This window comes from Aotus nancymaae, unplaced genomic scaffold (genome assembly GCF_030222135.1).
Source record: "Aotus nancymaae isolate 86718 unplaced genomic scaffold, 86718_ANA_hifiasm-v0.15.2.pri h1tg000040l, whole genome shotgun sequence".
NCBI classification, from domain to species: Eukaryota; Metazoa; Chordata; class Mammalia; order Primates; family Aotidae; genus Aotus; species Aotus nancymaae.
Window position 1 is genome coordinate 66,537,201 of NW_026988454.1, and position 144,179 is coordinate 66,681,379.

At 38.4% G+C, this 144,179-nt stretch overlaps 1 protein-coding gene across 1 annotated transcript; it reads left to right on the forward strand.

The window, feature by feature from the left end:
* Positions 1-1,681: 1,681 nt before the first annotated feature.
* Positions 1,682-84,766, forward strand: SIM1 (SIM bHLH transcription factor 1). The gene is made up of 12 exons (XM_012438486.3): positions 1,682-1,975; positions 2,652-3,275; positions 12,617-12,699; positions 16,077-16,166; positions 16,730-16,838; positions 16,979-17,064; positions 17,742-17,941; positions 18,166-18,272; positions 18,974-19,121; positions 46,612-46,780; positions 76,210-76,612; positions 78,652-84,766. The coding sequence occupies exons 2-12, from the start codon at positions 3,101-3,103 to the stop codon at positions 79,380-79,382; spliced, it is 2,301 nt and encodes a 766-aa protein (XP_012293909.2). The 5' UTR covers positions 1,682-1,975; positions 2,652-3,100; the 3' UTR covers positions 79,383-84,766.
* The last annotated feature ends 59,413 nt before the right edge of the window (positions 84,767-144,179 follow it).

Below are 144,179 nucleotides of genomic sequence, written 5' to 3' on the forward strand. Positions count from 1 at the left end.
CCAACTTGACCTTATCTGATCTTTCTGGAATCTCCTGTATAAGTGAGCCATAGTGCATCTCTCGCTATCTTCGTAGCTATCTCTTGTTAAAAGTGCATCATTGGGTGGTTGGAAGCCGCCCAGAACCAAGTCTCTAAGTCGCCTCGGCCACTGAGAAAATGACTCCTCCTGGAATAGAGTCCATTAGCTGGATTCCAGTTTTGAAAGACCTATAAAATCTCCATGCTTCTTTTTCTTTCTATCCAAAACTTTTACCTCCTCCAGCCAGGTGTTGCCCAGATGTGTAAATACCACCAGAAAACTCCTGTTGTCCTTCTACGACAATCTTACTGCCATCGGGTGGCAAGGAGGTGGCGGATGTCTGTATTTTTGAACAAACATTCTTAAAGTTGTTCTGAATATCAGCAGAATGGCACACACCCCTCTTCAAAGTGTTTATTTTCTCAGTGGCAATTAGTACCATAAACGAGAGGATGAGTGACCCGTCACTGGTGTTCTCACAGATTTTTATGGCAGATGAAACAACTGCCTCCAAACGCACCTCCAGGAGCCGAATCTGGTCACCCACAGTACCAAAACCAAGCCGGGAATCGAGTCTGTAGGGGGTGATTCGTGAGCACAACAACTGTTTTTGGGACGAGTTGACTTTTTCTTCATGCTATCTGTTGTGTTTTCTCAGATGAGAGAAAGAAAAGGCGTTTCAAATTAGAGATCTCTAAGAGATAATTAGCAAGTCTCCTGGCCAGCGTTTGTTTGAACAGCTCCTATTAGGGAACTGTGAGCATCGTTAAGTTTATTCATGCAGACTGTATCCTTTCTGTAAGGAATATTCATGTTGGACCTTTGTTTTCTGAAACAAAACCCGACAAAAAGTTGGTTGATATTTAAGATATCGGACTGTGGTGAGCTATGTATCTCTACATATCAATCACTCGAATTCTATTTTGCCATGAAATGTAACCTCTTCCCCTAATGTCCCCCTCGCTGCTCCCCATAGGAAAACTCCCCGGCCGAGCTTTCCACGGTGAAAACAATCACCCCCCCAAACCCAATCCATTTAGAAAAAGACGCACTTCTTTGGGATTAAAGACAGTTAATTGTATTTATTTCCTCTGGCAATGAATTCCGTGTCGCCACGGCTTCAGAGAAAGGAGAAAGAGAAAATAAAGCCCCAAACCGGCCTCGCGCACGCCTTCTGCCCGCGACTGCCCACGGGATGGGCCCGTGGGCGAACCCTGAGTCCTCGGTGGGGAGACCCAGTCAGTCCGGCCGACCTCGGCGGCCTCCGGACGTCCCCGGCTCTGCGGGGCCGCGGCGCTGGACCGAGCGCTCAACTACCCAACTTGGGAGAGCCGAGGAGCGCGGGTCGCGCCCAACACCAGGAGGTCCCGGGAGGCCGAGCGCAGCGGCGGCAACCTGACAGCGCCGACCCCGCACCCAGGGCTCATTAGGAGCGCAGCGGCCGCGCTGGTAGAGTAAGATCCAGAGCCCCGAGCCTGGGCGCGCGGGGGGCGGTGCGAGGCCGACTCGCGTCACTCAGCCCTATTGGCCAATGAGCGCCTCGCCCCTGGCCGCGCCAGGCCAATGGGAGGCGAGGAGGCTGGTGAGTGGCATTGAGGGAGGCGGGAGAGAGGCAGCCCGGGAGTGAAGTTGAAGCTAAATCCTTAAGCTATAAAGAAGTTACAGGGGGCAGTTTTCGGCTTCCAATTAGGAATAATAGTGAACTGGCTTCGTAGCAACTACGGAGGACCAGGCTTCTAAAATCACTTCACTCGTCCCAAAGCTTGCATCCTCCTCTTTTCTGCCACGCACCCCTCCCCCAATTCATGATCCAGAAAAGGGAGCCGGGAATGCTCTGCTCCTCTCTGCCGGTGGGAAGCGGAGAGGCCGGCGGAGTCGCTGGGTTGGACGGTAGGCATGAATACAGTTAGGAGATGGGCGCCCCCGAACCCTCTGCCGCCTGTGGGGACTGAAGGTAGGTGAAGCAGAAGACACCTCGCGCCCGCCCAGCGGCCACGCAGCTCGGCGGCGGTGCGGGAGAGGCCGCGGCGCCTCCCACTCCTGGGGTGCCTGCGAGGGGCTGTCGCGAGCGCGCCACCTGTTAACCTGGCGCTGCCGGGCCCCTCTTGTTGTCGCCCCTGCTGGGCAGCCAGAGCGCTAGGTCGCCTTGGGAGTCCCGAGGGACTTGGTGTGTAAGTGTCACTTTTTGAGGAATCCCTCAGACTTGAGATCCAAGTTAAAGAGGTAGCCAAGGTCCAGATCTGCCAAGGTCGGGAGCTGAAGGCCCCGCCGCGCCGAGGAGAAATTCTGATTTGCAGAAACCTGCTTTCCTGGGACGTGCGCCCAGCCTGGGCTCGGGCTCGGGGACCCGCGGAGAAAAGTCCACTGCGGGTCTTCGAAAATATGCATTTTGTTGTTTGGGCAGCTTCCAGGGGGTCTGGAGGATGTGGCTGGTATGGGTGAGGGAATGCCAGCATTATTTGCAGGGAAACTGTCTCGCTGCTGATTTACCCGTTTCTTTAAAAACAAACCCAAAACGCCTGGCTAGGCGCTCTGAGGCCCTTCTCAGCAGTGTTTTTGGAATTGGGGTGAGTGTGTGAGTGCTTGTGGAGCCGCGGATCTCTTACGCTCTGATGCTATTGTCTTCACAGGAGCCTGAAAGAGTTGTCTGGGGTTCCTGCTCTTCCCAAAGGGGCTCGGAGCCACCTTAAATGCCGCGAGACTGAAGAGCAAACGTCGGGGATTAGTATGTCGATTTTCCGAGGACCAGGGTTCCCAGCGCGGAGTGGAAGAAAAGGCTGGCCCCTCAGGGGTCCCGCCGGCATTTGATACCCGGACACCCGCAGGATTGCCCAAATTGCGGTGGATCAGCAAATTTCCTATCCTGCATCCCGCATTTTCAAAGAAAATAGTTTCTGTTCATACCCGCTGGCCTTTTACTGCCATCAATACACTGTTCCTGGTGCAGATCCTTCAGCCTCTTCATTCAAAGTATGTTTTATGTTTTTGCCAAATATGATCTCTAATTGAAAGTTTATTTTTTGGTTTTGGATGAATCTGCGGAGCTTACGTTGTAAGAAGAAAGGGGGAACAAGACACAATGAAAGAAAAGTCCAAAAATGCTGCCCGGACTAGGAGGGAGAAGGAAAACAGTGAATTTTATGAACTGGCTAAATTACTGCCTTTGCCCTCGGCTATCACCTCGCAGTTGGACAAAGCATCCATAATCAGACTCACGACCAGCTATCTTAAAATGAGAGTGGTGTTCCCAGAAGGTAAGTGACTTTGCCCAGATGGAATTTCAGAGGCAGAAGGGGCAGGGGATTTGCCAGGCGAGAAGCCTACACCACTGACTGGAGAAATTCGTACATATTTACTTAGATACTCTGCAAAGGGAAGTTTAGCTCAGCTGCTTCACTAAGGTCCTCACTGAACTCAGAATTTCTGTTGCTTTTTCGAAGCTCCCTCTACTTCCCCATTAATACTTTCTCTTCAGTTCATCAGATATGTTTGGTTGGGAAGCAGCCCAACAGTCCTTTTGTCAACACTTCAGATACTAGGCTCAATTGAAAGTACTACTAATCCAAACATGACTTTCTTTTTTACTCCTCTTGTTAGAATTGTGTCCATTAGAAAGCAGGAGCACTACCAAATTCTGTATTTTTTGCCAGGTTTAGATAGACCCATGTACCTGGAGCTAGCTAAGCCGGATAATAATTTCTGTATATGTCTGAAATTTTGCAAATGAGTAACAGGCCCATTTGTGAACAAGTATGCCTGAATTTCTTCAGTCTCTTACATAAATTCTAAGCAAACTTATTCTGAGTTTTCAAGACATTCACAGATTATGAAACTAACTCTGGAGCTTGATGATTTGTAACTCTGGGCTTGATATTATCTGTAAGATAATAGGCTAGTCCCAGAATACAGAAGGTTGGATTAAGATGGCTAGCCCACTTAGAAAATATCTTTTGGGTGGCAGGTTGGCAAACGGATTCTGAGAAAATTGTCTTATAAGGCCTAGAAGTTAGAATAGCTGAGCTATTGACATGATTTAAAGCTTGTATTTAGATTATCAAGATTCACCATGTGAGGACAGAACAGCTTTCATAGGACACTGTCCTGTATAAAACCATTTATAGTTACTAGAAAAGGACACATTTCTATTTGCCCATCTTTTCCTTTACTTGCATTTAAATAATAAAAACAGATTTAAAAAATGTTTTAGAAATGTCATTGCTGGCAGAAAGGGATTCAGAAATGTAAAAGAGGGATTACTAAACAAGCAAACAAACAAAAATTCGGGAGAAAGAATTCTGTTTATTTACAAATGAGAACTTCTGATTTGACCCCTGGAAGTTTTTGTTGTTGTTGATTTTAGATGTTTGGAGTTTGTGGTTTTCCATTAAATAAATGGATGGGCAGGAAACAGTCATTATTGGGTTTGGAGTTTCACTTTGCTTGATCATGACATAAAAGTCATTATCTAAGTCAAAAGCCTGCAAAACATGCTCCAAGCGAAAGGAAAACTTTCAAATTATAGTTCAGTTCTACCTTCAAACTACAAGTGATGTTTTAGTCATTCCCTTTAAAGCTGTTCCTTGAACAGTTCTCCTCTGACCCTGGAAACCGCGGGAAAAAAGAAATCAAAGCCCAAAGTACCAGAAAAGTTGAAAAAAAAAAAAAAAAAAGGAAAAGGAAGGGGAACTTAAATACTAAAAGCTACATTTCCCATTCAAACTGTGCTGAGAATTGTTGATAGGATAATTACCATTATACCACACTGCCTTCTATTTAAAAAAGAGATCTCGTTGTCTTTTATACTGTCAGCGCCTACTTTATAAAAATAAAGCTATTGCGAACTCCGCTAGCCGCACTGTTCCTAACAGGATTATTAGCAGTGATTTGTCAGCCCCTGCGGTCTCAGTGGGCTCCCTTTCTGCGTGATTTCCAGCAGGTCTCGTCAATTATCGGTGCCGATGTCGCTCGCTGTTTGATCAGAAGCAGCATATGGTGCTGCTTGTGGGGCTGCGAGTAATCACGGGAGGAGAATAGCTGGGCGGCGTTCTGGGGCGGGGAGCGAGCGGGCCGGGAGAGCTCGGGGAGTCGCCCAGCCAGCGACGCTAGTCGGCTTGGTGCAGACCCGGGGCAGGCGCAGCTGGGAAGATAACGGGCTGTTTTCTGCTGTTGTTTTGTTTTTGTTTTTAAAAGAGCGAGCTTTTTTTGTTTAATTAAGTGCTAACTCTAGACATTATAAATCGCGTTGTAAATAAATAGGAACAAAAAGTAAACTCTCACAGCCAACCTCTCGTTATTTTTAAAGAGAGCGCGGAGGAAGGCTTCCGCTGGAGTCCCCTTGGTGGCCAGGACGGTCGCCTCTGGCTACTTTAACAGCGACTGTGCTTTCTGCAGCCCCCTTACCTTCCTCCCGAACCCCTCCTTTCTCTCCCTTCTGTGTGTGTGAGTTTATGGGGAGGAGAAGGTGGACGATGTGTGAACTCTGGGCACATCATTTATTTCTCCGGCTACTGTTAAGCTCGTAACTCACCCTCAGCCTCCACCCAATGAGCTAGACAGGGTCATGAGAACAGCTGGCTCCTAGGGATGAGGTTTTAATTTTGACGGTGGACGAGCCTCAAAAACCCCAAACCCAAACACAGCTCTTTAAAATATTAAAGAATAACAACAACAACAACAACAACAACAACAAAACCACAACAGCTTTCAAAGAAATAAAATAGTCACAATCGCAGGACCAGGCCAACCTGCAGGGGGTGCCAAATTTGGGTTCAGTGTTGACTGAAGGCAGAGAGTGGACAAGATTGGGGTCCAAGGCAGTTGGGGAAACTGATCACTTTACATTGATGTAATTTTCTCTCGTGGTGTTAGATGGAATTTGTTGGAAGATGAAATTCATCTTTATATCTGTCTTGAAGCCATCCTAGCACATAGTAGGTCCTCAATACAATTTTAAGGTTGGGGTAAAGATAGCTATAAATGTCCTATCACAGGTAATATATGGATTTATAAGGTATATAATCTAAATAATTATTAATCTGATGACATAGCTCTAGGTATGAAAATGCTGTAAAACTTCGGTTTTGTTCACATAATATTTCATCTGTAATATGCCGTAATGCCAAAGGGCTATAAGTTAAATGAACAAACAAAAATCATTGCATAATTATATTTGAAAAAATAAATATCCTTAAATACAGGCAATTCCCGTCCAAATACACTTTTTTCTTCTCTCAAGGTCTAGTAGCTTCCTTGCCTGGGGGCAAGTTTCAGCTTTTATTTGCCTGAGTAGATGAAATTGAACTGTTTAGGTGAAAATAAGGGGGAGTGGTAGGAGAACAGAAAAATGGGATATGGGTACCAGGAATAATTAAGAAAAAAGCATTAGATTGGAGATTTCAGAGGAAAAAAAAGAAAATTAGGAAAGCTAACTGAGAAATCACTAACACTTCATATCTCCCAATTAGTGACATATTCTATTCCAAAGTAGCCTTGCAAAGAAAAAATTGAGGCACATAGAAATGTAAAAATCTTTGACGTTGTCAAAGTCAGAGGGACAGGATCTAAAAAAAAAAGAATGACTTTATTTTTGTGCAAAATAGGACAAATTCAACTAGAAAGATATATCCAGCTATAAATAAATTTTGGCTGGGGGGGTAGTGGCTTGCATAATAAACTTTGAAAAGATCAGATATATTTTCTTATCTATAGCTATTCAGAATCTTGGTAACATCACATTGCCATTTCATTAACAAGTTGTTTTGGGAAAATAAAAATAATTGCAGAGTTGAAATTAGTAACTGCTCAGGAAAGATCGTCTCTACAACAGACAAGGATGATTAAACAAACTTCCACAGACGGTTTCTATAATATGCACCTCAAGATTGAAATCCTTAACGGTGTTATATTTTTTTGAGGCAGAATACTGAAAAAGAAGAAGAGGCCCCATTTCCCACGTGGGTCAGTGATTTAAGGCTGTTTTTCTTGCTTCTTGGGGAAATGATTGAGCATTAGGTTTCCATGTTTATTTTCTTACAGAAGTTTTTCTCATTTAAAGGCCTTTAAACACAGTTTACTGCTCCATGCTGGTTTTCTGTGTTTAATTCCAGTTTTGATGTTGACTTAAAATGTGGAGTGCAGAACTAAACTACGTGCAGAGCATTTGCAAGGCAGATTTATGTGCTAAATCAATAAAAAAGAATACTTTTTTATTTAACGGGAGAGATCGCTAATAAAACAGATAAACAACAACAACAGCTATTATAAGCTATGGTAGGATGCTTTCAAGCAGGGTACAATTACCCGTCTGACGATAAAACGGGGCTGAATTTCTCAAGGACAAATCTAATTTCTAGGGGAGTTGTTTTCCAGTTCTGGGGAATCTTGGCAGCTTCCAGCTTTTACAGACTCAAGTGTAGACACAGAATGTGAATCCATAGATTCTTGTCACATTCTCGGTCCCAGGTATTTATCTGGAAAATAAGGCTTGCACCTTGCTAACACCTAACGATTTTAATGGGCCACCCATTGCCAGTCTTTGATCCCTGACATTTTAAAATTTTGTGTGAAGGAAGGGGAATCTCAATTATTTAGGAATGGTCCTGCTACTCTAAAAGTGCTAAAACAGTGTCCACGGCAAAGTAAACTTCCTTCCACAGGTAGCCCCACCGAACAGTCGGCTCCTGCACCTTGCCACTCGGCTTCGGTGGCTCAGGACCGACAGGAGACAATTTTGTCGAGGCCCCCATCGCGCCTCCCGCACCGTCCAAAGCACTCAGCCAGCCAGGTCTGAGCGGTGTGTCCCATCTTCTGTCCGCAGTGGCCCCAGACAAGGGCCTAGCTTCTGGCCTCAGTTCAGAGTCTCCTCACTCCCCAGGCCAGCCCAGGTGCCGCCCCCTGCCCGGCTCAGAGGTCCCGCCGGTGCAGGTGTGTGCCCGCCACGCCTCCTGCCTTCCCGGCCACTGCTCCCTAAGAACAAGCGGTCGTCTAAACCTTAACTTGAGGTCCGTCTGTTTGGGCCGTTCCAGGGAAGGCAGGTTAAATGCCGCCGTCCGAGTCCCTGCGCCAAGTTGAACTGAAGTGGGATTCGCCTGCGCCTTCGGGCTCGGCGGCTCCAGCGCGGGCCTCTAGGGAGGTGGCATCCACAAAGATGGGCCGCATTCGAAGACCTGGAGTCCCAGGGCGACATCGATTGACGTTTTTCGGCCGCCACGCCGGACTGTCTCATAAACAACCCAGGTTTAGTCTAGACCTGGCCGAACCCCGCCCTCCCTGGGTTTCTGCAGTCTTTTCGTGGCGGGCTTCAGCTCTGGCAGCCAGGTTGGCCAGCAGGCTCGACCCTTACGGGAAGTCCAAACTAAGCCCAAACTCGGAGGCCGGAACTCCGCGAAGGCGCATAGAGAGAGAGGTGGGGGTCAGCGCTGTGACCTTCGGCTCTACCCCACATTACAGTAACATTAGTGGATTCCCCGGACAGGGCCGCGGTGTCTCTGGCCCGGGAGCGGCAGCCAGGAGAGGTCAGGTCCCTTGCCGAGGCAGGCACACACTGTGGGGTCCAGGATGCTGCGTGGAACAAGACCTGGCCCCTCGCGCTCGCCAATGCCCTCGGGTCAACCACCCCGGCCCCTTGGTCGGAGAGGGCGGCAGGCAGGGTGGGCAGCAGCGCCGGAGGTGGGGTTGGGTGCCCCTTCTTTCGTGAAGCGGCCTCCTGCCAGTGAGGCTCCAGGAGCTTGGTTCGGGCTGGTAGCACCCATTTACCGTCCGGTCCCTTTTATTCTCCGAAGAGCCGGGCAGCGGAGGCTCCCGGAGCCTGAACACGAAGGCCGCTGGACGCCTCAGCGAGGGGAAGGCTTGGACAGTATGCATTTAGCGAGGATGAGCAGGACCAGCAGTATACATAGGATTTGGAGTTTTCAGGATTACCCCCTGGGCCAGACTCTCCTACATACTCTCAAGGGACACCCAGTTGGTTGAGGCAAACTGTTCAGGGACCGCAGTGGCCTCGGCCTCGGAGGGCTTTTCCCTCCTCAGTCACCAAGTCGTGGTCAGGTAGTGGTAACAGCGCCTCCTCCCCCCTCCCCCGTTTCCTAAAAGGGACCTCGATTCGTTGGGGAGGTGAAGGTTCCTGGGAAGGACTGCAAGGAGGATACATTTCTATTGAGATGTAGTGTTTATTTATTAAAAGAAAGAAAAAAAATTAAAAGAACAGAAGAACACGCTCTTCTCTTCCTCCTCTTCCTGTCTGAGTGAAGGCGGTGATGTTGCCGGGTCTGTAATCTATATTTTGTCAAGGGTATGAAATTCATTCCGAAGGAAAAGCTCTATCAATTTATTTTTGCTGCTTGCAATAACACAGCTGGATGATGCTTTGAGCTCACGCTAGACTGGGGCTCATCATTCATTCGCCAAGAACGGGCCTAAATGGTGCCTGTGGGATTAGGTCAATTTTAGTGGATCTACTTCGCCTCATTTGGTTACTAATTGGTTTCTTGTTTTATAAATCGAAATCTCATTTTCAGGAAATTACAAAACCCGTGCAGTCAGTCCATTGAGGTAATCCTTGGGTCAGGGGGTATTTAAATGGAAATGGCTCAACTGAGCAAGGAGGGTAAAGCAACAGTGAAACTTGCCTGGGTTTCACATGAAATGTGAGCTAGCCCTTTAGATCCATAATAGATACATCCCTTCTAATGCTACTTATGTAAATATGATAAACCAGACTTTAAGGGAAGAGGGGGGCCTGGGAGAAGCAAAATTTATCAGCTAAGGTTAATGTGGCATATCTTGGAAATCTTCCAAAATAGATTCTGTTTTCCTTTGTCTTCGTCCACTTTAGCTCAGGAAAATCCTTTTGTCTAAAACCCGATTTAGTTATCGCCTCCCTCACAGAGCTCCTTTTCTCCTTTGCAAAACCCCGTTCCCTCGGCCTCACCGAATTACAAGAGAATCTTTAGATCTTGTTCCCACTGTAATCCCGCCGCAAAGGGAGCTGGTTTCCTCCTCATTTTAAACAGACAATCAAAGGATTTGCGAATTTTCTGCGGTAGGTCAAGTGCAGAAACGAAATCTCAGCTTACCCCCTCGCCAACTGAAATTGGGTGTGCCAGCGCGCGTCACCAAAGGCAGGAGGCGAGGGGGTCCAGGAAGAAGGTCTTCAGCCCACTTCGAGACTTTAGGGAGGAGGGACACTTTACTAGGACTTGGGGAGGTGCTCTCGATATTAGATCGGGAAAGCCCGGCAGGTAGACAAGAGTAGCCAGTCCCTTATAAAACATTAACCCAGACACAACCGTGATATTTTGACGGGGAACAGAAAGAGTAGGCAACGCTCCGTGAAAGCAAAAGGTTCTTTAAAAGGTGGCGGAGGTGGGGCAGGAGAGGGCGAGGGAGGCCTCTGTTAACCTGTGCCGGACGGGCTGTTTATTAACCTGTGGGGAAGTCTTATTTTCCCCCGTAGGCGCATGCTAATGAGGCCGAAACCCGAAACAACAAACAGCCTTGGTTGGCGCCCGGAGTTCAGAACCAGCATTTAACCCGAGCCCAGCCAGGGGGATTTTCAGATCATTCTGGTTGGGAGACCGCTTCGGGTGTCTCCCGGCCGCTTTGGGAGACCCTCAAAATTTTAGGTTAAAGACATTTTGTAGGCCTTAAGTTCAGGCTTCGCACCCTTCCGGGAGCCGCGCGAGACCTGTCCCCAGTCGCAACGCAGCCTGCAGCCTCCGCCCGCTCCGGGCTCGCCCGAGTGCCCTGGCTCTTTGCCCGAGACAAGCTTTGGGGTTTCAGGCCTCCGTGGGCCCCAGAGCGCCCAAGGGCCAACGTCGCCGGCGCCCTCGGCTTTCCCAACAGGGTCCTTTCCCCTTTTTCCTATGCGACCTCCGCAGCCAATCTCTCCTGTCACTCCTTCTGAGTGGGTATGTCTGAGCCGGGATTTAAAAAGAAAAGAGCAGGTCGTGACAGAAACTAAGGAGGATAGGTTGGCTGAGACGGGAAGAGCGAAGCATGTGAGAAGGCGAAGGGGTGTGTACAGGTGACTGTGGCTGGGCCCTCCCAGAACGGTCCAGGAGGACCCCAGGGACCAGAGCAGTGAAGTCACTCCGGGGAGGAAAGCTGGGGCGGGCTAAAGAGTCGGGAGGAGTTGACCGGGAGCCAGAGAGGTAGACGAGTCCCGAGTGCGGGCGGGGAGCATCAGTGTTTGCAGAGTGGTGGGGAAATCGTTAGATTTATTTAGATGAGCAAACACCCAGAAAGACCGGATTTGAGCTTAAGGGGCGCTCACGGTTCCTCGTTGCCAAGGCTTTGATCGCTTGCCTAGGAAGCAGCTCCTAGCCAACACCTTTTGAAAATCCAACTCCATGTTTTATTTTGAAAGATCTGCACCAACCTCATATTACAAGGCGAGTGTTTATCATTGTGTACTTCTTGGTGATTTCCCCTTAACGCAGTGAATCACCTTTCTGAGGGGTGAGGTGGGGAGGTCATGTTAAACTTTATTTAATGGTGTAAGAATAAAAGGATTTAACTACCTAGTTAAAATAATTTTAGCAGCAGCACTATTAAAAATATATTACCCATAAATAGCTTAACACAGGTCTTCGGAAGCTTTTCTGCCTTCTTTTTCTTTTCTTTCCTCAAAAGGGCACTTTAGCAGACTCCATATTAAATTTTTAGAAATAAGCCACAGGAGTCCTGAGCTTTTTATATTTTAGCTATCACCAGAGAAAGTTTGCGGCAAAGCCTCCAAAGATCTTAACGGGAAAACATCAAGGAGAGAAAGAGACGGTCTTTGTTAATAGAATACAGTACCTGGAAAGTAGAAAAGTTAAACGAGCCTCAATTCGAGACGAGAACGAAAATATTGCAAAATGTTGTTAGCACCCCAAAGTAACTGACTTCTGAAAAAGCCCATGCGGATTTTGGTGCGGGGCAGGGGGATGGGGGCATGAGTTGTCTGTAAGGCAGAGGTCTAGAAGGGGAAAGGAATAGGAAGAAGGGTTGAGCAGGGATGCTGGTAAAAGTCAGGCTGTAAATCAGCCGCCAGGGAACTAATTTTTCCGAAGGGGATTAAAGTCAGAGGCCAAGGGGAGGAGAATGGTAAGAAGCCCCGCAGCCAATCAGAAAGCCCGCCAGGGACCCGTTGGACCTGGCCAGTCTTCTCAGGTCTCTGCGGGCTGGCAGTGGCATTCGCTGGGTGTCGGGACCAGTTCGGCCTCGGGAAAAGGATGACAATGAAACTTTGGGCGAGAAGCAGAGTGCCCTCATCCCCGTAAACACACTAGTGAACCTACAGGAAAGTTATGTTATCAGTGGGGTGCAATGTTGGAGCCTGGGCCACTTGGAGTCCTGCCAGGTAGCCCTAGGCATGGGCCCAGCCCTCCCCGAAAAACTAGATCTGGTTCCGGAGAGGAAATCTAACCTCTGCTCAGAAGCCGAGGGCGGACTGAAATATACACGTTCCCATCCCCCGCTGTCCATGTTGAGAGGGCTCCCCTGTGGTATCCAGTCAAAGGGCCGGCGCTCGGGTAATACAGTTGCGGAACTGGTCCCAAACTGCCTGCCAGATCCAGGTTCAGTGCTACAGGATGTTTCTGTGTCTCCACAGGGCTTGGCGAGGCGTGGGGCCACTCGAGTCGGACCAGCCCCCTGGACAACGTTGGCCGAGAACTGGGCTCCCATCTGCTCCAGGTACAGGCGCAGGTCTTCCGGCGGCACATAAGCTTTGAGGGTCTGAGTGCCTGGCCCTGAGTTGGACTTTTAGTTTCTCGGAAAAAATAAAGGGGCATCTGGACTGCACGTGGACCTCTCAGAGCCCAATAGCTGCTACAAGTAAAATTTCAGCTTTTGCAGATGATGCCTCAAGAGGCTGAGAGGGAGGCAAGGTGACAAGCGAGACATGGGGTTTGGTAGGTAGCCCAGTCAGGCTCCATCAGGGCGACCTAACCGAGAGGGGGGGGCACCATTTGTCTCCATTGGGCTGAGGGAACTGAAACACCCCAGATCAGGCAGAAGAGGCAGGGCCACATCTCAAATGAAGGATTTACAAAAAGGAAATAACAGGAATCTGGTAGAAAGACCTGTCAGTGCTTTAAGCCCACACCTTTCCCATCCAGCTGCATCTGCAACTGGTTTTGTCTCCCTGTAGTGTCCGGGTTCCCTCTTCTCTTTCTATTTCTCTTCACGCCAGCCCAGGCTGGGTGAAGGCCCTTGCTTAAGCACACCCCCTCCCCGCGACCCGCCAGATGACGAGTTTAACCAATTCGAGGCTTCTCATTACCTTGTGGTTTGTAGTGCTCACAGTTTTTAATCGCTCTTTGGCTGCTTAAGTTACAGAACAAATATTTTAAATTGCAAAACCCCAGTGGCATGTTTAGATTTTGCACTTATCCCCAACTCTGCACCATCATTAGTATTATTATTCAAGTCCCCTGGGAGCTACTCTCCTGGGAGCCTTGAACCTAAGCAGCATTTGGGGAATTGAAGCCAGTTTTCCCTGTGGGCTGGCATGAGTGGCATCTCTTGACAGGAGCTCTTGTTCCTACCACTATCCTATACCTCTCTCCTTCCCAGACATCGAGGAGATTTTAGTTTCACGGAACAAAGAAAGGGCTTGGGCAAGCATTCTCTCACTGACGTGGCCTCCACACCTTTGATTTTATCTAGAAAGGCATTTAACTCGAAGACATCTTCTATCAGATTTCCCTGTATCCTTTCCCCAATCTTTTCATATTCCCAACTAATTTTCCTCAGAAACATAAACAAAAAACAAAACCCAAAGTTTCCCTAACCCTTTCTATCTCTTGCCAATTTATTTCCTCTTCTTCACCCTACATTGCTGTCCAGACTGACTTACATTCCCAATTCCAATGGCCCATCCCCTCCCCATTCACTCCCACATCCCTGCAGTCTGGCATCTCTCCCACCCATCATGCTCTTCACAGGCTCCACCACATTTTGATAGCAAGAATTAGATGCTCATCTCTTATCCTAAAGGTGCTCACTCATTCTACAAATTTGGGAGGAGCAATTGCATGCCAGACGGAGAGCCCTGCTCTCATGAAGTTTACATTCTAAGGAGAACAGCTTTACAAGGCCCACACAGGGGCACTGTGTAGTGTACCAGGTGGGATAGGTGCCATGGAGAAAAATAAGGAGAGGAAGGAAGAGTGGTGCCTTTTAACATAAGAGATGGTTGGAGAGGGCCTCACTGAGAAGGTAACACTTGGACTAAGACCTGAAGGAGATGACACTGATGATTTAACATTCTCTCCTTCCCTCAGTTTCTAAAATAGCACTGTTGCCCAGATTCTTCTCTCTCTGCCTGCTCCCTTTTGATTTCCCCACCACTGGTTGGCCTGCAAATGCTGTAATTTCCCCAGGGTTCTAGCTCTGTTTCTCCTGTCACAGGTTCAAGGCCACCCGGGTAATCTCAGCCAACATCAGCCTCTCAACTCCTTTCTCCACGTGAACCCAGCTGGTTTCTCCAGTCTAGACTCTCTTCCTGAGCTCCAGATTTTTGTTTTCTACTGCAAACTGGACACATAAATGGAAATCTGCATACACCTGAAGTTTAGCATCTCCAAAACAAGAATGTACTATCTCCCTCCCCCAGAATTCTACTCATACAAAATCTCACTAAATCTTCGTTAATGATGTCACCTTCTACTGAATGCCTTCACTGAAGCCTTGACATTAACCTCTCTCTACCACCAATTAAGTCCACATCCAGAACCATTTCTGAATTAGATTCTCCCCTTTCTAACTGCCCCTTGTGACTACCTCATTTCAGGCTTGACCAACTCTGCTGCAGCTGCCTTCTCTGATATCCTCTTCCCCTCCCCTTCCTCCTGTAGATCACTGTCTACATTCTGCCAAACAAAATAAAATTAAACGAAGGCCACATCTAAGCATGCTATTCTCCTGCTTAGAAACCTCTGTTAGAACTCAAGTGCTTACAGAGCAACTCCAGGTTTCTCAAACTGACATTTCAAGCTCCAAAATCTATCACAGGTGTAGCTCCTCAGCCCTGTCTCCAGTACACCAAACTCATCATCTCAGAATACACTAGATTGGCCCTATCCCCAGACCCAGACTTTGCCACTTCATTCCTTCTGTCTAGAATGCTCTTTCTTCCTCCTCCAGTCCAAGCTTCCTGTTCAAGGTTCTGCTCAAACATCAGCTCCTCTAAGGCTTGATTGTCCCCCAGGCCTCTGGTCACTCAGGCTCTGGGCCCCCTGCCTATTCAGCAGTCTGTCTGTTCAGCTGTGTGGTCATTATAACTGTCCTCACACCAGTTGCCCCTGCTGGACTTCCTGCTCCTTGAGAGCAGGGTCTGACAACTCTTGTCTCTGCCTGGACTGAGGCCTTATTCATAGAGATAGAGATAGTGAAAGTCTTAAGACTTTCCTTCATGGAGAGCCTGTCAGTTTGATGTATCAGTGGAAACATACACACACATACACACTATAGCACTACTCTATGGGCTTGCTCCTTGCAAAGCCTCTCATCTTCTAGACCCTCTTCTCCTGGACTCTTTCCAGAATCACTGGCAAGCTTTCTTCTGTCTACAAACTTTATACTGCCAGCCCTTCCATGTTGACTGAGCAGTGCCTACTGCACTGCTATTCCCAAACCCTGCTATTACTCTTTCCATTACAGAACAGGTAGGCTGTGATTCTTCCCCACCAGAACTGTGTGCGTGTGTGTGTGTGTGTGTGTGTGTGTGTGTGTGTGAGAGAGAGAGAGAGAGAGAGAGAGAGAGAGAGTTTGTTTTACGAATGTATTTTCTCTGTTCATTTCAGTGGATCCTGAGTCTTAGAGGCCACTAGCCTTGTCCACCACTTACTCTGTATCTCTCCCATTGGGCTGCATGCCACAGATGCCTACAAATTTAGAATGAACAAAAGGGGCTCATGTGGCTAGTTTTCTATGCCCTGTTTCCTGCCAACTCTGCTCCATTCCATCTCTCTACACTTTTGGTTAAAATCTCTAACTTCTGTCCTCCTGCTCCCATTTCTCCAGATGGCCCAGAGGGCTCTCTATTCTCTTTATTTCTGCCTCCCCAGACCTTGGATGGCTTCATCTTCGTGGTGGCCCCGGATGGGAAGATCATGTACATTTCAGAGACAGCCTCAGTCCACTTGGGTCTTTCTCAGGTAGGTGAGTGGTTCACATTCCCCACTTGCAGTGTTTACAGCCAGAAATGTAAGCAGGGGTAAGGGGCTGGGTTGGAGGTTGAGTGTGCTTCTCTAAACCTTTTATATCCACATTTCTGATGCTGGAAATCTCATAGCTGGCAGGAAGACTCTTAAATGGATCTGGGTCTCTCCATTTCTCAACTTCCCTTCTCCTTTACCTTCCACTCCAGGCCCAAACAACGGCTACTTTTTTGAGTCCCTACCATAAGCCAGACAACATGAGAGGAGGTTACATATTTATTTCATGATGTCTTTATCAGAACTTTGCCAGGGAGCTGTTGCTGCTACTACTGTCATTATCATCATCATTATTACTGCTATTATTATTATATAGACAAGGAAGCAGAATCTTAGATGGGCTGCAAAAGATAGCAAGAAGCAGAGCTGGAATTAGAACTCAGGGCCGATTCCAGAATTCTGGCTGCTGTCCTCACGGTCCTGCAGTTCCCCTGGCCTAATCTGTCAGTCCCTTCACCGGGCATTCCACCGCCACTGGGGCGGCCACATCCTCCTCTTTACAGGTAGAGCTGACCGGAAACAGCATTTATGAATACATTCACCCGGCAGACCACGACGAGATGACGGCGGTACTCACCGCCCATCAGCCCTACCACTCTCACTTCGTGCAGGGTAAGGTAGACACGTGCCTGGGACGCTCAGGCCCCTCGCAGCCTGCTTGTGGTTTTCCCCCAATTAGTCGTGGCAGAGACACGTGCCGCCACGCTGCCAGTATCACACGTCCTGAGCTTCCCTCCGTTCCTCTTTCCCAGAGTATGAGATCGAGCGCTCCTTCTTTCTGAGGATGAAGTGCGTCTTGGCCAAGCGTAATGCCGGCCTCACCTGCGGCGGCTACAAGGTGCGTAGCTGGAAGATCCGCGCCGGGTGCAGTCAGAGGGCGGCAGGAAGCGAGGCGCCGCGCGGAGTAGGAAGAATGTCCCCTCCCCCTGGACTTCCCTTGAGGGAGTCCCCAGCTTGCGTCCAAGGAGCCCAGGCCAGGACGCTCCAGGAGGGCCACGGAAATTTGTGAACACCTGGGGACTACGCTTAAAGACAAAGTCTGACTGGGTCCCAATACTGGGTGGCCGCGGGGGCTATGAATTTGTGACCCGTAGAGATGGGCCTTAAGGGTCCTTAAGGCCTCTGAAGGGGCGGGTAACTTTGGTGGATTCCTAAGAGTTTACGCATAGAATCAGATGAGAGGTTAGAAACCAGGGCTTTAGTTCGAAGCTATGCGTCTCACGTGAATGTCGTTGAACGTCTTTAGCAGGTTTCAGGGCCCTACTTCGGATGCGTTAGGATTGGTGGGGCCAGGCCTCTGCATTTTTAAACACTCCTAGGTGAGTTCAGTGTGGCTGTGCAGTCACTTTTCTAAGACCCCTTGGAGCACCAATAACTTTGGATCCCTTAGTGCATGGGTGTGGTCCGCAGAGCGCTTGTGGCTGAGTGGAGTTTCAACAAGTTTCAACCCCTTCTCCACCTTTTGGGGGCTCTTCCCGACTGTGGCTGAGTCTCCCTTTCTCTCCTCTGCCTCAGGTCATCCATTGCAGCGGCTACTTGAAGATCCGCCAGTACAGCCTGGACATGTCACCCTTCGACGGCTGCTACCAAAACGTGGGCCTAGTGGCCGTGGGCCACTCGCTGCCTCCCAGCGCCGTCACGGAGATCAAGCTACACAGCAATATGTTTATGTTCCGCGCCAGCCTGGACATGAAGCTCATCTTTCTGGACTCCAGGTGGGTGGGCAGGGCCGGAAAAGGCCTCCCCTAGCTTGAGGGCTGCCCTGCTTAGTGACTGAGAGCTTTCCGTTTAAAACTATGAGCCCATTTTGCAGACGAGGCGACTTAACCGGCCCTGGAAAGTGAGGACGGACACCTAGGTCTCAGACGGCTATCGAGGGTGGTGGGGGCATCCCTGCACCCCGCGCTTGCACTCATCCCGCAGGGATTGCTCTCCGCAGGGTGGCGGAGCTGACGGGGTACGAACCTCAGGACCTGATTGAGAAGACCCTGTATCACCATGTGCACGGATGCGACACCTTCCACCTGCGCTGCGCGCACCACTTACGTAAGACGCCACCCTGCCCCGTACCCAGCCAACCTTGGCGCGCGTCCCCTGGTCCCCTGGTTAGGGGGGTGGGGAGCCGGGATTTAAGTCCTTCGCAAGAGGACAGGTGGCAGCCCGGCTAGCCGGGTGGTGGTGGTGGTGAGGGGCTGCTCCGACACTAGGCCCACGTAAATTCTCTGACATCCGCGGGGCGCTAATACAGGCGGAGGAAGCGTTCCTGCGCGAAATCCCCCCAGAAGGTATAGTATCCTCCTATTGGTATTTTTTTTTTTCCCATCTGCGAACCACACTAAAAATGAACAAAAACCAGGGCTGGCGCTCACGTGCAGTGACTCGCCTGGCTTTTGGTACAGCTTTGCTTTGAGCCTCATCTCCCGGGCAGGGAACATGAGCGCCAGAGTTCAGCTGCTCAGAGCCTTACTTCCGTAGGTAGAAAAGCGAATCTGGAGGAAACCCCAACTCTGTGTTCCCCCCTTTGCTAATGGTGAAGACATCTGGCCACCCTAGTATCATCCCTATAAGGGTGACCGGAGGGTTCCATGCAATTTAAGAGAACAATCAATTCCTGTCATCTCTCCCTCCTGCCTGGTGCGGTTATTAGAGCCCATAGGGGGCCCTCAATTCTCACCACCAGGGATTGCATTTGGGACCAGTCCCGGGCAGGTTGGTTCATCACCATCTGCCTCCTGTCTCCCCATCAGTGCTGGTGAAGGGACAGGTGACCACCAAATACTACAGGTTCCTGGCGAAACACGGCGGCTGGGTATGGGTACAGAGCTACGCGACCATCGTGCACAACAGCCGTTCCTCCAGGCCACACTGTATCGTCAGCGTCAACTATGTCCTCACGTGAGTGCAAGATTGAGACCCCCTTCACCCACTCCAGGCGACCCTGGTCTCTGCGAGAGTGTGGGTGGTGGCAGGGCCGGGTTAGACAAGGCTGGGGCCAAGAGAAATGCCAGTTTGACCCTCGAATGCTGGCTGCGCCAAGAGGAGGCAGGTCGAACACTTTCATCTTTTTGAAGAGGCTTTCTTCGTTATATTCTAGAGAAAGATTTAGGAGTTTTTCCACCACAGTCCATATTTGCTTTCTTCTCTTTCTTTTTCTCTTTTAACCTTTTAAGCGAACTCTGCATTAAATAAAACTTAATGCGGCAGAAAGAAAAAGAGAGGAGAGAGAAAGAGAGAGAGAGAGAGGAAAGGATTCAACGTACGGAGGCATTTATGGTTAACAAACAGGACATCTGTTTCATTTTTTCAAATCTGGGGTTTGAAGTTCTTAATTTTATCCAGAGTCTCCAATCAAAGTTAAGAGTTCTGAGAGGGTTGTTTTCCCCCTGAAACCACAAAGGGGGCTTAAGTGACCGGGAGGATCTGACTTTAACTCGCAGAAAGCAGAGGGACCCGAGCGAACTCTGCAAGTTTTGGCCGGCGCCTAGGCCCCGCGCAGAGTGTAATCGCTTCACTGAGTGAGGAACTGAGCTCCGGTTAACACTTGCGGGCGCGACTGACAGGGAGGCTACAGCGGCCTGCATTTGAGCCTTATTCTTTCTAGAAACAATAATCGTTTCTGGTTGCCAGTGTGGCCCGGCAGGCTGATCACGTGGCCTGGTGTGTGACTGGTGAAGAAAGCACTTTCTGTATGTTTGTGAAAGTCGAATTGCTTAGGGTTGAATACTTTATGAATAACTCTTGTGTGTGCAGTTGCCACTCCCACCTCCCCACCCTTTTTTTTGGTATAGGTTGAAATTCTTGTGATTTTAGGGGATCTCGTGGGTTTACTTCGGAAACTGGAAGCGTTGACACACCAGGCACTTAGTAGAATGATATTTAGACATTAGGAAGTTGGCTAAAGGGTGCTATTTGGAATCAGACTGTACTGTAGGTGATGAGGACTAGATTCATTTCACGTTGTTTTAAATTGCCAAATTAAAAATGTAGTAGTTGGAAATATTATGCTTGGCAGTAAGACTGTTTATTCCGTGTCTTGTTTAATAAGTAAATTTAATTCAAGAGACTTAGAAAATGAATTTGGCTTAGATGAGGATTCAACATTCAAGAATAGTAGCTGGCAATTAAGAATAATCTTTTAATTTTTTATCTTAGAAACAGTGTTAATATATAATTTTTGTAATAGCAAGAAGGCTGTGTATTTTAATACAGAACAGATAACAACAATATTTTGGGTTTCATGAAACAGAACCATCAATTTTATGAAAATAGTTCTTCATATTATTAAAATAAATGCAAGAGAAAATGGCAAGGCATAATTCATAAAATAAGCCACTCTGTGAAGCAGTAGTATTAAAGGATGAAAAATTATGTCTGCTTACCATGGAAAGGAAACGGACATTCTTTAAGAAGGTGCTTTGTATGTCTGAGACATCACAAGCATTACACATACACTCTGTTCTCTGGTGGGTGCCTGTGGTTAGTAATCATTTTTTATCAAACAGCAGGGTATATAGTCGCACAGAGCCATATAAATGATCTGAATGCAAGTTAGACCTCCCAATGGGTAAACTTAATTTATGTTTGGAGTCATTTTGAAATATTCTGTTTTGTTTTCCAGTAGATAAGTGTACATTTTTTCTTCTGTTGATTCTGTCATTCCTGACTTTACATACTCCTTCAGAACTGCAGGATTAGATGATCAACTTTATATCAAATTAAAAAAAAGATGTAATGGGGATAAATAAATGATTAATAGAGGGAAAAAGAGCATAGTGCCCATTGTTAAAACATTTTATACCTCTGAATGAAAATGTAAATAAACTCACAGAAGCATGTATACACAGCACACAAGATAAAAAGCTGAAATTCATTACCCTTTTATGAGTCTCAGCTTCAATTTCTTGTATAAAAAGTCTTAGGACAATTTTTATAGCTGCAAATGTGGAAATTGCTTTCAATGAAATGTCATCAAGTGGCTCTGTGTGTGTTGACAGGATTTTCATAATGAACAGGTTGCAGTTTGTTTGATGTGCATATCACACATCTGGCCGGAAGTTACTAATTTACATTGTCTTAGCAAATTAAATAGATGACTATTGATTCTCCATGGTTGTAGTGAACTACCACATACTTTTGTTTTTAGGGCTACTTCCCTATGAAGCCTGAGAATGACAAGTGAATTCTTTCCAAATACACCACCTCAAACAATGTACTTAAAACCACAAGCTCTCAAATAGTTTGACATGCCAGATGTTTTCCAAATTTAAACATTTTAATAGCATACATTTTAAAGGGATATTCATGTCATGAAAGTAGAGATTTTAAATAACCATTGGTCAAATGAGGTTGTGATGTTTTGGTGGAGGCAATATTCATAAGCTCATTGATTTTCTAATTTCCTGATTTATTGCTGAAGTTAAAATATGCCTAGAAAAATAAGTTATTATTATCTAACAAAAGCAACAATGAAGAGACTTATTTAGTAACCTTGTTTTAATAAGCAGTTGCAACAGGAACTATAAGAAAACGGAATGATTTAGAGGCAGGTAGTATACGCACTGGCGCTTTTTACTTACTTTTGTATGCCCACCATATGTTCTGAAAATCTGCAGAGGAGAGTGAGAAGATATTATGATTAAATTCTGAAAATTCCTTTAGTTTTTCTGGGTCTCTGAGGTTCAGTGAAGCTTCTATAGTTCTTCATTAAACCCTCACTCCAAAACAAAACGAAACAAGACACTCATCAGTTCATGATTTTCTGTAAGACACACATACCCTGTTAGCTTTACTTTACACATTTAAAAAAGATTTTTCTTATGAGTGTCCTCAGGCTTTGAAATAAGTGTTAAGTATGACAGGCCCTGCTCTCTGGTTATTTTCAAGAGGGTAGGTGAATGGAACTAGTGTCTAGTAACAAGGGTGTTGGGCAAAGTCCAGAATATATGGAGAGTAAAAAGAAAGTATACTGTATAAAGACCTAAGTGATTTTTTTCTTGAATTCATATTTTCTTGAGTTTGTTTAATTAGTATTATTAATTATTCATAGCCAGTTCAGATGGAAAACTTTAGTTTTTAATGTAAAGAAAATTGAAAATGTGGAACACCTAATAAACTATGAAAAATAATTTCTAAGAAAATTAAGAGTATTGGTTCTATTTATGTTTTTAGACTACATACATTTTTAAAATAAGAAATATTCTGCCACTTTTAAAGATAACCCAATGAAGTATAAAATTCCTATTTTAAGATATTTTAAAATATAAACTTTGCAAATATAAAAGCTGAAAGAGAAGTAAATGAATATTCACATTCACATCATCTACATCCAACAACTGTTAATATTTTCCTGTATTTGCTTTATATCTCTACCTATATTTGTGCCTACTTTTAATGTGTATTTTTTTTCCTCCTAAATCATTTCAAAGTAAGCTACAGATAACATGGTGCTTCATCCTTGAATAGCATTTTCCTATATAGCCACTGTACCATTTATGATGGCACATTTAAAGTGTTCAAAATTATTATGTGTAGAGCTTGCAAAAATATAGTTGAGAGCTAGTTTACTGGTGCCATTAAAAACAATCTGCCACTAATATTCATCAAGTACTCATTTGCGTATGACCTCAATTAGGCTGATTGATAGATGATATTTTGTGAGCAGACTTTTGTAGGAGAGTTCTAAATGATACTGCATTTAAATTAGATTTCTAATAAGACTTGCAAGCTAATACAATTCTGATACTATGTCTGGAACATAAAAGAGAGAGAATAAATTTAGTGAGTGATTTGGAGATTTTGGAATCAGAGAGATTTAATATCTTAACTTCTTTTTCTTAGCAAAGACGGCTTCTCTGCTTATTTATTTTCTAAGGTTAGGATGGAACATTGCTTTTCTAGAAAATCTCACATGGTGTTTTAGAGTGATTCACTGAACATATATGAGTAAGTAGTTTTCTGTGTTAAAATTTCTATTTCTGTGTTACTAAAAGCAGAACAAATAGAGACAATTTACATTGATAGTGTATATAACATTTGCTGTCTACTAAATACCCCTTTTGAATTCATAGAAAAGTTAGGGCAAATACCAAAGGAGATATACAGTACTTCCTTCATGTCAAAGAAAAAAAAAGGGGTATTGTAATTACTGAGGATTCCATACTTTTTGTTGTTGTTTGCATATCATAGTATGTTAACCATAACAATTTATCATTATGAGAACCACTGTAGTTCTTAGAATTAAAAAGGATTTTAAATATTAACATATTCTGTAAATATAAAACCTGACATATCCTCACTATAGAGCAGCAAACATTAAAATGTTCATACTGCTTTTCTCTTTTAAGTACATTGTTGGTGCTGAGTTAATTTGGGCTTTCAAATTTGAGAAAATTATTTATTTAAAGACCAGTGATATATTATTATTATTACTAGGAGTTTTTAGAGAATTTTTTTAAAAAACTTGACCAATAACATGGTTGTTGAGTAAATTTTATTTTCCTGGTTAGCAAAATCACTCTTATATTATAAACAATGTAAAATAAAGCATCTTTTCACTTAGCAAGCTACAGAAAATAGAAAATAATTTACTCTTATGCCTCAGATCTGTGCAGCATTTGTAGAGACTTAATCTTTTTAATCTTCCAAAATAATAATCATGCACTAATGTATAACCATAAATTAGATTTGATCCTTAATTGTGTTTAATCTTTACTGTGATAATATTGAACATCAGAGTCACAGTTGTTCTTTTCAGATGATCTTTCATGTAACTTAATGATTACAAAAAAATTCAAGGCATATTTGTATTAATGCTAATTTTATAACTACCAAAACAGTTAAAAGGAAGAAATGGGAGATTTAGTCTCTTTTGAAATACAAAATACCAGTACCCACTTAAATAATCTTATCCTTCATACACTTTGCCTTATAAAAGTATTTTATAAAAAGGATCTGTATTTGGTTTTGAATTCATCTTTTATGAACTTACGAACTTCGTATTTTTTTAAATAAATGTCGAATGCACATCTCTTTCAAAGTGCTGTCACATTGGTTACCTGACTTGCTTCTTTGATGGCTCTGCATAGTGGTTGGGTCAGAAATTGCTTTCTGTGTTTTTTAGGTGTGGAAACTGAAGCCCAGATATGCTGAGTAAGTAGTGAAACCAGAATTAAAAGCTGGTGTGTCACTCCTGCTGCATCTTGCTGTTCTCTGTGTATGGGGGTGTGGAAGGTGGTTGTGGGAAAGATGTCGGAGAGGCAGGGATGGATTTGAATGAGTGAGGCCTGTAGTGTTCGGCTCATAAAACTTCAAGATAGACTTTGATCTGAATTCATGATGAAAGATTAAGAAGCTGCCTCTTTGTTGTTGCTTCAGAAATGTGTGCAGATATTGACATTTTCCTAGCTAAAATTTAGCTGTTCTATCTTCTCAATGACATTCAATTAAGAATGTCTCATTTTTTCCCCATAAGTCTCACTAAGGACATTTTCATTTTGTAAGAAGAAAATGTAGCCTGCAAGCATTTTAGTTTTTACTGAATTGTTTGCCTCTGGATTATACAGGTCCATTATTGCTATAGTAATTATTCTATTTCTGCAACCAGATTAAATATTTTATGTTTTTGCTAAACAAAAGAGCTAAACCAAATATTAATAGATTTGCAAGCCAAGTCAGATGTGATGCAAATTGCCTCCTGTGGCAGGGGTGTATTTCTTACATGATGTGTGTGTGTCCATCCCCATGGAGATGGGACGGGAGGAAAGAATTGGCCCTTTTCTGCCTCTGAGAGAGAATGGAGGGGATATATGGCAGCAGGGGATGTCCCCTGGGGGTTCTATTTAGAGGCTGGGGATAGAGAACTTCTTGGGGCTGCTGTGCCATCCTCTGGCCCCTTGGCACTGCCCCTACCTGGCTGCTTCTCCCTCCCCAGGCCTCTCTGGCCTCCACTCCTTCCTTTGTTGTTGCCCTGGCCTGGAGGGCACTGACTCACAGAAGTTTCCCTTTAGTTTCTGGGTGGAGGCCACTTGGTGTGTACTAAATGACCAGCCTGTATACTTTCCTCTGGCTTTCTCTTAGTCTGGCTGTTGTGAAAAAAAAGGTTTTGATCTTTGACTCACATTGTGGAAAAACACGGATCACTGCCTTATTTGAAGGCAGGTACCCATACATGATTGTGAATCAACGGAGAAATGCAAGGGAGGCTTTACTTGAACTTCAGAAAAACATGTTTTTGTCTCCTGACTTAGTCTACTCACATGGGAAACACTGTTATATTTGATACAAGATGTGTGTGTGGTGGAGGGTGGAGTGGAGAGTACATATCTTGATAATTTAGTAAAAGGCTGCTACTCCTCTCCCCTTAGCCAATACTTCCTCTCTGTTCTTGGCTTATGATGTCTTTCCGTATGAGCAGGTGATCACGGAAAATTCACTGGGGTAGAAATGCCAATGTCTGAAATTAAGCCTTCATGCAATAAAAGGATTGGTGGGAGTTTAGATGAAACTTAGAATTCCCAAGTACCTGTCAATGGAGGAACTTAATGTTCTGCCTTGCCTGAAGAAGTAAACTTCTCCACCCCATTTCCCTTTCTGCTGCCTTTGGCATTCCAAGGACCAGGAAGCTGGCAGGGAAGAGGGTTGGTCCTTGGTGATCACGGAACTGAAAGGAGAAATTACTTTGTAGGGCATTGACAATGTCTGGGATCTGGCTGAGCCTGGGCCATCTCCAGAAAGTGATATTGCAGTAGGATTGTGATTGTGTTTTTATAAAGACCCACAGTATCCTTATCCAAGCAATCTGTGAAACAAAGCCATGGGCTTTAGTGCCAGATGTGCTGGGTTAGAATGAAGACTCGGCCACATAATAGCTGTGAGACCTTGAGCAGATCACTCTGCCCTTTGACCCTCTGTTTTTCCCATGTGTGAAAGGGGACATTTGTATCCACCTTTCCGGGATTTATGGAGGCTTAAATGAGATAATATTTAGAGAGAATATAGCACAGTATCTGACAGAAAGCAGGTACTCAGAATTTTTTAGCTATTTTTATTAGTTCTTGCCAATTATGTAATATCAACTAAAATACTTTGAAAGATAATAGTTTCCTCCTTAACTTGACTTTCTATATCCTCAAATGCATAAATTTAGGTGTTTATTTTCCTTTCCTCCCCAGTCCCTCAACACACAAACCTCCAAGTTTTGTGCTCTTTGTGTGTGGTGATTTCTGCAGTTTGGTTAGGCTTACCTGTTTTTCACTGTTTTCTTGATACTCTAAAGAGAGCAGAGATTTCCATGTAGAGGGAGAACACACAGCATTTACTGAGCACCTTCTTTGTGCTAGAGAGGGTGGAAGGTGTTTTATATAGGTTAGTTTCCTGGGGAAAAGTGGTCGTAAGAAACTAACCAAATACAGAGGGTTAATTTAGTTGAAATCAGTGTTTTGTCAATTTTACCAATGCTAGTAATTATAATTTAATGTGCATAAAACACTAAACACTGGCATTTCTGATGGTGTTCAGTGGAGCCTTTTGTATATTCCTCATTACTCTACATGAGCTGAGTATGGCTGTATACCAGTGCTTCACAATGTACAGCAGATTGCAATGATTAACTGCATGATTACATGAAGTAGGAATCTTAGCATTTCTCAAGCAGTTGACAAGTTAGTTGGAAAAATGGAAGCGTTCTGTTGAAATCTTTGAGAAGTCAGATTAGCCCAATTTGCAATGTAATAGTGTACTTGTACCATTTTCTAAGGACACAAAGTGACCTGGAGCTATCAGGGAAAGGATGGAATTTTAAGGGTTGGAAGCAGAACTAGGGTGTTTTGAGATGGGTCAGTGACCTATATATGTTTGTCATGTTGTTCTTTTTCAGTAAGCGCTCCTTGTAACACCATTAGTATCACTCTTCAAATTAGATTCAAACAGTGATGGTCTCACTACTTTTGTCTAAGCTGGGTTTTCTCTCTTTCTTTACATTCTTTACTCTGAACTTTATTGTTGAAACTGAGCATGTTTCTTTTTTTTATTTCAATAGTTTTTGGGTGTACAGGTGGTTTTTGGTTACATGGATAAATTCTTTCGTGGTGATTTATGAAATTTTGGTGCACCTTTCACCCAAGCAGTGTACACTGTAGCCAGTATGTAGCCTTTTATTCCTCATTCCCCACAACCTTTCCTCCCGAAGCCCCAAAGTCTATTACCCCATTCTTATGCCTTTGCGTCTTCATAGCTTAGCTCTTATTTATAAATGAGAACATATGATATTTTAGTTTTCCATTCCTGAGTTACTTCACTTAGAACAATGGCCTCCAGCTCCAACAAAGTTGCTGCAAAAGACATTATTTTGTTCCTCTTTATGACTGAATAGTATTCCATGGTGTATATATACCACTCACTGGTTGATGGGCACTTACACTGGTTCCATATCTTTGCAATTGCAAATTGTGCTGCTATAAACATGCATGTGCATGTGTCTTTTTCATATAATGACTTATTTTCCTTTGGGTAGATACCCAGTAGTGGGATTGCTGGATCAAATGGTAGTTCGACTTTTAGTTTCTTAAGGAATTCCTATACTGTTTTCTTTTCTTTATATATATATATATATATATATATATATACATACACACATATATATATATACACACAATTGCATTTTTAGGTTCTGGGGTACATGTAAAGAACATGCAGGATTGTTGCATAGGTACATCCATGGCAATGCGGTTTGCTGCCTCCATCCCCATCACCTATATCTGGCATTTCTCCCCATGTTATCCCTCCCCAACTCCCTACCCCCTACTGTCCCTCCCCTAGTCCCCCCACCACAGACCTCAGTGTGTGATGCTCCACAGGAATTCCTATACTGTTTTCTAAAGTGGTTGTACTAATTTACACTTCTACTGGTAGTGTGAAAGTGTTACCTTTTTACCACACTTACACCAATATCTATTGCTTTTTAACTTTTAAATTATGGCCATTCTTGCAGGTATAAGGTGGTATCTCACTGGGGTTTTAGTTTGCATTTCTCTGATGATTAGTAATGTTGAGCATTTCTTCATATGTTTGTTGGCTGTTTGTATATCTTCTTTTGAGAAATGTCTATTCATGTCCTTTGCTCACTTTTTCATGGTATTTTTTTTTCTTGTCGATTTGTTTGGGATGCTTGTATATTTTGAATACTTGTTCTTTGTCAGATGCATAGTTTGCAGATGTTGTCTTCCAATCTGTGGGTTGTCTGTTTACTCTGCTGATTGTTTCTTTTGCAATGCAGAAGCTTTTTGGTTTAATTAGGTCCCATTTATTTATTTTCATTTTTTGTTACATATCCTTTTGGGGTCATAGCCATGAATTCTTTGCCTAAACCGATGTTCAGAAGAGTTTTTCCAATGTTATCTTCTAGAATTTATGGTTTCACATCTCAGATTTAAGTCTTTGATCCATCTTGAGTTGATTTTTGTACAAGATGAGAGACGGGGATCCATAACTGAGTATGTTTCTTTAGGACTGGAAACTACTTTTTCTATATCCTCAAACCCACAAATTTAGGTGTTTATTTTCTCTCCCCTCCCCAGTCCTGAAACACACAAACCTCCAAGCTTTGTGCTCTCTGTATGTGGTGATTTCTGCAGTTTGGTTAGGCTTACTCTGTTTTTCACTGTTGTCATTGATACTCTAAAGGGAACAGAGATTTCCATGTAGAGGGGGAAACGTCAGCATTTATGGAACACCTTCTTTGTTCCAGAGAGGCACAAATTCTCTTGCCTTTCCCAAATTAGTACTGATATATGTTTGACGTGTTCACCTAGCTTTAGTAATAAATACTTTTTTTTTTTAGCATCTAGGCATAGAACACCATTTTAAATTTTTTTAAGGGATATCAGTTTTCTGAATGTAAATCTTATTGAAATGAATACACTGTGCTACCATATGTATGACGGTTGTATTTTAAAAACTATTTTCAGAAAGAAAATACGAGGTATATATTAGGATGACAAACACCAGGAGATTGGAGAAGAGGGAGGTTCAAAGTCCCTATAAAGCTGATTCCAGATTTGCATGGTCGGAGGGACTCATTTGATATTATAATCCTGTTGTTATTAGAATATAATGCAGTCTAACCCTTAGACTTCTTAGTTAGATGTTTCAAACTCTGAAAAACATAGGAATGTATTACAAGGTACTTGAAAAACGTTATCAAATGAGATATCATAATATTTTATCCTGTTACATCACATATTAGTTAAGAGGTTGGGCTCTAGAGTCTATTGTCTGTTCCCTAGCACTGCCACTCACTAGCCCAGTGACTGTGGGCAAATTGCTTATCTACACTGTCTCTCTATTTTTGAAAAATCTGTAAAATGCAGGTAATTATAGGTTCTACCTCATAGAGTTAATTGGAACATTTAATGAGATTATGTATAATGTTGGTGGGCCTGTGCCCAATGCAAAGTCACATTGAGTAGATGTGAATTATTACAGTGGTTATTTTAGTGAAATGAAATAATTGAATAAAATAATTTTTGTCCTGCCAATGAATGCAAAATAAATGTGTGTGAGTCTTTGGACTGAAGAAGGGAAAGCATGAGTCTTAGGAGGCAGAAGATGGCCCAAGAACAAGAAATCAGCGATTATCTTGATGGATCTGGAAAGACCCTCCTTCAATTGGTTAGAACTAGTGGCCTTTAAGCATTCATAAAAGGCTTATTGAGCACCTATTATGTATCAGGCACTGTGCCCAGTTCAGAGGACATCAAAATGAGTGAGAGTGTCTGCAGGAAAAAGAAATAAGCATATGCCCAAGCTGTATCCTAGCCTGATTTCCCTGAGATGCCTTTATGGAGGAAAGTGCGTCCATCCACAATTAGAAGGAAGAGGGTCCAAAGCATCTTGGCACTGTTTCGGTCACTCCTGAATGAGCTCACAGGTGTGGTCAGACTGCTTTTGGCTTGACAGTAGAAAGGGAGGAGAGACAGTGGGAGGAATTGGGCACCTTGAGAGGTGTGTGTGTGTGTGTGTGTGTGTGTGTGTGTTTCTGTGTGTGTGTGTGTGATATGTATGCCAGTTCATGACTGGCAGCAAAATAACTGGCTACAGATTAAGGAGTTCAACGTTAACTCTCTCAAGGACGTTGCCCAGGGTGGGCCCTGTGTGTCTCATTGCCTCAGGGAGAGAGAGCAGTTGTGTTGATTTTTATCCTGTTGGAATGATGTTTTATCCTGCTGTAAATGGGATTTTTCAAAATTTTGGGAGTTGAGTTCTAATAGGATTATGAATCTCAGTGAATTTTTAAATTAAAGAATTCTAGATTCAAAATAGTCTTGCAGATGTATTACATTTGAAATGTGTTGCCAATTATTTTAGGTGTTTGTAATATTTTTTGCTTCTTTTTTCTTTTTATAATAGGTAATTCTCAGGCATTGCTGCTCTGTCTGGGAGCAGCTGGGAGGTGGTTGTTAGCTCCAAGCTGAAAGAGGAGTGACACGTTGTTCTGTTCATTACCTGCTTAGGAAGGCTGAGGAGTAAGACAGAATCACATTTGAAGGGCTGCTGCTTTGTGTGAGAGGTCAGAGAAGCCAGGTGACTTAGCCAGTACAACACAGCTAGTGAGTGGTCCAGTGGGCATACCAACCCAGGGCCTGGCCTCCAGCATACTCCTAATTTCCTCTTTAGCATGCTTTCTTTAAGTGGGTAATGATGTTCGAGGGTGAACCATATGAAATTGTCACTTCTATACATTAAAACAGTTCAATATTGGCAATTTCATATGATTCGGCCTAACATTTACATAGTAACTTGTGACATTTTGCCAATATTTTGCATGGTCTATGGACAGTTTACTCCCTTTTTAAATATGGGATCTCTACAAGGTGACTCCATTTCTTTAGAGTTTGGGTATACTTGGGACCTACTCAATTGCCAGTCAATATCCTGAGCCCATCTCTTTTTCACTAATTTTAGCATCAATAATTATGATGTTTTCACAAAACAACAATCGATGTATCACCCACAGAACATTGTTTTATTTAGAACATTTAATATTTTACCAGGATTCAAATGGGAGATGCTGTCTTTACTGGAAGAATATTTTTTCTTTGATTGATTTCTAAATGAGTAGGGCCTGTGAATGGATCTTTCTTTTTTCCCAGGGATTTCTTGTTCAAACAGAATTTGTTGTATCCACATCAGTAAAGCCGTGCTAATATGGGCTGCTGGCCAGATTGTAGAAATAGCCTCATTATATTAAACTGGATGTCAAAATAGTACCCATTAAGGTGGGATTCTCTCTGTGTTTGTGCTTTTAAACCCAAGTCCCTTGCCACTTTTTACATCTCTCCAAGAATAGCAACATTCTCTGGTAAAATGCAGTCTTAGAATGTGCTGTCTCTCACCTCCTCCTACTGAAAACCATTACAAATGTAGAATCCTTGGTTCTGAGCATTTTTAGGGGTTTGCAGCTGCTCTTCAGCCATTCATTTTACTCTCGTGCTTGTAATGACTATAACGTGTTCTTGTGACTGAACTGAACCAGGAGCTTCACTTGTTTTAATACCTCCCATTAATTGATATTGGTGTCCAAATAAGTGACAGGCAAAGAGCTGCTTATTATCAGATCAAGCCAAATGCAGCACACAGTTTTTCATTTTAATTTTGATAAGCCGTTAAGAGACTAATAGTGTTGGAAGGCACAGCATTTATATTCACTGTTGAAATCTTACCACAGTCCTGGCATAGTGAAGTATTTGTTGTGCTGGATTTGGGTAATGGATCCCTGCAGGGTTACAGCTCAGGAATGATAGAAGAATGAAGCTCACAAAGGGGAGGGCAAAGTGGGTGTCAATCTTATTCCTCCAATTAGAGCAGTTAAAGAGATAGCAATATGCAGGATAGCGTTTTATTGTGAAGGCTAATTGAAAACCAGGAAGAAAATATTTAGATATGTTACATGGCACTTTACGGTATAATATCTTTTCTTTTTGTGTCTTCTTGGTTGACTCAATAGGACTTTCATTATAAACAAATTTCTATCATTAGAATCAGCTTAATGTCTGTTGCTATAATTAAGGTAAGAGTAAGAAATATTTTAGAGTGTAGTCCTCTCTATGACAAGCTGGGGATGGTTCATGCATTCACTCAGCAAATATTTCCCCAGTGCCTACTGTGTGCCAGTGTGGCTGAAAGAGACAAGGTCCCTACCATCATGGAATGTAAGTTTTTAATGTGTGTGTATATATACATATTTAAGTTTTTAAATATATATATTTTTATATATAAATACATATATTTAAATATATACATATGTATATATATTTATATAAATTTTATATATACATATGTATATATTTTGTATATATGTATAAATACATATGTATATATAAAATTTATACATATATGTATATATGTATAAATATATATTTGAATATATAAATATATAGGTATATATTTAAAAACTTAAATATGTATATATACACACACATTAAAAACTTACATTCCATGATGGTAGGGACTTTGTCTCTTTCAGCCACACTGGCACACAGTAAATATATATATATATATATGTAAATATATACTTTAAATATATGTTTTAAATATATTTATACACACACACATACATACATATATATACTCGTGTGTGCGTGTGTGTGTGTGTGAGAGAGAGAGAGAGAGAGAGAGAGAGAGAGACAGGGTCAAGATCATGCATGGTTCACTACACCTTGACCTCCTAGGCTCAAACGATCCTCCTATGGCCTCAGCCTCTGGAGAAGCTGGGACGGCAGGCATGTGCCACTGCATCTGGCTAATTTGAGTATAAATTTTAATGTACTTATAAAGTACTTATAAAGAAATTTTAAAATGTCATATAATATCAGAAAGTGGTAGGAGAAAAATTAAGCAGGGCAAAGAGGTGAGAATGGTCAGAAAGATTTCTCTAAAGACTCATGAATGAAGGAAGGGAGCCAGCCACGTGGAATCCTGCAGGGAAAGAATTCCCAGCAGAGGGAAGTGAATGCAAAGGCCCTGAGGTGGAAACCAGCTTGGCATGTTGAGGAACAGAGAAGGTCATTCTGGTGGCCACAGAGTAAGGGAGGGGAAGAATGGAAGGAGATGATGCTAGAAGAATAGGTAGGGCCAGATCATGTTGGATCTTGAAGGTTTTGAGAAACCATTGGAGAATTCTGCACACAGGTGTGATATGATCTAATTTATATGAAAAGATCATTCTGACCAGTTTGGAGAATAGGCTTTTGGAAGCATGGGTGGTGGAGACAGAGAGTACCATTGAGAAATGATTGCAATTGCCTCGGTGAGGGAAGATGATAGCTTGAAAGATGGGGTAGTGATGAAGGGTCGAATTTGGCATATGTTTTGAATGTAGGCTCAATGGGATTTGCTGACAGATTGGTTATGGGATATGAGAAGATGAAAGGAGTCAAGAACAATACCTAGATTTTTTTAGCCTGAGCAACTTGGGTAAATGGTGGGAAGGAACAGTTTAGCGGGCAGAGGCAGCAATCAGGGTTGTGTGTGGACATGGTTAGCTTTGAGATGCCTGTCATTCATCAGAGTGGAAATGTCTTGTAAGCAGTTGAACCTGGGGGTCTGTGGAGTTGGGAGGTCTGGGCTAGATATTAGGGGTAAACAGCGTATGGAATTTAAAACCATCAGAGTGGATGAGATCCCCAGAGAGTATGTGTTAATAGAGAAGAGAAGCATCCTGAAGACTAAACCCTGCAGCTCTGCAATGTTTTGGGTTCTGCAGAAATAAGAGGCACTCAAAAGGAGGTTGAGAGGAAGCAAGCAGTTGGGAGTAGGGGTGGGAGTAGTTCAGTGAAAGATGAGCAATGAGGTATACCTTGGGGAAAGTGTGAAGCTTGAATTCTGTCTTTGGAACCCTCCCTTTTCAGTGGTTTCTTATCTTCTCTGTGGTCCCCTTCCATCTGATTCCTTGCATTATAAAAAAAAAAACTCAGATAACAACTGCTTTAGTTCTCAAAGTATGGCCCCTGATTGCAGCATCAGCACCACCCAGTAGCTTGTTAAAAATGCAAATCGTTGAACTCAACCCCAGACCTACAAATGAGAAACTGTAAGGGAAGCATCCCAGCAAGCTGTGTGTTAACACACTTTTCAGGTGCTTCTGAGGCATGCTGAAGTTTTAGAACTAGTGCTTTTAGGAAAGTAGCTGATGAACTAAATAAGGCATACACTATTATCTCTCTCTCTCTTTTTTAGAGACAGGGTGTTACTCTGTCACCTAGGCTAAAGTGCAGCGGCATAATCATAGCTCACTGCAGCCTCGAAATGCTCAAGCAGTCCTCCTGCCTCAGCCTCTCATGTAGCTAGGATTACAGATATGCACCACTATGCCTGGCTAATTGTTTTTTATTTTTTGTAGAGATGGGGTCTTGCTATGTTGTCCAGGCTGGTCTTGAACTTCTGGCCTCAAGTGATCTTCCCACTTTGGCCAATGAATGAACCATCACTCATCCAGCCCTACAATTATCTCTTTCTGGGTCATCAGCCTAAAGACATATTAAAATATGAATAATATTAAACATATTAAAATATGAATAAACTAATTTTAAGCATCAGCCATTAGACCACTATTGAAACAGCTTCATCATGGCCAGGGAACTTTCTCAAGTCCCATAAATCATAAAAACAGGCTGCTGCTGCCTACTCTGTCATTGGTAATGGGCTCTATTGATAACTATGTGTTCTGTGTTGTATTATACAATTTCCCTGACTTCAAGTATAGAGACAATGAAAATTTTGGTGTTTTAGTGGGCAATCCAAAATCTCTAGCCACCACTCAGAACTTATTTTGTTTAAATACAACTTACCAGGCAATTTAAAATAATGTCTGAATACTGAAGCACAGAAAAATACTACTAATAATGGTCGGACATTTGTTGAATTGTGGATTTTTATTCATAAAATACACCTCAAATTTATTTTAGCCATTTAAATAATAGAGTTTAATGTATATTTAGCCAAGCATTACAGTAGTAGGGGCTTTAAGGAGATTAGAAATAAATGAATCCAATTAAAGAACATGTCTATGAGATTTGATATGTCATAGGTATGAATGAACTGTTTGCACAGCAACTGTAAAGAAACCATTAATGATTAAATATCTAGAAGAGGTTTAATCAAGAATAAATGTTATAGGACATATTTTAAAATATTTAAATTAAACAGATGAAGATTTGTGCGTTTGAAAGCATTGCATCATGCCATAATTTTTGTGGTGTCATTTCCTGGGGAGTTCAGAATCTGAGGTTCTACTTTTCTATAATCTACAGAAATGCCAGTGTCTTCGTATTGTACAGAAAAATACAGAGCTTCCAACTGTGCTGTGAGGGCTTATGGCTTATGGGGTCTCCCCACATGAGATCCTGTGGGGAATTTGGGGACTCTGTAGCCCTGGGCATGAGGTCTAAATCTCCCAGCATTGTGGAAAATTATTTATGATTACAGATTTTTTTGTTGTTGTTGTTCCTGGAGTTTGTGTGGAGCTGAAAACAGGAGGTATGCTCCCTTCACCCCCTCCACCAGAGGATAATTTTAGGGTTTAGTAATCAGTTTTGCTAAGAACTGGGTAGGAAAGCTGTTTCCGTGCTAATAGAACCTCAACCAAATATGAGGTGTTCAAAAATGAGATCCTCTATTACTTACCTTTCTTAGGTATTGGAAGACTTTTAAAGGCTACATACACTTGGAAAACATTAGCTCAATAAATGACAGTGAAGGGTCTGGTGAGGGGGATGGACACAGCAGGTGGGGAGGTAGGAAAAAATGGAAAAGAAGGGTCAGAATAACGTGTGTATTTTATTTCCTATTTTTTTTAAAATAAAAGAAGTAATACAAATGTGATTGATACTAATATGATATTAATATTACTTTTTCTTTATATTTGATTCTTTCCTAGAAGTGGGCTAAAATTAGGGTTTTAGATTGTGGAAGAAGAGACTGACAATTTTAAATATATGCCTCATTTGAAAGAGGCAGCATATTTTGTGTTTAATTTTTTCAGATCTAACTTTTAATGACCAACACTCCCCTCCAGCTCCCAAGAAAATATGAAACAGAAAAAATACAAGATCGATAGAATGTGGAACTCCAACCTGAAGGATTCACACATATATTTAAACTTTAATAGTTAAATATGGAATGAATTTCTGAGCATAATAAAGTTCCTTAGAACAAGAAATGTGGACCCCATATTATGGTTTACTTCATTTGAACAATGACAAATGTACCATTAAAAAGCCACATGAAACTAAGTTGTTTTAAGAAACTACATGACAAGACTTTTTTTTTTCAGTTATGGTAATAATTTAAATTATATTTTCCTAAGAAGGAAACAGAAAATCATATAGCTCACATGAAAGCCTTCACAGACAGATAATTCTGTAATGTAGGAAGGGTGGAAAACAAATCAGAAAGTAAGTGAAATATACATGCACTGAGAAAGCACATGGATATTTTAAAATTACAGATGGTATACCTGAGAAGCTGAACCTTAAGGAAAAGAAATTTACTAGTGCTTTCTCTTTTGTAATTTAATATGCACAAAGAAGAAATTCTGGAAATAGAAAAGTTTTAATATGAAATCAAAGTACCTGAGATTTGCCTCAGTTAGTATTTTTTTAAAAAGAAATATTTTTCTGATTATAAAAGTCATACATACTAGAGAAACAATTAAGATAATGTAGAGATGTTTAAAGAGATGAAAGACATCTTTAATCCATTTTTAAATATCATGTAAATATTTTAGTTTATTATCTCAGTATATATATAAATACACACACACACACAGTACATGTCAAAGAGATAATTTTTTACTTTATTATGGTATATTTTATGCCATTAGAGTCAAAATATTTAATAACTGCATAATATTTTGTCACATGGATATATCATAATTTAGTATTTTTGTTTGTTCTTATTATTTGATTATTTATAATTAAATTTAAGAGATTATGCTGTGATAAAGACCCTTGTATATGGTGGGGTTTGGCTTGTTTGTTTGTTTGTTTTTGTTTTTTGAGATGGAGTCTCACTCTGTCCTCCAGGCTGGAGTGCAGTGGTGCCATCTCATCTCACTGCAATCTCTGCCTGCCGGTTGAAGCAATTCTCCTGCCTCAGCCTCCCGAGTAGCTGGGATTACAGGCATGTGCCACCATGCTGGGCTGATTTTTTTGAATTTTAATAGAGATGGGGTTTCATCATGTTGGCCAGGTTGGTCTCGAATTCCTGACCTCAAGTGATCCACCCACCTCAGTCTCCCAAAGTGCTGGGATTAAAGGCATGAGCCACCACATCCAACCCTGTATATAGGTTATTGATACTTATCTCTAATTATTATCATAAGATATATTCCTAGAGGTGAAATTACCATAGTCCCTCCTTATCGACAGTTTTGCTTTCTGTGGTTTCAGTAATATGAGTTCAACTGCAGTCTAACAATAACTGAGTGCAATACAATCAGATATTTTAAGAGAGAGGAGAATAGGGCATATTCACATGCATTTTATTACAGCATGTAGTTATAATTGTTCTATTTTATTACCAATCATTATTGTTAATCTCTTATTATACCCTATTTTAAAATTAAACTTTATTATTGGTATGTTTTTATAGGAAAAACAGTATGTATATATATATAAAAATATATATACTGAAATCGTTGATAGTACCAAACCATAGTACTATATGGTTTGTTACTATCCACGATTTCAAGCACCCACTAGGGGTCTTAGAACGTACTCCTTTGGATAACAGGGGACTAGTGTGCTGAATTTAAGGTATGAACATTCTTAAAACTTTTGATAAACACTACCAGTTTACTGTCTTACTAGTAGTATATAGGAATGTCACCGGGCGTGGTGGCTCATGCCTGTAATCTCAGCACTTTAGGGGCTGAGGTGGGTGGATCACCTGAGGTCGGGAATTCGAGACCAGCCTGACCAACATGGAGAAACCCTGTCTCTACTAAAAATACAAAATTAGCCTGGTGTCATGACGCTTCCTCTAATCCCAGCTACTCAGGAGCCTGAGGCAGAAGAATCGCTTAAATCCAGAAGGTGGAGGTTGCGGTGAGCCAAGATAGAGCCACTGCACTCCAGCCTGGGCAACAAGAGCAAAACACCATCTCAAAAAAAAAAAAAAAAAAAAAGAATGTCCATTTATTTCACCTTATCTTCATTTGGATTTATTGTCATTATTATTATTATTATTATTATTTTGCCTATTTGAAAGCAAAAATGGCATCTGTTAGCTACTTTAATTCATATAGCTGCTTTAATTCATTTTACTCATGAGGTTAAATCTTTAAAATTGTTCCTCGGCAATTTGTGCATTATTCACATCTTTTTCTTATTTTTCTATTGCAGATATTGTATTTATTATTGATTTGCAGAAGTTATTTCTCTGGGAGTCTAAAACACTATTCTTTCTAACTCCTTCAATACAATGGTAATAGTCCAAATAAATGATTGAGGATGACATTAATTTAAAATTCCCAGTTTGCCTGAGTATCAAATATGCTGAGCCTGAATTATAATTTCATAAAAATAAGTGCATTTTATTAATGTGCATAACACTAAAACATGATTTGCTTTTTTTTTAAGATCTCACAGAACTTCAGAATCATCATTATTAATTATAATCTGAGAATTTAAGAATCTCTCACATAAACTCACTTGCTTAGTAGATATCTCTTTCTCATTTATGTAAAAATATTTGCCCGTATTTGAATTTTCAGTCATTTGGATCTGAGATGAGCAAAAATTTATTACAAAGATAATTATTTTGTTAATCACTTGCAAGTGAGCATCTGTTCTATGTGAGACACTGTCTAAACAGTAAATAAAGGCTGTTATAAGAGAAGGAATTAAGGAGGTTGTCAAGATATGAAGCCACCATACAGTATGACAGAACATTAGAAATGCCAGATGAGTGGTTGAGGCAGTGAATGGTACAGGAACTCACGGGAAGGAGCTGGGAGAAATCACCATGGCCTGGAGGGGTGAGAAAACGAATTGAGATGTAGTGTGATGGCAGGTTTGGATTGAGTCATATTTCCACTTGTTTCATTTGTTGGTATGAAGCTATTACACAATCTCTGTTATGAGGTTGGTTGATTTTACCACATCTTATCAACATTTGCCACATCTTATCAACATTTCACAATTTTTTTTTTGGTCTTACATTTTGGTTGTTATTATTTGCCTGTTGATTACACTCATGTTTTTCCTTCTTGAAATTATAATGTGATAGCAAATTTTGTGTCTAAACCATTCCTTACCCTTGTGGTGCCATCCACTCCATAGCATGTTGGAGGAGACCTTCAAAATGGAGAAGAAAGATGGTTTCTAGGCAGAGGCAATGTATGTTTATATAAAACCAAAGACTTTGGGAAAACTATTAAAGTCACCAAATCAAATGGAGAAACTACAAGGAGCAAACATAAATCCACTTATTAGTATGATACTGTTATATTTCCAAGGGTGCCTTAGCCTAATTTCCCAGCAGATTGTCTTAGTCTGTGAGTCCTTTGCAGTATTCCTCCTTATCCGCTTTCTCTGCTGAGCTCCATGGGAGCTTGAAAATGAAACATAAAGTAGATTTCTCTGCTGCGGAGGTTTACCCAGTGGCCAGGGGGTAACTCTGCCAGAATATAAAGAAGGTCATGAACTTCGTGTAACAGTGACTTTAGAATCCAATTAAAAAGTTTAGTGTAAGGCACAGTCATTCCCACCTAATCCGATCACGGTTTAATGCAATCCTCTGCTTATTTCAATCAGTGCCTTTAGAGCCAAATCAATTGTATGTCTTTGTTTCCACATTTTCCTTGGTAATTTGATCACCTTCAGCTGTTTTAAAAAAAATAGCTCAATTGGGAAATCTGGCAACCTCTTTTGAGAATTGCCGCATAACATAAAGCCAGCAAAGAAGCTCCAGAATGGCCAGCAGACTCCCAATTGACATGACAGAAGCAAAAATAAAGTTGTCTAAAATGAAAGTGGAATATGGTGGAGTGGAAGAGAAAAGTTCTTGCAAATAATCTTGAATCAACAAGAATCGATAAAATACTGTTGATTGCTTTCTCTGTACACTCATTCCAACTCACTTGAAATGGTAAATAGTTCCAGATTTCTTTGTAAATTAGTTTGGCTGTTGGTATTATGGAAGCCATTCTCCCAGGTGAAATGATAGAAATAATGTTAATGCATTTCTCTAAAGTTGACAATGCCTTTTTGTAGTGAAGACACCTTCTATTGGCTTTGCAAGGGTGTCATGCTGAGCTTTCCATATGGGATGTTGGCATTTGCCTCATGAGTGGTCTCGGTGTATTGCTTAAGGGAAGTCTGAGGAAGCCCAATGATACAAAAATGGCCCCATTTTCTCTATTGGAATTTGAGTTATTTCAAATATGTACATGACTATTATAAAGTTTAAAGTAGACTCAGATGGTTAATTCTGCAAATTGAATGATTTCTGACTGCCCATAATGGAATAAGAGGATTACTTTGGTCTGTGCAAATATGGGTGAGATTGACAAGCTGCAAGTCCTAGTGATTGCAAATTTCCCATTTCTGACTGCTTTCAGAGCTGAGGCACCTGAAAATGTCTGCAGCGCTCTACAAATCATTGAAGGGAGGAATAAATGTAAATTTTCCTCAGTAGCATTTTGAGGAATATGTCACATGGCATGTGCCATAGTTCCTTTCCATACGCCAATCATGTCTGAGGTAACAGCATGCCTTGAGAAAGTTACATTATGGAGCCCCAAACAGGATCTGTGTGGTACTTTTCAAGAAAACTTTAGAAGAAGAGCAGTGCTATCCTTCATTTATAAAAATAGGCTATGTCAAATTTCTTGCCACACGAATTTAAGAGTCTCAGTTCTGTGCAGCTGAGTATTTTATTTTATTCCACTCCATGAAGAAGCATTAAATAAGTGATTCCACTGAGCATGCGTGTAACTTTGAGGACATGTGCAATACCAGAAAGTGCCTCACCAAATGGAAGGAAGAGGTTAGGACCAGACAATTTGTGTCTGGGTTAGGAGGAAGAAAATGGAATTCATAATGTGATTCCCATCAGCATCTAGCCCTTTAAGCTATACAAATGAAATGCTCAATTTAATAGAATTCTAAAAGTAAAACAAACGCTTTGTTCTTAGTGAATCTGCTATTTAGAGCTGCTCTTGGCAGCACATCAACCGTATTTGAAATGGCTTTAAGTGGGTACTTTTTATTGTGCTTTCCACCCTAGCACATCTTTTGAGCTGTTGGAGTTTTGAACAGAGAAGGAGGAAGGCCAAATTCCTCTCAGAGTGACTGTGTTGCCATAAGGTCCCCATTTGCTGACTTAGCAATAAACAACTTACCTTAAAAAGTATTTTGGCCATGCTGCAATAGATTTTAGAGGCTAAGTCACAGAGCAAACTGAGATGAGTTTGGGATTACATTAGTCTGTTTTCACACTGCTGATAAAGACATGCCCAAGACTGGGGGAAAAAAGAGTTTTAATTGGACTTACAGTTCCACATGGCTGGGGAGGCTTCAGAACCATGGAGGAGGCAAAAGGCACTTCTTACATGACAGTTGCAAGAGAAAATGAGGGAGAAGCAAAAACGGAAACCCCTGATAAACCCATCAGATCTCATGAGACTTATTCACTATCACAAAAATAGCACAGGAAAGACTGGCCCCTATGATTCAATTACCTCCCCCTGGGTCCCTTCCACAACATGTGGGAATTCTGGGAGATGAAATTCAAGTTGAGATTTGGGTGGGGACACGGCCAAACCATATCAGGGATAGAAGAAAGGTCCCCCCACCGTCCACAGACGGAGTCTCGCTCTGCCACCCAGACTGGAGTGCAGTGGCACCATCTCAGCTCACTGCAATCTCCGCCTCCCAGGCTCAAGCAGTTAACCTGCCTCAGCCTCCCAAGTCGCTGGGACTACAGGTAGGTGCTGCCACACACAGCTAATTTTTTGTATTTTTATTTTTAGTAGAGATGGGGTTTCACCATGTTGATCAGGATGGTCTCAATCTCTTGACCCCATGACATGCCTGCCTCAGCCTCCCAAAGTGCTGGGATTACAGGCGTGAGCCACCACACCAAGCCAGCATAAGGTTTTATAACGAAATGTATTGTAATCACTACCAAAGTGAAACTATTGTTCTGGGGAGAGCAGGTGCCAAAAATTGTCACACAGTTTGGAAGGTAAGATATAATACCATTTATTGAGCATTTACTATGTGCTAGGCACTGTGCTATGAGTTTTTCGTATAATGTTTTATCTAAACTTCACCAAATCTAAGGCCAATCATGGTGGCTCACCCCAGTAATCCCAGTACTTTGGGAGGCCAAGGCAGAGGATCACTTGAGCCTGGGAGTATGAGACCAACCTGGGCAACATAGTGAGATCTTGTCTCTCCAAAAAAAAAAAAAAAATCAGTTGAGCATGGTGGTACATGCCTATGGTCCCAGCTACTTGGGAGGCTGAGGTGGGAGGATCACTTGAGCTAAGGAAGTCAAGGCTGCAGTGAGCTGAGACTGCACCACTGCACTCCAGCCTGAGTGAGAGAGCGAGACCCTGTTTCAGACAAAACAAAACAAAATTAAAAAATTCACCAAATCCATATGACTTACAAAAAGGAAATTGAGGCCTATACATAGAAAGAGGAAGAGATTAGCTTAAATCACTGATCAACCTGCCATCATGATCTTCCATTAAATTTTGGTGGATTATTTTTGTATTTTTGATGTGTACCAAAGAATTAATATTTGTATTAATTTATCAAGAGTATCTGTATAACTCTTCCTATTTTTTAAAGAGTTTTCATATGAATATGTGAAATTTTAAATCATGTCTTGGTTTTAAATGTTATTTAAACCTATTTAATTTGAAGTATTTCTGTTATTAGAAGCCATGCAAAAATTTTGGGAAGACTTTTTCAACAGTGAGATGAATACCTTGAGGGGTCTGAAAGTGTGCAAGAGAAAAACAAATCCTTGCTTATTCCCTGCTTATAGCCATAAAACCCCTGGGCTGAGATGCAGCATTAGGAATGGGTTTACAAAGTTATTTGGCCACTTTCATGGGTGTACAATTCTTACTGTATGTCTAGATCCTGTCAAATGGGAACTAAATATCTACTGGACTATTGTCTAACGAATGGAAGTGCATTTAACACAGAAAATGCTCAAGGGTGGAGGCTCTCCTGTTAGAGTTAGAGTCCAGTTAACTTAGCTCACTGATATCTAATGGCAGGTAGTTCAGAGAACTCACAGCCCATCTGAGTCTTTTCTCATACAGAAAGGATATTGGGTTGCAAGTTATTAGTGGTCACTGGGGAAAACAATCTTTCTTAATTTCAGCCTTGTTATTTTCTTCCTCTTCCATCTATGTGAAATACTGTGTAAATGACCATTGGAATATAATAAAATATCTCTTAACTCTTGTCCTCTAGGAACTTAGAATCCACTGAGAAAGACAATATGCAATCGCTTGAAAAATAGATTAGAGGTGCAAAAGGACAGTTCTTGATTCCTTCGCCACAATACTCAGGAACTGGCCCTGATACCTTCTTCATGAAGAGTCAGAACTTAGTCCTTGTGCTCATTGATGTCTCCCTGGTCCCCAGAACAGGCCCCACACAGAAGAGACACTCAGTAAATACCTATTGAATGAATGAATAGCTTTAGCAGTCAGGAAGGGCTTCATAGAGGCAAGTGAGAGTTAATACGAGTTTTACAGGTGGAGAAGAACCAAGAGAGTTTAAAGTCAATTCAGGACAACTGGATGAAGCAAGGGGTAGATAAAGGAAAATTTTGAAATATTGTCAGAAAAACAAATGGAAGCCACATTTTGAAGGGTATTTCATATCTGACAGAGTGCTCAGAGCCTATATTGTCCTTAGAAGGAGTTGATTAGAGCTGTAAAGCAGACCAGTAATGGGATCGGACTTCCCAAGCTTGAAAGACAAATTGCAGATTCACTTTCTAAATTTTTACTGCTCACATAGAAGAATCATTTTTTTCTTTTCCTTCATTTTATTTTTTAAAGAAAGCTTGTGTTGAGTGGATGGATTATTTGATAGAAAGCCACTGTAATCTGCAGATCTATATCACTGCCCTGTGTTTTGTGGCAGTGATATTGTTAGAGCTCTTTTGGCTGGTTTCTCTTCTTACTCACTTGAGAGACTCCTTGTCTGAATTATATTTACCAATTTTAAACCGACAAGTAAAAAATGTGTATCTGTGGTGTACAACATGATATTTTAATGTATGTATACATTGCAGAAAATCTAAATCAAGCATTTCACATACTTATCATTATGTGTGTGTGTTTTTGTGTGGTGAAAATACTTAAAATCTACTCTATTAGCTATTTGCAAGTACTGAATTACACTTTTGCTTTTGCCTGATATTGCTATAGAAGAACCAATAGGGACAAAGAAAAAAGATAAATGAATATTTGCTGATCCATAGAATGTACCAGTCACTTTTACATATATATTTTTACTAATGTATCATGTTTCAGGCCAGGTGCAGTGGCCCACACCTGTAATTCCAGCACTTTGGGAGGCCAAGGTGGGTGGATCGAACCTGAGGTCAGGAGTTTGAGACCAGTCTGGCCAACATGGCAAATCCCTGTCTCTACTAAAAATACAAAAGTTAGCCAGGCATTGTGGTGGACGCTTGTAATCCCAGCTACTCGGGAGGTTGAAGCAAGAGAATCACTTAAACCCAAGAGGTGGAGGTTGCGGTGAACTGAGATTGTACCACTGCACTCCAGCCTAGGTGGTAGAATGAGACTCTGTCTTAAAAAAAAATCCAAAGACTATTAAAAATGCATGTTAAAAAAATTAAAAGGCGAACCCATTAGAGAATTAGGGAAAATGAAACATAAGAAAAAGAAGCCAGTTGAGTTGCACAAAATGCCTGCCGTGAGGGCTTTGTACACTTGCTGGCAGTGATTACAAATCAGACTCAAGGCTTGGAGACTTTTGACTTTGTGAGGAGTTATATGATTCACGATGTTCATGAGATCAAAATAAATCAATTACCCAGGGGCAACCCAGTTAGTTCTGGAACCTGAGAGAAAATTCTCCCATGAGTCTTCATAAAGAAGACTCTCTAAAACATTTTATTTTGGCTGCCAGTGGAAAGAGTTGATATCCTTTTATGAAAACTGAGGAGTCCAATGAGATTCACTGCTTTCTAGAAGCCAGCAGAGGTTGTATCTGTGTGCAGGTCAAGGCTGTCATCTTTAGCCCCTAGATATCTCACGCTATACCTTTGTGATGAGCTTTCTAAGATAAGCTTCATACCACAGTCTGCAGTTATTATGCATGTTTATTTGTTTACTGTTTCTTCTCTCCAATATATTATAATTCACACAAAGGCAGGATTTATAGGTGTCTTCTTTATTCTTAAATCCCCATGTAACACAAAGTCTGGTGTATATTAGGAACTCAATAAATAGTTATTGAATGAAGGAAGAAATGAAGGAACGGTGGTAAAACGTACCTAAAGTAACTGAATTAATCTGTTGAGAGGAATTTTTAACTATTTATAATTCCGGTTAAACTAGTTAGCTGGCTTTAAAAATGTTTGATTGTTTACCAGAATGACTGCTCTTCGAACAGCTGATAGTAGACATTTTTTTTATACTGTTGGTAGACATGCTACCAATAATCCGGTAGCATCAGATGACCACCCCACATAAGAAACTTGTTGTAGAGTAGTTTTCTGTTGTTGTTGTTGTTGTGGGTTTTTTTTTTTTATTTTTTTGAGATAGAGTCTCATTCTGTCGCCAGGCTAGAGTGCATTGGTACAAACTGCAACCTCTGCCTCCCGAGTTCAAGTGATTCTACTGCCTCAGTCTCACGAGTGGCTGGGACTACAGGCACGTGCCACCACGTCCAGCTGATTTTTGTAGTTTTAGTAGAGACATGGTTTCACCATGTTGGCCAGATGGTCTTGATCTCTTGACCTTGTGATCCACCTGCCTCAGCTTCACAAAGTGCTGGGATTACAGGTGTAAGCCATTGTGCCTGACCAAGTGAGTAGGTTTTTTAACTCATATCTCATCAAAGAGCTCACAGAAGTTCAGAGAATTTAAATTATGTATTTATTTTTCCACTTAATAAAAATACCAAAAAAATACATTGTTACCAGCACACTAGTTAAATGTTAGGCCATGCTAGAATAATCCAGGTGTTTGTGGAAGCTAGTTATATGGCTAACTTTTGCTTGCCTCCTTTTCAAATATGGATTACTATCATTCCTGATGAGAGTATGCATGAATCCATTTCCTATGGTGGCTGATTAAGGGCTTTGTCCTCCTACCCTGCAGAGACACAGAATACAAAGGGCTGCAGCTCTCCCTGGATCAGATCTCAGCCTCCAAACCAGCCTTCTCCTATGCCAGCAGCTCCACTCCCACCATAACTGACAACAGAAAGGGGGCCAAATCCCGGCTCTCTAGCTCAAAGTCAAAATCCAGGACTTCCCCATACCCTCAGGTAAGTGCATTGCTGTTTTGCAACCTTCTTTTTTTGGGGACATGGTTTGAACTTGAAGTTGAGAAAGTATTAAAACTGTTTGGAATGAATTATCTAGTTTTAATAACTAAAACTTCTGTAAATCTCCAAAGTTCTTCAAACTATCTGCCTCCTTTTCCTTTAAAATAACTGTGCTAGTAAAATTTGAAATGATGTTGTGGTTTACCACATTAATTAAAGGTCATGAGAGTCTGGTTGCTGTCAGAACTATAACTTCTTTGTGATTTTGAGGAGATTGATCCTGAATTTCCCTCCCACCCTATGAGTGACCAGAAATATGTAACCAACAAAACAAAAGACAGGAAACAAGAACTTGATGTAGAAAAACGAATCTTGGGACAGGAAATAAAGAAAAAGAAAATTAAGAGGGGGAGGCAAAGGATCAAGGATGCATGTCCCCATGCAATTTGAACACAGATTGGCTATTTACTAGAAGGAATGAAATAGAGAGGGTCTTCCAGATGGCAGGAATGGTAGGAAAAGCAAATTCTTCTCATATTTGCAAGGTGGAGAGAAGATTAGGCCCCAAGATGTATTCCAGAAACATTGCAAGATACAAATAGGATTCCTGGTTCTTGGAAGAAAAAAATTTTTTCTGTTCAGTCACAGACATAGAAACTAGACTATGTCAAAGTATGTACACAGCTTTTCTGGCCTGAAGGAAGTAGGACAGGACTGAGAATTATCCACTCCCAATATCCTGTGGCCTCCTTATCTCCATCCTTCTCTTTTAATAGCATCATGTCAAACCTTCTGCAGTTCACTAGAGTAGCTCAGGAGATGCTACCCAGGCCAGTATAAAACCAAACTGGAGGCTGGGCACGGTGGCTTATGCCTATAACCCCAGCACTTTGAGAGGTTGAGGTGGGGGGATCACTTGAGGTCAGGAGCAAGACCAGCCTGGCCAACTGGTGAAACCCTATCTCTACTAAAAATACAAAAATTAGCCAGATGTGGTGGTGTGTGCCTGTCGTCCCAGCTACTCAGGAGGCTGAGACTGGAAAATGGCTTGAACTCGGGAGGCAGAGGTTGTAGTGAGCTGAGATAATGCCATTGCACTCCAGGCTGGGCGACAGTGAGACTCTGTCTCAACAAAACAAAAACAAAACAAAACTAGTTTCTGAGTCACTTATTCCTCAAGGTGGTCTTTATCATTTATTTTTAAATATATTTTATAAGCAAAAATGACAATCTGGTGAGTATAGAAATTATTGTTTCCTTATTTGTCAGACTTATGTTATTCTGTTGATATCTATGAGTGTATACTATATGAGAAAATGTTGTTCACGGAACCAGTGGTCACTAAGAAGCTACTATTTGCTAGATTATTTTAGTGGCTTGGTGTATGAAGATGATAACAACGTGGTCTCTCCCTCTGAGACTTATGTCCATGGCTTGAAACCTTCCACAGAAGATCAGATTTCTTTACTCTGGCAAAAGAAAGGAGAGTAGATGTGTAATGCCCAGATGTTTTTCAGTGTATAACTTCCATTATAAGGACTGAGCACTTTACTTATAGAGTATATATTTTAGTCAAAGTCACTGCAGAGAAGGAACTTCCTCCCCCTCCTCCCCCTCCTCCTCCTCTCCCTCCCCCTCCTCCTCCTCCCCCTCCCCCTCCCCTCCTCCTCCTCCTTCTCCTCCTCCTTCTTCTCCTCCTCCTCCTCCTCCTCCTTTTGAGATGGAGCCTTACTCTTACTCTGTTGCCCAGGCTGAAGTGCAATGGTGCGATCTTGGCTCACTGCAACTTCTGCCTCCTGGGTTCCAATTATTCTCCGCCTCAGCTTCCCCAATAGCTGGGATTATAGGCATCTGCCACCACGCCTGGCTAATTTTTTAGTAGAGATGGGGTTTCACCATACTGGCCAGGCTGGTCTCAAACTCCCAACCCCAAGCAATCCACCTGCCTCAGCCTCCCAAAGTGCTGGGATTACAGGCGTGAGCCACCATGCCCAGCCAGGAGCTGCTTCCTTTTACGGAACATCTAAGAAGAAGCTTTTCTTATTGCTATCTTGTACCTTGGAAAGAGCTTTTTATGGTTTCTTTTTACTACTTGGAAGGATGGATTATGCCTTTGGGTAGTTCCTTCCTTTAATGTATAGATGTGTTGGACAAATAGATGAAAGAAGAATTTAAATTAGAAAGTACTAAGTAGAAGGAGTTTGTCCATTGTTATAAAGAAATTAAACCATGAAAATAAAATCTTCCTATTGGACTTTCAAAGCCTCACTGTCTAGTCTATGTTTTCTTTCATGCTCAGGTCTTAACATCTAACATTTCTGTTAGTTCACTCTAATGGTAGACTAAATGTTCTAACTACCATTAGACTTCCCCTTCTATGTGGTGAGGATGGGTAGAGAGAAGTTAATTTTAAAGTTATATATGTTCTATGGTTTAAAGAAAAGGAATATAGATCAGTAGAAAGTAGAAAATTTTCTTTTTTAATTTTTTATTTTATGTATTTATTTATTTTTAGAAACAGGGTCTCAGTCTGTTGCCCAGGCTGCAGTGCAGTGGCAAGTTCCTAGCTCACTGCAGCCTTGAACTCCTAGGCTCAAGCAATACTTCCCTGTTGTATCAGCTCTCTAAGTAACTGGTACTACAGTCACACAACAACATGCTCCACTAATTTTAAAATTATTTTTTAGTTTTTCTAGGCATGGGAGTCTCACTTTGTTGCTCAGACTAGTCTCAAACTTCTGGCTTTGAGTGATCCTCCCATCTTGGCCTCCCAAAGTGCCCATTCCTCATCTTTTCTCTCCAAAATTGTTCTTTCTTCTAGAAGAGTTCTACGATGTATAAAAATGCACATGCACACACATATGTTCACATAGGATTTATCTTGAAGTTTATGTATTTGTTATTGTGGTTAATATTTATATAAATTAATCCTTAGAATTTCAACTGTACATCTCATTTGAAATTGCACATCATAAATTAACCTTACTTAACATTTATGTGCCTAGTTAAGGTTATTCTTTAATTGTGTTTGGATAATGATGGTGCTAAATCAATGAGTTCCTACTGCATGGGTTGCTGATAAACTTAGAGAGCAGAAATGGAACATACTATCCTTGCTGGTATAGACAGACAAGTAATTGTCATAGGCTGAGAGTTTCCTCTAGGGCACACTGGAAAAGCATGATCTCCAGGGCAAACTCATCACCATTTCTGTAGGAGGAAAGCAACTTAGAAGCCCTCCATCTTGGATTCTAAATTCTCAGAATTTTTTAAAAAGTAGCTTCTCAAAAATCTTATTTGGTCCAAATTGTTTGTATATTGTTAAGAGATAATTCACTTTTAATTTTCATGCATCATTGCTATTATATGTCTTTGACTTAGCAGATGCTAGCTGAATACCTGCATTAAAAAGATAGTTCTCTGGCCATCATGATACTTGGGAGTTAGGGGTTAGATAAAAGTGCTAGAATACAAAAAAGTGGTATAAGAAATGCCCTTAAGTTTTGCAGTACCAACGAAGTCATAAATTATATACTAGAATAAGTAGCATCTAGGAGAGGGTGTATACAAAGGACATTGCGGGTGGTGTGAGCAATATGGACTCTGGCCTGTCTGAGGAAGGTGTTGTGGGAGACCTGGTGTTGAGGGTAGAACTCAGGTATATGCGGGAATAAATTGTTAATGTGATTGGGTCTGGGGTTGGAGTGGAGGAGGGTTGATATCTTTCAATGAGAGCAAAGAAAAAGTGATGTGTTTGGAAACATAGATTGATATCAACTATATGCTAGGCCAAAGAGTTTAGAGTTTGTTTTTTTGAGAACTAGTAAAGGTTTTGAACAGGAAATGAAAGGATTAATGTGATCAAAGCAAGGAAAACTATTTAGGGGACTAATTTTAATGGTCTAGTTTGAGTCCATGAAGATGCAAACTAAAGCTCTCCCCTGAAATAAAAGGCACTGTAGAGGAAGAATGGATAAAGTGTTTTATTCTTGGTTGCTTGTATCTTTTCTTGTCATAAATATATTTTTATTATGGATTTATTTGGAAATTATACTTTTAAAGGTTACTTTAAGTAGTTACTGATGCACAAATTGGATTCTCTTTTTTGTGTTAATAGCTGCAGAATAAATTATTTTTAATGACTAAATGATAAGCTTTTAATTGTATTTAATTTTAAATATTTCTGTCCATTTTTTCAAAAATAAGGTGATGGTCTTTTTTGTTATTTACATATTTTTGGCATGTAAATTCTCATCAAAATTTTCAAGAGGCAGTTTGCAGAGCAAAAGCAAAATTGGACTCATAGGGTAATGTCTTGTGCCTCTTTAGCTATTTATATAAATGGTGATTTAGTGGTTCTATCACTATTATTCATTAGGGTTTTGCTCTGACTAGTATGTATTAGGCATAGCTAGAAATTTCTAACAGATACCTAACAAATGGCTGACAGTAACACTGCTTTTTGGAATTAGTTAGGCATCCTTATATGAACATTCTAGACATACACAAATTGTAATTTGCTACCACTGTGAGAATTAAAGAAAGAAGAGAGAAACATGAAGGGTGGCTTGCCAGTCAACAAGGACAGGTTTACTTTAGAAAATGAACCTGAGAGGGACATCTGGCTGAGTTAGGTCAGAGCCATACTTTCTTTCAAAGAGTTTTTAAGGATTCAGGGTGGGAGAGTTTATTAGAGGCTTAGACTGCTTCTGTGTCTCTTTGTTGTGCTTATCTGGGAGGGAGAGTTGTATGTCTGTTCCCATACATCTTCCTGCAGCTGCAGGCTTGCCCCTCAGTCTGCTTTGAGCTTCCCTATCTTAGTATACCTGAATGGAAAGGAATGTGCTTATTAAGGCCCACTGTTTTACTGGGGCCCATTGTATGAGTGAAGTTTGGCAGTTACCCCAGAGTTGTCTTATCTGTGTTTTATTGTCTGCTCTTTCTGTCTGCTTGTAGTTAGAAGAGAAGTGATTTTCCTGAAATGCATGAGGCTAGAAAGGGAGCTGGAACTTATAGCGGCTGTGTTTGTCTGAAGATGACAGTTCTCCTGCACTGTCAACCACCATTCAGTTTGTCTGCATTAGTAGATGAAACTTTAGGTCCCTTTCTAGTATAGGACGCCCTTAGGAATGATTTTAGACTTGATTATATTATGGCCACTTAATGAATGACTCAGATACCTTTGTAGCTCTTGGGACAGGAGAGGTCAAAATAAAATTGTTTTAGAAGAATTGTAAGAAATATTATAGCTAATTTCAAAAGATTCTGCCCCTAGCTACTGTGCTGCTGTATGGTAGCAGTCTTACCATTATGACAGTTGTATTTTATTGTTATAAGGTTTGTTATGCTTATGAAAATAGCAATGTATTTTTCACAGTTCTGTTGAATTAGAAATACTGAGTTTATAGAATTTGTTTCAAAGACTTTATCTGCTAGAAATTGCTACAATATTTTCTGTCTATTTTAATGAAACTAGTTACAGCCACATTAACATCAGTTGGATGTTACCTTGCCATGGTTTAGTCATGTCAATCATGAATAAATTGCCTCCTCATTCCAGAGTTCCCTTTTAAACTTCTCACTGGCATGTTTATAGTTACATTTATTACAGATAGTTCGTGCCATCCTGTTTTATTGTATCATCCTGCCCCCCTCTTGCCTTTTCCCTAGTCAGTAATAACCAATACACTATATAATTCAGTAATAATAGTGCATACAGAAGACTGTATGCTTCTGAAATCTGAAAGTATTTAATCACTTGCCACAGATACACTGTAGCACTTGCAGATTTTATTCCACATCTGTTACCTTAAATAATCCCACAGAACCCTCTTAATTTTCATTGCCCGCAATCTGGCTTCCTTTTGGTGAAGGCAGAAACTCTTCTTTTGCAAAGGTTTTCTCTGGCCTCAAAAACATACCAGTGACTACTGTGCTGAGAGACTGACTTTTTAAATCACAGAGATCAGAAGGGTCAATAATTTCTTAAGCATAGTTATCCCTTTATACATAGCACTTTAATTACTATTGGTATAGATATTCCTTCATTTCATGTTTTATATGAAACACCAAAACATCTAATCCCTGACCATTAACAACAAAAAAATTTTAATGCATTTTGTCAGAAAAATTCAGGTTATCTTTCTAGAAAGTCTTGTACTAGATAGGTTTATTTGTATTTCCTGGCCATGTATAAATTTGAGGTTAGTCTTCCTCTCCTGTTGAAATTTTAGAAGATTATTAGAGTAGGCCTTTATAGTCTTTTTAGATGGTTTTCTTAAATGAATCTCAGATTATTATTTTAGAAAACATTTTACTCAGTGGGGTGAGGCCTCTGTAGTCTGGTTTTTACTAATTTTTGCATTTAGTTAAATACTATGATGTGCAATAAAGTAATGCCCGTGAATTCTTAGGAGATTAGGGTCTAGTTGGGGAGGCAAAGCTCACCTGTTAGAGAGGAATTATAAGATGCCATTGGTCATAGGGTCTCAAGGGCACAATTTCTGCCCTTTTATTCCCCTGGCATATGATTGAGGCAAAGGGCAGACAGTGGTGTCCAGGAACTATTGGCTTCTGCCCATCCACCCCTGTTCACAAACCGGGTTTCTTCATAATTGCTTTGTGAAATCACATTCTGGTCACACTATTCCCCATTAATTAACTTTCTTATACTTCCAAATGTATTTGTCACTATCCTGTTTTTCTATCCTTACTCAGCACATGGATCTCAGGAGGAACCAGGGTGCCTTATTTAAAATAAGTTAGTGAAGTCTGCTATAAAGGACACACAATCTTGGTGAGCAAATATGCATGGTAAAGAAGCACAGAGAGAGGGAACGTTTTAGAAGACATAATGTATGGAAGGGTGAAGAGATGGAAGAGAAACAACAGTAGGGATAGGCAAAAGTGGTTGTTTCCAATGCAGTTTATCTAAGCCATTATAGAGAACTTCTTTGGCCTTCACCTTGCTTTGGAGCACAACAGTATAAAATAGGTATTTATGGTAGATAAAGTAGGTACATGGAATCAGATACAGAATTGTACCTTTACATTAGTTTACTTAAATGGGCATATATCTTAGGATAATATTTTATTGATGTTTACTATCATAACATTATAATACTCACTGATACATGGGATTTTGAATGCATTCCCAATAGTGAGAATTTAATGACAAATCTCACAAAAATTAAGTAAACGATGGCCAGATTTAGTCACATTAGTTTTCTTGGTAAGGCAATAGGAGTTATTGAGTAAGAAAAGACCAATGAGAAGAAAAAATGAGAAAAAGTGGCATAAATGAGGAAGGTGAAATTAGATCTAGCAACAATGACATGGTAAAAAGAAGAAATTTTGGGGCAGTAAAGGTAAGATTTATGAGGACAAGAGATGTTGCTCTTGGTAACCAGATTGCCTTGGCGTCCAAGAAGTCCTTAGTAGATACTGAGTAAGTGCATGGGTCAATGGATGGACGATGCCACCAAGGTGATGGGGTAGATGGAGAAAGAAGCAAGAGAGTGATGGGATATGTTAAGTCTTGAGCATACCGTCCTCACCTCAGAGAGCTTACAGATTCAATGGGGGAGATCAAAATGTAAAAATCATTTAAACACATGTAGTATATAATGAGATAAAGGAAAGTGGTGGTGTCAGTGTGGTAACTGTGGTGGTGGTGGTATGTGTTGGGAGCTGACCTGCCCTTCCAGCAATGATCTGGAGGCAGAAGTTGGGAGCAGATAGTGAGAGAACCAATAGCCCCTAGGCTTAGAGAGCTCGCATGTTATGGGGAGTTATCAGCAAGATTGGGTTTATCCCTGTTTACAAGATTTGCAGAGGGGCTGCAAGATGACAGTTAATAAACTCCTGGTGTAGTCTGGGTGCCCCTTTAAGGACCAGACTCATGCTCACTCTCAACACCTAGCTGTAATCTTTCTTTCTTTGTTTCTTCCTTCCTTCCTTCCTTTTCTTTCTTTCTTTCTCTCTCTTTCTTTCTCTCTTCCTTTCTCCCTTCCTTCCTTCCTTTCTTTCTTCCTTCCTTTCTTTCCTTCCTTCCTTTCTTTTTCCTTCCTTCTTTTCTTCCTTTCTTCCTTCCTTTCCTCCTTTCTTTCTCTCTTTCTCTCTCTCCCTTTCTCCCTTCCTTTGTTCCTTCCTTCTTTCTTCCTTCCTTTTTTCTTCCTTCCTTCCTTTCCTCATTTCTTTCATTCCTTCTTCCTTCCTTCCTCCCTTCCTTTCTTTCTCTCTCTCTTCCTTCCTTCTTTCCTTCCTTCCTTTCTTTCTTTTTCATTCTTTCTTTTCTTCCTTCCTTGCTTTCCTCCTTTCTTCACCCTTCCTTCCTCCCTTCCTTCCTTTCTTTCTCTCTTTTTCTCTCTTTCTCTCTCTCTTCCTTTCTCCCTCCCTCCCTTCCTTTCTTTCTTTCCTTCCTTCCTTCCTTTCTCCCTCTCTTTCTTTTTCTTCCTTTCTTCCTTTTCTCCTTTCTTTCTTTTCTTTTCTCTTTTTCTTTTCTTTTCTCTTCTTTTCTTTCTGACAAGAATATTGCTCTGTTGCCCAGGCTGGAGTGCAGTGGCATGATCTCAGCTCACTGCAACCTCCACCTTCCAGGTTCAAGCAATTCTCCTGCCTCAGCCTCCCTAGTAGCTGGGATTAAAGGCACCTGCCACCACAGCTAGCTAATTTTTATATTTTTAGTAGAGACAGGGTTTTTTTTTTTTTGCATTTTAGGTTTTGGGGTACATGTGAAAAACATGCAAGATTGTTGCATAGGTGGTAGTGTGATTTGTTGCCTTCCTCCCCTTCACCTATATGTGGCATTTCTCCCCATGCTATCTCTCCCCAACTCCCCACCCCTCGCTGTCCCCCCCACTCCCTCCTAACAGACCCCAGTGTATAGTGCTCCCCTCCCTGTGTTCGTGTGTTCCCATTGTTCAATATCCATCTATGAGTGAGAACATGCGGTGTTTGATTTTGTGTTCTTGTGTCAGTTTGCTGAGAATGATGGTTTCCAGGTTCATCCATGTCCCTACAAAGGACGTGAACTCATCGTTTTTGATGGCTGCATAATATTCCATGGTGTATATGTGCCACATTTTCCCTGTCCAGTCTATCATCGATGGGCATTTGGGCTGGTTCCAGGTCTTTGCTATTGTAAACTGTGCTGCAATGAACATTCGTATGCATGTGTCCTTATAGTAGAACGATTTATAATCCTTTGGATACATACCCAGTAATGGGATTGCTGGGTCAAATGGAATTTCTATTTCTAGGTCCTTGAGGAATTGCCACACTGTCTTCCACAATGGTTGAACTAATTTACACTCCCACCAACAGTGTAAAAGTGTTCCTATTTCTCCACATCCTCTCCAGCATCTTTTGTCTCCAGATTTTTTAATGATCGCCGTTCTAACTGGCGTGAGATGGTATCTCAATGTAGTTTTGATTTGCGTTTCTCTAATGACCAGTGATGATGAGCATTTTTTCATATGTTTGTTGGCCTCATGTATGTCTTCTTTTGTAAAGTATCTGTTCATATCCTTTGCCCACTTTTGAATGGGCTTGTTTGTTTTTGTCTTGTAAATCTGTTTTAGTTTGTTGTAAATTCTGGATATCAGCCCTTTGTCAGATGGGTAGGCTGCAAAAATTTTTTCCCATTCTGTTGGTTGCTGATTCACTCTAATGACTGTTACTTTTGCCGTGCAGAAGCTGTGGAGTTTGATTAGGTCCCATTTGTCTATTTTGGCTTTTGTTGCCAATGCTTTTGGTGTTTTGGCCATGAAGTCCTTGCCTACACCTATGCCCTGAATGGTTTTGCCTAGGTTTTCTTCTAGGGTTTTTATGGTGTTAGGTCTTATGTTTAAGTCTTTAATCCATCTGGAGTTAATTTTAGTGTAAGGTGTCAGGAAGGGGTCCAGTTTCTGCTTTCTGCATATGGCTAGCCAGTTTTCCTAACACCACTTATTAAACAGGGAATCCTTTCCCCATTGCTTGTTTTTATCAGGTTTGTCAAAGATCGGATGGTTGTAGATATGTTGTGTTGCCTCTGAGGCCTCTGTTCTGTTCCATTGGTCTATATCTCTGTTTTGGTACCAGTACCATGCTGTTTTGAGATAGGGTTTTACCATATTGGCCAGGCTGGTCTTGAACTCCTGACCTCAGGTAATCCTCCCACCTCGGCTTCCCAAAGTGTTGGGATTAAGGCGTGAACCACCATGCCCAGCCCAAGCTGTGATTTTCTATGCTTTCACCCATTTGCTCTTCTTCCCCCAATTGCCTGTGTCCTGGGAGCTCCCTCAGCCTGGATGATTGTAACAGCATCTTAATTTTCTCCCTATTTTGGAAAATTTTCCTTCTCAGTCTGCCATGTCTCCCAGATTGACCTTAGGAGACCACTGATCACATTAGTGCTTGGAGACTCGCCACAGCCCTAGCTGTTCCTCAAGGTCATTTATAATTGGGCCCTAAATAACCTTCACAGCATTCTCTCTTATCGGTCCCCTACCTGAACTTTGTGATCTAGGTAGACTGGTCTACTCACTTTTGCTGAATGTCTTGTCTTTTTCTGCCCTCATGCTTGTGCTTATACATTTATTTCTGCATGCATTGCCACTTTTTTTTTTTCAAAATTCGTCTTAAGGTCCAGATTGAGTGCCATCTCTTCCATAAAATATTGCTGAGTTATAATTCTCCTTTGGACCCCTATTTAGAATAATCTGCCTTCTACTGCCTTCTAGGCACGTCATATCTCCTCTCTTGGACTATAATCTCTTGGAAAGTAATGACATGTCCTTTTCATATCCACCTCACTCCCCTTCCATTTCCACATATTTACTTGCTAAATGCTAATGAAATGAATGAATGAATAAATACATAAATTTAAAGAGTGTGGAGGCACTTTGTTAATTGTCTGTGGAGATATAAAAACCCCAAAAGGAGGAGAACATACTGCTACTAAGAAATTTATAACCTCTGTGAAAACACAAAACAACCTAGGGATGGTCTGACAAATGACACATCCTCTAATACAAATCAAATACCTAAGTGCTGAGGAGGAATTAGATGTGGTGGAATCTAAGGGTTCTTTTGACAGTAAAACTTTGAACAAGCACTCTGTGTCTTATACTCCAGGGACAGAAAACCATCCATTTCCAGTCCTGATCTGGGTTTTCTAGTCTTCTTGTCCCCACTATCATCTCCAGTATAAAATGGAAATACGTGACAGCTGATATTTGCTTTTTGTGTGTATTTTGATAATAAAATACTTGCATTGGCAGTTGAGGGGCTATGCAGGAAATGCCATTTGACCCTATCTTCCATTTCAGTTACCCATGTTTGTTTAAGGCTCAGCCCTGGTTCTAGGGCTCTGTTCTCATGATAATTAGACTCTTTCTAGATTACATTCGTCTTCTTCTTCTAATAATTTATATACATTTTTTATGCTACATCTTTAATAGTGTTATGCTTATGAAAGATTTTCTCCATAATAAGGGGAAAAATTTAAAATGTAAACATCATTTAAATGCATGTGGTATGTAATGAGATAAAGGAAATTATCTGTTTGTTTGGCTTGGTTTTTGATCTTTTGAACACAAAAGGCCTTGTGAGGGTCACATTCCTTCACAATTTTTTCTTGACTCTGGGCCCCTCCTCACTGTCTTTGTCTGGTTTCAGGCTCTCTGGAACAGGACATTACATTTAGACAACCTCATCTGCCTCTTTATTGTTCTTTTGGTCTCTGATCATTTCTGCCAGAGTAAGATTCCTGAAATATAATTTTCATTATGCCTTACCTTCTCTGCTTATATACCTACCGGGGTACCTCATTCGTTATAGTATGACATCCAATCTTGAGAGTCTAGCCCATTGCCTGCCTCACTCTACCCACTATAGCCCACCTGCCAACTCCACTCCCATGTCAGCACGCCACTCTAGCTAGACTTTGTTTACTCTGCCTGAGGATAACTTGCTTCTCAAATCCTATCCACCCATCAAAGGACAGCTGCAGCTCCACCTCTCAACCTCTCATCCCCACAGATTCCTGGGCATAAGTCATAATTTATGTTCAACATGTCACTATTCCATAGTGTAGCATGGTTTGGATCAGAGGAAGAGTTAGTATCAAAAAAGAAATCAGGCAGCAGAGGGAAACAACTGTGCTAAATCAAATGGGAAACCTCTGCTCCTGGCTTAATGGAAGTGATGCTGGAATTTGTGATTCTGCTCCCCAGCTGAAGAGAAGAGGAGAATGGCTGAATCTACTACAAAAATGTATCTAGGGAAATTTATTTTAACAAAATCTATAGAATAAAATATTATTAAAACTAAACAGTAAATTTAAAGAGAACAGTGCTTTATTTGACAGTTTATGGTGGGATTTGACCCTTCTAGAGTTAGTGAGTTGAATTTGGGTATCTTTAGCTAAGAAATGTAGATTTAATTCTTCCTTCTTTTACAGATTTTTAGAAAACTCCTTTAGCATATTTGAATTTCTTTGTTTTCCTGTAAAGTCAAGGATCTGATGCAGAATATACATTTTCTCAAGCTCATGCAGAGCATTCTCCAGGATAGGTCATATGTTAGGCCGCAAATCAAGTCTTAATAAATTCAAGAAGGTTGGACTTATGTCAAGTATCTTTTCTTACTGCAGTGGTATGAACCCAAAAATCAGTAACAGGAGGAAAATTAAAAAATTCACAGTTTCATGGAAATTAACAAACTCCTGAACAACCAATGGGTCAGAGAATAAATAAAAAAGGAAATAAAAAATATCTTGAGATAAATGAAAATGGGAACACAACATATAAAAACATCTGGGATGCAACAAAAGCAGTTTTAAGAGGAAAGTGTTATAAACACATTAAGAAAAAAATAAAAATCTCATATAACCCAACTTTATACCTAAAGGAACTATAAGGTGAAAAACAAACTAGACCCAGGTTTAGCAAAAGGAAGGAATTAATCAAGATTGGAGCAGAAATAAATGAAATAGAAAATGAAAAACAATAGAAAAGATTAACAAAAAGTGTTTTTTTTTTAGAAGATCAACATAATTGACAAATCTTTACTAGATTAGCCAAAGTAATGATAGTGGACACAAATAAAATTATAAATGGAAGAGGAAATATTATGGCTGATACTACAGAAATAGGAGACCCCTATGAACAATTATATGCTAATAAATTGGAAACTTACTCTTCTGGATGAATTTCTAGAACATACAGCCTACCAAGACTGAATCATTAAGACAGAATATCTGAACACATCAATACTGTGTAAGAAGATTGAATCAATCATCAAAACCCTCTTAACAGAAAAGTCTAAAATCATATGACTTCACTGGTGAATTCTCCCAAACACTTAAATAATTAATGCCAATCTTTCTCAAACTCTTCCAAAAAATTGAAGAAGGAACATTTCCAAACTCATTTTACCAGGCCAACATTACGATGATACCTAAAGCCATAAAAGGACACCACAAGAAAAGAAAATGACATGTCAGTATCCCTGGTGAACACAGACACCCAAATTCTCAACAAATTACTAGCAAACAAAATTGAACAACATTAAAAGGATCATACACCATGATCAAGTCGGATTTATCCATGGGATGCAAGATTGGTTCCATACACAAATCAATAAATGTTACATACCACATTAACTAAATGAAGGATAAAATCATATGATCTTCTCAATAGATGCAGAAAAAGCATTGGATAAAATTAAACATCCTTTTATGATTAAAAACTCTCAACAAATTAGCATAGAATGAACGTAACACAACAGGGCAGGCCCACAGCTAACGTTATACTCAATGGTGAAAACGGAAAGCTTTCCTTCTAAGACCAGGAACAAGAAGAGAGAAATAGAAAAATATTCTCAAGTTTATATGGAACCAAAAAGACCCCAAATACCCAAAGCAATCTTGAGAAAGAAGAACAATGATTAATGCGTTACACTTCCAAACCCCAAACAATATTATACAAAGCTATAATAATCAATACAATAATAGTGAGAGCATTAAAACAGACACAGGAACAGAATAGAGAGCCCAGAAATAAACTCACATATATATGATTAAATAATATTTGGCCGGGCGCGGTGGCTCAAGCCTGTAATCCCAGCGGCCGAGGCGGGTGGATCACGAGGTCAAGAGATCGAGACCATCCTGGTCAACATGGTGAAACCCCATCTCTACTAATACAAAAAAATTAGCTGGACACGGTGGCGCGTGCCTGTAATCCCAGCTACTCAGGAGGCTGAGGCTGGAGAATTGCCTGAACCCAGGAGGCGGAGGTTGCGGTGAGCCGAGATCGCGCCATTGCACTCCAGCCTGGGTAACAAGAGCGAGACTCCGTCTCAAAAAAAAAAAAAAAAATAATAATAATAATAATAATATTTGACAAAGGTGCCAAGAACACAAAATGGGGAAAGGGTAGTTTTTTCAATACGTTCTGGGGAAACCACATATCTACATACAAAAGAATGAAATTGGCCAGGCGAGGTGGCTCACGCCTGTAATCCCAGCACTTTGGGAGGCCGAGGCGGGTGGATCACGAGGTCAAGAGATCGAGACCATCCTGGTCAATATGGTGAAACCTTGTCTCTACTAAAAATACAAAAAATTAGCCGGGCATGGTGGCGCGTGCCTGTAATTCCAGCTACTCAGGAGGCTGAGGCAGGAGAATTGCCTGAACCCAGGAGGCGGAGGTTGCGGTGAGCCGAGATCGCGCCATTGCACTCCAGCCTGGGTAACAAGAGCGAAACTCCGTCTCAAAAAAAAAGAATGAAATTGTGCCCTTATCTTAGAAAACTCACAAAAAGTAACTTGAATGGATTAAAAACCTAAATGTAAGACCTGCAAGTTTCTAGAAAAAATAAAACAGGGAAAAACTCTTTGACGTAGGTCTTGACAATGATTTTTCAAATATGACACCAAAAGCACTGGCAACAAAAGCAAAAATAAATCAATGGGAGTACATCTAACTAAGAATCTTCTGCATAGCAAAGGAAACAATATAATGAAAACACAGCCTTTGGAGTGAGAGAAAATATTTGCAAATTATGTATCTGATAGAGTTAATATCCCAAACATATAGGAAACTTGTACAACTCAACGGCAAAAGAAACAAAAGAGAAAGACAGAAAAAATAAAGAAAAGAAGAAATTATTCTATGAAAAATGAGCAAAAAACCTCAATAGACCTTTTCCAGAAGAAAGCATACAAATGGTCAACACATACATGAAAAGGTGTTCAACATCACTAATCATCAGAGAAATGCAAATCAAAGCCACAATAAGATATCACCTCATACCTGTTAAGATGGTTGCTATTAGAAAACGCAAGGGATAAATGTTGACAAAGATGTGTAGAAAAGGGAACCCCTGGCACTGTTAGTGGAATGTAAATTGGTACAGCCATTTTGGAAAATGGTATGAAAGTTCTTCACAAAATTAAAAATAGAACTCTGATATGATCCAGCAATCTCACTCTTTATGTACCTGAAGGAAAAATATCAGTATATTGAGGAGATGTCTGCAGTCCCATGTTCGTTGCAGCATTATTCAAAATGAAGACATGGAAACAACCTAAATGTCCAGTGATGAATGAATGGATTAAAAATGTATCTATTTACAACAAAATATTACTCAGCCACAAAAGAAGGAAATTCTGCCATTTGCAACAAAATGGATAATCATGCTAAGTGAAATGAACCACATGGAGAAAGATGAATACTGCATGATTTCACTTATATGTAGAATCTAAGAAAATTAAACTCATAGAAACAGAGAATGATAGTGGTCAGGGCCCAGAGGGTGAAGGAAATGTGGAGATGTTGATCAAAAGGGTACAAACTTTCAGTTATAAGATGGATGAGTTCTGGGGATCTAATGTAGAGCATGGTAACTGTAGTTAATAATATTGTATTGCACATTTGAAAGTTGCTAAGAGTAATCTTAAGTTTTCACACCACACACACACAAAAGGTAATGATGTGAGGTGACAAATGTGTTAACAAACTTGTTTGTGGTATTCATTTCATAATGTATACATATATCAAATTTATCATACTGTATACATTATACTATAAATGTATACAATTTTATTTGTCAATTATACTGCAGTGAAGCTTGGGGAAAATGTTCTGATGTATATTCTTTAATATAGTTTATATTATTTTAGTTTTCCTCATTTTTACTGTCCTTGACTTAGAAGAAGCACAGTTGCTTAACTTGGTGGAGGGCCTTTAAGTTTCAATTTCTTTTTACAAAATTACAAATCTGATAGACCTCCTCTTTCAGCGTGCAGAAGGTGGGTAATATGCCTGCCAATCTGTTGGCCTAGTTCTAGGACATTGCCAAGAGCAGCTTGGGCAGTCCATCCTTTGTTCAAACACAGAATAAAGCAGTGGAAGACCAAACAAAGCTGCAACAAGGGGTTGGAGCAGGTGGCACCACCTGTACCCAACTAATTTAAACCCATTTAATCTGCCACTTATATGTGAAAAATCAGAGAGTGAGTCAGAGCATCAGGGAAAGGATCAAAGTGATTCTGGCTCATGCCTGAAACCCATCATGGAAGATGACTGCCATTAAAATTAGTGCTACTGGTTCTAGAAATCCAGGTTTTTACCCAGTGGGCTAGAACTATTTCTATACTATCTATGCAAGTTGGGATATACTTAAAATCATTCACAGCAGGGGATGTCATGACAGAAAAGAACTTAATTAAATACTTATTTTAATTATTTATTACCTGTTTAAAATCTTCTGTGCAATGAAAATGCTTGCAAGTCTTTAAGACTTCACCTTTGGATCTACAAAAGGAATGGATTGTAGATTTCATGGTTTGGGAACAATTCTCTCCATATGGAATCCTATAGGAGATTCCTTATAGAGTTACACTGAAGGAAACTCAGCCCTGGGTCCTGCGTGCTGATTCCCTTCCAGCTGCACATCACCCTGACAGCTAATGAGATGTCGACTATGGTTACTTTTCTGTGAGAAAAATGAGTGAACCAAATCCCAGGAACATTTTTGTAACTTTTTTGGTGGGTGGAGTGGATTAAGAGAAGGCCTATGACATTTCAAACCACATTTGAGGCATATTTTAAAAACTTCCCATTTCTACTTTATGAAATATATCAGATAATTTATAGGTATAAAAGATTTTTTACCAGAATATTTTTTTGAGCTAAATACAGCTAAAAATGTGGATAAAAGGTTAAAAAAATCACAGTAAATAATAGATTAAACTATAAATTAATCAAATTATAAAATAATGAGGGAAAATCTTGTGAATAAATACTTTAAAATTGATTTTGGGAAGGTGATAATTCATACCATTCTTTAAAATGAAGGAAGAAATGGCCAAAATATTTAAAATTTCTAATAATTTAATTTTGATTCATCATTTACCTTCTAATTAGTTATAGTATAAATGGGTATATTTACTGCTCAGTTCCTCTAGCAAAATTATTCTCAACTCTGGAATGTGACCCAAGATTGATATAATTTTTCTTTTAGAATATATTCTCCAACTTTTCTTGAAGTTTTTTAAAGCTTAATTCTTTAGAAACTATATGTAATTGAATTAAATTTCATAAACATATCTCAGGAGGGTTCTTTTCCAATGATAAATATTTATGAGACTTGTCTAAAAATCATATTATACTTAGCTTTTATTAATATATATTATATAGATTTATTCTTGCTGTTTATTAATAAGGTAATAAATTAGAAATGAAATGGCAGCAAAAATTTTTATTATTTGTTGGAGTTCAGGAATGTAGAAAATAATTTCTACTTAATATTCTCTTTGCAGTTTTATTTAGTTATGTTTTCTACGTACTAAAATTTTTCAAGTTAGAAATAAACTTTATTTTTTGACTGCTGTTCAGTTACATTATCACAGGCACATGGTTTCCATCAGCCTCTCAGATTAGCAAAATATGTTGCATTATTGTCATTTAAAAATACATTTAATTCTGACATTAGTTTATCTCTTACTCCTATGTTTGTTTTTGAGAAAACTCCCAGCAATTTCCAATGTGTGTAAGCCAAAGCCATTCTTTATAGTAAACAGGACTCCTGTTTGAGGGAAGCATCCTGAGAAGTGGGGGTTATTTTAATGGACATGCTGTATTACTTTAATCTAACCCTTTCACCATCTGTTCTTCCCATAACAGTGAATGAAAAAAAAGAACATATTTTATGTTTCAGGGTTACATTAGTAAAAAAAAAAAAAAAGATAAAAGTGATTTAAAAGCATGCATATGTTCTTAGTGCAATGCAGTCTGCATCTGTGATTTTTTTTCTCATGGTTCAGACACAAATCAAGAGGAAAGCTGCTCATGCCTGATAGAGTGAAAGTTTTTCATGAAAAACAGGACTTTACCAGAAGAGGGTCTCTTTATATATTTTACAGCTATAAATGATAAAAACCTCAATGAGCTGCCAGAATAAAAATAGATAACTGTGACATCTATTGTTAGAACATCTGGCATTTTTCCTGGGCTGGGTGGTTGCTGCCACATCCAGATGAATGCAGAGCACCTGTCTGGAACATGCTGTTGAAGCAGGCATGAATCTTATGACTGTAATCAAAAGAAGAGTATCTTTGGGCGTACTTGTGGTAGGAAACCGTTTCAGTGATTAGAGGACATACCTAAGGGTGTGTCGAGATGGTTTACGGGGTGTAGAGTTGGAGAAAGTCCCCTTCGTAAAAACATGCTTGGGAACTTGAAATCTGTTACTGCTGAGAGAGTAGGACACTATACTTACCTAAGTATAGTATATCTAAGTATCGACAGTGTAAAAAGCAAGGGTTCTGGAATTACATCTCTCCTCTTAAAGTTCATAATCATGCAACTTTGGGCAAAAAACTATTTTGAACCTTATTTGTTATGTTTGTAAAGAGACTAATAATATTTTTAAGATGTTGTTAGCATTTAATAAAACAATGTGGAATCATAGTGACTAATGCATAGCAAGTGTTTTATAATGGTAACTATTGTTGTTATGGGTATTAGTTAGCATAAACAAATCATATATTAATTTGCTTTTTAATAAGTCACAATTCGTTTCCTTTTTCCTAAATAACTTATCTACTAAAGGAAACAGTGATGTTTTCCTTCTTTGAACTCCTAAACTATATTGTTTTTCTCTCTGTTCAGGTCTTTGCCTTTTCTAAATTGTATTGAAGTTATGTTCTGTGCATTATTTATATCTCTTTTAATGTGAACACCTTGAAGGTGGGGCTGTATTTCTTTCTATCACCTGGCATGCTGCCTTGCACGTAGCAGGCACTCAACAAATATTTGAATGTTAGAATGATTTTTGTAAATAGATCCCATTGCGTGCATATTAAGCCTTAAGGGTTGGCGCAAGCCTTTAACCTGATGAACTATTAGTTTCTTCTAGAAGGAATGCCTTCGTTACAAGCTGAATTCCAAAGGAGAGCTGGGGGACTGAGGATGTGATCTGAAATCTAGCTTTGGCAGTCATCTGAGCTCTCTGCTTGCCAGCCTCAGCCCCCTTTTGGTGGATGGCATTTGATTGCATGTTTCATGAGAACAAGGCATCCGTCATCTGACTCATTTTTTAATTTGCAAAATGACTGCTTGTTTTGAAAATTAAAACTTTAATATGGAATTAGGGTAAATTAAGGTGCATAGTATTCACAACAACAAAAAACTTTCTAAAAAAGAAGAGGTTTCAGCAAAATTAAAGATAGATTTTCACTGAACTGTCTTAATTGATTGGTATAATCTAATGAGAATAAAGAAATCATTTGGTTTCTTAGCTTTAAATATAGGAGAAAACATTGTTACTTTTTTTTTTTTTTTTAGACAGAGTCTTGCTCTGTCACCCAGGCTGGAGTGCAGTGGCACTATCTCAGCTCACTGCAACCTCTGCCTCTCAAGTTCAAGCAATTCTCCTGCCTCAGCCTCCCAAGTAGCTGGGACTACAGGCATGTGCCACCATGCATGACTAATTTTTTGTATTTTTAGTAGACACGGGGTTTCACTGCATTAGCCAGGATGGTCTCAATCCCCTGATCTCGTGATACACCCGCCTCAGCCTCCCAAAGTGCTGGGATTACAGGCATGAGCCACTTTGGCCAGCCCATTGTTACTTTTCCAAAGGAAGAAGAGCAAATACTTGATAGCTCATAAAGCATGACTGTTTTACTTGAAAATAGTGTCAATACCAAAAAAGGCTAGGAGAACCATCCACAGGCTTGCATGAAACTTAATTGACCATGATTCTCCCTCCTCTCCACTCTTGAAACACATCCTTAGGCTCTTAATCAAAGTGTAAATGATTAAAAACTGTTGGTACCAAACTACATGCCAGCTTCGAAAACTGGAGTATTTAGAAGAAAAAGCCCTACTGTTTAGATGACTGGCTAGTGGCCTGATTTGTTTCTGCAGTTGGGAATGTTGATTTTTTTAAAAAATCCTTTAACGTATATATCTTATCTTTTTTTTTTTTTTTTTTTTGGAGACGGAGTTTCGCTCTTGTTACCCAGGCTGGAGTGCAAGGGCACAATCTCGGCTCACCGCAACCTCCGCCTCCTGGGTTCAAGCAATTCTCCTGCCTCAGCCTCCTGAATAGCTGAGATTACAGGCACGTGCCACCATGCCCAGCTAATTTTTTGTATTTTTAGTAGACACGGGGTTTCACCATGTTGACCAGGATGGTCTCGATCTCTTGACCTCGTGATCCACCCGCCTCGGCCTCCCAAAGTGCTGGGATTACAGGTGTGAGCCACCGCGCCCGGCCCTATATGTCTTATCTTTTATCTGCCTATGAGATGGTATTGAAAACATGGTTTTCTAGACAACACAGTCTATGGCAGAAAATAATTTTTACAAGATGGTAAACATTTCTGTTTACCTAAGTGAAAGTGATTAAGGACCTTTATGGGACACATATATATCTGTACCATTTGTACTTTTTAGTGCTGTTATACGTATTGTTTATATGATTCTCACTGAAATCCTATAAGGTAGTCTCTTCCTATTCTACAAATGGGAAAACCAAGGCCCAAGAAAAGTGATCCTTTGTACAAGTCATACCAAATGACAGTAGATCAGGATACACCCATGTCTGAATCCAAGGTTGGTTTGTACTGAAATCCCTAGTTGATAACTTTGTATTTTCCTATGCACAATATTAATTATCAGAAATAAAAACAAAGATATTAAAAAAATAAGAGCTTTATTAAAACAAGTTTCCATTTCTTCAGAAAAATGTTGTGTTAAGAAATGGCTTTGTCTGAAATGATTCTATAGAAATAAAGCATAAGTTTACTATAAGAGATTTTTCTGATTTTCAAATATTTATTTTAAAATGATTACATACTTTAAGAAAAGTTGCAAGAATGTATATTCTTGTATACTAGGCTCACCAGTACTTAACATTTTGCCACATTTGCTTTATCATTTTTTTCTCTTTCCCCTCCCTCTTTCCTCATTATTATTTATTTTTTTGAACCATTATAGAGTAGGTTATACATCTCATGCCTATACCCAAACCTTAATACATTGATGTGTATTTCCTAAGGACAAGAATATTCTCTTATATAACGACAGCACAATTGTCAATATCAGAATATTTAATATTAATAAAATGTTTTTATCTAATCTTACAAGTGTAAGATATAAGATTTCTTCAGTAATGTTCTTAATAGCATTTGTTATTTCCTCTCTAGTACAGGACTCAGTCTAGGAGTCTATATTGTATTTAATTTTCATGTCTCTTTCATCTCTTTTAATCTGAATAGTTCTTTAGACTTGGTTTTTCTTTCATATTATCGGTGTTTTTGAAAATCATAGCCCAGTTATTTTACAGAATGTTCTTCAATTTGAGTTTGTGTGCTGCTTCTTTGTGGTTGGATTCTGGTTATACGTGATCCACTAGGATACTTTATAAGTGAGGTTGTGTCTTCAGAGTGTCTGTCACATTCAGAGGCACATGATGTCCATCTGTTCTGAGTTGGTTGGTAATGTTAATTTTGATCACCTGGTCAAAGTGTCATTTGGTTTCTCTATTGTAAACTGTTTTTTTCCCCCTTCTAATTAAAAAACAATCTGTGGGGAAACCTTTAAGTCCATAAAAGTAGCCTATTTCTCATCAGTTTTTACCCTAGATTTATCATCCATGATCATCTGTGCCCAGATAAATTTTTACTGAGGTGATTGCAAAATGTTTATTTTCTAACTCAACTACTCCCTCCATATTTGTCAGTTGGCACTCTACTGTAAGGAAGATTCCTCTATGTTTCCCCATTTATTAGTTAATCAGTTTGGACCCATGGATTTATTTAGTGGGTTACAATTTATTCATTACTGTCATTTACTTTTGCTTAAGTTTTTCTGTATTTGGCCAGAGGGAATTCCTTCAAGCTGGCTCCTGTGTTGTTTTGACGTGTCCCTATCATTCCTATGTAGAGCTATCTAAAGCTCTGTATCCCATAGGATCAAATATGTAGTTTTTATCATTTTTTACCTCTAAAATTCTGTATTTAATTTGTGTAATTTGTGTTTGTGTTTGCCTATTTTCCCCAAGGGTTTATTTAAAAGTTTTTTTTTTTCAGGTTGAAGAGTTTTATTTTTAATTTTGTTTTTAATTTCCATGTTTTATTCATTGTGATCAGAGAGTGTTGTTTATATTTCTACTTCATGAAATTTACTGAGGTTTACTTTACGGCCTAATATTTGCTCGATTTTGATAATTGGGCATCTACATCAAGAAGTTTCCTTCTTTATTATCAGTATGTGAAGTGATATATAGCCATACAATTTAACTGGTTGGTTTTCTTTTTTTTTTTTTTAAGTCTTCTGTAGTCTTTATTATTTTTAAATTTTACTTTACTCTGTTACTGAGGGGTATGTTAGTCTTTTATTTGTCAGGATGTTTCTATATCTCCTTTGTATCTCCTATAGTTCCTGCTTCATATAGATGGCATTGCAATGTTATTTGATGCATAAATATTCATAACAGTTACATCTTCATTGTAAATTCTGGCTTTTAGCAACATAAAATGTCTTTTGTTTTGTTTGTCTTATTTAATGCTTTTTTTAAAGCCTGAGTTCTACCTTGCTTGGTTTCACAATCCCAGCTCTTGGTTTCTTGTTGTTGACATTTGCCTTGTTTATGTTTGCCTTTCCCTTTACTTCTAGACCTTTGAAACACTGTGCTTCAGGCATGTCACATGATCAGTATAGAATTGGGTTTTGCTTTATAAATTATCAGAAAATCCTTTTAAAAAATTGATGATTTAAACCAATCCACATTAATTGATGAGGTTGATATGTTTGAGTCAATGCTGTCATATTATTTAATATTTACTGTATGTATTACGCTGTATTTAATATGTTTTCCAGATTTGTCTATTTTTGTTTTTAATCAAATTCTTAATTTTGATATACTTATAAGTTAAAATGCAGTTATCACAGAAAGTACCTATTTATTCTTTATCTGGTTTCCCCAGTGGTAACATTTTGCAAAGCTGTAGTACAATATCATAACCAGGATATTGCATTGTTACTATCAACATACAAAACAATTTCACTACCACAAGGATCCCTCATGTTGCCCTTTTATGACAACATCTACTTTTCTCCTGCTCCTGCTTTTGTCATTAACCCCTAGCAAGCACTAATCTGTTCTTCGTATCTGTAATTTTGTCATTACAAGAATGTTGTATAAATGGAATCATATTGCCTTTGGAATTGACTTTTTTTTCATTCAGCATAATTCACTAGGGATTCATCCATGTTGGTGTATGTATCAATAGTTCATTCTTTTCTATTGTTGAGTAATAGTGCATGGTATGAATATATCATATTTTGTTTGAACATTCATCTTTTGAAGGAAATCTGGGTTGTTTCCAGTTTTTGGTTATTAAAAATAAAGCTATAACAACTCAGTAACAACACCACCACCAACAACAAAAGCAACTCAATTCAAAAATGGGAAAAGGACTTGAATAGACATTTTTCCAAAGATTTACAAATGACCAATACGCCTGTGGAAGGATGCCCAACATCAGTAATCATTAGGGAAATGCAAATTAAAACTGCAAAGAGATACCATCTCACACACATTAGGATGGCTACTACATATACACACACACACACACATAAACAAGTGTTGGTGAGGATGTAGACAAATTGGAACCCTGTGTACTATTGATGGAAATGTAAAATGATGCAGCTTCTATGAAAAACAGCATGGCAGGTCCTCAAAGAATTCAAAATAGAATTATCATATGATGTAGCAATCCCATTTCTGGTTATGTACAGTAAAGGATTAAAAATAAAGTCTCAAAGACATATTTGTACACCCATGTTCATAGTAGCTTCATAGCCAAAAGATAGAAGTAACTCAAGTGTCATCAACGGGTGAATGGATAAACAAATTGTGGTATATACAATGGAATACTCTCCAGTTTTAAAAAAGATGGAAATTTTGACACCTGTTTCAACATGGAAAACCTTGAAAACATAGGGCTAAGTGAAATAAGTCACAAAAAGGCAAATACTTTATGAACTTACTTTGTGAGGTGCCTAGAATAGTCAAAGTAATAGAGACAAGTAGAATGGTGGTTGTCAGAAACTGGAGGGAAGAGGGAATGGGGAGGTATTGTTTAATGGGTACAGAATTCAGTTTTGTAAAATGAAGAGTTCTGGAAATGAATAGTGCTGATGGTTGCATGGCATGAATGTACTTAGTGCCACTGAGCTATATACTTAAAAATGGATGATAGTAAATTTTACGTTATGTGTATTTTGCCATATTGAAAAAAATGGAATAATTAAAGAGGACTTGGAAGTGAAGGGAAGTAGCTGCTATAAATATTCCTGTGCAAATTTTATATGAATATAGTTTTTATTCCTCTGGGATAAATGTCTAGGACTACATATGGTAATAGCACATTTAGTTTTTAAGAAGCTGCCAAACTGTTTTCTAGAATAGATACACCATTTTATATTCCCACCAGCATTGTATGAGTGATCCAGTTTTCCTACATCTTTGCCAGCAGTGAGTGTTGTCATTATTTTTCATTTTAGCCAGTCTGATAGGTGTATTGCGATATTTCATTGTGGTTTTAATTTGCATCTTCCTAGTCACTAATGATGTTAAATATCTTTTCATATGATTATTTGCCATCTGTATATCCCACCCAGTGAATTGCCACTTCATATCTTTCGCCCTTTTTTGTTGTTCTTGTTGTTGCGTTTTGGGAGTTCTATATATATTCTAGAGGCTAGTCATTTGTTATATATGTAATTAGCAAATGCTTTATCTCTCCTTGTAGTTTGTCTTTTCATTCTCTTAACAAGGTCTTTTTTGAAGCAAAAGTTTTTAATTTTGTTCTAGTTCAATTTATCTTTTTTTTTTCTTTTATGGATTGTGTTTTTCTTGTCAAGTCTAAAAACTTCTTACCTGGCCCTAGGCCTTGAAGATTTTCTTTTATGTTATTTTCTAAAAGCTTTATAATTTTATGTTTTACATTTAAGTCTGTGAACCTTTTGAGTTATTTTTTATACAAGCTGTGGCACTTGAGATTTATTTGGTTTTTGTCTGTGAATGTCCAATTACGCTAGCACCATTTGTTGAGAAGTTTATCTTTCCTTCACTGAATTGTCAAAAATCAGTTCAGCATATTTGAAGTTTGTCACATTTTTTGCCTCCAAGTAATGCTGATAATATGGGTCATGTGTGACTTAATTTGTGCTTCTTCATGACCTTAGAGGTTTTGAGGGCAGAATGTGTGGACAGATCCAGATTACAGTGGCTGCCATTATCCTTTAAACTCAGAAGCCTGTAGAATATATTCATTTATTGACCAAAAGGCATCATGCAATTCCTAATAAAATTTGTGCCATAATAGGATACTTGGAGGGAAAATTGGCATTGTAGTAAAATTATAATTTACACAATAGCTTTCTTTTTATAATGATGACAATAAAAATTTGTGGACTTGAATTATAGTTCTCAGTAATTATTTTCTTCCAACAACTGAGATGTAGGGACAGGCACAGGAATCATATATGTCAACACTAAAAAGGATTACACTGTACAGAGTATTAGAACTGAAAGACAAGTTAGATAAAGTTTAATCTAATCACTATCGAATTTTTATGCGTCATTGATTCATTGCACTGCACATGCTACATATATTGGCTGGCTGCCTTCCTCTCTTTCTGCCTTCTCTTTTCTCAAATATTTAATAAACACCTGAAATATTTTGGATTAAGTAATGTGGTTGTAGTGTCCTCAACAGAATTTACATCAAGTACAGTTCATTTTAAAAGGATGAACTTGGCTCAGAGGTTTGATGGTGCCCACTGGTACAAGTTTATAGGTCTTGAAAACAAAGGTTTACTGCAAAGCTTTTCCTCTGTATCTCCTAAGCAGTATGAGGTCCTGGAACCACCCAACCTCCGCCTGCTTGAATATCTCAGGGAAATTCACTTGCTGTTGCTGTAGTTTCCTGCCTATTGTCAAGAGGCTTATCCTTCAAATTCTTCTTTGGGTGCTCTTGAAATGTATACCTCCTGTATGCCCAGGTTGTCTCTTGTTGAATTTTCATTGTGATTGAAGGACAGAATGTTCTTCTCTGCTGCGCCAATAGCACTTTCCCATACACACTCAGGAAAAGCTTTTCCCCCTCTCAACAGGGCTCAAAAGTCTTGACTGGAGTACCTCAGAAATAGACCTGGTTTATACTTTTATAAAAACAAGAAGAGTCTAGGCAACTCCTGGCTTGGAATAACACTAATGGTCTGAGTTTCTCTGAGGCAAGCACATGGATGGTACTCGCAAGAAGCACATGTCTAGCACTTGGAAGCACCAGCCCTGCTTTGTGGAAAGTGGAGGTGGTATCTTGTGAAAAGAGAGTCTGGTGTTCACTGGGAGAAGAGGCTGATGGCATGTGGAAGGCATGGTATAGGAACTGAGTCCCAGGATGTCTTGAATCTCCTACACTATAACCCTGCAGAGAGAGAAGGTGAATTTTCTATTTTTTTCTTGATGGAATATGCTGATAGTCCATATGTGCATGTAGAAAATAATTAAAGTAACAATCAGAAATGGCAAAGGAAGTATCTCAACCTGGAATTTGCACAGGATTCTGTTCTGAGCATACTACATTGGCATACTTTGAAGGTTCCCCAGAGGAACCTGTGTAGTTCATCTCTCTGTCTCCAAGAGCCCTCGGCTAGTTGCTTCTTTGTACTGAAATGGGAAGAGCCAGGATTCTTCTTCCGGCTCAGGGTTGGACTAGACGGAAGGAGAAAGTTTGTTTTGTCTGTGAAGTTCTCATCATGGGTGAAACTTTCTCAACTAGCATGCAACAAGGTTAACAACAGTGGAACCTAGAAATTTTTCTTCTTTCTCCACACCACCACACACGCCCACCCCTGTTTATTCTGGGCTGAGAAATAAAAGTCTAAAATGGACTTGTATTTTGATTCCTGGGACTGTGAGACAGTTTCTGCCCCTTCTCTGCAAATCTCCCTAATATTGGATCTTTTTTTCTCTCCTTTCTTCCTTAACAGTGTTTTATCCGAAATGTAAAATAATGGTTTTGAGCACAGGCTTTGAGACTAGATAGTGCCTGGTGAGGTGAGGTGTAAGGTGGCTTTGGCATCTTATTAAAACTTGTAGTAATGTCCTTTTTTCATCTATAAAATGGAGCTGTATTATGTTCAGGTGGTTGTGAGGCAAAATGTATATGGAATGATTAGCATATTGTCAGACACATAGTAAGCTCTCAATAAATGGCATCCATCATTATTATAGTAGGTAATCTCTTTATAGTACCTAGAATTGTTTGGCATTAGGCAAACAAAAACTGGTAAAAATTATTATTAGATTCCGTATTTTAGTGGCTTGTGAAGGCCTTCAAACTGAGCATATTTCCTAGGGAGATCTATCAAGTATTTTATGTTTTCTTTCAAAATCTGACCAAATAGTCTGGTAGTAGACAAGCCATTTAATTCTAACAAGGTACAGCAATGCCTCTGGCTTGTTGTTTTCTGGTGACTCCTATGCATATTTCAAGTTTTACCTTCGAAAGCAAGAGGCACATCCTAGTGAATAGGCCCAACTCTCATATGGAACAAGACTTCTTAAGAGTTACATGGCATGGCCAGATGTGGTGGCTCACACCTGTAATCCCAGCACTTTGGGAGGCCGAGATGGGCAGATCACCTGAGGTTGGGAGTTCGAGACCAGCCTGACCAACATGGAGAAACCCCATCTCTACTAAAAAAAAAAAAAATACAAAATTAGCCAGGTGTGGTGGCACATGCCTGTAATCCCAGCTACTCGGGAGGCTGAGGCAGGAGAATTGCTTGAACCCCTGAGGTAGAGGTTGCAGTGAGCTGAGATCATGCTGTTGCACTCCAGCCTGGGCAACAACAGCAAAGCTCTATCTCAAAAAAAAAAAAAAAGAAAGAAGAAGAGTTACATGGCAATTGAATTGGGTAAGCACTTATTAATTATTCTGCCATCTATCCAGCATGGACTTCAGAGAGTTAACAGTCAAGTATGAAGATTAAGTTTCAGGACATTGGTGCCTTAAACCTTAGGTTTTTGTTTGTCTGTTTTAATTAAGAAAAGATATAAGCTGGGTGTTGTGGCTCATACCTGTAATCTCAGCACTTTGGGAGGCTGAGGTGGGAGAATTGCTTGAGCTCCAGAGTTCAAGACCAGCCTGGGCAACAAGGTGAGACCCTGTCTCTACCAAAAAATTTAAAAATTAGTTGTGTGTGGTTGTGCACCTTTGATCCCACCTACTCAGGAGGCTGAGATGGGAGGATTGCTTGAGCCCAGGAGGTAGAGACTGCAGTGAGCCGTGATCATACCACTGACTCCAGCCTGGGGGACAGAGCCAGACCCTGTCAAAAAAGAAAGAAAGAAAAAAATGTAACGAATTGAAATAAAATATGGAGCTTACCTGGAATCTCTCTTTGGCAATACCGTTAGGGTAGATGAAGAACCTGGGTTTGAATCTTGGTTCTGTCACCTGCTAACACTGTGGCTTTGGGCAAATCACTCGCTCTGCCTGAACCTTAGCTTCTCTATCCATGAACTGGGGGTACTGATAGCACCAATAAGGGTTTACTATAGGAGCTACGTGGATAGTTTATATGAAGCACTTCATTCAGTGTCTAGAACTTCAGTCGACGTTTGCCATTATTGTTTTTATCTCCTGCTTTCAGTAGCCAAAAGGATTTTCTTTGGAAGCATCATAATGAATTAAGTAATTCCAAGTTAGGTGTGCACAGCCGTGGTGCCCAAGCAATGATTATTTTGGCGACCTCACAACAATTAGACCTTAAGGGTGGTTCTTATGTTTGTTTTTTTCTTACTGATTGATTGATTTTTGAAATGGGCTTTTCTCCTCTACTCGGTTTCAGTATTCGGGATTTCACACGGAAAGATCGGAATCTGATCATGACAGCCAGTGGGGTGGAAGTCCCTTGACCGACACAGCCTCTCCGCAGCTTCTGGATCCCGCCGACAGGCCTGGCTCCCAGCATGATGCATCATGCGCCTACAGACAGTTCTCAGACCGCAGCTCTCTCTGCTATGGCTTTGCGCTTGACCATTCCAGGCTGGTGGAGGAGAGGCATTTCCATACCCAGGCCTGTGAAGGAGGCCGGTGTGAGGCAGGCAGGTACTTCTTGGGAACGCCGCAGGCCGGGAGGGAGCCCTGGTGGGGCTCTCGTGCAGCCTTGCCCCTGACCAAGGCCTCCCCAGAAAGCAGAGAAGCCTATGAAAACAGCATGCCTCACATCGCTTCAGTACACAGGATCCATGGTAAGAGCAGGTGGAAAGGTTTCCAAACTCCAAGCATTAGGCCTTGGGCAGGTTCATCACATTCTAGATGTGACACTAGAGTGAATGATCAAATAGTTGTCTTTGATTTACAAATCAGAACAAATGGAATTAAAAAAGAAGTTCACTCTGTTACCAGTTTTTCTAGTGTTTGCCAAATACATTTAGTTTTGACAAGTGAGTAAAAACGATTCCTATTTTAAACATCAGAGAGTATAGAAATTATGTAGTTAATTATTAACTATGTCAATTGAATTTGTAGTATGTGTGCATTTACATTCCTCATGTATTATTTTCTTTTGTATTTTCATGCTTCGAATGTGGACTTGAATAGTCTGTAGGCTCATTCAGTCATAGCAGTGTTTTTCAATGAGGGCACTATTGATGTGTTGGAGAGGGCCAGTCTTTGTTTTATGGACTGTCACACATATCACAAATGTTCAACCTTTCTGGGCATTAAATGCCAGTAACTTACCCTTTTTTCCCCATTATTTGGCAATCCACAATAATGATCCCGTGAATAAAGGTTAGAGCAATATGTAGAATGCACTGGGATTTTTACCTTGGGATAATTATATGGCTTTATAAACACATTGAAACGGGCACCATAGCTAAAGCCTTGATTGTTGCTAATGCTTCCCTTTGTTCATTTCAAAGTAAATTAGTTAAGGAGAGCTCATTACATCCATTCCATGCTTGGGTCCAGACAGGTCTTTGAAACCCTCCCCGTTTTATTAGAAGTCAGTGACATTAGGGTTGATCTGAAGGTCCTGATGCTACTACTCTTGTCTTTAGGATGAGAAATGTGCTAGACAATGTTGTTTCCATTCACAAACCTTCCTGTCAAATACCACTCAGAAGCTGAGTAATTTTAATCTGTTTCTATTCTTGCTTTCTATTTTTCTGATTTTACTCTGAGTATCTCTAGTTTGGTAGACTGGTAATGGAAACCAGAGCAAAGGGCAATTACCTTCCAAAGAATAGAGTTAAGCGAAAATCCTGGCTTAACCTACAAGGTCTGGAAGAAAATATTAGAAATACAACAAGAAGAAAAGAGAAAAGGAAAGCAATGCATAGTGTGATCCAGGCCTTTGCTGCATTAAGTAGTTTACAGCTTTCACATATTCCTACCTGTTTCTCTTCTCTCTTTTTATATTGACTTCAGACCATTTTGAGAATAATTCCTCCTTATTTTATCTCTTTCCTTGGTTCCAAACAGGTTATTATTAAAAGTGTCAATATCGTTTATTTTTACCTTACTTCAAAAACAATCTAAGGTACCTGAGTTGCTGTATGATTACCTGTGAAGCTGAGATGGTTACCCCTAAATTTGAAAAGATAATATTTTTGTTTTTATTTGGACAAGATTGTATCTGTATCTATAATCTTTATTTATATCTGTCCATGCTTACATATACATATATGTGAATAGATGTATATTTTTAACCTTCAAATACTCTAAAAGTGAATATTAGAGCTTTATTGTAACTTTACTTAAGATATATTAGAGCTTTATTTTAACTCTACTTAAGATATATTTAGCAATATTAACATTTTAGGTTATTTATCTGGAAGTGAGAGAATATTTCAGCCTATATCATTATTTTCCTCAAATCCAATTGAAAACATTTCCCAAGCATCAGTTTAACGTGGCACTCTCCAATAAACCAAATTCTATGCATCCTCCTCTTCTTTCCAGTCTGACACATCTAATAACATATATCCATGGAGAAGTATAAACACACTTTACCATTTTGCTAATTGCAATTCACGATGAACAGGGTTTATGTTCTAAGAAACTTGTTATAAACTTGGTCTGCATTTAAAATTCACTTATTTTGCATGAATCCAGTGCAGAAAGTTGACACTCTGTCTATCATGTGAACCTGTGCCTGTTTCAAATATTAGTGTATATATTAAAAATGAAAGATATACAGTTTATTTTAATAGAAAAAGGAAATAAAGTTATTTTTGAGGGTGAATTCTGAAATCACTTAATTTTGACTTTTTCTAATCTCTAGGGCGAGGTCATTGGGATGAAGATAGTGTGGTCAGTTCTCCAGACCCTGGGTCAGCCAGCGAATCAGGTGACCGATACCGTACTGAGCAGTATCAAAGTAGTCCACATGAACCCAGCAAAATTGAAACTCTTATAAGAGCCACCCAGCAAATGATTAAAGAAGAAGAGAACAGATTGCAGCTAAGGAAAGCCCCGTCAGACCAACTGGCTTCCATTAATGGGGCTGGGAAAAAACACTCCCTCTGTTTTGCAAACTACCAACAGCCCCCAGCAACAGGTGAAGTCTGCCACGGCTCTGCTCTTGCCAACACTTCACCATGTGACCACATCCAGCAGAGAGAGGGAAAAATGCTGAGTCCCCATGAAAATGACTATGACAACAGTCCCACTGCTTTATCTCGGATAAGTAGTCCCAATTCGGATCGCATTTCAAAATCCAGTTTGATCCTAGCTAAAGACTATCTACATTCGGATATGTCTCCTCACCAGACAGCAGGAGACCATCCTACTGTCTCTCCAAACTGCTTTGGCTCTCACCGGCAGTATTTTGATAAGCATGCTTACACATTAACTGGATATGCCCTGGAGCACTTATATGACAGCGAAACCATTAGAAACTATTCCTTGGGCTGTAATGGCTCACACTTTGATGTAACTTCCCATCTAAGGATGCAGCCAGACCCAGCACAAGGACACAAGGGAACATCTGTTATAATAACCAATGGAAGCTGATGTTTTGCTGAAATATTTTGTTCTTTAAGGATCTCTGAAACATATTTATAGTTTAATATCCCATTACCAGCATTTACTATACCACAGATTATTAGAGAGGGTAACTTAAGTTACTGGGAATTCGATATGTGTTCCTATAAAATCAAAGAAAATATAGCACCAGTATTCAGGGTTATACACAGAAAATTGAGCTAAATTGAATACACAAATTTCCCCTCTAATTCTATGGGAACCAGAATAGATAAATTTTGAATTGAAAAATATTCACGTAGATCAAGTGCGCATACATACCGCATGAGAGGACTGATGAATGGCAACATTGCATTGTGACTATCCAGTGATCCTCATACACACAAACTGTTACTTACAAAAGGCTGTATACATTTTACACATGGAAATATAGGCTATGTAATGTAAATGCACCAAAAATGGGTAATTTTCTTTGACTCTGTCACACTAAACTTCATAAAGAAATTTCCATTCCCAAAATAACTGAGAAAGAGAGACAGACACATTTTACAAACCGACTTCTTTGTGGTTTCAAATCAGTCAGCTCATTTGGTTCAAGCATAAGTTAGAGAAATCGTTCTGGATGGGGTGCAGAAATGAGTTTTGACCTGGTATCCATTATAAGCAATCAGGAAGAGGTAATTTTTCACCTCACTTTTCAGTTAGACAAGGACCAGGAATGCACTGTCATGGCATTAAGTGTTTTTCTAAGTAAAAACACCAAGATGTTGGGACACACATCAAAAACCTGGTGTGCTCAACTGGAAATAGTTCTATGAAGATGCAAAGGCCAGAGGCAGATTGAAATAAAATGATATCTCAAAAGACACAATTTAAGGGCTCAGCATAAGTAAACAATATATTTAGGGCTTGCTTGTAAAACCAACTAAATAAAAAATTCAAACCAATTCACCCAGAAAAAAGACTGATAAGTACAAAACTAAAGGGTAAACCAGTGAAGTGCTACATGACAGCAGTGTAAGAGTTTGAAAACATTTCAAAGTACATATGTGCCAATGTGACAACATGTGGAAAGCCTCAGGAGAGAGTCTAAGATAAAAGCCTAGGTTGATAGACAAGTAGTTAAAAGCTAAGAGCAGTACTCTGAAGGAATGCGCAAAGAGTTTATTTTACTTATTGTTGGCAAACAACAAACATGGTCTTACATCTGTGTGGTACAGTAGAAAGGCCATCTGACTGGATCCCTGGGTTCTAATTCTGGCCCTACCTGTAACTTAATTTTGTGACCACAGGTGTATCATTCACCATGTCTGGGCCCTAGTTTACTGGTTTGTAAGGCAGCGCCAATGTTCCGTGGCTCTGCGGTAGAGCAGAACTGAACTTATCACCTAATTAACTCTCTGCTATGAGTTGTCAAGACTGATCATTCTGGTTTTTCTGTACACAGAAGTTTAGATGCTTTGTGACTTAAGCAGGTGTGTGGGCTCTTTTAGGCAGGTTACAGTCAACTTTCTAGATTTGGTCAAAATGCAGTTGGTACAAATTTATGACAGAGAAGAAAAATAGCAAGATTTATTTAATGCTATTAATTAAATTACTACAGAATAATTACTATTCTCTAGTAATTAAAGCAAAATGATATAAGTGATTAGAGAAATTTCATAGATAATATTTCCTAGGATTCCCATGCCTGAAACTCTTGCCATATTTAAGGAAGGGGATATACTGGAAGAACTTGACTTATAATTTTGGAAACAGAACATGAAATTGAATACTCAGGGATTAGTACTATATTTTCATCATTTAACAGTTATTTGACAGTCCATAGGTAGGTGACAATCTGAAGGATAATATGAAAGATGAATATTGGGTTGTTTGTATATGAAAGAAGAGGCTACAGAAAATTAAATAATGTTAACATTTGCGCTGTAAATGCAAAAAAGTAAAGTAAGTGAGAAAGTTAGTGGTTATATATATTTTCAAACAATTCAAAGTGCAGTTGACCCTTGAATAACATGGGTTTGAACTGTGCAGGTTCATTTATATGTGGCTTTTTTTTTTCAACCAAATGCAGATAAAAAACACAGTATTTTGAGAAATATGAAACCCGAGTATACAGAGGGCTGATGTTTTGTATAAGTGAGCTCCACAGGGCCAACGGCAGGACTTGAGTATGTTAGAATTTGGTTATATGGGGGTGGTCCTTGAAACCAACTCCCTGTTTATACCAAGGGGCGACTGTACAATAAAAACTAAATTTTGAATTATACAAACAAGAGTATTTAGTAATTTTGAGGAAATTATTTATGAGAAATCCTGGAATACATAAAATGGAGTTTTGATCAGTTTGCAACATGAAGTAATGTTTTAAGAATGCTAAAGTTTTTGTAGAATTCTGTAGATTGATAAATGTTTTGAAGACAAAAATATTTGATGAATATGGTGTATTGTGGAAAGGCAATTTTCACAGATGGGTATTTCTGGTGGCTACACATTCTATCAAATGTGCCAGGGACAGATGCTAAAAGCAATGGAAACTTAAGAACCAGGGAAAATGAAGGATAGGTATTAAAGAAAAGACTGTCACTAAAGGAATTTCAGTGAAATTTTTATATGGAAGACAGTTAACTGGTAGAAGGAAGAAATTATGAATTTCACAGATGCGAGTAATCAGAAGGAATAATGCTCTTTAAAATGACATGACCAATATTTTTAAGGAAATACATAATTAACTAAATTATATCTTGATTCAATATTTTGGTAGATTGACCCAGTTTTAAGTAAATAACCATTTTAAAATTTGCTGAATGTCAATAATTTTATAGTAGCACCTTTATTACATTACATAAAATGTCATATTGACTCACCGTATTGTATCACTTACATATTTTGCAATATGGCATGATTATCACAAAATGACCCAAGGTAAGTTAAGATATTTGATGACAATATTCCTTGTTAATATACATGTGAATGTGTTAAAATGTATTTATAATCTACATTATTTTGTTCTGTGCAGGAACATATTTCCTCATAATGAAAATGTCATCTGTGTCTTTTAAAAATATAGTATATAAAATAGATATGTTCCTCATAACTTAATCAGTTAAACTTAATTTGGCTTTAGTTTTAATTCTTGATTTCCATAACTTTGCCAAATGCTGAGAACCATGAAACTTAATTAAAATAGAGAAGTATGATTTTTATATCACCTTGGGGATAAATAAATGTGCTCTATCAAATTGCCAGTATACTATGTATCAATTCATTAAATGATACATAGCTCATGGTTTTGTAGAATTCTGCTTTCTAGTAATAATAAGTATCTTTATTTTCCATTTCACCTGCCATACCTACTTTAAAAATTTGGATGACCAAAGAAATAAATGAATGTTTTCCCAATCTTTCTTGGGAAAATTATGTTTAAATTATTATTGAGAATATACAGATTCGATGTGTTATTTTGGGATGCATAATATTAACATCACAATCACTACAGATCAGATATTTAGGCATGCTTCAGCTCCACAAGTCTTTTGTCATTTATGCATAATATAATGTGCTTGCTTACCTAAACTGTAATTGCCTGATAAAAGATAATATGACACTGCTGAGGTGACATTCAAAATGAGACAGGATGCAATAAATAATTTGCCTTCTGTATTTACACAGAAAAACCACTTGCTCTTTTTTGGTTATATTTTGTAGGGCTAGATTTTTCCATTGGGTACTATTCTTAATTCACTCTATACCATGTTGTCACATGCTGCCTCTGGGCAGAGAATCCCACTTAAAATAAGCTTTAAAGGGATCTTCTAAAAAAGGATAATTTGCTTCAATTTTTATTTCTTTTTCTTATGCGGGATGAGGATCAATTATAATTCAAGACCATTTGGAAAATATGCATAGATATTTTTAAATGAAATAAAAGACTTCTGCCCTCAAGATCTAAACCAAGTAAGTTTGATGGAAGGCAGCACAGGTAAAGAGACCTTCTGAATACAGATTTGATTTTGATAGCTCTCTCTCTCTTTCAAGAGTAGGATATTACTAAGATATTCAATGCAATCTTTCAGTCCCAGTAGTATTTGGGAGTGACAGAGTGAATGCTGATATTTGGAGAATTGAGCACTTGACCATTTTGGGGTCACTCACTTTGCCTACTGGAATAGCTTGTACTTTAATACAACCAAATGCAGTCTTTCTGATTTAAAATGTTTGAATGCCCAGATTTGGTTCCCTAGTTCACTCAAATCATAGATGTAGAAATACATCCTGTTTTCACAATGATTTAAAAAAGAATGTAAATCCTATGGTCCTCCAAATAAATGATTCAACTTTCATGTAAATGTCAAGTTTTTGTGAATAGGGACTTATGTCTAAGACAGAAAAACCTATTGATCCAGTTCTTACTGTGGAGCTTATTGTGGGTAAAACATTCTTTATCATTCTAAATTTTAAATGAATGACAGAACAGTTATGGACACATGCAAAAGGTATCAGACATAGAAAATATTCTTGGGGAAATTTCTGTGTGGCGCTAATTTCTTGAGCACAAGGGTTGTATGGATAGTGCTTAACTCAAAAAGTGAGAGTGTAGTCATTTCCACACAATGATTTGTTCAGAGTTCCTTCTCTAGGACTGTATGCGGAAAGCATACACACACACATACACAAAAAATATGATTTTTATATCATATTCATGAAAATGTGCCATATCCAATTATAACACACACACACACACACACACACACACACACACACACAAATAAATGATGGTTCACACAAGAAATCCTAATTGCTAATTTTAAACCAAACATTTGTAGTTTTGTTTATTGCAACTTTGCTGCATGAGACTTTGCTTTCATAAATCTATATGGTGGGGGGAAATTTGCCCTAATTTGCTGATCTGGTACACAGGTAATCACAGTTAAATTTACATCCAATAACTCTGATGTGTTTACATTTCAAAGAAAATGAAATTGACATGGAAAAAATTTTGAGAATACTATAAGTTTTTTTTCTTTTTTTTCCCCAAAGGCAAATATTTCAAAAAATGAAACATTATGAGTAGGCACTTCATAAAAGATAAAATATTTTACATTTGTTTTTTGACTAATGTGCTATAAAAAGGATTATATTTGTGAGAAAAGATACTGATTGCCAATATTTCAAATACCATCTTGCAATGTATAGTTTTTAGTGACAATGTAGTATAAAGCTGTAATTTGAAATTTTACTTTGGAATGTAAAGTAGAAAATATTAGCTATGTCAATGATATCTTGCAAAGTGTTCCCATTTATAATTATTTATATTGTAAATAGCTTTCTGAAGTAAATTCGAAGTTAATGTGCATAAAATGTATTTATTATGTGAGGAATTTTTTCGTTTAAAATATAGTTACCAATATGCAGTTTGAGTCTGAGTTATTCATTGAAAGAAAAATCTCTGACTGAAGGGCAAAAAAGACCGTTAACTAAAAGAATACTGTAAAAAAGCAAGAACCGTTTTAGCTCTAGATTCTATTGAAATGGGTAGCACTAAACACACACAACACACACACATACACACAGACACACACGTGTGCACACACACACACACTTTAAGAGACCTGGGAATAGAAGCATATACATACGCACAGCAACTATTAATGATGAGTCTGTGTTTTATTAGACACTGGAGAATGGTTTTTCAATGTTTCATTAGGACATCTTAAGCAGGACTTCTTTGTTAAATAAAGCAGAAAATTTGAAAGTAAAGATTATGTTTTAAATGCCTAAGTGAATAGAAAACCTATAATATTGAAATTATTTAATTTGCTGTCATTTAAAAATACTCTCATAATAATGTTTGTTTCAGAATTCAAAGTATTTAAAAAATTCAGAATGAAGAGTTAAGTTCAACAAAATAGATTGCAGTCTATTCCAGGCAGCAATCTATTCTACCTGGCAATCTATTTTTTTCTCTTAAGCATTTTCATAATGTCCAACATGTTTTTCTTTTTCTCCTCTGAGAATTTCTGATTGGCCCTGAAGTATTCAGAAATTGCCAGCTATTGAGTAATTCAACAAACCTACACAATTTCTCTTTAATTAAATGGAAATATAGTTTGTATTTTCTAAAGCATTTTATTAAGCTGAATAAAATATCAAGATATCATTGTTATTAATATTATAGCATTTATCAGATATTTTCCAACATGACTCTTTGAAATACTTGTTTTAGGGCTTTTGCTTCTGCAAATAAAATTGTTTTCACCTACTTTATTCTCCAAAATAACTGCACTTCCGGTTTAATCCACAACTTTTATTGAATACCTACTATGTGTCCCAAATAGGATAGGCACCAAGAATCTTTCTCATTGCAGGTTGTAATAAGAAAGTACATTCAATGGGTCTTTCATTTTCTCTATGTGCTTTGAAAGTATAAATTCTTTAGATAATCATGAAAATTACAAGCACTTATTGAACATCATGTGCTAGGCACTGAATCAAGCTCAGATCATCACAGAGGAAGATACCAATATGCTCCATTTCATTAATGAGGCAACTAAGACTCAAAGTCTCACTTGAGTAACTTAGTCTCAGAGCTAGTAAGTGGTGAGATGAAATTTGAACCCAGGATGGCTTACTCTAAAACTTTACCTAACTTCATTCTGCTTTCTTTATGTAATATAATATAATATAACATAATAATATTCAATATAATAAATCAGCCTGCTGGGATCAGTCTGTCTCTGTTGCCTTGGTAATCATGCAACCCATGGGTATTAGGAACTGAGACAGCCTTCCAGGCCCACCCAGCCATCCTTTCTCAATTAACAAAACGCATATTTCATATGTGTGTGTGTGTGCATGTATATAAAGAAAGCAGAATGAATTTAGATAAAGCTTTCTTTTATCTAACTTCATTCTGCTTTCTTTATGTAGACAATGTTTCTTTCATATATATAGATATGCCCCCTTACACATCCTGCTGAATGAGGGTTCTGATGATTCTTTTATATGACCGTGACACCAAGAAAACTTTAGGGCATAATAAGTTCACAGGAAAGTTATCCTAAAAGGTTCCCCATAATATTTGATTTTTTTTGAGGCTTTCTCAACAAAATACAAATGGCTTCACTAGTAATTATAAACTATATACCTGTTTTACCTAACATTTTCAGGATATGAGCCCAAACAAAAGTTTTACTTTTTCATCATAGTCATTAAATACTTCGTTTTGTTTCACGGAAAATTTTCCTTCCTCTTTGGATAAACAACCAAAATTCACTCAAGCATGAGTCAATATGTGTCAGCAATGACTACATTACTTAAAGGCCTGGTTTTGAGGGTACTCTGCAGACAGATATTAAGGGGCTATTTCAACCACTACATCACGGATTTTCCTTATTTGAAGGGGAACTTGTCACAGGTTATCTGCAGGAAGGCTGCCCTTTAAAATGCAGATGATTCCTATAGGATGTCTTTAAGCAATGATGTGTGCCTGCTGGAATCAGTCTGTCTCTTGCTGCCTTGGTAATCATGCAACCCATGGGTGTCAGGAACTGAGGCAGCCTTCCAGGCCCACCCAGCCATCCACGGCCACTGGCCTCTGCCTTACACTGTCAGGAGGGTCGATTCTCCTTAGCACTTCTTGGCCTTTTCATAATTATACTTTATAACTTAATATGTGCTGTATTTACCAATGGAATTAGATCCAGGGTGGGAGAAATGTAAAACAGCTCTTGCTTTGGGAATTTATAAATAATCTCTGCTTTGTTCAGCTTCCCCCAGGTCAGGCTCCTGTGTGGGGAGTAATTCCATATGGGAATCTTACTCAAGTGCCATCATCTAACTAGACCTTAAAGGGAATCTTGGCAGTATCTCCCAAGCCATAAGGAAATCATTATCAGTTTCTGGTGAAGCTTTTCTCAGAGCTTTGTTTGGCATATACATATAAAACAACAACAAAACCCCAAACCAACCAAAAAAAACACCTGAACCTGAGGAGTCCTTTATGGATGAAGTCTCTAGGGTTCACCTGGAAATGGGTAATTGGATTCTAATGTACGAAGAAATCATCCAGGCAATAATTGAGGCTCATTATTCAGTGCATTTCTACATTTCTAATTTCCAATTTCAGCCCTTGTGTGAGTCACATGCCCCATTAGTTAGGCTAGACAGGGCTTGTTCATGGTAGCATGCTAAAACTATTTTTTAATTTAGAAGGTCAGAGGCATGTTTTTAATTCACATTTGCAATTCTGTTGCATAATTAAGGGTTGTCGATAGCTAAGAAAAGTTTTTTCAGGGTGGGGAGTAAAAGAGATGAGCTTAAATACACCTTCCAGGTTCACAGGTCCCTTGTTTAAATACCCATGTCTGTTACATAATTCGCCTTACTTGTTTCCCTACATAAAATTAAAATACATAAGAGATGCCTCGTAATTGAGTGACACAGAATGTCTTGGTTTTGAAATTTATTTTTATTTCATGACACTGCTGTTCCTTCACTTAATGGAAATAAAATGGCTTAAGAATTCTGCCACTCTTTCATGCCCACTTTGGTCGGTTTATGGCCAGATTTCCTTCTTTAGAGATATTATGTCATATTCCATTGCTCCAAATTTTTACTTTTTCCCCAAGCTCCCTTTACCCTACAGACATCATGTCATTTTACTTCAGGGATCATCTCTAAATGATAAGGTCTTAAAAAATACATACCTATATAACCATTATGCCACTCTTATACCTACCAAACTTAACAATAACTTATTGTCATCGAATATGTGGCACTTTTTTGAAGGAGACTATCATCAGGCGTACATTTTTTTCCTTCTATCTCAAGGTCCTCATGCCTGCCTTTGGAGATTCTGTCTCCGGTGCTTCCAAAGCTCTCTTCATCTACTCACGTTTCTCTCCCTCCTCCCATTTTTGACTCCTCTCAACTTCTTCCCAGGATTTTTAGGTACACCAGTATTCTTTTAACACATGCTTACATACATGCACACACACACATGCACACACTCCCAGATGGGCCCAGCCTTCAGGCCATAGGCCTCATAGCCACTCAGTTGCTCTTGGTCAATCCTCACGGCAGCCGTTTTCCATTTCGAGAGCACCCTAAATCCGACTCTTAGGTGAAGACGGAGTGCTTTATAGTCCTTGCTGTCCTGAAATGTTTCAGTGTCTCCTCCCAACACTTCAAAATGTGTCTGTATCTTCACCCTTCTTTTCTGCCTGCTTATCTCATAAAACAGGTGGTTTTCCTTTCCAAGAGTAACTCTTCTTCCTGCGATACTGATGCAGTGACACTGCTAATTGTTCCCTTCTTTTCTCTATTCACTGACTCCTTTGTTTCTGCTTCTGGATATGCTTCTGTCTCTCAATTATAAAACAACAACCAGAAGAACAAAAATAAGGATAGTCCCCTGGATATTATTCTCTCTTTTCCTATTACCAACAAAAAAGTTTGTTTAGGTTTTTATATGACATGATACACTCCTTACTTCCTCTTTTACACATTCCCAAGCTTTAAGGTACATTGTTTCCCTTGTATCTTGTGGTTCCCTTACGCACAAGTCATCATCAACTCTTCATTGTCTTTTCACATAGCATCCTGATCCCTTTTCTTGATATTAAGATTTCCTCCAATCTAGTTTCTACTGCCATTTTCTTTCTTTCTTTTTCTGAGACAAGGTCTCATTCTGTCACCCAGGCTAGAGTGCAGTGGCATGATCACAGCCCACTGCAGCCTTGACCTTCTGGGCTCAAGACCTGCGCCACCATACTTGGCTAATTTTTCTGTTTTTTGTAGAGACAGGGTTTTGTCAAGTTGACAAGGTTGTCATGAACTCTTGAGCTCGAGCAATCTGCCCACTTCAGCCTCCCAAAGTGCTAGAATCACAGGTGTAAGCCACTGCACGTGGCTCTACTGCCTTTTTCAAAATTATCTTCCACTCCTTTCCTACATAATTAGTCTACACCCAACTCATTGTCTCAGATCACATTTGCCTCTCAGAGGCTGGCAGTGTAGCCAGTGTGCATGTGCTTACGTGCTAAATCAGATCTAGATTTAAATCCCAGCCCTGCTACTTACTAGTGATGCAACTGTGGACACTCTGGTTTAGTTCTTTCCTTGGTAAAATAGGGATGCAAAAGATTCATATCTCAAAAAGCCCTTGCGAGCATTCAATGAAGCAATGCTTGTGGCACCCTCAGTATAAAGCAGGTGCTCAATAGATGTTAGCTATTAGTGTTAGGAGTCTTCCAGAATAGGGTAATGCAGTTTTCCATTCCCCTTCATTCATCATTCAGTCGGTGCTTAACTGACATTTATCAAGTGCCTACACGTACTGACTGACATTCAGCTAGTCCCAGTTACTACAGATAAAAATCCGTGTAGCCCCAACACATGAGGCTCACAGTTGGGGAAGGTGGTGAGAGAGAGTCTCAAATGCCCTTCAGTCCTTTCCACGTGCATAGATGCCGCCTCTCCTGTGAAGCCTGTCTTTCGTGGCCCCTCCTTGACTGATCCTATGCACTGCCTCAGGATGTACTTTTTTTTTTTTTTTTTTCTGAACTCCAAATGTTCCTGGCCAGCTTGCCAGCTGTTCCCTTGTGCTCTCTAGTAAGTTTGTGTGGGCTCTTTCATCAGTAGCAAAGCCCTCGATGCAGGGACTGTTCCCTGTGCCTTCTGTTAGCTTCAGCCCCAGCCCCTGGAACAGCACCTGGCACAGGAGAGAAACATGATGAATCTGCTGGGTGAGTGACTACATGTTGTCTTGCAAATGGTCATGTATTTCAGATTATTTCATCTTGGTCTTCAGTCAGCATTATAAAACCTCCTGTGACTTGTGCAACCCCAAATAATCTCTGGATTGTATAAACAGGATTATAACTTCTTCGTGTTTTCTTTCTTTTTGTTGTAGGGGCAGAGGGAGGATTGCAAGTAGTTTTTAACATTCTGATTTTAAAACCTGAACAGTAATCATTCTGGATCTCATCCATGTTAATGATTTTGACCTACAACTTGCATACTAAAGGAGATTATATATATGAGACACGTTGGCACAGTCTCTGGCTTATGGTGACCGAACACCTTTGTGTTCCACCTCTTCTTCCTCCCAAATCTACTTTTCCCACAGTGTCCCCCTAAATCTCTTTCTGCATTTGTGATGCATATTCCATATTTCTAAATTGTATTCCATGACACAAATCCATTTTTAAAAATGTTTCCCAAATCTTACTCATTATTGAGTGAGACACCACCACAAATTTTCAACTTCCTTGCTTTCTTCCTCCAAACTTCCTTTCTGTTCTATACATCTCCCACACTGCCAATAGGGTCTTCTTCCCAAATAATTTATGTTATTCATCTGCTTAGAAAGCCCTTTTATATCCCTATAGCAGCTGAATGAAATTTAAATCCCTTAGCTTGTCACTCACTGGGTGCTTTACAATTGAGCCCTACATTACCTCTTCAGCCTTATCTCCATCTGTTACCTTGGATACCCTAGGTTTTTGCAGTACAGAGTTTTTGACTTTCTGCAATATGCCATGCCTTTCACTATCCCAGGCCTTGGCACACACTGTTCTCTGGTTGGAATGTTCCACAGCCATTCTTTACTGGGAAAATTCCTCTTCACCCTTCAAGGCACGTAGTTCCCATATGATGTCTAATTCTCTTTGGGAAAGTTTTATACTTTCTTTCTTGGCTCTCACAGTGCATATTTCTGTTCATATTTCTGCTATATATTTATTGAGTGTACTATGAGTTATAGGATTTTTAAAAAATTTTGAAAACAAAGGGCTAGTTAAAAATTGATGTAATACACAAATGTGTACAGTAATAAGAGGATATATACAATTTTACAACTTCTTTTATTCATTTAACAATATATCATAGGCATCATTCTATATGAGTTCACATAGCTCTCAGTTATTTTTATAGTATTTTATTGTATGGATCTGCTATAGTTTACTTATGATAGAAATCTGGTTTTTGACAGACATCTACTTCTTTCCAATTTTTATGTATTATTTAACATCATGTACTATATGTAACAATAAAAGTCTTTGCAAATATATATTTTTGCATTTGTGACTAAATTTCAGTAGAATGGATTTTTATAAGTAAAATTGCTGATTCAAAGAGTATCTTCAATTTTGATAAGCGTTATCAAATTGCCCTTCTAAGACATCTTAAAAGTAGACACTCCCTCCAACAGTATGTAAGACCACACCCTTGTCCTTTAATAAAGTTTCATAGTTTGTTTCATGCAAGTTTTGTGTATTTCTTAATTTTATTCTTGTGTATTCAATAATTTTCTGAGCTATTAATATCAACATGTGGATCTTTTTCTATAACTTTTTTTCTCATTTGGAATTGATAGTATATAGGAAAGCACTTGATTTTTACATATTTTCCTTATACAAATCATCTTTTATTGAACTCCTTATTTCTGATAGTTTTTAGTTGATTCCTCTGGATTTTCTATGTAGATAGTATTATTTTTCAATATTTAAATATTTCTTTTTTGAATTTTAGATTAGTATAAAAAATCAATACCGTGCTTAATTTTATCAACTGCCTTTTGGTAGTCAAGATGACAGTACTTTTTTTCTTCTTAATTTCCTAATTTGAGATATTCTTTCCTAATGTTGACATATTCTTGAATTCCTAGCCGAAACCTGCTTGGTCAAATTATTCTTTTAATATATTTCTGTATTCAGTGTGCTAATGCTTAACTTCAGATATCTTCTTCATATTTTCAGTTGTAATGCATTTTTTTATTTTTGTTCCTATTTGAATATGGGCCTTTTGAGGGCAGGAAGCATACATCATTTAGCTGTAAATGCCCCACACCACACATAACACTAGGTACACATAGTAAATGCTAAAACTGACTGTCTTTGTGCACTGCAGACCTAGATTCAACCCACAGTTCTAACTCTTACTAACAATGTGAGCAGATATGTTTTTTCATTTGTAAAATATGATATTATCTCCTCAAAGGACCCATGTAAAGGTTAAATGGAAGAACATATGTAAACCAGCTATGGCAGTGTTCAGAGCAGACAAACCAATTAAGGCTAATGCCCTTCCCTTTCCTTTCAAACTAGAAAAATAACCTGGATTTACTGGTCATGGCAGAATTATCAGGGAAATCCAAGAATTTTTTTGCAGACAAGATTATGAGTGACTCTAAACCTTCACTTCCCTACTGCAAAATGAACTAATGGATGTCAGCCTTCTTCTGAGCATAGTCATCAAATAATACTTGTTGGGCAGGTTATAATTACAACTTCAGAAAACCTTAATAGAGTATAGATATCAGGATCTATTAGTAAAAAATTTATACTGAAATTATAGGTCATTACTTCATATTTCCTATTTCAACCACATGTATGCACACATGAACAGAAATACATACACATCTTTTTCACTTTTGCTTTTACATGTCCTGAAAGACTAGGATTGCTACTGACTTATTAAGTCACCAGTTCAGCAATAAGATTTAGAGTTTTATGATGAGAGTGGTCTAATCTGGACCTTTCCTTTTACAAGAAGAGAAAAATAATACCTGGACTGTTTAAACCTGAAACTTTTCTCCACCAAACTTAAATATTAATGTTTTTCTTATATACAGGAGAATAAATTCTATTGCCTATGCATGAAGCTGAATCAATGTCTCAGTAAAACCCTCTGGTGTCATCTCGCTGAATGGTTTCAAATAGGAATACAAAGCCCAGATGAAACTAAGATGAGATAGTAGAAATTGTGACAGGGCTATTTTTGAAATGATACTCTTAGGAAAAGCTGCTGATTGAAATCAATACCTCAAGACCCGGAATTTGAAAAGACTATTTCTGAGACCTGAGAGGGTCACTGAATAGAAGTGTCAGTTGATGGTATTCAGACCATGCAATTGCTTTCACCAAGGTGCCTCTGTGTTTACTTAAGTGACTTGTGGTAGCTGGTGGCTGAGCATACATTGAGAGAGTCTCCCTCGACTCAGGCTCAGGGGAGGAGGGGACTAGAGGGGACTTGTCTGTGGTTTAAATGAGGAAGTCCTAGTGTGCTATATTGAAGGAAATGAATTGAATGGGGTTTTCTTTTTTATTTATCCTTGGGAGAAAAAAAAATCTGTGAAAGATGTGAAGAATAGAAACCTTTTAAATATTTAAAAAATTAGTGTACCCAAACCTTGTAATATTCTTCTCAAACCAAGTCCTATTTAATATATTATAATTGATCAGGAAAAATTCATTTGCACAGATTCCTGCTAATGTTTCCAATTTTCTCCAAGATACATGGAGTCATTTTCTTTTTCTTAAGTGTGAAATTTTGTTTGCAGTGATGTCCTAGGGTGTGGAGTAACACAGAAGCTATTCATGTAATTTCAAGATGCTTTATATAGAAGTTGCCAGATAATTTAATTATACTGAGTAAGATTTTAGACTATTTTGTTGGGTGGGGAGAAATATGGATTTTAATGAAGCTATTAGTCTGTAAGTTTTTTACAGCACTAGATTGTAAATTTTAAATTATAGAAAAATTTGATTTATCTTATTTTCATATGTCAAAGTGAATCAATCTCATTTCAGCATCCTTAGTGTATATGTTATATCTTGATTATTAACTTTATTCTCTATGTTTAGTATAGTTCATTTGAATGAAAATGAATTTCTTTTTATTTCAAGTGCTCTGAACCCAGCTCTCTACTGTCCTATAAACCCATAGGACTATCCCAGATTCATGTGCATGTTACAGGTACAGATGACATCACAGATAGAGGAGTAACAATCCCATCTTCCCACTCCCACCCAGACTCTGTCTCATGCTGCAGATTTGGACATGCTCTTCAGGACTATAAACTTGATCAAATTGCATGTGAGTGAAGCTTTGGACATGGAATCAAGGTTTTAAAATGTCAGAAGAACAGTTGGAAAAGTGATGCTGTCCCGTCAGCTGCCTTAGTTATGTAAGACCATGTTTTAAAAGGGTAGACTCTGTTGTTGTGGCCATTGTTCTGAGAAACTCTTCTAGTAGAAAAGTTGTGAACATAGAGACAGGTGTGAGATAAGGCAGGGCTGGGTAGTCAGGAGCACTGGGAGGAAAGCAACCAGCAAGAGGTCTCATAAGTTGTCCATGTGTCTGTGTGGCAACACATCTGACCCGGAATCAGAGTCCAATTCTTGAGCATTTACATTGTGAGATTACTATAGCTATGAGGATTCTGCTCCCAATACCCACCAATGGAAGTCTGCCTACTAGGTCTCTTTAGCTTATATACATGCCTGTCAAAAATGATGGGGATAGGGCTGGAAGTCCAAGTGGAAATTTTCTGCAATTTCTGCTTTTGGATATTTTGGAATCTGAAAACTCATAAGATCATATAGCCTAAATGTGACAAGTCCAAGGTCTTCTTATACTTGAACTCTCTAAGTCTTAGTATTCACAACCATAAAATGGGAAAGAGTTTCTTCTTTAAAGGATTGATAAGGAAATTTAAAAAGTAATATCTTCGAAGCATGGTAGCATAGTTTAACCCAGGACATAATTAGCTCATCACTTAATAGATATTATGATCAGTACTGTCTTTACTATAATTATTATTATTCTGACATGTTCTTTGACCTAAATTCTATTTCTTGGGATAACCTGAAGTCAGAATTAATACACATGCATATTTTTTAGTTCATAAGATTTTAAAAGATGTTGCATCTCATCAAAAGCATTCTTTGTAAAAGGAAAAAGAAAACGTTGGAATGTATGTGATAGTTTTATTTTTATTGCAGTTCTTTAGTGGAATTCCAATATTAGTAAGCATGTTTCATGTTTACAGAATTATTTAGGGTACCATCAAGAATACCATAATACTGTCTTCATAAATGGGCACTGTTTTAAAAACTTGGCATAATTAGCAGGAAGATATTCATAGTGTAGGTCTGACATTATTATGACTGCAATATAAATTCCACGAGGTGAAGAAGACTCAGAGAAAGAAGGCTACAGATTTATCATAGTATGATGCATTTGCAATATGGATTGTACTTATCTTTTTATTTGCCACAGACAATGTAAATTAGGAACATCTGAACAAGGATTCAAATAATATAGCATCTGTAGCTCACTATAAAATATGCTGTTCTGATGCCCAGAGAGAAAAAAGAAATTTACTGTTTTCTAACTCTACTGATAGGATCTGGCTTGGGGTCCCAGAGGTAGCCTCTTACCAATGATGGACAGGGAGTCATTCTGAAAGAAAATTCGGAAAATGGCAGTGGATCACAGAATTCTTTCTTTCTCTTCTCCCTTTAGAAAAAAAAAAACAAACAAACACTTTCTTCTTTGGTCCAGATGTCAACAATGAATAAAATCTTTTAGAGGAGGTCAAGTTTGGGGTAATGATATCTTCAACCCATTTTCTACCTTAATGTTATTTATTATTCTCTTGCTGAAATCATAAGCTTTAGGGAATATAAATGAACAACTGAGCATTTAAATTTATATAAATATCTGAGGTTTGGCGAATTATCCTTAATGGCTATAATGATTTCTTCTTGGTTAGCTTCACCGACATGTACAAAGAACTTTATTGTGCTCAGAACATAAAGTTAATCACCATGGCAGTAGACAATGGGAAGAGGGCCTGCAACAAGCCTGGAAACTTACCAGACATTTTCATGCTTAATCTTCATTGGACAGCTGAAGAAACTGAGGCTTGGAGATTTTTAAACGACTTACCCTAGGTCACTTAGGTCACGAGTCAGACTCTTCATTTATAATAAAGATAAAATTTCACAATTTGGTTAAGGGTGAAACTGTGATCATATATCAGGGTAGTGGGCATCTGCTGCTTAAATGTGTTGGGAAAACCTGGACTGCCACAGGAGCTGTGAGCCCAAAAGCAAATGGAAGCTGCCAAACCACCATGAGAAGGACATTAGCATTGTGGGTGTAGGATGGATGGCCAGAGAGCTTACGGGGAGATAGTAGGGGCAGATGAGAGAACTGGAAAAGCATGTGTCTCATTGTAGAACTTAACCTGCATGGCTAAAGCAAGGAAATGCTTAGTTTTCAGGTGTGTAGATGAGGAAGAGCAGTGGAAACTGGCACATTCCTCATTTAACTCTGAGTGGCTGATGCATTTTTGAAGTGGCCTTGCAAATTTCCTCATTATACCACAATTGGGAAAATTTGAGTAAAAGACACAGATTCTCTAAGGCCTGAGAGATCGCCTCACTGTTGTCTAATCTGCAATCTGGCTGAGGCACTTTCCCTATTCTCTGACAGTCCCACTGGGGACAGAAGGGGCTTCTCCTTGCTGCACCTATCTAGCAACAAACAACAGCTGGGTAGTTTGGATCCAATTATAGCCACATAATTTGCAAGTGGCTCTAAGCAGACCAGAGGAATCCCATGACTTTCTCTTAGCTGTATGTGTTGAGTTCAGAAAGTGGAACCATAACAACATCCCTCCAGCCTCCCAGGCTACCAGGAGAGCCGCGGCTTAATGCGGAACTGATTTCTTTCTTTGAGCGATAATAGCAAAGCAAGCACTTCAAAAAGACCAATCCATCTCCTCTCCATAAAACGTTAATACCCCTCAATGTACAAAAAAGAAAACAAGCTTCTCACCCTTTGCATGGCAAACACCAACTGAGAAAAGTAAAAAGAACCAAGGACATTTGAATATCCTCTTTTGCAATCCATCCATTATCCATTTATCCCATATTGGAAGAAAGCACATCCTCTGTGTGGCTTTCCTGTAAGCTTGAGCTTTGCTTACACTTGGAGGTTTTGGGGGAGGGACAGGATCCTCAGTGAAGCAGCCTCTAGCCCTCCCAGGAGGCCTGGAGACATGAGGATCCATCTCCTGGGTGTTGGCTGTGCTCCTTCACATCAAAGCCAACTCCTCCAAGTGGAATTAGGACCAGACATTTGGGAGTAGAGATGCCGTTTTCAAGATGCACATGAGCATGAACTTCTGAAGTGCTTACGACATTGTCATCCTGTCCTGCCCAACCCCCTTTTGAAAGGTTACACTATTGGGCTCTTTCTGTGCTCTTCAGTGCCCATGCTAAGAGTAAAGTAGATAATAATAGTACTTGATTCACAGGAACATATTTGCTTAAGTTATCACTGCTAGTTAGTGCCGGGGCTGAGATTTAAACACAGGCTCCAGCTCTAGAGCTGACGATCTGAACCACCATAGAAACCAAGCGAGGCCCAGGGTCTCCTAGGCTCATGTTCAAATCTGTGCAAAACTATTGCACTAAATTGCCACTTGCACTTCTGGTGTATGGGATAACTGGGAGAGTTTGTTGATGATATCAAACAATGTCAGTCATATGTTTTACAAAAGAAAAAATAATTTGAATTGAAAAGTTCCTGTTTTTTTTAATGTGCCTAATACACAAATCACTCAAACATTAATATTTGTTTGGAAATGTATAACTAACATTGTCAACACTGACAGTGTGCGTGTGGGTGTGAGGAAGATGGGGCCTGGTGGGATGGAAGTGAAAAGCAATAAGGAATAATTTTAGGGTGTTAGCACTCTGTGTAGGTTGGTAGAGGTAAGAAGTAAGTATGGGCCTACACAATAAGATTTCAAAGGTCTGGGCAGGCCTTCTGACTCTTCAACCTGTTTGTGAAGCTTGAAACTCTAACCTTTCTTTCTCACAGCCTGTTACAATACGAAACCATAGCCTCATTATTTGTCCCTTAGTGGGAACTAACTAGTTCATGTGTGTTTTTTTTTTCCCCCCACTGGATGTAATATGTTATGGAAGTAGGCAAATGGCAAATACACTAGAAACATAGTAAGTGAAAAAATGGGTTAGGGGAAATATTCAGAAAGATAATATTCATGTAGATAGATCTCAGTTTGCCCAGGGCAGACTTTAACTGTAACCTTGTGTTTCTTTGAAATCTATCCATGTAACAATATTACATTTGTAACCCATAAATTTATACAAATTTAAAAAAAAGAGAAAGGTCTGGCTCTGTGAAATTAGACTCTTTCACAGAATCTGAGTTAGTCTTTGGGTTATTTTTGCAACAATAGAGAAATACTTGCCCATAATCTTATCTAACTTATTTGATTGATTTAGTAAATATTTTGAAATAAAGATTTTTCTATAAGGACAATCTATAAAGAAAAGAAAGAAGTTTTTCTTTTTTTAAAAAATATTGTTTCCAAATTATGGAAAAACATGCACTAATGACTAAAATCACCATTCACAAGGCAATTCTGGATAGAGGATTGTTAACATTAATTAAACTAAAAACAATACCACCTAAACATGTACATAACTATTTTAAATTTATGAGCTCCTTTCATATGGGTCTTGTTGATCCTCTCAAGACCAGGCAGATGTCACCATCTATATTTCATAAAGAAGAAAATAAGAGAAAACTAAAATGATTTTCTGAAAAGACCACATGTGGCAAATTTAGGACTTGAACTTGGGTCTTCTCGTTCAAGTTAAGGGATCATCTACGTCCTAGTGCAGGGCAAATGCTATACAAACTTTATCATGGTAAGTTGGTCTGATTTAAACTTTTGTCTAGGATCCAAGAAAAAGTTCCAAGGGCATGAATAATGCTGCTTTATATACTAGCAAGAATTTTTTTTCTTCTTTTATAACAATCTTTTTTTCTGATCTAAAAATGCGTTTTCATTGTAGAAATTTAGAAATAAAGAGGAAATTATGAAATAGTCACAATACCATCATCCAGAGATAACCATCCTTACAATGTTTGTATATTTCCTTCTGGAATTTATGGACCTACCTACCTATATGTCTGTCTATTTATCTATCCATCCATCTATCTGGATCTATGGATCTGTCTATCTCTCTATCTGGATCTATCTATCTATCTCTCTATCTATCGTGTATGTATATACTTTCTGATATCCTGTTCTTTATACATTTGTTTGTGATAAAGAGGCATCTCTAGATGACAGTCAATTGATGGTAGAAATAACTCTTTTGAAGGGAAATCTGATTTGTGTATGTAACCTGTAACCCAGGAATAAGAGTAGGAATGGATGAAGATACTGCTGAATCAAGCCAGTTTCTGCTCATATAATTAATAAGGGAAGAGCAAGAGATTTATTTTTCTGGTCAAAGATTGAGATGTGTGACACTCGGCACACAACTCTGGCACACAGCAGTGGCTGCAAATCTGTAGTGTGCTCTGAGAAATTTCTTTTCTCTACAGACTGAACCTCAGTGTCCTTAGCTTACCTCCTACTTTAAACAAAAATGGTTGCGTAGGACTGACAGTTGCTCAGTGTAGGTCTCTGTCTTAGTCCGTGCAGGCTACTATAACAGATTGCCATGGACTGGGTGGCTTATGAATCACAGAGATTTATTTCTCACAGTTACAGAGGCTGGAAGGTCCAAGATCAAGGTGCTGAAATTGGGTGTCTGGCGTGGGACTTTTTCTTGGTTCATACACAGCCATCTTCTTCCTCTGTCCTGCATGGAAGAATAGGCAAGGAACTCTCCTGGCCTCTTTTATAACAGCACTAGTCCCATTCATGAGGGCTTCACCCTTATGACCTAATCTCCAAATACCCTTACATTGGGTGATTAGGTTTCAGTCATATGAATTTCAGGGGGAGACACAAATATTCAGTCTACAGTAGCCTTTTTAATGACAATAAAACCTCAAATAAATTTTTTTTTTCAGAAATTGGTGAAATTGGTGAGCAAATTAAGAATTTCTGAGATTAAGAGTTTTTTAATGAAGGGGTAATAGTAAAGTATTGGGTAATGTGTTAGTTTTCTATTGCTTTGTAACGAATTTTCATAAATGTAACAGCTTATTGCAAGACTCATTTATTATTATTTTTGTTGTTATTATTTTGAGTTCTTACTCTGTTGCCCAGGCCGAAGTGTGGTGGCTTGATCACGGCTCACTGCAGCCTCGACATCCCTGAGCTCAGGCAATTCTGCCTCTTAGCCTTGCCAGTAGCTAGGACTACAGGTGCACACCACCACGCTCAGCTAACTAACTTCTGTATTTTTTGTGAAGACCAGGTTTTGCTATGTTGCCCAGGCTGGTCTTGAACTCCTGGGCTCAAGTGATCCATCCGCCTCGGCTTCCCACAGTGATGGGATTGCAGGGGAGCCACGGTGCCTGGCTGCAATACTCATTTATTAGCTCACAGGTCTATAGGTCAGAAATCTGGACAGGAACAACAGGTTTCCCTGCTCAAGGCCTCACAAAACTATAATCAAGGTATTGGTCAGGCTGGGCCTTTAGCTGGAAGGCTGGAGAGAAAAATCTGCTTTTAAGCTAATTTGGGTAATTGGTCAAATTCTGTTCCTTCTGGTTGTAAGACTGAGGTTCTGTTTCTTAGTGTCAGTTTTCAACAGGGACGTCTCTTTGCCCTAAAGTCTGCGCTCACTACTTGGCACATCTTCAAACCAGCAATGGTATATAAAATTTCCCTCATGCTTTGAATCTCTAACTTCCTCTTCTGCCACCAGCTAGAGAAAACTCTCTGCTTTTAAAGGGCTCACTTGATTGTGTCAGGCATACCAAAATCGCTATACCTTAAGATCAACTGACTTGGAACTTTAATTACACCCACAAATTCCCTTCACAGCAATATGTAGATTAGTGTTTGTTTGAATGGGTGGAATAGAAATCTTGGGATTAGGAAGGGCATCTTTAGACTTCTGCCTGTCACAGGGAGGTTAAAACACTACCATTTCTGTAATCTACCAAATCAGGCCTTGAGTCTCCTCTGTACTTCCACATCCCACACAGAAAGATAGAGAAATGTTGTGGGCTTAGAAAACAATAGAGCTAGTGCTGTGGCTCACACCTGTAATCCCAACACTTTGGGAAAGGGGGAAGAGCCCCTTATAAAACCATCAGATCTCTTGAATATCCATTCACTATCACGAGAACAGCATAGAAGTAACCACCCCCATGATTCAATTACCTTCACTCAGTCTCTCCCTTGACCCATAGGGATTATGGGGATCACAATTCAAGATGAGAGTCAGGTGGGGACACAAAGCCTAACCATGTCAATGTGCTAAGCCCAGGTTCCTGCTTGGGAAGAATTCATATGTTCAGGCATGGGGCCAGCTATTGGTCTGAAATAACAAATGGTTATTATTTTTCTACACATAAATGGCATGAGAAATATTTAATGCATTACATTGGGTATTAGTTTCAGGTAGTTTGTCACCTTCTAGTTATTAAGGGCTGGTCATGGTTAAGAACTTGGACTCTGGAGCCAGGTTCCCTATATTCAAATTCCAGCATTGCCTCAAACCAGCCCCTGATGTTAGGCAAATTCCTTCTCCCAGTCTCCATTTCTGGTCTGTAAAATGGGAACAATAATAGAACCTGTCTCAAAGGCCCTAGAACAACATCCGGCACATAGCAAGGACTCAGAATATGTTGGTTGATATTTTCTTGTTGTAAACTATAGAAAGCTGAATTTGGTTTTATTTTGTGTTTCAATTTTTTGTCAATCTTATATAGGTAGCTTGATCTTCTTACTGAAAAGTGATTGAAACAAAGTGTCTGACAAAAGTAAAGTAAAAATTTCTAAACAAAGCAATTTTTGCTCCTTTGTTAGAGGACAATTCCACCACTACATTGATAACTATAGCTTCTATAGAAGAAACATAATTCCTGAATTAGCTCTTACAGGATAGTCCCATGGAAGAGCTTGTTTGCCAGTGTATTTCCATGACCTAATAGACACAAGTTGCCTCTAGATTTGAATCATCTAATTATATTTTCCTTCTATCCTAACAGGACTACATTTTATAATACCTGCAGTGAGTTAGTATAAAGCTTATTACTCTTTACAATGGTACTCTCAATTTAATTGATTCTCAGGATCTTCTGCAAAACATGTGGGATCCCAGAATTGCTTTTTAAATAAGAGCTATGAGATAGATAGAGAAATTGTGAGGAAGATCATGTTCTTGACTGGTAACACAACAGTGTTTTCAGGTTACATATAATATCCCAACACCATTACTTTATACCATTCTCAGGACTCTCAGAAAAATAACGAAGAGAAGCTGAGATGAGATCCAGGAGAAATAAGTAGCAAGATTTTTAGAAAATATAGAGTTCAATGCTGCTTTGGGGCTTGGGTTTTACCTTCTTATTACAAAGGATATTCATTTTGAGCCATGTAAAAGGAGAATATAAAATATATACACTGGTATGGAAAGATTTGTGGGAAAAATATTTTACATTCTCAAAAAAGGCATTTGGTGTATGATGTGCCTACTATTTGTAAATTAACATATAATAATTAATGAAATAGTTGACAATTATTGAATACTAAGTGCCAGACTCTTTAGATATACTCTCTCACTTAATAGTCATAAATGTTACATCATATATACACTATTGCTGTGATAAGTTATTAAGGCATCAGTAATATCACATGGTCATAAATGGTCATAAATGTTACATCATATATATGCTATTGCTGTCATAAGTTATTAAAGCAATGCCTTAATAACTTATCACAGCAATAGTATATATTGCTTACTTCATACATCTTTAAATCTCAAGTAAATTCCTACCAATGCCCTTTGTGTCAAAGGTGAGAAGGAGAGTGTCTTGTTACAAAACCTGTAGTGCTCTCCCGAGTCTATTTTCTCCTCTTCTTTCTGGCAACTGTAAGACTATATTTTCTAGCCCCCTAGTATGTAGATAGGGCCATAATTAAGTCCTGGAGGATAAAATGTGGTGGACATGATGCAGGCTACTTTTAGGCCTGGGTCCTAAATATCCTGCATTTTCCTAAGCTTTCTTTCTACTGACTAGATGTAGGGGATCCAGTGATGGACACCAAGGCTATAGAATATGGAGAAACTACCAATAGAACCTGTTCCCACATTGGTGAGTAAAGCTATCTATCTCCATACTCTGTCCTTTGGCATGAGTGGAAAATATTATTGTTGTGTTAAACGTATTTAAATTTTGAAGTTTGTTTTATTAGCTAACATTACTTATCCCCATCTAAACCAGTTAGTATAAGTGTTTATATATTTGCTAATAGAGAAATGAGTCAAAATTATAAGAGTAGCAACATCTATTGTCTGTTAATCAAGTGTCAAGGACTGAAGCATAGAAAGGTTAAGTCACTTGACCAAGGCCACCAGATAATGAGTGATAGGATCAGGATTGAAAACTGGGCAGAATGGCCTTGGAGTTCATGCATTTATCCATTTTGCTTTAACATTTGTTTATGAAACATAGCATGCTATCATTAACTTTGCTTTAAAGAAGTAAATCATGGAGTGAAGTGAGCTTCAGCTAAGTTTTTGCTCTAATCATCATTAAAAAAAATCTTGTGGGCTGGGTGTGGTGGCTCACGCCTATAATCCCAGCACTTTTAGAGGCTGAGGCAGGCCAATCAAGAGGTCAGGAGTTCGAGACCAGCCTGGCCAACATGGTGAAACCTTGTCTCTACTAAAAATACAAAAATTAGCTGGGCATGGTGGTGGGCACCTGTAATCCCATCTACTCAGGAGGCTGAGGCAGGAGAATCATTTGAACCTGGGAGGTGGAGGTTGCAGTGAGCTGAGATAGTGCTATTGCACTCCAACCTGGGTGGCAGGGCAAAACTCTTTCTCAAAAAAAAAAAAAAAAAAAGATCTTGTGGTAAGTAGCTACAAATAACTGTAATTTTCATTGCTGAAAACCTCAGCCCTTAGATTGCTGAATAATTATTGCAACTGTTATAGAAATGTAAATAGAAATGCATCATCTTTATAGTTTTCCTTCCCAGCTGGGCCAGGATACCTCAACTGAGACATGTCATATCATGTCTACCATTTTTTGTTTTTGATTTGGTAGAATTACTTTTTATTCCTGTTAGTCCACATCCTCCACATTTCTCTCTGTACTCCATCTATCAAAGGAGAATGGACTTTAAAATGTCAAGATCCTGGTTGAGATGGTAGAGGTGGCCTGTGTGAATTTGAGTGGATAAGAGAAATGCCATTTAAGGAGTAGCCATCCTAGAGACAGAAATGCAGTCCTCTATACTTTCACTCCATGAGAATATATTCTTTGTATTTCTTCTTTCTTAAGTCTCTTGTCTATTTGTCTTAGGCACTATTTGTTTCCTACATAAAGTATGCTCACTAAAACGCCATTGACTTTAAGGAATTTTAAGTATGATTATATGTGATCCTTGCAGAAAAACCATCCTTAAAGTGTTAATAAAAAAAAAAAGGTTTTAAAAGCTAAATTAGAAACAAAAAAGATCTGAAAACTCTGGAGCATATACATATAGAAATGGTTTTTTGAGGACCATATGTTCCTCTTTGTAATACAAATGTGTCGAAAGAGCAAATATCTGCAAAAATCAACTACAGAGAATACCATGTGAGTTAATGGATATCAAGCCATTCAGTCATGAGAAAAATTTGGAGTAAGCAGCAGTGGGTCCATCCAGATCCTCTCTCTGCAATGGTGATAAAATTCCAGATGCTGTGCCAGCCATGTGTATGGAGGCTCCAGGATGGAGACACCCCTGGGATGTGTGTGCTTGGGGAGAGGGGCAGGAGCAACTCAGCCCTTCCATTTGAAAGCTTTGCATAGCCTGTTTGGAATGCTAATGGGTTATGCTTTCTGCTTATAGAGAAGGTTGGTTTTTTTGTAAAGCATTAAATCCTTCTCATCTTTCTCTCCCTCCTCCATCTTTCCAGCAGTAATTCTATCTCATTCTATTGATTGATTCTTTCTGGACTGATTTTTACATTCTAATTTGAAGAATATATACTCTAACCCACAGGAACATAAGAAAGGCATAATAAGGAAAGCAGGCCACATTAAAACAGGGAAAGTACTCAAAGGGCTACTGCAGAAGAGGAAAGGAAAAGAGGGAGGGAAATATGGAGCTAGTTAGTGTGGATGTTATCTGTGCAAGGCAGCAACTTGAAGTTCCTGAACACGTAATGGACCCTTGCCTAATAATATGGCAATGTCAATATTAGCTGTGGTTTTGACTTCAGTTATAATATATTAATTTATATATAGAACACATATTGCAAACAGTGAGAACTGGTTTTTAATCTGACAGACCATCAAAGGGAATTGTGTTAACTAGCGGTTTTACACATCTTCAGCTGAATGATAAATGGTGCTAAATAATGTTGTGCCTGTACAGAATGAGACCCTCAAGGGCCTCCACATCAATAACAGGAAAAAAAAACCAAGTTTATTCCATTTAAGGCTGTGAGTGTACTTTTTTGCATTCATATTTGTGAAAAATGGTAATCCATATACAGCATATGTGATAACCAGAGTGTTTTATTAATAAGGACATTTTATTTCTAATAAGGCTGTGAATAATTTATATTCAACAAACTCAGTTTCTCTAACTCATATTCCTTCTTATTTTGAAGTGGAGCTTTTCAGGGTACTTAGCTGTGATGTCTGGGATGATATTGAGGCTCATTTGCTGAGGACCAGAGAAGGAAAGTGTATTTTAGGGCTTCCCACTGTGCCTTCTTCTCTCTCACACTCCAGTCAGGTTCTTCCCTTAGGAAGCCCTGTGATAATCATATTCAGGTTTCTGCTCTCACTGGATGCCTCTGCTCAGCCCTACAAGACTCTCCTTGAATTTGTTTCTAGCTCTAGCTTCTCCTCATCTCTGAACTTTTATTTTCCCATCCCAGCTATTAGAATTCTTGCTGCCTTTGCAGTTCCATGCACAGGACCATATAGCTAAGGGTAGACTTGTTTCTTTGAGACTCATTGCTTTAGTTGACAGCATTTGTGCTCTTTGAGAGCAATGTGAGGCCATCCATGAGCGCGCCCACCCAGGTTAATGGGAAGGGTGTGCAGACAGCAACAGTGACTTTGAAAGACACAGAGAACTTTAACAGTTTTGCTTTAGAACTTCAAGATCCTCTCTTCCTTCCAACTAAGGCTAGATGAAAACTAACACTCAAGTACCTACTAACTGCTGAATGCTAAAAGGGTGGTACAGTACTAGATTAAGTCTCTGCACATAACAATTCTCAACCATACGCCCCTGGTTGGGGAAATCTCTGGATCCCAGAGTGTCTATCAGAACTGGCACCAAGCTGCTATCAAACAACTGAAACATTTTATTTTTCATGACAATTTTATATCACTTCCAGACCTTAAAACTTTTTCCATTTTACTGAAAATTCTTGGTTTATTTGTTGGCAGATCAAACACTGTTCTTAAGTGCACATATTTTAAAATTAACTGTCCTTTAACTTCAGTGAACAAAACCTGCTTGGAAAGCTTTTCACCCCAACACAAACTCTTTTAATTCTTCTCAATTCATATGAAATGAGGAAAAAATTTAATTCTCAGGACCTGTGGAATGAGTATCTTTCTAGATATGGTGCAGAGCATGTGTGCTTAATGGCCTTCCAAGGCAATAATTTTTAATTTTGAGTAGCTGATGAATTTTGTATGTTTTGAGTCTTTGTTAGTGCACTGATTTAAATTTCATTTTTAAGTCTGAATATATTTACTTTATGAGGAAGTAGGTGATACCTACTAGCGTTTAAGCAACCGTCATGTGACTATGCAGCTCCAGGCAGCCTCAGTTTCTCTCTCTCCTGGACTCTGGATTGGACAAACTTAATATTCTGAGGGTTCCAGTATGGCTTTTTTGGTTGAAACCCTGGCTCTGCCATTTTCCAGCTGTGTAACTCTTGAGAGTTTTCTTGAACACTCGAAACCTCAGTTGCATCATTTGTAAAGTAGAGATGAAACTAAATATCTAATCATAGATAGGGTTGCTGGATTATTAATTGAATTACTACACCCAAAAAGCTTAGAATAGTGTCCTGGAACATGTTAGCAATTATTTTGAAGTGGAAACATATCTTAAAGGTAATGATAAAAGCATTTTTCTGATTAAAATTTGGTTTGTGTTATCAGACAAGAAGTGAAAAAGCTTCTCATTGCATCTCCTCTGAAGTGAGATAATGATATTCCGTGAACCACTGCAATTCTGCTTTTACTACTAATTTGCCCATCACGCCTTTCCATTATTAGTGTTAGTAATGGCATTTGCCAATCTACCTACATGTATGAACTGTAACCCTGTCTGTTTTTCTGAAAGAATAAATTTCTAAACCACATCTTTGATAACTTCAGTGGACATTTTTGGAGTCTCCTTCATCTATGGCCTATCTCTGGTTCTTTGGCAACTACACTTCAGCTTCACAGGGTGGGCTCTTGGAGGTCATCTTTGTGTGTTGTCAAGACACCTGACCTGCGATGGACCAGTCACATTGTTTCGTTCAATGATTTGGCTTTGAAACCAGACTTCTAGTTACTCCATGTGGCTGGAACATGTAGACCTGGGGGCCAGAGGCTGCCACGAGTCATAGGTGCAGAGTGGAGAAAGACCTATCTGCAGAGACAGAGAAGAAGGGAGTAGACAGTAGAAAGAAGCCAAGATGCAGTTTGGAAAGATTGGAAGAGAGCTGACCTCCAGGATGCTTCCTGGTGTGCAGTCAGTCCCAGTTGCATTCTTGGCCTTCAGTTTCATGAAGTATTCTCCATCTACATAACTAATGCTCTGTTTTCATTTAAGGTAGCTGAGTAGCAACGAAATACCTTAAAGACTCCTGGTTCTCATCAGCGGTGATCTCAAGTCAAGTGCACAGCTCCATTGCCACCACCCACAGGCCCCTGGCACTCCTTTGTAGCTTTCTGTTATTCTATTGCTGTTCAATTTTTATGCAGTGAAACTCAATTTCTATGTGTGTTTCAAACAGTTAAATTTTTGTTAGCACTTGGAACGTATAATGGTTCCTCTGCTTTAGTTATGTACATTTGGAATTAATCTAATAATTGTGCTGAATGTTTAAGAAATAATCAATTAATTCATTTATTTCTAACCCAGGTTTTGAGGGATGCCTCTAAACCTGTGAAGAATATTTGAAATGGGTTGTGCTAACTCATATTTAAGAAAGATTATCCTTAGCAAACTAACAAAGCAACAGAAAACCAAATACTATTATGTTCTCACTTACAAATGGGAGCTGACTTATGAGAATACATGGACACGTGGAGGGGAATGACACACGTTGGGGACTATTAGAGGGTGAAGGGTGGGAGGAGGGAGAGAATCAGGAAAAATAACAAATGGGTACTGGACTTAATACCTGGGTGATGAAATAATTTGTACAACAAACCCCCATGACACACGTTTACCTATGTAACAAGCCTGCACATGTACCCCTGAGCTTAAAATAAAAGTTTAAGAAAGAAAGAAACTATATAATGTTTCTGGTATCAATTGAGATAGAATCTCAGCACAAAGGAAGTCATTGCTTTGGTCTGGCTCAGAAACTGGTCCCTGAGCATGATCCACAGAAATTTCCCAAAGTATGTTCCCTAGAACTCTTGTTTTCAAGGATGTTAATAGTGTAATGGATAAAGGCATTGCATGTTCAGACATGCTGTGAAATACTGAATTTAAACAGAGGTAAGCTCTTTTCTTCATTAAATTTTTTTTTCACAAGAGATTTTATGTAAGGATATATATCGTAATTCTCTAATCTGTGTATAGTTTAGTAATTCCTAAACTAATTGACCAAGGAAATTTTTTTTCTGTAGAGAACATCTTTTGGGACTAATGTTCCTTGGAACCTGTTATAGAAACCATCCTTATAGGGTTAACAGGATTAACATGCCAGGTTCTTGGCAACATATAGTTATAATTACATATTCATCAGGTTGCACTTTGGCCCACTTTCTTGTAACCAAAAGTCATATAGCACTAAATACTGACCATTTGCATCCTCATTGGTCTTACAGATAGGATCACTGATGTTAGAATTACAAGGCTTTGTGTTTAAGAATTGCTTAAGATGTTTTTCAGATCTTCAGTTCCAGTGGAATGGCTGATGCCAACCAGTTTATAGACCCCCACAGAGGAAGCCCATCAGCGTAAGAATGAAGTTTTTTTTCATCTTCTCTTTCTCTACACTCTTCAAACAATTAACAGTCCTCACACCTCAACCTCCTGCAAAATCCTTAGAACCAGTTCCTTGGAGAGGTGGATTTGAGGTTCCCTTCCACCTCTCCATTCAGTTCTTTCTCTGCTGCCATCCCTAATGTCTTGAATGTTGACTTGCTGCACACCAGGCAAACAAACCTATAACCTTTGTTGTGTATTGTTCTAAGGGAAGTGTTTGGGGAAGGTTGTGTTGCATAGTGTTGCTAGGCTTGCCCTGCTCTTAGACTGATTACATATAACTTTTTCACTTGCTAAAATTTGAAATTACAGGCATTTATAGAAAATCAGATCAGCTTTTAGGTGACATTGGCAATAACAGAACCATAATACTAATGCCACTAATAGAGAACTGTTTCTCTACTGGTGTTCTACAATTCAATTCAGTTCGGATACTATCTACCTGGAGTTAGCGTCAGATTTCACAAGTTAAAGGGCTGAGTTCCACAAGACTGATCCCACTTCAAATGCTAGTCACAAAGCCTGAATTACCACTTATGCTTTTGACTAACCAACTATAAACTGGGGGTTCTATGACCCCCTTCTCAGATTTGATAATTGTTAGAATGGCTCACAGAATTCAGGAAAGTACTTTGTTTGTACTTACAAGTTTACTATAAAGGAAAACTCAGGAAGAGCCAAATGGGAGAGTTGCATAGGGCAACGTGTGGGAGCTGGGGTGTGTATGTGGAGAGCTTCCATGACTCCAGGGAGTTATCCTTCCAGTACCTCCATGTGTCTCCCAACCAGAAACTCATCACGTGTCAAGAGTTTTTATAGATCTTAATCTCTAGGTCTCCCTCTTCTTCCTGGACGTTGCTGGGAGGAAATGAAAGTTCCAGTTCTAATCACTTGGTCTTCCTGGTGACCAGCCCTATCCTGAGGCTATCTAGGGACCCCAGTCCAAGTTACTTCATTAGCGTAAACTCTGACAGGATCAAAAGGAGCTCCTTACGAATAATAAAAGCCATTCTTGTCTCTCAGGAAATTGCAATGATTTTAGGAACCTGTGCTAGGAACCTAAGGACAAAGACAAAATGACTTTTCCTGTTACATACCACAGGCACTTTTCAAGGGCACAAAGATCACCCCTCCTACATTTCAAGCTCCTTTAAGTGTCTTATTTGTCTTTGAATCCCTACTACAAGGCCAGTTGATGCCAGTCAAGTTGGTTGGATTGAATTATTAATTTACTAAAGAGTTAGATATTTTTTATTCTTTCAAAAATTAGAAGGTTGTGAGTTTCTCTTTCCAACAACAGCCTTCTTTAAAGCGCTTCTTTTACTACAACAAAGCTAGCATTTGACTCACTCCATCATTCATCGTGTGTACCATTTAAGTTCTCAGGGATATATTGCCAACTAGCGCTTTTTCTTTTATACATTTCTTTCACATTTAGTGATGTATCTGTTATACCTTTTCTAAAGGAAAGAATGATAATTTCTTTTTGGTTAGAGAAATCAAGACTTTGTTTATGCACTAATTTGAGAGTCTTAAGTAATGGACTATCAATACCACAATTTCATAATATTGTAAGATAATGTAATGCAGAAGAGTTCACTGTAAGAGTTTGTTGTTCTTATATTATTTATGGAATTGACTCTGGCAGTATGAAAACAAGCTGGGCAAAGATTCTTTAGATTACATGAGTATTCATGCTCATAATGCATATAACATACACATTGCATTTTAATTTATAGGCTTAAGGGAACAGTGATTAAGTAGGAGAGAGAAGAGCTTTTTAAACACCTTCTGGGGAGTGATTTCTATTCTTTGCTGTCACATCTCCAATTATTCTTTCTTTCAAATACTTACTCTCTTTCTTTGAGTTTTCCTGGTACAGGTGGCTGCCATTTGTAGAGCTATCAATTTTGCTGCCCCCTTTTAAGGCAGCTATTATTTATGCTAGTTCCTGCATATCCTTCTTTTGATTCATTTAGACAAGAACAGCTACAAAACATTTTAAACAGCTTGAAAAAAAAAGGTTAACTTTAAGGATCACGTGTTATCATGCATAGCCTCCAAATAAAATGTTTAAGCCTGCTCCAACACAAGTCTCGAGGATTGTGACTTCAACATGCTTTTAATTTGAGCCACTCTTAGATGCCAGAAATGTGGGGATCAGCACCATCCCACCAGGGTAATGGCCAGCAAGGCTATCTTGCCCAGTGGCTGAAAACATAAACTCTGTTAGAGAAAATATATTTTTTTTCTTTTTAATCTTTGAAAGTGTGAAACCTGTGTCATTCAGGATGGCTGTTTTCCTTCTGTTAATTGTTGTTATGTATTTTACTCTTCCAAATCCTTGATTTAAAGTTTGAATGTTAGAATTAATGGCAGGTTTTGTAGTCTGTTAAGCCATAAATTACCACTCCTTGTCTTGGTACTGAAAGAGATTACTTAGCCATTCACAATTTTCCATGGGATGTTCTCCAGATGTGTGCCATCTGAAGTCTTCTGACTTCTTTCTCCAGTGGACTAAGCTGGCCTCTTGTTGAGGAAACAAAGAACTGGAAAATATATACATCAATGTTAAAACATGCAGGCCCTCAGACAATGTTAAGATGCCTTCGCACTTTCACTGAGTCCATTTGCGTTTCCTAACAATGCCCCTACTGTGGTGAGCAAGTGCCTGTGCTGTACTTACTCTCCTTTATGTATAATTTTATGCTAATCCTTGAATTGTTCAAGGAGCCTTTAACAGTCAGCTGTCTTTCTCTGTCTTTTGAGGTATCAAATAATGTTACAACTTGAAAATCCCATAGATGTGGGCAATTGTGTCTTTAAACAATTCTAGCTCATTGGGTTTTCTAACATGTTATGTGCTAAGGATGTAGTTCTTTCCAGTCCATCCTGGAATACTGCGGGGATTCTCAATTTCAAAGTAGCCCAAAGGAGATGGCCATTAAGACAGCGTTGCTGCTAATCCAATTTCCCATAATCTCAAACTCTATGCAAAAGCAAATGTTGAACCTGTAGCTGAACTCAGTCTTTTGAATACCAAACCAAGACCCATAATGTATTATCTTGACTATTTTGGGGGAAGGCTGATTGTTTGCAAAATATCTTTGGGTTGCCATTAGATTGGGTTTAATCCTTTAGAAATATTCAGCACTCAGGCCTATTCAAGCTCTCAGAAAACTGGCTCATCGCAGCAGCTCAGCTTGGCCTGTGAGATTGCTTGTGTACTTAGACTCCACTTATTTTGTTCAGGTTCACGATCAGGCGAGACAGCGCTGTCAATTCAAAAAGACATTCTTTTTTCAAACTATTGATCTCCATTGCTCTTGCAAATCCTTTAGTATTGGCTCTCAGGATTACTATAATGCTATAATCATTCTGTTAAGGATTCAGATTTGTGGTGGGCTAAAAGGTGGGAACATCAAAAGGATTGAAATGCCCTTGAAGCAATCAATTTTTGTTCATCAAATACAAATGCTGAGAGGCTGCTTTTGGCTAATAATTTATAACTGAATTAATGACACATGGCTTCCTTCAGTCTTTTCTTCTTGGATCCTTTCCCTCCTTCTCTTAAATGATCTGATTTTATTTTCTGCAAAGTGAATTTGAATTGCATAGTGTTCTAAACAAGAAGAACGCTTTGGGAAGTAAAGCTTATTTCACTTGCTTTCAAACGGCTAAGGCAGTAGAAATCTTGTCTTTCTTTTGGCTTTAAAGGAAGGTAAAGCCTAACACCATATCTGTTCTACTTTCCCTCATAACAGAAAATGCACTTGTGGTTTATGTGTGAGTTACATTCTAGCAGAAGTTTTCACCAGCAAAAACAGTTTCTGTTAAAATCATGAATGCTGTCATGTGACTCATTTGCTTTTGCACAAAACAGTTCCAACAGACAAAACTTTATTCATAATACATAACAAAGTGATGTTATAGTTGGGGCAGATTTCTCTTTGGTATTAATAAATATAATTTACACATCTCTGTTAAGGTAATGATTAAACGACTGAACATTTGAAAAGCTACGAAGGCTTTTAAATTACTTTCATTTGCACTTTTCCCTCATCATCTTCTATTTCTCTAAGTGAGAATGTGAATGTTTATATTTTAAGCTATGAGGTAACCTTCCAATAGGAGCACTGAACGTCTGCACACTTCCATGTGCCCAGCCAGCTTCAGAAATAATCAAGACACATAAAGGGAAAGTTCTAAATGGGACGTGAGTGTGAAGAGCAGAATGCAGAAGAGCCTATAGAAGCCCCCAAACCTTATGGATATGGTCTCTGCTACGTGGAAATTTTTATTATTTAGAAGGAAACTGAGTTTAAAATTTTCTTAAAATCTCAGTACATTAAAATTTAAAATTAATAGTGTGCAAAAATTGTGAAGGAGTAAATTAGTTGAGAAAAATGGTTTTTGAATATTTTAGAAGTATTTATTTACATGTACAAATTGAGTTCCTATTTATATATTAATCTGACTTCTGATTAATTTCGCTATATTTGTTTGAGTTATGATCATATTTTGAACTGATAAAACTGGAGATGGAGGGAATAAAAGAGTGGACTAATAGGTACAAATATATAGTTGGATAGAAGAAATAAAGCCTAGAGTTTGAGAGATCAGTTGAATGACTACATGCAATAATCTATTGTATATTTTGAAATAGGTAGAAGAGAATAATTTGAATGTTTCTAGCATAAGGAAAAGACAGATATTTAGAGTGATAGATATCCCAGTAATACTGATTTGATCTTTAATATTACATGAATGTATAAATTGTCACATGTATCACCAAAATATGTACATCTATTATGCATCAATTAAAAAATAAAATTATTTAAAAATTAAAACAAGACTAAAAGTAGTCTTTAATGAAGACTAGCTAACTCACATCTTTTGCCCCATCTCATCCTAATTTTGGTTCAAATGAGTGACAACAAATACTTATTGAATTCCTCCTATACCATGGTTGAGTTTCCAGAGCCCAGTGCTGAGCCTGGCATATGGTAGACATTCAGAAGATATTTGTTCCAAGAATCAAAGCATTCTTTGTGTAGATCTTGAATAGGAATCAAAATACTGCAAGACTTTGAGTCAATGTATTATTTTGGATTTTTTGGTCACACAGATTCAAAAACAGAACTATCTTTACATGTTCTGAAAGTGTTGGTATGTCTCAGTTTTCTTGTAAGAGTGGATGAAAATTCATAGAGACACAGCTATGTCATCTTTGCCTTTGGGCAAGAAGGAAGTGAAAACTGAAGAGTGCCCTTAAGAACATAATGAGAAGAGAAACTTTAAGTCCTGCTTTTGAACTTTAAGAAAAATCACTTTACTTGAGGAGGGTATTTTTAACTTTTCAAAGTTTGTGAGTGATATGCCCATTCCTGCTGCTGCCAATTTCATGTCCTGTTAAAGATTTGTCTCCAGTCCTAGTTTCAGAATTTTGTATTGTCTGAGTCAACACTCATTTCCAGGTATGTTTAATTTAATGCTGATATTCATATTTGTATTTTCTCCAGGTTATTTTTATGAAGCTTTCTATGAAGCTTTTTTTTTTTTTTTTAAATTTCCCGTAGCTTTTCACACCACTGGGAGAAAGTCATATCTTAAGTTTCTTTGCTTGCCTGAGTTTCTCAGTGTTGTCTGCCTTAATCTTTGTAAACTCAGATCTATCTAGGGCCATGGCAGAATGTTTGTTATCCCTCATGTCATGTGGTATTTATCTAGCTGCAGCAGTAATACTGTTGGTATTTGGGAATAAATACCAGGCCACTTGTTTTAAATACCCTGGCACTTTTTATGCAGGTGTTGAGGGTAAGAGAGAGCTTCCTATCTTGGAATAACTGAATTATCATCTTTTAAACAGACTGTGTTTGCTACTAATGACACTTAAGAGCTTAGTACACGCAGGTGTGTGTGACAGAGAGCGAGTTTTGTGCGGTGTGTGTATGTGTGTGTGTGTGTGTGGTGTGTGTGAGAGAGAGAGATAGACTCTGCCTCTTGTCCTGGGGTCAGACAGACTACTAAGTTGAAACAACATATACAGATTAATTATCTGTTAGAAATTGGCACAATAAGAAGTGATGTTTTTCTTTCTTTAGAGCAAGAACCATTGCTTCCTGATTTATTTTTCACCCATTCCAAATACACATACAACTCACTAGAACTGAAGAAAAACTTACACAAAGGATGCATATTTTTTTAGCTACGAGAAGAAATCTATTTCTTATTTACTTATATTTATTTATTCCCCAGCTGTGGCAGCAATCTGTTAAAGGTGACTTTAGCATGAAACACGATTTGGCAAAATGGAGTTAACTATGTCATCCTAACACAGTTTCAGAGGGTGGATAGTTTTGGAAGAGTAACATTCACTCTGTAACCCAGTGGATGTTAAGCCTCACTTTTCAGGTCTATTTGACCCTAGGATTTGGGCCCAGACCCTTGCATGTGACAGGCACCCTCTAGACTCAGTACATTTAGCAGCATCTAGTGGTATAATTACATATAATAAATAAAACGTGATGCATTTTAAATGAAAGTCTAGTGTGACCTAAATGGAATTGAACAATCTGTTAAATTGCATAGACTTCGTGTGCTTGGTTCATTTATGGCGAACACTCTGTCACTCTGTTCCTTGCACATACATTGTATTTAATTAGGGTGGGAAAGAGGGAAAACTGAAAGTACTTTTTATTTTCTGGTCTGAAGAATTTTCAGTCCTTTGGTAATTGAAAACAAAATTCCATTCAGGAAAATAAAATTATTTCCTCTGTATTTCCTCTTAATACTAAAGTATTCAATCTTTATTATTTTTCTTCTGTCTTTCTCATTTAGAAGGGAAAAAAGATTTGATTTTGTTAAGCCAGAGAATGTTTAACGACATTTTGCTTCATGAAATCAGAAGCAAATTTGTGTTACTTTTTCAAGTTTCAAGGAACAACAAATTCTGGAACTTCAGATGGTGAGAGTTTTCTAAGGATCCATGAGAAAGTAAGGAAGCCGGAAGCTGCCTCAGGTATGGAGAGTCAGGTGTCAGCAAAGACTGGAACGTCTTCCAGGATAACATGGCAGCTCTGCTGGTTGCACATTCCTGCAGCTCAACCTTTATCTTTTCCTTTTCTATCTTCTCTCCATTTTTAACCAGCGAGTCCTCTCACAGTCTGTCTCATGGATCACATAATCTAGTGTGGTACACAGATGAGGGTATTTATTCCTCCTGCCAAAATATTTGATGGGCTCTGTCTGGGGCTCCAAATCTAACCAGGGCTGGCTAAGGTAGCAGGGTCACAGGGAACAAAACAAGCATCGCAGCCTCTACCATGGGAGAGCAGATGTGAAAGTGCATCGTGAATTACAGATCTCTTTAAGTATTGTGAAATACATACCTTTTTATTAACGATTATATAACATATAATAGATAACATACATTAATAACAGATATGAATATATTATTAATTTAGATGTTAATAATTGATACATATTACTGCATCCTCCATAATGCATATTACCACTCTATGTTCTTCAATGTAATCACTGAGTTAATCACACCTGGCAAATGTAAGCTTTCAAAGCTTTCTATGTGTGTTGCTATAATTTCCAGAGGAGTCTATGACATTCTGCTTATCATGCTTATGCCTCTGCAAGAGCAAAGAAATACCTCAGATATAAATGGGGTCAGAGCACATACTTTTCCAGCCCTGTAGAATTGTTGTAAGGCTCAAATCAGCAATTTTATGTGGTTTGAAAAGTGTCGACTATTAGTATACACATCTAAGGAATTATTAGATACATGTTCAAAACCAGATTTAGCGAAAATTGTAAAAAAGGAAAAAGTAGACTTTGGAAAATTTGTGTCTATGTTTTTGGAAACTGTGCTTAAGTTTTGAAAAGCTTATTTTATAGGTACTTGGATAGTTCGAATACCTCTAGCATCTGAATGTAAATACATGAGCATGTTGCTCATCTCAGTAGCTGAGAATAAATGTTTTGGTTCCTGTAAATGGAAATTCTTTATCCAAGCTGGAGCAGAAGAGGACTAAATCATGTTTCTAGTGAAAAGAGTGAGAACTTTTTAAAGATAAAAGGTATAGTCAAACGGAGAGGATAAGGAAGAGGCAGAAAATGATTCAGGGTGGGTGCACAGACAGCAAGCAGTTAGGCATGAATCAGAGAGGGTTTGGGGAGGGCAGGAGGCTTCCTGTATGGATGCCATGGAGACTGGTAGAAAGAAAACTAATTTTAGGAAGAAGCAGTTGCCGAGGGCAGCAGAGAAGATGGACAGAAAGAACCTGAGTCCTCGTTGACATAACTGACACAACAACCTGGATTTCCTGTTATGTGAGATACTTTATTATTTAACGCAGCTTGAGTTGGTGGTACTTGTAGCCTGAATAATTCTGTTAAAGCCCTTTCTCAAGGGCTTTGGTAGATGGTAAATGTGGTTTTAACTAGAATAAACTGATTCTGGCTGTATCTGCAGAGAATACTCTCATTTTGGGCAAGTGATGTGGTCACCTATATTACCTTGATCGACCTATATTGACCTCTCCAACTTAAAGAGATTATAATAATGCCTGTATTGCAACATTATTTCAATAATTAAGTGATATTATACCATGAATTCACTTTGAAAATTCTGAAGTGCCCTATGGAGGCAAACCACAAGAAATAAGAAAGCTGTCTTTCCAAAAATGTGGCACATATACACGATGGATTACTATGCAGCCATAAAAAAGGATGTGTTCATGTCCTTTGCAGGGACATGGATGAAGCTGGAAACCATCATTCTCAGCAAACTGACACAAGAACAGAAAAACCAAATACTGTATGTTCTCACTCATAAGTGGGAGTTGAACAATGAGAACACATAGACACAAGTAGGGGAACATCACACACCAGGGCCTGTCAGGGGGTGGGAGGCTAGGGGAGGGATAACAGCAGGTAGGGAGATTGGGGAGGGATAGCAATGGGAGAAATACCTAATATAGATGATGGGGTGATAGATGCAGCAAACCACCATGGCATGTGTATACCTGTGTAACAAACCTGCACGTTCTGCACATGTACCCCAGAACTTAAAGTATAATAAATAAATAAATTTTAAAAAAACCAACAAAAAAAGAAAGCTGTCTTTCAATTGCTACTTCTCAAATATGCTTTCAGTAGGTAAAAAACAATGCCACTTTTCCCACTTTTTTTCTTGTCAGTTAAATTAGTGATCTAAATGGCAGGGAATATGTATTTTTCTTCAAGAACCTCAGTACATGCTAATTTGAATGAAAACAAAATGACATAGATTATGAATAGTTTTATTTTTTTCTGAACTTAGGTGTAAGTTCTTTGAAGTGCCTTACTCATATCTGGCACTCAAATTTGTTGTAAGTCACTTTCTGAAAAGAGTACTTTAAACCAGGAATGGTAAGTAGATTTAATCTTATGTGTCAATTGCTGCTTATTTTTGTGGATTCTGAAGAGCTATGCTGAGAATTCTGAAGCCATGTCTGGACACAGTGTAAAAGAATGCTGTAATCTACTAGTGATGTCTGTCACTAACATGGAAAAGGAACTGGAAGAATTCCTGCTCATGTTAATTATCCTTATCTCAACCTGAAAATGTATCACTTAAATGAAGGAAATGCTGAGTTCCCTGGAGGCTTTACATATGAAGGTGAGTGGCTTCTCTGCTTACGGATATGCCAGCCTTGCAAGCACAACATTTTCTATTATTTATTGGTGTGTGTGTGTGTGTGTGTGTGTGTGTGTGTGTGTGGTGTATGTTTCAGGCAATACCTTTAGAAATTGTAGTGGACACATAAGGGGTTAGGTTCAACTTTGTAAGAATCCTCTTTTTACCATAGCAAATATATGTAATATGTAAATATAACATAATAACAAAAATAAATGAATAGAATAAATATCATTACAGTGGCAGGCAGAATTCTAAGATGCAACCCAAGATTTCCACCTGTTGGTGCCTACATGCTGTATAATCCCCTCCTCTTGAGTGTGAACAGGACCTATAATTATGATGGAGGGCCACTCTCATGATTACCTTACAGTGTGGCAAAGGTGAAGAAGTTGTGCAGATATAATTAAGGACTCAAATAAGTTGATTGTGGGAAATTACCTTGGGTTGACTCACTTTATTTAAATAAAATTTATTCAAACTTTGCAGGTGTAATTAAGGACCCAAGTCAGTTGATTGAAAAGGAGGTTATCTTGGGTGGGCTCAATTTATTCAAATAAAAGCCCTTAAAAGAGGGATTGAACCCTTTCTGAAAAGACAGATGCTTCTGCTAGCATTAAAAAAGTCAGCTGCAGTGTTGCGAGAGGGCCTGTGAGAGAGCTACATTGCCTGAGGGAACCTCTAGGAGCTGAGAGCAGCCTTGTATAACAGCCAGCTACAAAGTAGGGACCTCAGTCCTACAATCAAATGAATATTAATTCTGGCCAGGTGTGGTGCCTCACACCTGTAATCCCAGCACTTTGGGAGGCCAAGGAGGGCAGATCACAAGATCAGGAGTTTGACAGCTGCCTGACCAACTTGGTGAAAACCCATCTCTCCTAAAAATTCAAAAATTAGCCGGGCATGGTGGTGCGCACCTGTAATCCCAGCTACTCAGGAGGCTGAGGCTGAAGAATTGCTTGAACCCAGGAGGCAGAGGTTGCAGTGAGCCGAGATAGCACCACTGCATTCCAGCCTGGGCAACAGAGTGAGACTCTGTCCATAAAAAAAAAAAGAAGAAAAAATTAATTGATTCTGCCAACAGCCATGAGAGCTTGGAGAAACACAGTACAGTATACACCTAGATTGTCACTTGCATAACTCTGAGCAGAGGACCAGCTAAGCCATGCCTGGACTTCTAACTTATGGAAACTCTGAGATAAGAAGTATGTGCTGTTTTAAGCTGGTAAATTTAATATAATTTGTTATACAGCTAAAAAACCTAATGCAATTGCCATTAAATCATAAATGATAGAGGTGAAAATCAAAGAAACAAAACGCTTAAGAGGGATAAATAAGTCTGGACTTCAAATTTGTAAAGAGAAAAGCATGGCTTATGTTCATTCTCATTTACAGATGAATACTGTCCCTCAACGCCACTAGGCACATTGATTTGTCACTTTCCCAGGTGTCTGAGCAGCATGGAATCCACAGAGTAGCTTATGATGATATTAGAATACAAAAATGCACTTCTGGGTCATCTAACATTTATTCATTATTTGTTCAAAGAATAACATAATAACATTAACGGAAGAAAGTAAACAGCTTTTCTTTCTACTTCCACAAATATAACTATTTTTCCATGTTTCCCTTCATGTCATATGTGAACAAAATATCTGAGATATGTATTGTATAGACACAATTTTTTAACACCATATGTTAATCATTTTTCATACTGCTAAATAATCATGTTTTTAATCATTGAATAATCTTTTATTGAGCTTTGTTAACATTTTCATAATCATTTTCCTATTGTTAGGCATTAGGATGATTCCTTTGTAAATTTTTACTGCTGCTACTGTAAATAATGTTTATTTTTGCTACCAAAGGTAACATTTTCCTACGTATGTCCTTTTCTAATGATCGCATATGTTCTTAGGATGTGTTTATGGAAGTGAGATTACTGGCTTGAAGATATAAACATCTCTGGACCTAATTGTTTTCCCCAAATTTTGATGAAGTACACTCCTTATAGCAGTGTGGATTGCTGTTTGTTTATTCATTTCAGGCTCATATTGACAGATTCAGGAATTCTTTTTCTAAATGTCTGGCCATTTAATTTTTTAAAAATCACTTTATTGAGTTATAATATTTCCAATAACATGTACTCATATACAATTTCGTTAAGCTTGACAATTATTTACATCCATGTAACTATACCACAGTCAAGCTATAAAACATTTCCATTGCTCCCCCAAATTTTCTTATATTCCTTAGCAGTCAATACACCCCTACCCTGGCCCCATGCAACAACTGATCTGCTTTCTGTAAATCGATTTTGCCAGTTTTACTAGAATTTCATGTAAATGAAATTATACTATCTGTACCTTTTTGTGTCTGTCTTATTTTATCCAACAAAATATTTCTGAGATTTACTCATGTTGTGTGTATCAGTAGTTTTTTGCTTCTTCATATTGCCAAGTAGGATTCCATTGTATGGATATACCATAATTTGTGTATTCATCAACTTGCCTACTGTTGAACAGTAGAGTGATTCTAGCTTTGGGTTATTATGAATAAAGTTGATCCATATGTTCTCATACAGTCGTTGTGTAGACATATGTTTTCATTTCTCTTGAGTAAATACCTACGAGGGGGATTGTTGGATCATATGAAAAGCATATACTTAACTTTGTAGAAAACTGACAAATAAAGTAGCTTAACCAATTTACAATCTCTGCCAGTCATGGATGAGAGTTCCAGTGGCTCCACATCTTTGCTAATAGTTGGTATTGTCGGTCTTCTTAATTTTAAATATTCTAGGGGTATGAATTGGCATCTCATTTTAATTGGCCACTTAATTTTGATACAATCTTTTCATACCTTTTTTGGGTAAAAATAGACCATAAAATTTAATACCTACTATTGTAGTGAAAGTAAGGGAAAATTAAAGAAGCCAAAGAAAAACTATACTTTACAGAGAAACTAAAGATATTAGATTTTATCATGTGAAATGATAGCATGAAGTATGGATATTTTGATTTGTTTGAAATTAACAGACCCCTAGACATCCTTTGATGGGGCCACAGAAGCAGCAGCAGCAGTGTTGTGAGCTGCTTGAGAAGGCCTAAGACAGACACAGTGCCAGCATTTAGCCTGTAGAAGCAGGCAAACATTCCCAAAGCTGAATGATTACTTTTCTCACTGTGCTGATAGAGGTTGCATTAATAAATATAAAACTCTGCTTCTCCGGTTGACTCACTCTTTCACCTCCTAAACCCAGGAACAAAGGGGATGAAATTGAATATTTACCATTGTTGGACAATGATCTCCCCTTCAGTTTCTGCTAAGAATTTGGTGTGCTGGGATAACATTTGAATTAGGTCTGTGAGAGCAGAAAGGACAAAGCCTGACTATTGGCTAACCTGAGCAGGGGTTAAGGAAAAAACCAATACTTCTGAGTCAGCAATAATTATGCCCAAAGCCCTTGACCTCTAATGTGCTTCATAGATAGTCAGGGGCTTATTCTTTAGTCTAAAATCTTTGCAAAACCAATCGTGTATACTATGGAAATTAAGCTTACTGATTAATGCAGAACTTGGTTAAATGTGTAGAGATATGTGAGGAACTTAAATTCAATTGGGTGATCCTTTAAAGGAAGGCACAAGATGAAAAAGATGACAATACTCAACTTAGAAATTCTCACAAAACCAGTAATTTGCCCATTCTCTGAAATGGCACCTGCACTTATGTGTATGCTGACATATTTTATGTTAATAGAATATCAGAAAGCTTACAACCTGAGAGAGATTTCAAAAAAATAGTGATTTTGAGTAGCTTATCATCTCTGTTAGGGGACAAAATTCAACCAGGAACTGGAAGTGTGGATGAAATTACTGCTCTGAGTTATTAGGACCAATCATTATCACCACTCACAAATATATTCTTTTCCATTGATACTTGTTTATATCTTCACAGAAAAGGAACTTGAAGGAACAAATTATATGTCTTCTCTCTAAGGGTTATAATTAAAGCACAGAGATTAATCTTAATCCGTCCTCTGTTCCTATTGAAACTAGATTTTCAAAATTCAATCAAGTGAATAACAAATTGTATTGTACTAATATTCTCAGATTTTATGAGACATGACCTTCTCCAAGTCATCTAAATAAAGATTTACAGGCCACTCAGCTTATTGCTCCAATGTACAGTTTTTAAATTTCAATGCTGGGCATGTAATGCTATAAACTAATTAATTATCTTAAAAAATGCAAAGCGTGAAGTACTTGGGAGATCACTGTTGCCACCAAAATATAACTTGAAACTTATGCCTCCAAGCAATGAGTACTTCAGAGAAGACTCCAGAGAGAATTAGACCCAGAATTCTCTTATGGAGCTTTGATACATTTCAAACACTACAAATGAAAAAGAATAGCATATTGAAAATGGAGATCATATGTATGGTGTAGCTTTTCCACAGAAATTCTTTTAAATAGAAAAAATTGGCAATAAAGTATTATTCCTTCTAAATGAGAAATGGTACCATGATACATCAATGGAGGCCTGGGTTAAATCCAATATTGTCCATCTGTAGTAAAGAATATTATTCAGTGGTTGAAAAGAAAGTGGTAGACTTAATACACATTCACTTGGCAAGATTTCTAAGACATATTTAAAGTGAAGAATGCATGAAACAATAGTAGTGTTCACATATATACAAAAAGTCATGAAATATAACTGTGATATGAACATACATATATGCAAACACAAGACACACACCAAATGACCAATTGAAGTTACTTCTAGGGAAGAAAGAAGATATATATATATATATGGGTGCATATGTGCATGAACATCTATGTTTTATAAAGTGGCATGGGAGGAAGTGAACTAGAAAGTAACATATTTTGTTCTGTAAGAAACTTTAAGTTTGAATATTTACAAGACTACATTTAGGTATTGCAACAAACCACACTCTAAACAAGAAGAGATATGGTTTAATTAATTAGATGCACAGTATTTTTTGTCAAGCCAAGGTGACAGTATAATACTGGCATACATCCAAAACTGTGGCATTTCCATTGATAGCACAATTAAAGACTGTTCTGGAATCTTATAATGCCAAAGCAGTTCATTAAAGAATGGAAAAAATACTGACCCAAATTCAGTGGTAAGTCTATAGGTTGTCTACTCTTCACTTATCCCCATGCTGAGGACAGGTCTCAGCATAAAGCAATGTTAGTTGAATGAATGTTTTTGGTTTGTTGGAAACATGTTTTTTATGACTTAAAATGCAGATAAGGAACAAATGGTATTATTTAGCATATTAGAGACAGTATGAGTTTTGCTACCTGGATTAATTCAGTTTCCTCAGCAAAATAATCATAGCAAGAACACTGGCAACCAGCCTTTGCAAAACAGAAGATTGCAAGAAACCAACATGGCATCCAGTTCCATACCAAATGGAAATTCTCTGGCATGATGATCATATCCAACCTTCACTAGATGTCACATCTGGCTTCTCAAGACAGTCCTTCAGCATCGTCCACCAGCCGTACTTAACATGAAACACAAAGCAAGATCACCCACAATGTGCTCCTGGAGCTTGGCCAGACTGCCTACCCTGTGGCAAAGCTGTCTGCAACACAAGATCTTTGGGGCAGACATGTGTGGCGAATGGGTGGCAATGCAGGCTGTGCACTGAGCTGAAATGGGATCACCATGAGCAGGGTGGGCAGAAGAAACACTGCAATTTAATATCAAATGATAGGCTGCAGCAGTGGACTTCTGGGAAATTAGACACCTTGGCAACATTCCTTTGAGACCGATGGTTCTGAAGGGAAAGAGAAAAATGAACCAAATAAACATTGAAGTTTTAGCTTTGGTTGAAGGAATATTAGTGGACAGGTAGAGGGCAAAATAGTTTGCTCATCCAATGACTATCTTCATTGAGGTCATCACCACCACCAATAGTAAGTTAGTTTTAGGCATAAAGTGATTTTGTACAGTTAATAGAGAGTATGTCTGTAAATGTTACATTTACATGGAAAAAAGGTTTTCACATAGTCATGGTGTTCATGTAGGTTTAGACTCACAATTATGTCACATTTTAAAACTTTGGAAAATGATTTCATGTTCACAATTTCCAATGCAAAATGAAAACACGAGCCATCTGGAAATTATCAAAATGCTATGTAAAAGCAATGATGCCATTTACTGCATAGAATCAATTTAGCACACCAATAAAAACACACACACGTATAAGCCTCGAAAAAGCAGGCTATTCTTTTCCATAGAACTTTTCATTTAAATTCTGTTGCCATTGTTGTGCAGTAAATTTTGCTGTCACACAGCTATAGCTAAAGTGCTTTTTATTTGATGCAATCCTATTGCATCATTAAAATATCAGTATTCTTTATGTTTTGCAAATATTTGTGGACACCATTAAGCAACACGAAGCACAGTGCAGTAACAAATGTCCATTTTATGGCCACTGTCAGACTATATATTGTATAATGCCCCAATATTATCAGCAATCTAGACCTAAATTATCACAACCCTAAGTCCATGAAACACAAGACATATATATAATCTTCCTTAGTCCATGTATTGAAATCTTAGAATTAAAAGCTTGGGCCATCAATTCAGGCATAAAATGTCGTTTTCCAGAAGAATTTTTCACTCAGGACAAAAAGGAGAAAAGGCAAAGGAATGAAGCTAAGGGCTGATTTTTTAGAACAATTCTAAACCTGAGAGAAGAGTTTCCCAAAGAGGAAACAGGTGAGAGGGGGAAATGGATGTACACATGGGAAAAGTTGTTCTTTTTTGGTCACTGTGTTTTATTCTTATTTTAATTGACAGAGATATTCAGATTTAGTAAACAATATTGCTTTTATGGTGTTAGAGGTTTTCTCTCAACTCACAATTCTGCTCAAGAGAAGCAAGGAATACTGAAGTTTTAAACTATGATGGCAAATTACCCACAACATATGGTTCTTTGCAAATAGTCTCTAAGTTGCTCAAGAATGCAGCCAGTAGAGATACAGTGGGGAATCTGTCTAAGGTTGAGTCAAAATTGGAAATATTTTGTCATGTAATTAGGCAGAACTAGCATAGGCTTTGTCGTAAACACACAGTGATTCAGTTTGCTCTATGACAGAAACCTCCTAACTTACTGTTAAATTGTTCCCTTTTTCTGCTAAATTTCTTTATCACTTCTGTAAATTGTAAAAGACAAATCACCTCCCACTGCCTACACATCTTTTGGTCTTTTTTTTTTTTTTTTTTTTTTTTGTAGAGCTTTGAAGGTGATGAAAGAATCAATTTCATTGACTACAAATGACGATATCAATCATAAGAGGTTGTCAGGACTCATAATGGTGAATGGATCTAGGGGAGTCGAGCTGGTAGAATAATTTGACCTATTGTAGTTTCCTTCCTCACTGTGGTTCTGGACAGCAGTGGTGGCCGGGATAAGAGGGAGCTGCTGATCTGGCTTCCAGAGAGACAGGCGAGGGAGAGGAAAAGATAAGCACATTTAAAAGCAAGTGTTGACTTTCAAATGCACTTGTGTTCAAGCAGTAAGGCCAAGTCGTTACTAATCATGAAAGAGAAACCAAAATCTCTTTATGAATTATGCAGATCAAATGCACATAATCTGCTTCCTAAAACTACTCTGCTATGCAGTGATTTTGTTTTCAATGAAGTCTGTTTATTGTAAATTTCTGGAATCTCTTTCAAGTGAAGAGTTGTGCCCTTCTCTGGCAGAGGTAGCCTCATCCATCAGAATATCAATTTGAATTAACTTTGAATTAACTTCCCCCCCATCAAGTATTTCTTAACATGAGTGCCAACTTAGAAGTTTGATTTTTACTCCATCATAAGTCAGATTATTGGTATTGACAAAATTTGAGACAGAAGACTAAGAAGACATGATCAACAACTCTGATTTAATAATAAAAAATTTGCAGGTTTAATTGGAGAATATTTTTTCTCATATGAGATAAATTGTATTGTAGAAGAATTAAAGTGGGAATTATAAGATTTATATCTCTAAGTTAAAATGTAATTTTTGATAGATAAAAATTTGATTTTAGGTTAGAATATGTAGAAATGAAGAAATGAATTTTTATTTATGAAAATAAAACTAGAACGTTTTTGAAGATTTAAAAATAAAGAACAGAATTATGTATTATTTTAATTAAAGATATTCAAAATATGTTTTGATAAAGATAAAGGTAGATGTGACAGATAAAGGCAGATGTTACACTTTGAATTTGAAGAAATTTCAAAACCAAGTATAAAATTGAGACATCTTTCTAACTTCAGTTGCTTTTGAAAATTCAAATAAAACTTTTTGGAAAGAATTTTTATTTATTTTCGTGTATTTATGTTATAAAATAGATCTGAATGTTAGACCATCATTTTTTTAAAAATGTATATCTGTTACCTAATTTCTATATCATATTATGTTTGGTCTTAGCAGAGGTAAATGGAAGTATTTTTTTTTTTTAGATTTCATGAAATAGTAGTTTATAAAACAAATTTTAAGTCTTGTAATTAGCTTTGATTTTATCTGAATTGCCCTTTTTAAAGGGTTTTTGAAATTTTATTTATTCCATTTTTCATGGGGCCTACATAGAACTATCTGAAGAATTCTTCTTCACTTTTTGTGGATATTTGGTTGTCATTATAAATCATTTGAATTAGTTACAGGGACTTGAAACAAGCTGCACGCAATTGGTGAATTTATTTCAAAATAATGCTTACTTGAAAAATGTAATGAGGCAATCATGAAAACAATGTTTACATTTTTTATAACAGAATTCTAATGTTAGAATTGAATAGATTCTACATTAAAGTGGAAGAACGTAATATAAATGTTTGTTTAAATGTAGGTGAGCACATGTAAATATGGGTACAAATATAAACATGCGTTTCTGGATGAATATATTAAAAATTTTAAGACAATTTAGAATAGACTAAGATGAGTAGTGGTGAGAGGAAGAGGATGATTTTCACTTTTCATTTTATGCTCTTCTTAACAGTTGGAATTTTTTTATGTGTGTTCTACTTTTGTTTTTTAAAGTCACTAATGAAGATAAATCTGCTAGATTGAATTGTGTGCTATTTCTGTTTCCTTTATATTTTACTGTGTGAATTACTTTTGGTTAATAAACTTTTTATAGTTAAAAGAATTTAAACAAAACAAATACTAAAATTAAGCAGCCCTGTTACTTTGCTTTTAGGGACAGGCTAAAGAGTGATTACATATAGTCAAAAATACCTTTTAAATTAATTTTGAGTCACTTCTTGCTATAAAGTTTCATGTTCAAAAGTTTGCTTAAGTTAGAGTTTTTGGCTTTTCTGTTGACATTCTAAGGAAAAAATTGCTATTGAGACTTCTGTGACGTTGTTGAGTGGCCACGCACTGGTTTGGAAACTCACTGCCAGGTGGAAGTGGAATGTCACATAAAAGTCTATAGAGATTGCTTGTGTTCGGCGTACTTTAAGGAGATAGGATTTTCTCTCCTAACATGGTTTTATTTGGAATTTTCTGTTTGCTTGACTTTTTCTGATCTTAATTTGCATGCAATATGATAAGTCTGCAGTAGACATCAAAGTGTCTTTTGGTTCTAAACATCCATTTGGACATAATTAAATGATGTATATTATTGTTTCTTGCCTTCTTCATTTCGTAGTCATACTTTTAGTACTTGGAAAGAATATAGTTTAATTTTTCCATACACAGAATATGGCTTTTTGGTATCAAAATGTCAACTTTCAAAGACAATATTTATTCATTGAAAGTAAGTAGTTTTTTACTTTCAAGATATATTCTGCTGCTGGCAAATGGGACAGAATTATGTAGTTCAAGCTTGTGTCTAAAATATGTCAAAACAGTCAGTTTAATTACAAAATCATTTACAATATTGTCAGAAAAGTTTTAGTTAAAACAATTTGTCAGTCGAATATTCCTAATTTTAAGAAGTTTTTCCAGTATTCCATTGAAGCAGTATTAAAATATGTAAATAATAAGATATTTTCTTACTAAATCTGTATTAATAATTAAAATAAAATTATTGTTTAAACCTTATTTCTGTCTCAGAATGCAGAAAATAATTGATGGAAAAATTTCATGTCATAAAGATAAGGAAGTAGTAAAATTGTTACTTGGATTTTTAAAGTGAAAGATTTATTTTAAGCTTAAGGATGTCATGAGGACTTCATATATACATATATATATATATCTTATACAATATTTAGTTATTGTTGTCCTAAAAAGTCTTTGTAAAATAATGAAAATAAACAAAACCTCAAATTTTATTTTAGGTTTCTTTTTCTACACATATTAATGGAAAATTAAACATAGTCTTTCTGCTTTCTTTAGAACCATATGTCACTGTGTTATTTATACATCTAATCATTACTATCAGAAATGCAAAAACATTTCCCCAAAAGTGAAAATTGAAGGCCATTTACCATTAAGTGCCATATCACCAAGATTTAAAAAATCTAATATTTATTCCTAATCTTAAAAGAAGCCTAGCTCTCCGATTGTTGAAAATGGCAGTAACAGTATGGGATCTCTGAAAGTTGTATTGGACAGAGAGGAACAAATCTTAGTACTAAGTTCAGAAGAGGGAAAGCTTTTTATAATTCAAGGAATAGAAAGTTATTAAATTTTCACATCATTTTAATCAAGCACCATGCAAATCAATTTTGAAGGTAAAATAATGGTTCTTATTCTTAAAAAAGGGTCAAATTCTTGGAGCAGAATTTTCAGCATTGTTTTAATTTTAGATCAATAATGGATTTTTGTATTTTCCCAGACTATACTATTATACTATTGAGGAAGCAACTTACAGACTTAAATGTTTAAAAACCTAATAGTGAAAAACATGTGGTGTTGACTTACCTTCATTTTTATTTTAAACTAAAGGTAATATTTTTGAAACATCTGTAACTTGCTTTACATAATTCCTGTGACAATAATTCAATACTTTTCACATGAATATCTTTCTAACTTGTACCTTGAAAGTACTGACAGTTTGATTGAAGATTTTTCAAGGAATAGTGCATCGAGAGAATAATTTCTTTTTTTGGCCTTATATGCACAACTCTCTGTCATACAATTTACTGAGAACATTTCCATACTGTAAACAGACTTTTTATTCAAGATTACTGCTGCTGCTATTGCTATTACTTACCACTAGAAAATAAATAGGCACATGTACTGTGTATGGTGTGTTATGTTTATCATCTCATTTAATCCTTACAACAACTGTATGAGACAGAGATACTGATCTAATTTTACAGATGAAGAAACTGAGGCACAGAGAAGTTAAGTAATTTGGTCATTGTTTCACAACTAGTGAATGGGGGTGCTGGGATTTAGAACCGAAGCAGTCTGACTCCAGAGCCCCTGCCTTAACTTCTGTAGATATGGGATTTAATCTATTTGAGAGTTTGAATTTCCATTTTATGATGTTTGTATAATATCAGGATTTTATGATTAAAAGAGGGAAATTCTAAAAAATGACCTTAATTATTTAATTTCTTTGTTTCTAGGTAGGTTTTTAATTTATCAAAAATAAATAAACAAAATTGTGTGACCTCTTTAGATTCAAGAAAGAAGCCATAGGTAACTAGCGAGGACATAGTTGTACAAGAGAGATGAGTCATTTTTCCTTTACGTATTGAAAGCCTACTTTATGCTGACTTTGTGTGATCTATTGGTATCTGAAGTAAAGGGCACCACTCTTGTTTCTGATTCCTCAGTTTAGTTGGAGAATCAGATGAGTAAAGGTTTAACTATATGCATTATAAGCAGGACTAGATCAGAAGCAAATTTAAGTTCACAGAAAAGATCACCTATCTTGGAGTAGTGACTAAAAGGAAGCAGCCCGGGGGGCTTCACAGAGGAGGTGCTACTTGAGCAGCACAAAATGTGAAGGATGTACAGTTGTCCCATGAGGATTGGTTCTGGAACTCCCTCCCCAATACCAGGACCACTGCCTCCCATAGCAAAACCAGCAGATGCTCAAATCCTTTACATAAAATGGCATAGTTGTATCTAACCTACATATATCCTCCTGTATATTTTAAACCATTTCTAGATTATTTATAATACCAACACAATGTAAATGCTATGTAAATAGTTGTGCTGTATTGCTTTTTAAATTTGTACCTTAAAATATTTTTTCTGAATATTTTTGACATGTAAATTCATGCAGAACCTGCAGATATAGAGGACCATCTGTCTAGAATATTTCTTCTGGAAGAGAAGGGATCGAATGAAGGGTGTGGCAGGCAGAGGAATACCACATGTAGGAGTACAAAGACATAGAACCGGGTGTGATTTGGAAACTGCATGACTAGAACATGGAATATGGGAGCATGGGAAATGAAGCTAGAGAAACAGGATCTGAAAATAAACTGCCTTGTGAACTCTTCCAAAAACCAAAAATTTTACCTGAGGACCTAAAATTTTAAGATTTTAAGCAGAGAAGAAAAATAATTAGATTTGCAATTTAGAAAGATTGACATAATGATGCATTTAATGCAGTGGGGCAAGAATGGAGTCAAAAGATGATTGTCCATTATTGTAATAATCCTAGTGAGACATAATTAGAACTTGAGTTAAAGCAATGGAAAGGGAAACAAGAGAGAATAGGTTTTAAAACTGCTTAGGTGATGACTACATGATTACTTAAATATCTCCCGAAGGTAACAACTAATCTGATTTCTGTTTTATAGATTAGTTTTGATCGTTTTAGAATTTTATATGAAGTCATACAGTATATAAATGTACGCATTTTTTCTGGGGCTTCTTTTACTCAGCATTTATGTTATTGCGTGTAGCATTAATTCATTGTTTTCATTGCTATAACTGTGTGAATATATCACCTGATGTGAAATATCACAATTTATTTAGCCTATCTACTATTCATTGACCTTGGGTTGTCTTTAATTCTGTGTTAATTTAATGGTGCATAAATTTTCTCGTAATTTTTTGGTGCACATATATATGCATTTTTGTTATGCTGAGTCACAGGTTATAAGTATGTTCAGTATTAGCTGATACATTAAATAGTTTTCCAAAATGATTGTATTTACACTCCTATCAACATTGATTAAGGAATCTAGGTGGTCCGCACAATTTTCAAACCTTTAATTTTAGACCAACTGGTGTGTATGTTGTGATATCTCATTGGAGCTTTATTTTGCATTTTGATGATGATGTTGGTAGCTTTGTTGAATTCTTGCTGGCCATTTGGATATTCTCTTTTGTAAAGTATCTGTTCAATTATTACTCATTAAAAATTATGTTGCCTGTCTTTTGCTGATTGTTTCTGGAAACTGATTTTATAGTCTAGATATAAATCCTTTGTTGAACATATATTGAGAATATCTTCTAATTGGTGACTTGCCTTTTATTATCTTGCTGTTGCAATAAACAGAAGTTCTAAATTTTAATAAAGTCCACTTTATTAATATTTTCCTTTATGGTTAATGCTTTTGTTATCCTGTTTAAAAAAAGATTTGCCTTTCTTAAGCTAGAAGACATTTTTGTATTTTGTATTTTTTTCTAGAAACTTTACCTTCCAGAGTTATCTTCAGCCTCCAGAATTATTAATTATTTAATAATCTGGAATTAATTTTTCTTTATGTTGTGAGATGGGGGTCAAGTTTCATTGTTTCTTCACATAGGTATAGCCAGTAGATCCAGTGACATTTATTGAAAATACTCTTCTTTTTCCATCATAATGCAGTGTTACCTTCATCATAAATCAGGTGATCATATATCTGTAGGTTTTTTCTGAACCATTTTGTTCCATTTGTCTAAGTAGCTTTTTGCCAACACTACACTATTTTATTATTGTAAGTTTATAATGTCTTGATATCTGGTTGTATATGTCCTCTAAATTTTCTTCTTCTTGATCATTATTTTTGTATTTGCATTTTTATATTAAATTTTGTAGTACTACTATAAGTTTCCCAGAATATGCTAATATTGATGTATTTTGTTGCCTATATTCCTACTGGAAATAACTACTCTTTTTCAGCATGGGACTAGTAGAAACAAAGTTTCCATTCCAAAGTTGCTGTCTTGTGATACTTCCCTTTCTCTTGTGAAAGGGAAGTATCACAAGAGAGCAATAAGTAATCCATTGTTTGTGGATTATCAAAAAGAATAAAGCATATTTGAATCCTGTCACAAAGCTCCGTGATGGCAGTGGCCACATCTGTATTGTGCTTAGTAGCATCTTTAGCACTTAACAGAGGGCAGGGACACACTTGGCATTCAGTATTTTTGTGTTAAATGAAGAAATTAAGTGGAGCTGATGAAGACAAAGTTGGGATGAGGGATATCCAATGAAAGGAGATCACCAAGAATTTGTTGGTGGCAGGGATGGAATACAGAGAACTGAAGGAAGAAACCCTTCTACTAAATTAGGAAAGATGGAAATGAGAAGAGGTGAAGGTACACATAAGTTTATAGGTGTGTGAATAGGGGCAAGTAGTTGAGAAAAAATTTTTAATTTATTTTCTCTGGGAGGGAAGAATTGATAGTGGTGGAGGATGCTGGGACCAGAGGGCTGGGTATGTCATTGTTTGAATATAACAGAGAGTATTAATCAATGTCCCTGAATGGCAATTGATTTGCTTCTTTCATTCTTCTGTTACAAACACATCTTTACTGAACTCCTTTGTACAAGTCTTCCTGTCCATGATGTTCTTCAATGATATTGGTAGAATTTCTAGGTGTGGCTATCTTCAATATTACTTAATCTTGCAAAATCACTTAAGATATTATGAATTTTTAATGGACTCAAGCCATGTTTGGGTCTCATGCCGTGTGTGTGTGTGTGTGTGTGTGTGTGTGTGTGTGTGTGTGATTTTTCAGTCATCAGCCCAGAGTATGGAAGAGAGAAAGTAGATATTTGGTGCCATCTATGGTTAAAGTTTTATTGGAAGTGTGGCAGAAGACATGGGTCAACAAAGTTGAAATGGTAAGAAAGGAAATGAAGACTGGAGTAGAAAGGTAAATCGGAAAGAAATGAAGGTTCAAGGAGTTGAAAATTGCAGTGTGGTCAAAATCAAGTATATGAGAGAACAGGAAGTTCTAAGGTTAGGCTAATGTGATTAGAGTGTGAAATATTGTTTACGATTTTGACTGTACATCAGTTACAGTAATTATAACATACAAATCTCTATAGCAGAAATAAAGTGGAGATGAAGGTGAATAGACTAGAACATTAACAGAACTAGGAAGACTTGGTGTTAAACACATCACTTACAATTGCCATTAAATTTGTCCAGAATAACAGTGGGACTTTACCCTAGATTTTGTCACACATTTTGAAGGATCATTTCCTGCCAGATAGCAGATGGGAGGCAGACCCTGAAAGTGCAGTACAGCAGCATGTGATCTTTGTCGAAAGAAGTCAGGGGCAGTCTTTATTTTGGCAGAGAGAAGGCTTTGGAATAAGGAGTGCTTGGAATTAAGACAAAGGTGTTAAGATACAGTGGTTATTGCATATGCTCAGTCTGATAAGTGGTCAGGGCTGAGTTGGAACAGATGGCAAAGAGAAAGGGACTGAAAATAACTATTCATGTCACATTTTACTCTAAAATTTGGTGATTTGGGATCAGTGTAGATCAGTTGCTCAGTTGGGATCTCTATGACACATTTCTATGCTTGTGAACACATGCTACCCAAAAGCTGTTGATGCTACTAGTAGAGAGAAAAGATGAGAAGTAAATGACTTTATGAAGACGGGACTGTCAAATATGCTTTATTCTTTTTGGTAATCCACAAACAATGGAAAGTCACTTCTCAGCCTTGAGTAATGGTAAAGTCACCATCCCATATATAGTACCTTAGTATTTGAAAATTGAATTTAAGAGGCAGTTAGGCAAACTGCCCAAGTATGTCATTTTGATTAGAAAGCGACACAGGAGTGGTGGGGCCTGTAACCCTGAAGATGGTTGATTATTCCGGGCAGATGTTGAGGAATCACCTAGAGTTACAGCTCTTATTATTCCTGCTATTTTATATTGTACCTGAACTTCTCTCAGTCCAGCCCAGTTGTGTTACAAGTTGTATCTCTTGTCTCTACAGTGGCAATTTAGACCAATTTATCCGTCATTTCTTCTTGCCTGAAAATGGAAAAACAGAAACAGTTACATGCCTCAACTGGAGAACTTCGAATGCTCTATTAACCCATTTGCCAAATGAACAGATTCATTTCTCACCTGGTTGAGTAGTTAGAATGAACTCTGTAGTTTGATGGAAAACTACTTTGTTTAAACCCTCTGAATTCTCTTTATCTCTGAGTATCTGTTTTTTAAGAAAGAAACTCTGAACTTTAGCTACAGTGATGGACAAATAACTGCTTATTATTTATTTTTACTGAACTTTAATCCTAGCCTATAAGTGTTGATTGTTTCATTTAAAAATTTATTTTATTATTTTGTGACAGAATCTTGTTCTGTTGCCGAGGCTGGAGTGCAGTGATGTTATCACAGCTTACTGTGATCTCTCAGGCTCAAGTGATCCTCCCACCTCAGCCTCCCAGGTAGCTGGGACTACAGAACTACAGACATGTACCACCATGCCAGCTAACTTTATTTTTGTAGAGGTGGGATCTCACCTCGTGGTACAGGCTGGTCTCAATTTTTCCCTCTTGTATTACCAACACAACTTTGTCACACTTTTTGGCTGGCTGCGCCTTACATTTCTTTGCAAGAAATACTCTTGAATAATGCATTGGGATGGAATTTCCAAAATACTAATATCCTTAATATATTTTGTTGTTGTTGTTGTTTTTAACAGATAGGGTTTCCCCAACAGCACTTAGGGCCAAAATTCAAAAATCTTTAAAAGGTTGTCTGATGCCTATAATCCCAGCACTTTGGGAGGCCGAGGCAGGCGGATCATGAGGTCAAGAGATGGAGACCATTTTGGCTAACATGGTGAAACCCCATCTCTACTAAAAATGGAAAAAATTAGCTGGACGTGGTGGCACACACACGCCTGTAGTCCCAGCTACTTGGGAAGCCGAGGCAGAAGAATCGCTTGAACCGGGAAGGCAGAGGTTGCAGTGAGCCAAGATCACACCACTGCACTCCAGCCTGACCACAGAGTGAGACTCTGTCTCAAACAAACAAAAAAAAACGTTGTCTGTTTGGTCTTCTTACAGCTCTGTTAACCCCTCTGATTGTGATGACCCCCACACATCTTCCACAAATAACCAGGCCTCTGTCTTCATAGATGGTTTTTAATGTAGAACTATAAATAATTTTCTCTCTGAGCACAATGTTAACTTTCTAATTGTATTTACCATTTTCAGGTAATGCTTTTATGCATCATTTTATAGGTAGTATTTTGAGACTAAATTAGAATATATAATATCTCATTTGACAAATAACCTTTTGTTTATAAACTTCACCTACAACAATCTATACTCGTAAAACAACTTCCATAACAAGAAAATGTAATCATTACCAAGAGGTGTGGCTACAGAGAAAGGATTGAGAGGAAAAAATTTAGTAAATTAGAATTTTCTCTCTAATTCCTATTTTCGAGTTTCCTTTAGCAGCACCCCTAAAGCTAGAAAATGAGTGGTTGGCTCCATGCACTAACGAGTAATTTTGTGAGAAGTTTGTGAACTGTTTAAGTGACTAGGTTACTTAGGTTGGGTGGCTGCAAAGAAGACGTGTGAAGAAAGGATTTTCACTGTGTGACAACCAGGTAAGTTCCAAATTCCCTTATATTCAGAAAGTGGCCAGATGAAGTAAAGGAATGATACAGTGTTCCATGGTAAGAAAGGCTTGATCACTGTCTGACAACTCCAGGTTGAGCTCCATGCATTAAGTAAAGGAGGGCAGACTGGAAAGTCAGGGAGAAAACTGACCTCAAAAGGCTCAAGAAGACTTTAGTGGTTCTCTTATCTTACAATGCCCCTCTCCAGCCTTTATTCAGACAAGGGCAGGCAGCTTTGTGAGTCTAGGTTGATTATTGCAGTTCCTTGCTGATATAAGGCAGCGTCTTGCTTAGGGGCCAGTATTACACAACCTCCTTGGGCTCTTCTCACTGCTGTGACTATGTCTTCAGGTTTTACTGTGAAGAGGGACTTTAACTAGGAAACCACATATATACCCTTACATGCTCTCTGAAGCTCTGGGACTTTGTAGTAGAGAAGCCTCATTCTGCATATCCTCAGCTGTAGGAGAGTTTGATGTTGGGCAAGCTAGACAGTAAACTTCTTGGGGACAGGACTGCACATACTACCCACACTGAATTGCTTTGTAAAGCACAGACCACAAATAGGGCTCTGTACCTTGTTGATATTGTTCACGGAGAACTCATAAACCCACTATTAAGTAGGTACCATTCTTATGTCCATTATGCAAGTGAGAAACTGAGGCCTAGAGACAGTAAGTAATTTACCTAAATTAGTAAATGGCAGAGCTGGAGTTCAAAGCCAGAAGTCTGCCTCCAGAGACCAAATGCTTAACTACTCTGAGATTTGTTAAATTAATTTTGAACGCTTTAATAAGAGAAGAAACTGTTGCTAGGAAAAGAGAAAATGCTTTCTCTAGGATTGTACTTACAGTTTTAAGTGGAGCCAGAAAACCTAAAGCTTCCCCCAATGGAGATGTCTAGCAGATCATTTATATGATTTTTATGAGAATGATTGTAATAGAAGATAAAAATTTTTAACAAGAAACAGAAAAAGTTGAATAGTTTGTTATTGATTCAAATGGTTAATTTGAGAAGTTACTTATAAACTACTCCTTCTCAAAACACAAACAAACAAAATCAATAGGGTTTCTGAATTCCTTTCCATTTATTTTCTTTTTCCCACAATGCAAACAATTTGAATTTTTTTAAAGATTTTGAGTTAATTAATGTACATTTACATAGAGCCTTCAGGGACAGGGCAATTGCTACTTGCTAGGGAGTGAAAAAATAAAGATGAAAAGTCCTGATGCCAAGGAGCTCCTAGTTTCACAGAAGAAGCACAGGGGCCAGGCCAGTGATATGAAAGTGCAGATAGAATGAAGAATGCCTTGGGGAGAAGGGAATGGAAATAGATGTATAGTGAAATCAGGGAGAACTCCTTAGAAAAGGTAAGTCTTGGGTGTCAATTTCAAGCAAGGACTAAATGTGACTTGGCAAAGCCAAATTTACTTTTTATTATTTCAGGACTTAATGGAGGTGAGAAAAGGTCCACTGAGTATAGACACCTTAGAACAAATGGTAGCAAACTGGAAGGGAAAACTGGGGTGGGTAACTCAATGGTTCTTTTATAGTTTCTTATGGAATCTAGTCAAAGAAAAATAAATGCTTTGTTTGTCTAGTTTTAGAATAAGAATTATTTTGGTCGCAATTGATAATTTAAAAGTTTAATTTTAAAAAGCGGGGATGGAAAGAAGAATGCATTGATTCACTAGTTCGGTGTGTTTAGATTTAGGGGCTCAGATGACTAGATCTCTCTCCATCCCTCATTCTGCTCATCCTTGTATTGGCTTCTTTTAGGCAGGCTCTGTTCAGAAGGCAGTAAGATGGCCCCCAGAAATCCCAGACTAACTAATAGAGCCTCTCAGCAACCCTAGCAGCAATATACCTTCTTTTTTCCTGAGAGTGTCTATAAAATTTGTAGGGTGACTCTGATTCATCTGTTTAAGTCAGTTACCTATATCTGAGCACTCCTAGAGGGATAGAACATTCTGATGAGCTAAATCTAGACCCAGGAAGAATAGAAGTACAGTCAGTCTCACCCAAACTACATGAACTAAAGTAGGTATGCTACCTTTAAAGAAAAAGGAAGGTCCTATTACCAATAAACAATGCCCAGCAAGCAATAAACAACACATGCTTACAGCAATAGTACCTTTTCTTTCTGAAATATTCATATGCAGCATCTTATTCTAATACAATAGAATAAGGACAATTTGTGTGTGTGTGTGTGTGCACGCGCACGTGTGTGTGTGTGTTTGGGAAAATGCTTTAGGACATTGGTCTGGGAAAAGATTTCTTCAGCAAGACCTCTAAAGCACAGTCAACCAAAGCAAAAGTCAACAAATGGGATTTTATCAGGCTAAAAGCTTCTGCATAGCAAAGGAAATAATCAACAAAGTGAACAAGAAACCTAAAAAATGGGAGAAAATATTTGCAAACTATTCAACTGACAAGGGATTAATAATCAGAATATATAAAAAACTCAAACAATTCAATAGAAAAAAAAATCCATTTAAAAATGAGGGGAAGAACTGAATAGACGATACGTAAAAGAAGACATTTAAATGGCCAAGAGGTATATGAAAAAATGCTCAACATCACTAATCATCAAATAAATGCAAATCAAAACCACAATGAGATACCATCTCACTATAGTTAAAATGGCTATTATAAAAAAAGACAGTAAACAAATGCTGGTGAAGATGAAGAGAAAGGGGAATGTTCATACACTGTTGGTGGGAAGGTAAATTAGTACAGCTACTTTGGAAAATAGTATTCAGGTTCCTCAAAAAACTAAAATAGAAATACTGTTTTTTTTCAAGGATGGTGGAGGCTTTTAGTGTACCTCAGCCATTTGGAAATAGCAGGATAGTGCACAAAGAGGAACTCTGTGAGCTTTAATTCAACAAGGAAAATAGGAATCTATCAGAATCATGAACGTCATCCCAGATCCTGGAAGAATACCAGAAAACAGCTCCCATGATGGTGTCTGATTCATAAAAAGATCCTGGTACAGGGCCTCTGCTTCACATCCAGGCAGATCTCTAGGCCTTTGAAGCACCCACTCATCTGGTTCAGCAACCTGAGCTGACCCATTTTTCTTGGGCATAGATCATGGTGTAGCTGTTCCCTCTCCACTCCATACCTGGGCAGATTTCTAGGCATTCAGAACAATAGCTTGCCTGAATCAACAGCCTGAGCTGCCCCACCCTTGCTTTGCAGAGATCCTGGTGCAGAGGAGCCCTCTCTGTTCCAGGCCTTGGCAGATCTCCATGCTAGCGTAGCACCCACTCTCCTGGATTAGGGGTTTAGGCCACTCCCTATCACCATGCAAAGAACTTGAGGCTGAGGAGGTTTCCCAGCTCCACGGCTTAGGCGTACCTCTAGGTACTTGGTGGCCACCCACTGGATTTTCCTTCAGTGCAGGGGCTTGTGCTTACCATCAGAACATCTGTAGGCCTACCTACTTGGTCCATTCCCACCCATCATGGCCCCCACAACCTGCAGGACTGAGATTCTGCAAGGAAAGAAGCATCAAATATATATCGAGCCATTTTGGCTGCAGCCAGCTTTTATCTATAAGTGCTCTCTACTGGTATATAAGTAATGCAACATAGCCCAATATGAACTGCTGAAAGAAGTATATAAGGCTATAGAAGCAAAACTAAAAGACCATACCCAGCATTCTCTACAGTTGCAAATTCTAGGGAGTAGGAAGTAGGGAGGAAGGGAAAAAATCCCCACAATAATATTATAGGGAAAGAAAGAAAAAGGAAAAATCCTACCTGCAAGAAAATAATTACAAAAGTTAGAAGTGCCAGCAACTCCAAATGAAGAGGAACCAGAGTAAAAGTTCTGTTGCCATGAAAAATCTGAATGTAGTGACACCACCAAAAGATCATACTAGTTCTCCAGCAGTGGTCACAGACCAAAATTGAAACTCAGTAATGACAAAGAATTCAAAACATGGATTGTGAGGAAGCACAACAAGATCCAAGATAAGCTTCAAAATAAACACAAAGAAACTTCTAAAGCAATCCATGAAATGAAGAAAGAGATAAACCTCTTTAAAAAGAAATTAATTAGAGCTTCTGGAATTTAAAAGCTCACTTAAGGAATTCCAAAATACAATTAGAAGTTTTATCAATAGACTGGACCAAGCAGAAAGAAAGAATTTCAGAGCTTGAAGACCAATCTTTCTTTTTTCCTTTTTTTTGTTTTGAGACGAAGTCTTGCTCTGTCCCCCAGGCTGAAGTGCAATAGTGTGATCTCCGCTTACCACAAGCTGTGCCTTCTGGGTTCAAGCAATTCTCCTGCCTCAGCCTCCAGCATAGCTGGGATTACAGGTGTGTTCCACCATGCCCAGGTAACTTTTTGTATTTTTAGTAGAGATGAGTTTTTACCATGTTGGCCAGGCTGGTCTTGAACTCCTAACCTTGTGATCCACCTGCCTTGGCCTCTGAAACTGCTGGGATTATAAGTGTGAGCCACAGCGCCTGGCCCTGAAAATCAGTCTTGCAAACGAACCCAGTTGGACAAAAACAAAGAAAAAGGGATTTAAAAAAATGAACAGTCTTTGTGAAATACAGGATTATGTAAAGCAACCAAACCTACAAATTATTGGCATTCTCAAGAGAGAAGGAGAAAAAGCAAACAACCTGGAAAACATACTTGAGGAAATAATTCAAGAAAATTTCCCTAATCTTGCTAGAGAGCTAGACATCCAGATATGAAAAATACAGAGAACACCTGTTAGATACTATGCAAAATATGTCACCAAGGCAAATAGTCACCAGACTGTCCACAGTCAGTGCTAATAAAAAAAAAATCTTAAAGGCAACTAGAGAAAAAGGTCAGATCACATACAAAGAGAACCTTGTCAGGTTAACAGTGGACTTCTCAGCAGCAACCTTACAAGCCTAGAGATTGAGGGCCTATTTCCAGCATTTTTTAAGAAAAAAAAAAAAATTCAACTAAAAACGACACATCCCACCAAACTAAGCTTCATAAGCAAAGGAGAAATAAACTGTTCCAAGCAAGCAAGCCCTACCATACTTTGTTACCAGTAGTCTATTCTTACAACAGATACTTCAGGGAGTCCTAAACATGGAAGCAAAAGAACAATGCCTGCTACCACAGAAACACTGAAGTACATAGCCCACACACCCTATAAAGCAACCACACAATAGAAACTACAAAGCTATCAGGATCAGGTAATAACTCCAAAACCTATTCTATTGTGATTAACATATCACTATTGACCTTGAATGTAAATGGTCTAAATGCCCTACTTAAAAGGTACAGAGTGGCAAATTAGATGAAAAAGCAAGACCCATCAACTGCTGTCTTTTAGAGACTGACCTTACATGTAAAACTTCAAAGTAAAAAGTTGAATAAAAATCTACTATGCAAATGAAAATCAAAAAGGAGCAGGGATCACTATTCCTATATCAGATAAAACAGACTTTAAACCAAAATAGTAAAAAAATACTAAAGGGCATTAAATAATGAAAAGAGTTTAATTCAACAACAAAAAACTTAACTATTCTAAATACATACACACCCAATATTGGAGCACTCATAAAACACGTACTTCTAGACCTATGAAAACATTTAAGGCCGGGCGTGGTGACTCACGCCTGTAATCCTAGCACTTTGGGAGGTCGAGGTGGGTGGATCACCTGAGGTCAGGAGTTCAAGATCAGCCTGGCCAACATGGTGAAACCCCATCTTAAAAGAAAATAAAAATAAAAAAAGAAAGAAAAAACATTTAAACAGACATAAAATAACAGTGAGGAACTTAACACCCCACTGTCAGCATAGATAGAAAGCATTGTAACAGAAAACTAACAAAGAAATTCTGAACTTCAACTTGACACTTGACCAATTGGACCTAATATTCATCTACAGAATACTCCACATATCAACCACAGAATGCACATTCTTCTCATGTGCACACAGAACAAACTACAAAATGGACCACATGCTTGGCCATAAAATAAGTCTCAATAAATTTAAAAAACTTGAATTCATACCAACTATATTCTCAAATAACAGTGGAATAAAAATAGAAATCAATATCAAGATGATCTCTCAAAACCACATAATTACATGGAAATGAAACAACTTGCTTTTGAATGACATTTGGGTAAATGATGAAATTAGAGCAGAAGTCTAAAAATTCTTGGAAATAAATGAAAACAGAAAGAATATATACCAAAATCTCTGGGCTGCAGCAAAAGCAGTGCTAGAGGAAAGTTTATTGCATTAAACATTTATCTAAAAAAGTTAGATCTTAAATTAACAACCTAACACCACACATAGAGGAACTAGAAAAACAAGAACAAACTAACCCTAAAGCTAACAGAGGAAAATAAGTAAGATCAGAGCAGAACTGAACCAAATTGAGACCCCACAATCCATACAAAGGGTAAATAAGATCAGTGGACTACTAGCTAGATTAACAAACAAAAAAGAAGATCCAAGTAAGCACAAACAGAAATGACAAAGGTAACACTACAACCGATCCCACAGAAATACAAAGAATCCTCAGAGACTATTATAAACACACTTATGCACACAGACTAGAAAATCTAGAGGAAATGAATAAATTCCAGGAAACAGACAATATTCCAAGATTGAATCAGGAAGAAATTGAAACCCTGTTCGTTTTCCCTGACCATTTTGCAAGCTCCATAAAGACAGGTAATTTAACTAGGTCATTCACTATTGATTTGCCAGTGCCTATTAACAGTGTCTGGCAAAAGTGGATACAAAAATATTTGTTGAATTAATAAATAACCCAAATTGAGCTCTAATAATCTGAAATATTTGGTTAAAATTTAGAAAAAAATCACCAAACTTTCTCCTTTTTCTGTTAAAAGCCATATCTAACAACTGAGCATCAAGTTCTTGGTACATGTAAGATCTGTGCTTTTGATGAGACTTGTAGTAGTTTGCTTTTCCTTAAGGATATTGCAATTCTTTTTTTTTTTTTTTTTTTTTTTGAGACAGAGTTTCGCTCTTGTTACCCAGGTTGGAGTGCAATGGCGCGATCTCGGCTCACCGCAACCTCCGCCTCCCGGGTTCAGGCAATTCTCCTGCCTCAGCCTCCTGAGTAGCTGGGATTACAGGCACGCGCCACCATGCCCAGCTAATTTTTTGTATTTTTAGTAGAGACGGGGTTTCACCATGTTGACCAGGATGGTCTCGATCTCTTGACCTCGTGATCCGCCCGCCTCGGCCTCCCAAAGTGAAGGATATTGCAATTCTTAAAGCTAATCATGTTTTTCTCATTTACTGGACTTCTGGAAAGTGAAGGATGAACTTTGCTGAATTCATTAAAAGTTTTATCCTGTATTTTTGTAAACTGAAATATCCTTCAACCCCAAATAGGGTATATGGAAATAAATAATAATG

Bases quoted from the DNA above. Each gene is read 5' to 3' on its own strand.
- SIM1 (XM_012438486.3), top strand. From the start codon at position 3,101: ATGAAAGAAAAGTCCAAAAATGCTGCCCGGACTAGGAGGGAGAAGGAA. The intron at 3,276-12,616 runs GTAAGTGACTTT...GTGTCTCCACAG, and splicing joins GAGAGTGGTGTTCCCAGAAG to GGCTTGGCGAGGCGTGGGGC. The intron at 12,700-16,076 runs GTACAGGCGCAG...CTGCCTCCCCAG, and splicing joins TGGGCTCCCATCTGCTCCAG to ACCTTGGATGGCTTCATCTT.